General features: G+C 43.9%; 1 protein-coding gene across 1 annotated transcript; it reads right to left on the bottom strand.

Moving 5' to 3' along the window:
* Nucleotides 1-48,039: 48,039 nt before the first annotated feature.
* Itih5 (inter-alpha-trypsin inhibitor heavy chain 5) lies at nucleotides 48,040-139,468 on the bottom strand. Its single transcript, XM_050150510.1, has 14 exons — nucleotides 139,283-139,468; nucleotides 123,952-123,996; nucleotides 106,277-106,440; nucleotides 105,139-105,240; nucleotides 101,405-101,655; nucleotides 89,782-89,951; nucleotides 88,817-88,933; nucleotides 64,474-64,642; nucleotides 60,507-60,816; nucleotides 57,627-58,186; nucleotides 56,181-56,234; nucleotides 52,889-53,005; nucleotides 51,773-52,150; nucleotides 48,040-50,112 (listed from the first exon to the last, which is right to left on the bottom strand). Exons 1-14 carry the CDS (start codon nucleotides 139,370-139,372, stop codon nucleotides 49,784-49,786), a joined length of 2,856 nt encoding a protein of 951 aa, XP_050006467.1. The 5' UTR covers nucleotides 139,373-139,468; the 3' UTR covers nucleotides 48,040-49,783.
* Between the last annotated feature and the right edge of the window lie 4,711 nt (nucleotides 139,469-144,179).

Here is a 144,179-nt window from a genome sequence, read left to right as displayed (position 1 = left end):
GTGTTTATTTTTCTCCCCTCATGTAGACAGGAACTGGATCAATAAAGAAAAGCATAATGACTTTCCCTGCTTTATTTTAGTAGGTTATCTGATACTGTTTGCTGTTTTAGTCTTAGTCAATATTAGTGTCTCCGGGGAGGTGGTGGGGCCAGTGACTCTTCCCTCAACGCGTTCCTTTTCAATGCTAACTATAAAGCCAGCCAAGACAAAGGGCGCTGATGGTGCCAGGGGTTTCCAAGCAGTCCTTGAACCAATGACAACTCAGCCTCATTTCGATCACAACGATGTTCTTTGCCCTTCCTGGGATCTTGACTCTGCACTCTGTAGTGCAAGCTTGTGACTCTGAGGATGAGGACAACATGGCCACGTTCCTTAGGTGAGGGCTTGCGGCAGCTTCCTCATAGATCAGGAGCAGGTTTTCAAGGTTCATCATAATGAAGCGCCAAGCAAGCAGAAAAAGGAAACTCGTGGACTCAAGCCTAGATATCGCGTGTTGTACCAAGAGCACTGGATTGTGGGGTACTATGCATCCCCCTTTCTCATCTCTGAAAGCTTGCACCCCCACCCTTTCCCTTCCTGCTTGATTTCCACATCTGTTTGTTCTCCACCTGGCATGGCAGAGAGACTAGGATTCCACGCAGAATAATTCATTGCTTTCACAACCCGTTTCCTGGGGCTTCTAAGTTGTTTTTTTTTTTTTTTTTTTTTTTTTTTTTTTTTNTTTTTTTTTTTTTTTTTTTTTTTTTTTTTTTTTTTTTTTTTTTTCTGGTCTTAGTGAGTCGGTATTGGTGGAAGCTTCTTCCTCTGCAGACTGTCACCACCGTAAGGACATTGGTGTCCAACAAAGCCAGCCAATGACTTCAACAATTAAAACTGGAGCTGATTCTCAGGAAGCCGCACAAGCATTTTTGCTGTGAGCTTAGTCACTCTCTGGGTTCTCGCTTTGTGTGCTGCGAGAGAGAGGCACAAATAAATAGACGCTTTGAAGGCTCTAAACCATTGCTTACTCCAAACCAGGCCCACTGTGAAAGAAAACAGTTTAAAAAGTCGGGTCCCCTCTACCTGGAATTGTATTATCAAGAAGGAAGAACTTGAGCAGTATAGCTCAGTATTACCACTTGCAAGTCACTCTCATTGTTAAGATGACAAAACTGGAGTAAAATATATAGGGCTTGGGGGTGCTGTCTGTTTTCTTCTCTCACATAAAAAAATGACAGATATTTAAATCCTTTAATAGCTTGTAATATTTATAATGAAATCAAAATACACCTTAAAACAAAAATCAAAACAAACAAACAAAACCACTTGTGTTCTGTTGGTTCTATCATTGCTGTGACAGAATCCTTGAGGAAAGCAGCCCAGGCGAGGAGGGGTTTATCTTGGCCCTGCTTACGTGTGTCCTCAGTCATGACAAGGAAGGCTTGGAGGTGGGGGCAGCTTGCACCTGCGGTGGCAGGAGTGTGTGGTGGCTTGCTCACGTCTCAACAGTCTAAGAAGCAGGATGAGAACTCAGACTGAACCAGCTCTAGGTGCTAACCAGACCCACGTCCCCACACCCGGTGATCCACACCTTCCACCCAGGCAGGTCTTTAAAGATTCCACAGCCTCGGAAGTAAATGTCGCAAGCTGAGGACAGAGTGTCCAAACCCAAGGGCCTGTGGGGAACATTTCCAGATCACACCATAAAATTCTACATAACGATTTGAAAAGAGAAGATAGTCCATGGGCTGAGTAGTTGTGGGGGAAACTGCCTAGGACTCAGGAATCAAACACAGCTCTGCAGATTGCTGGGCTCGCCAGCTCAGCCCTCGGGCGTTCCACAGAGCCGGTGCCGCCCTTCCTTGTCTGCTTCACAGGTGGGAAGGGAAGGAAGAAGGGGGTCATTTTTCTGGTGGGCCCCTTTTAGAAAAGGTGCTTCCGGGTTTCCAAGCTTTTATTTTCAAAACTAAAGGTGAGTGGCTAAGTGTGGATCAGCTCTCTGTTCTTCTGTGAGACTGACAGCCCGCTCATCAATTCTTACCTGAAAATTCAAGTGATTTTCATTCACTCAAAGGTGAAAATTCAGCACACAGGTCCTGGGACAAAGAAATTGAATTTAATGTGCTTTTAATAAAATCTTGCTCGCCTTATTTGTGCTGGATTGCTGGAGAATCTTAAGTAGAGTGACATATAGATTCCTTTACCACCCCCATCTGGGATATTTCTAGATTAATGCTTCTTAGCCTGACGTTTATTGACTGCCCCTGGGGAGTGCATGCTCCATCATGAGGGGGATGAAACAGATTTTGAATTCTCCTAATAGAGTTACGAATGACTCCACGTGTATGTCAATGTATGTAATATTTTTACCTGAGCAGAAACCTCAGTTTCCTTTCAGAAATACGAAGAGATTCTATTTTTAAAGGAAACAATGAGTAAAATTATTGCCCCAAAGAGTGGGAGTCACCCTTCCGGGTGTTTATGGAACTTGACTGGTTAAGAACAGATCATTTTCCACCCCACCATCTTAACTAAACTGTGCTAAGTTTCAGAGCTATATCTCCTGAGCTTTAAAAAAAAATACCCCGAATTTCTGAAACAGAAGTTTTGTGTATCAGAACCAAGCCATGGGCTTTAAGCACCTCTCATTTGATGGGCGTTACAGGCTGTTAACTGGTCTACCAGTCCTCTGTATGTAATGAGTTTACACAATACTGAGTTCACTGCAGCCTCCAGCCACTTCTTTTGTAAGTATCTCTTTTAAGGGAACTTTTTTTTCTCTTTATAAGGAAAACAAGTGAAAATGCTCGTTTCTGCTCTTTAGTGAAACCTTCACTCTTGTTTTTCTTCCCTCTCCCCTGCTGTCTGAGCCTGACATGTTTCCACGAGGCTCTTATTTTGATCGATCACTTTGTCCCCGGTTTGTGGTGGTATGGTTAGGAAGTGGGCTACACCCCAAATGGTGGATCTCCGGAGGAATAGAACCTCTGATTCCAGCCATTCTCTCCTTCTTGTCTGCCATCTTGTGTAGGTGGACTTTTCTGTGTCTCGGCAGCCACGCCCAAACACCCACAAAGAGACTTGATTGTTATTATAAATGGTCAGCCAATAGCTCAGGCTTGTTACCAGTTAACTGTTACAACTTAAGTTAACCTTTTTATAGTAACCTATATTCTGCCACATGGCTTTACTGCTTTTTCATCTTGCACTTCCTGTTTCCTCCTCTGTCTGGCTGGTGACTCTTCTGACTCTGCCCTTCTGCTTCCCAGGGTCCTTAGTCTGGTGTCCCATGTGTGTCGTGTCCTGTCCCCGTCCTGTTCCTCCCTACTTATTTTATCCAGCTACTGGCCAGTCAGCTTCTTTATTAAACCAATCACAGGGACATATATTCACACAGCATAAAGGAATATCCCACAATCTTGTTAAGAAGCCACTTCCTCCCAGGCCCTCTGCTACCTGGGGAGCTGCTCTCTCCTGCCTTCCTCTGAGAGCCCTCAAACCTTGAGCCACAATAAACATGCCCTCCCGTAAGCTGCCTCTATCAGTTAGTTTGGACAACAGATACAAACTAAGGCACCTTCTCTCTGGTCCCAGTTTTGAATTTTAGCTAAGGTGGAATGCGTAGGATATTGTCTCCAAGAGGAAATGTTGGCAGAGATTGAGAAAACTCAAAGGCTTGTCATGAAATATTGCAACCTACAGGAAATAAACCTGTAAGTCCCGCTCCTGTATTATCCATAAAATCAACTTTATATGGAAAAATAAAAAACCCAGGATAGCCAAAATAATCCTATACAATAAAAGTACTTCTGGAGGCACACCCATCCCGGACTTCAAACGCTATTACAGAGCTACAGTAATGAAAACAGCCTGGTATTGGCATAAAAACAGAGATGTTGACTAATAACTCGTTCTTATACATTTTCCTCCCCCACTGCTGGAAGTTGCCTTCTTCCCTCCAAGTTAATTTCAACTTCTGCTTTCCAGTTATGCATATCCCGTTACTCTGCTTCCTTCCTCCCTTATCATGATCCCCTTTCTAATGTTGTTAACCCCTAATCACACATATAAAAAAATCTATAAACACATATACATATATGCAACACACACACACATTCTACCCACACCACAGAAATGAAAGTAACTTTTAAAGAGACCCAAAGTGAACCCTGGAATGTGAGACAGAGATGGACATAGAAAATAAAAAAAAGGGTAAAAGCATTCTGGGTAGGTTCTCTTGATGGAAACTTCAGTGGGATTTTCTCCCTGTACTAACTGGTGGCTCCTGATAGGTCATTCGCTGACTTGGTGTGACCCCAGCTTGGTATTTTAGCTTTATAGAAAGCATTTTAGTGGGTAGCTTCCTCAGGTAATAAATACAACTCCACAATTCTGTTTTCATGATTTGAGAGTCTACTCCTGCCAAATGAGAAGATTCCTCCACATTAAAAAAATAAATAAAAAATGTCTGCCTTTGTCTTCACTAACTCAGGTAGATCGCTTGCCTTTGGTCTCAGTATGTATCTTAAGTACCACCATGTACGTTCCCCCATCTGAGTACATGTTTCCTAAGTGAATCCCAGTAGACCCATTTAAAGGGGCTTGGTCCAGGAGCAGGAGAGATGGCTGCATGGGTAAAGGGTTTGCTATCCATGCACGAGGAACTGCGCTTGCATCCACTACATAAAAACCTGCTGCAACAGTGTGTAGACTGTAATCCCAGCACGGAGGAGACAGGGGTAGGAGGATCCCTGGGGCTTACTGGCCAACCAGTCAACCAAAGTTCAAGTTCAGTGAGAATCCCGTCTCAGAAAATAAGGTAGACATTGGCTTCCACACACATGGATGCATGGGTGCACACGCCTTGGTATCCTCTCAAACAACTAATATTTAAGTGGTCTCATAAGCCAAAAGCCTCAAATTCCCAGCATCCAGCCACTGAAGCTTGGCTTCTGGACCAAGCATCTCACTTAGATGCCTGATTAAGCAGTTAATTATTTCTCGTTGATACTAGCCTTTATTTTTTAATCTTTTAATACAACAGTTTTACTGTCTCTGATAATTACCCTGTCTCAGATAACTCTTTTAAACCTAATGAGGCGTGGCAAGCTCAGCTTAACAAGGCGACACATCATTAGCTTACGGCTTCCTCGTTTGTCTTCTTCCTGCACTCAATTACTGTACCGGCCGGACAGCAACAGTCTGCCGGGGTCAGAGCGGTGGGAGCTGACCTGCCTTCGGGTCAGGAAGCAGTGGTGCTTAATAAACTTCCAGGGGCCATCCCCGGCCTTGGAACCTATCCCAGTCAGGTGCAGGCAAGCTCCAGGCTTGCTCAGCTTCCCACCTTAGCTTTCCACCTGCGGCAAATCTGCTCTCTCGGCAATGATCTTTGTTTTCCTTTACTATACCTGTGCGTCTGATTTTTTTATTAACAGACTACAGTGTTTTTCTAATTTGGTTTTATTTTGAAAGTCTCCCCCCTTGAGAAAATACCAGAAGAATGCCATGAATGCTTAGGTGAACGGTTTTGGGTCAGTCTCGAAAACTCTTTGCCATGTATCTCTCTTGGTTGGAGAAACAACACAAACTCTTGAAAATGATTTCTTTGTCCAAGGACAGCATTAACCATGTGTTCCCGAGGTTGTCCTGAAAGCTAGAAGAGGTCATTGTAATATCAAGCCAAATTCTGGGGAAAATAGTAGACAGGTTAAAAATACAGATGGGTTAGTGTGTACATACATATAGAGTCAAGATACTATAAAAATTAATATCATTGGGCTGAGGATACCTATCTATCTATATCTATCTATCTATCTATCTATCTATCTATCTATCTATCTATCTATCTATCTATCTATCTATCTATCCATCCAGCTCAGTAGGCAGAATGCTTATCTGGCAGCTTGAGGCCCCTGGGAAAGGTTCCTAGTACTGCATAAGCTGGGTTTGGGGTTGGAGCTCTGTTCTTTCAACACTTGGGAGGTGAAGGGAGGAGGATTGGAAATTCAACGTCATCCTTGGCTACATGATGAGTTTGAGGCCAGCCTGTGATGCATGAGACCCTGCCTCAAAAAGAAAAGAAAAGAAAAGAAAAGAAAAGAAAAGAAAAACCCTCTATTGTTCTAAACCCTCTAACTTGTTACCATTCCCAGGGCATTTGAGCAACTTTGAAATTTAATTTAGAAATTTAATTTATCATCCGCCATGTTTTATGTGAAATGCTCAAGTAACACTATGACTTCATGCACAGAGGAAAAGTAGTGAAAAGATGTTGGTTTGTTTGTTTTTTTTTTTTTTTCCCACAGAACAGTGCCTATCACATTCTCAGCAGGTCAAGTGCAAAGTTCCGAATGCGCTCTTGGTGGTTAGACAGAGGTCCAACGTGAGAAACTGAGTTGTGGCAGCCTGAAGACTGGGCTCCAGTCTTAACTCTGTGCACACTATCCCTGCTGCCTGCGACAGATGCAGAGCATGGGCACATCATTAGAACCATGGTGGTCATGCAAGATTTGGGCAGATGAACACTGTAAACTAAATCATGTTAGAAAAATTGTCATTAATTTGGACCAGTTTCATCAACTGTGGAGTTCATCACAAGAACTTAGATAGGGATGATGGTTACTTTTAACAAACATTTATGTATGTATTTATTTATTTATTGTGTGGAAGTATGGGGGATAAGAGCATGTGGCAGTCAGAGGCATAACTCTCAGGAGTGGGTTCTCTCTTTCCACTTTGTGGATGATCAGGCTTGGCATCCAGTTCCCGTACCCATTGAACTGTCTTAGCCCAACAATGGTGATTTTCAATAGGGTTTCTCTCTGAGCAATCAAGACAGCTGCAATTTCACATAGATGATCAACCCTTCCTCTGTTGTACATGGGGGCTGCTCATTAGCTTCTTGGCTGCCTAGATGGGAAATAATTACAACAGAAACTATATAAATTACAATACTGCCTGGCCAATAGCTTAGGCTTCTTCTTAAGTAATTCGTACATCTTAAATTAGCCCATTTCTATTGATCTGTGTATTGCCATGTGGCTGTGGCCTACTGGTAAGGTTCCATCGGGCATTTGTCTCCGTCTGTAGCTACATGGCATCTTCTAGACTCTGCCTACTTTCTCTCTACATCTCTGTTTGGATTTTCCACCTGGCTTTACTCTGTTAAGCCATTGGCCGAAAGCAGCTTCTTTATTAACCAATAGTAATAAAACATATTCCCAGCAAACAGAGGGGAATCCCACATCACTCTGCTACTTTGTCATACCACATTCCTGCTCGGCCTCTGATCTCACAGCTAGGTGAGGCTATCATTAGAGACAAACATCAGAGGAGAAATCACAAGGAAAGTTTTCCATGCTGTAGGGCTTAATCTCGGATGTAAATCTTCAGCGGGAGGGTTTAATATGAGCATACAGATTTCTTACTTTTTGCAAAACGCAGGGTTGAGTCATCCATCAGATAGTTTCCAGGTTATCATCCATCAGTTCAGGAAGACTTTGGGACACTCACTGCCAGACTCACTTCCTTAGTTTTGAGGGAGGAACACAGCAAGCCGAAAAAGTGAGGGAATGACATCCTTCATAAACTGTCAAGAACAATGGCAGACAGCGCTGGACCCGCCTGGAAAAGATGTCTGTCATACTCACTGCCCCTTAAAGCCCCATATGCTGTCCTGAAGTGGTTCTTTCTCATCTTTTCCCTACGACTTAGCAGAAGATGGGAGGTGAGAGGGTCTGGCCCCCATGAGCTATATGCCCTATTCTTGAGAAACCAGGCTTTGCCCGTCTGTTCACACACCTCCCGGAAACGACAGAGATACAACCTGATATACAGATCCATCCTTTTATAGCCTTGGGCCCAGGTCACTCACCCAAAGAGAGTAGGGCTGGCAGTTCCCTTGAGGCGATGCTTGAGAAGAGATGTCGAGGACTCAGGTGGCTTTCTGGGTTCCCAAAAGCAGCGCACACTTCTGCAGAGTTCTCTGGAACATCTGCCACACTGAGGGCATTGGGTCACATGGTGTTTCTGGGGTGGATAAAAGAAGTCCAGCCATCTCCCTAGAGCACCATCCCACCCAGTGCTGTGAACTTTGACCTTCCTCATACCCAGAAGGCTCTCTGTTCAGAAGTTTGTAGAAATTTGAGCAATGGGCAATCAAATCCCTTCTGTTGAGTAGGTCTTTCGGCACTGACTGACGCGGCATCCTCAACACATCTAAAGGACGGTCCTTATCAAATCCCTGTGTTCGTTCATGAATCAGTTTGTTCTTTCAACAAAACTCACCAACCACCTGCCACTAGCCAGCGCTAGTCTTCTTTTTTAAAATGCACACGGAGTTTCTGTGACCCAGTTATCAAAGTCCTCCCCACAGTGACGGCCCTCTGTCAGATTGTTAATGAGGCTGCATGCTCACTGCCCATCCCTAGCTTAGAAAGTCCTTTCTGTTGCTATAGTGACCGCAGATACTGGATCATTGTTAATGCACTGAAATTGCTGCCCTCATGGTTCCAGAGGCTGGGACAGCCAGAATTGGGGGGCTACAGCTGGTGAGGGTCTTTGAACTGTCTCGTCTGAAGCAGAAGGATGACAAGCCAAACAAGCTCATACAAAACCCTGATCTGTTTATGGCTTTTGAGATTTGATTGTTGTTATTGTTGTTTGTTTATATGGCACAAGAGATGGAAGAAGGCAGGGATTGCATTCTAGGCAAACATTCTACGAAATTACAACCTAGCCCTTTAATAATTTTTTAAAGGCTTTGCCTTCTCATATGGTTTCAACAGCAATCACATCTCAGCATATGTTTCGGGGACACAAGCATTCAGACCATACCTGTTCCTATCTAGCTTACATATTTTTCCAACTCCGTGTATTTTCATCTGTCACTTAACTCAGCACAGAAAGTAACTAATTCACACCCTCAATGGTTAAGCCAATCCAAAGTTGCAGCAGGCAGGGTAATGTCTTTCCAAGGCTAAGCTGCTTGCTTTTGCAAGCATGTATGCACTTGACACAACCTGACAGTCCCCAGTGGTAGCTGTCCATTCAGGTCCACGCTGCCCCTGTAGATGTAGAGAAGGGGTTGATTCATGTTGGTTACCGTCAGGGGTGTACACGCTTCCTGTGACAGCTGCCCCCCCTATGTTACCAGTGGAAATTACTAGAAGTGTTTTAGCATTTACAGTAGACAGATGAGTTTTAAAGTCTGTTTGATAGATCATGAAATGTAAATGAGTCACAATGGGCTGTACTGAGCTCCCCTCCTCTCTGAAGAGAGGCTGTGGAAACACAGCTCTGATATAAAGAAAGCTTGCTTCGCTACAAATGAAGGGAATGCTAAATCCACGTAGAGAGAAGAAGAAATCCAAACCCCAGGGCACCCTACATCACAAAACAAACACTAAATGTAAAGCCATAAATTAATCCCAACATGGTACTAGCACATGACTTTAATGCCTATTCTCACTACCAAACAAGCCCTTTCAAACAAAAACCACAGAGAAATATTGGAGTGAAATGACATCAGATGTCAATGAACCGAACACTCATCTACAGAACATTCATGAAAACATAAAAAAAATACACATTCTTCTCATCTACCCATGTGTCTTTCAAAACTAACCATGTTTTTAGTACACAAAGCAAGACTCAACAAATAAAGGAAAATCAAAATAACATAGCGTAGTCTATCTAACCACAAAGGAATAAAAGTAGTATCAACCATAATAGAGGCGCCAGACAGCACAGCTCAGAGAGATTAAACACACTGTGGACTCATATACGTGTTATTACAGTAGAAACTACAGGCAGAGCACAGCTCAGAGAGACTGAACACACTGTGGAATGGTGTTTGGGTTATTGAAAAAAGTCTTCAAGAAAATAAAAATATTCCCAAGATTGAATGAAAGACACAAATACCAAAAGCTATAGAAAATAATAAAGCTTATAGTTCTAAATGCTTACATCCAAGCATTTGAGAGATGTGGGCCTAAAGACATGGCTCAGTGGTTAAGAGCACAGGCTGCTCTTCCCAAAGACTGGGGTTCAATTCCCCGCACCCATTTGGTGCCTCGCAGTCGTCTGTAACCCCAGTACCAAGAGCTCCAACAGCCTTTCCTGGCGTTCAAGGACACTTCATACACATGGTAGAAAGGCATGCATGCAGGAAAAACACCATACACATTTAAAAAAACTGGAAAAAAAAAGAAAAAAAAGAAAAATTGAGAGAACTCTCAAATAGATTAGGGGTACACCTTAAGACTCTAGAAAACAAGAACAAATAAACCCAAAAAATATATGGGAAGAAATAGCAACACGCATAAGTCAGTGGGAAAGAAATAAAAGATAAAAACAAATAGCACGAAGAATTAGTATTATGCACGAGAGTGAACCTAGTCGGAGAACTAAAGGGCGTCCTAAGACAACCTTCCACTAGGTGGCGCAATCCATCCATTTATCTGCCACCGCCCACCTCTTCCACCAGGTTAATTCAATTTTGATACTTGAAAGCTAGAGGGCAAGGTTTCCTTACAAATAAGTTACCAGCTGGAAAACTAATAATAGTAATTCCAGGTGTTTCAGAGGAGGGAAGGCTTCGGAAGGGCCCAGCTGACAAGGTGAAAGGTCAGCTTTCACGGAGGGAGAAATGAGTGTGTGATTCTTGTGACTTCACCTGCGTAATGATTTTTTTTTTTTATTTGAGTGATAGACATCATTTGTCTTCCAGGGAACACCCCTCCCCGGAATTATCACCGTATCCGTGTTGCTTTGACAGTCCTTAGAGCTCGGCTCTCCCTCCCATCCCTCAGTTTGCACGAGACGAGGATTGGACTGTTTCTAGCTTCTCTTCCCTTCCTGCGTGGGTATCGGCGAGAATAGGCACTGTTTCGGGCTGAGAGACTCTCCGAAATGTTTGCTGTCCCGTTTGTGATCAATAGCAGCAATGTTTCGTGGCCTCTCTTTGGGTCTTAGTTCCCAGTTGTCCGACTACTGCAGGAATCATGATGGCCCAGCAGCTTTGGTCAGAAAGGAAAAAGGTTTCATCCTCCTGTTCAGCCTGGACTCATGGTCCTTCTCTTCCTGAACACCAGGGGCTAGCTTTCCTCCATTCTGGGACCTCTGATCAGAACAGCCTTTGCTTTGTCTCTTCATTTTTTAACTTTCAAAGTTGCCGCTGAGATTTAAGCGCATTATTTATAAATATGAATGTAGTATTCACGGAGCTATGTAGGCGGTCGCTGTTTTTGATTCATGTGGAGCTTAGCACTCTTCCTGGCGAACCACAAAGCACACCAGGGCCTTTATTGCCCATGACCAGCTCTTAACCTGGAAGTGGGGGCGGGGGAGGCCAATGAAGCCGAGAAAGGACCTCCTCGTGCTCCATCGCCAGGGTGATGAGATGCAGGTGACAGCTCTCCCCAGACCACCCTGACACCAGTCTGCTCCAATTAATGTCAGCGCTGTGATGGCGCTGCCTCTCGGGTCCTCAGGAAGGGGACCCAGACACAGTGAAGAGAGGAATTCAAGCAAACACACCCCTCTTCCCACCTCCATGTCCCTTGCTCAGGTTCTCCTCCGCTGCCCACCTCCGTCTTTTCAGGGCACCTTCCTATATGTGCTGTCTTCACCAGGGTCCTCTCTGCCCGTTTCCCAAGAGCACCATTTAAATCACTTTCGCAAACTCTTTTAATTGTTCGCTTCCATTTTACTTACTTTTAAAAAATATTTATTTTATTATTGTTGCTATTATTATTACTGTTATTATTGTTGTTGTGTGTGTGCAGACTTGGGAATGCACACATATGCGTGGGATACACTAGAGATGGGAGGTACAAGTAGCTGTAAACTGCTGCTATGGGTACTGGGGACCAAACTCTGGCCTTTTACAGGAGCAACAAGTGCCCTTATGAAGCTGCTGAGCCTCTTCAGATCCTCCAAAGCATTGTTGAAAGATAAAGAAGAGGGAAGGATGTAGTGTAGGGACATAGGAAAGAGAGTGTGCAGTCTCTGAACTAGGGGATGCAGCTCCCCAGCAGAAAGAAAGTTGCCAGAGACCCAACTGAGGTTGGCATTTGAGAAAGGCGGGTGACAGGAAGTAGGCAGGTAGATAATAATTGATACATAGGTAGGTAGGTAGGTAGGTAGGTAGGTAGGTAGGTAGATATAGATGATAGATAGGTAGATATAGATAGATGAGCGCTGTGGTGGGCAACTGGCTATTGAGGGAAGACAAGCTACATTGACTAAGAGTTTAACTGATAGAGATTGGACCCCTTTGCTCAGAAACTAAAATATTCAACTGGAGGTCATAGCAGAAAATGTCTTGGCACCTCTTCCTGAAGGTGCTAGTGACTCCTGCGGTTTACCCCAAATAAGTCACTCTAAAAACATTCGTGATTCCTTAAGTCTGACTTCACCCCGTCACCGTGCTTCTTGGAAAGGACCCTGGACAACAGTCCTGTCGTGTGCACTGGTTGGCTACAATGGGCTCCCTTAATTACAGTGCCACATGCTTTAAATATTTTCACTGAAATCCTCTCTTCTTTATCCAAAGACAAAAGGAGAAAGATTAACTCGTTTAAGTGGCACGAGGTGGTTGTTAGCAGGCTGGCTTCATCTATTGATCCTTGATTTTTTAAAAAAAAAAAAAAGGCTTTATGGAAAATATAGTTATCCTACTTAGAAAATATATTTAGAGGTGTCTTTTTGTGGCCAAGGTCTGCCCAGCATCCGCATAGTGGTTTCCGTCCTCTCTGCTCTTTAGTTCCTGGATTTATTGTTTTTCTCTTCTTGTCTGGAGTGACGTCAGCATCAGGGTGGCAGCAGAGGCGATATTCCTTATCGGCTTGGAGAAGACGGCAAACACCCAGGAAACGCGGTTGAGTACATTTAGACCGCGTCACAGAAAGAGAAACGGGTGTGGTGCTTATGTTTACCCGGGGCTTCAGCTGAACGCCGCACAGGGTGGACTTGTCGACCAGAGCGGATTCTTTTTCGAGTCACTGCTGCTCCTGCGCTCAGCTAACTGCAGTTCCAGGGGTTTTAGCGAGCACTTGGCCGTGTGGTCAGGGTTCGCTTGAAGAGTGGAGTGTGTTCAGCTCGTTGAGCAGAGAACAATTCATTACAAGGTACTAAATGACTCCCAGAATTCCTAGTGGCACGAGGAAGCTGAAGAACCTAACTGTACCTAAAGCTGTATTGCCAAAAGGGGCCACCAAGAAACTAGTTTCATCATCAGAAAACGGCTTGTCATTGTAGATGCCCTCCAGATGTCCTGTTTTTAGTGTCTCTGCCAACACAGCGCCCCCTGGCTCCCTCTTTAGGTCAGTTCAGAGGTTGCTCCTGGCTGGTAGAACTTAAGTCACGTTAAAGATTTGACAGTACCTGCTTGTGCTCTCTCTCCTTCTGCTCCTGATTTGGACCTTGAGATTTCAGTCTGGTGCTCCAATGTGGGTCTCTGTCTCTGTCTCCTTTCATCACCTGATGAAGGTTAATATTCAGGAGGATGCCTATATGATTTTCTTTGGGTTCTCCTTCTTATTTAGCTTCTCTAAGAACCCGAATTATAGGCTCAATGTCCTTTATTTATGGCTAAAAACCAAATATGAGTGAGTACAATGAGGACTACTGAGACCCCAAGAACAATGGCAATGGGTTTTTGATCCTACTGCACCTATTGGTTTCGTGGGAGCCTAGGCAGTTTGGATGCTCACCTTACTAGACCTGGATGGAGGTGGGTGGTCCTTGGACTTCCCACAGGGCAGGGAACCCTGATTGCTCTTTGGGCTGACGAGGGAGGGGGCTTGATTGGGGGAGGGAGAGGGAAAGGGGAGGCAGTGGTGGGGAAGAGACAGAAATCTTTAATAAATAAATAAATAATTGAAAAAAAAATTTGACAGTAGTCGAGATTCTCTAGAGAAACAGAGCCAACAGGGAGTTACTGGCTCACACATTAAGTGAACTTTGGCATGTCCAAAGTCTCTAGAGTTTTTTTTAGCAGGGTGGACACACAGACTGTTGATGATGTAATTCATCGCCAGAGACTATCTGCTCATAGAATCCCTTCTGACTTGGAGGAATCTGACTTTTGCTCTACCTAGGTTATAGCCAGATCAAGTTGACCGTTACATTCCCACTTGCCATGGGAACTGGCATGTGTCTCCATCCTCCTCAAACACACAGTACAGGAAGTTAACTCCAGAGAGTCTGCAATCGATACTTTGCTAGGTTGTCTGACACTGCCAGGCATCTGTGGAGAAATCCTGAGGAAACTGGAAAGATTCTTCTGGAAACACGAGGACCTGTGTTTCCATCATCAATGCCATTATCCTGGCGCTGAGGAGGCAGAGACGGGGGATCCCTAGTCTCCCTGAACAGCCATTCTAACTGAATCTGCGACCAATTTTCAAGACTTGAGTGTCCTCCAAGATCTCAGCGAAATTTCCCCTTAAGCAAGAACTTTGAATTCTCCAGAGGGTTGACCAGCCCAGCACTCAAAACTACTGTCTTAATTACTGTATAGCTCCAGACTCTATAGGCACTAATTAAAATACACACAGTAGGACTACCCCATCCTGGGTATGCTTTGTGTTTGGAAACAGTTCATGTCTGCTGTCTTCTTTGGTTTCCAGGCAAAGCAGTCCCTGCGTTGATGCTTTCTTTCTGTTTTCTCCTCAGAGGAAGAGACTGGAAGCTGGGGTGCATGAAGCGTGTTCTCTGCAGTCTGGTGTTTAGCACTGAAGGCAGCGCTTCCGCATTCTTCTCTAGTTTGAGCCTCTTCTTTCCTTAGCTCAAAATCTCTAGATTATTTCCCAGCACACATCATGCAACTCTAGGTTACAAGACTCTCAAGACAGCAACTCTTAGGGAATTCTCACCTTGAGTGTGCAGCGCCACACATGCGGGGTCTCCGACGGGAAGTAGAACTTATCAGAAGTTAATGGAAATTCACTTTCGTTAAAGTATATTCGAGGTTAATGCTCGAGATAGACATTTCTCTGTTTTGGTATTTCTCAAGGTTTCCCACAAGGGGGCAACAGGAGTTCTCAGAAGGACCGAACAATGTAGCGGTCTTCCGGATGGTTGGTTAGACAGTCCTTATTTCTAAGCAAGCTAGAAAATGGTCTTAACATGAAAATTCAAGTATATTTGCTACAAGTACCTTCATGGAAGTTCTATTTTAGCCCATTAATTTTACCGTTTTCTTATTAGAATTATATATTAAATACTAAGGGTTATGTTAAATGTAAGGTTTACACATTTACCAAACCCTTTTTCTTTGTTTCTTCCATTTTAGTTTTTGCTGGAATTATCTGATATTTTCTTATGATCATTGATAAGCTCTTTGCCACCTTTTGTCATGATGGGCCGCATGTAGGACTCACTGTGTCTCGGATAAACAAACAAACAAAAAACCCTGACAGCTAAGATCACCATAGTGTTGATTTAAGGTTGAGAGCTCCCTCCTTTAAGGGAAAGACTGAAAAAGCCTTCCTGCTGGGATTCTGACCATTAAGCCAGGTGGGTGATGAATATGGATTAATTTCTAGTTTGCCAGGTAGAGCTCACCAAGCAGGGATAGCTCTCTGATATATGTTAAAGGCACCAGTTTTGTTGGTTTGTTTGTTGTTTTTATTTTGAGACAAGGTATTTCTACGTAGCCATGGCTGGCCTGGAACTTGTTATGTAGACCAGGGTGGCCTTGAACTCATCTGCCTGCTTCTTTTTTCAGAGTACAGGGATTAAGGATGTGTGCCAACATATCAAAAGCCCCGGCTTTAGCCTTGCTGGGTTTTCACGTTTGTAATCAGCGACATTATCATAGCAGAGAAGTGGGAGGAGCCTACAGTGACGAGCAAGGGGAAGGATGTTTGGCTTTAACAGGTGACAGATATGACCCACCTCCGGCCCCAAGTATGCTCAAGACCTGGAATTTGACCACAACAGCAACAGGGACTAAGTTGGAATCTCATCTTTATCTCTGAGAGCCACAGGAAAAGGAAAGAAAGTTTGGATAAAGGGGCAGGGGCAGTCACAAGGGTCTATCCAGAGTCCAGGGAAAGGGAACTATGAGGTAGCAGTGAGACTAGAGAGGGGTTGGGGTTGGGTGCTAGAACTATCATTTTATCCATTTTTCTGGAAAGCAAAACTTCAGAACCCGTTGCGTAGAAGCCTGCCTCTGGAAGCAACAATATCCTTTAATGTAAAGTGGGCATCCTCAGGATAGATCATGACAGTGGCTCATTCTTCTCCAGTACCAGCCTTCCTTTAAAGATAACACTTATTATTTCTAATTGTGTGCATGTATGTGTGTCTATGTATGAGCATGTGCGCATGAATACAGGTACCTTTGGAGGCCAGAAGCCCTGGTCCCCAATCCCCATCGAGCTGGAGTTTCAGGCCATTGTGAGCTGTGAACCATGGCTCTTGGGAAATGAACTGGGGTCCTCTACAAAGGCTGGAAGTACTCTCAAGTGCTGAGCCTTCCCTCCATCCCCCAGTGGCAGCCTTCCTTCACTCTTTCCATAAGAACTGACTCCCCTCAGCAGGTGTTAAGCTGTTCAGTCTCTCCTGCCCTCTTCAATTGTAACCTTTCAAGGCTCACTCCACCTCCCCATGCCTCTTCTGGCCGCATTACTTGACAATACTCACTCACTTGGTTGAACTTTGGCTCTCTAGATCACTGACTGAGCCCTAAGACGATTTCTCCTATTACAAGTTCATTTTCCTGTGTGTGTGTTCTCCATTCAAGTAGATAATAAGTGCCGGGCATCTCTCCCAGTGCCCTGCACAGAGTGGCCATTCAATACACAGCCCTTGATTAGATTATGCACTCATGACGCCACTGTAGAGTTTGTCCCCCTGGGTCACATACCGATGTGGAGGGAAACTGCAGTCCTATGACCCAGTGTAAACTTCTTGCATCTCACTCGAGTGCTCAGTTGCCCTTCAAACAGGAAAATAAAGGTCAGATTTGGCTTGTTTGTCTGATCTTCATGCAACTGTGGCTTTGTACCTCTGGGGACAGAAGAACCGGCTCATTTCATAAACGTTTGGAGTTAAGCGTTAAACACTGTGCGTGAGAAGGGAAATACCTAGGAAGGGCCATGATGAACGGGATCTGGTTGGGTGATCCTCACTTTTTCCTTTGTGTGGGAGATGTGCAGATGGTGGACGGGTGGAGGAAATGGCTTTTTCAGTTCGCTCCACCATCAGGGAGTGTGTGGGAATCAAGGCGCTAGCTGGTCAAGCTACTGCTGCTTATGGGGGCGGACGTTAATGAAGGTAAAGGTTGGTGGTTATTTTTTTGGGAAAAGTGTAAAAGTCCTTCCAGCAAACACCCCAGCTTTGTTTAATGTAACAATTTATCACAGGCAATCGTCATGGACTTAGGGAGGCTGTTTTCCCCATAGACTGAAGATTGTGGGTCTTCCTGAATCCAAACAGCCCAAGATGAAGAGAATATGTTTTCCCTCTGATTTCCTTGTCTTAGGACCCTGCTCCAGCTGGCTCCAGTCTTTGTAGGAGAGATAGCAGACTCCCCTCCCTAACTCTCAGGGGCTGAAGATAGTCTCCTAGTCAAAACTGCAGAAAGGACCCTGTAACACATCCAGTATCCATGCGCTCCTGGAGATAAACAGAGGAAGAGGTTGGCTGGAGACCGAGATGACTTCAAAATACCCCAGAATTTCAGGGAAGTGGAGCAAGCCCGTCACTTCTGTAAGAAGTGAAAATCCGAGTTCAGTTCTGGGTTTGCCATCTTACCTGATGCTCTCATGCCAGCGTTTTCTGCTCAAATTGTGCTTATTTTATGGTGCAATTTCCTTGGGGTTTCTAAAGCATATTATTACCTACGGCATATGTCCATCCTGGACACGTGCTGGGTTGAGGGGAGATGCCCGTTATTGCTGCCAGTGACTTGCTACTGGTTGGAGTAGTCAAAGACAGCAGTTCTCTGCCTGCTGACACACTCCCTTCGTCTGTTCCCTCTTCCTCCCCTCCCTTCTTTCCTGGTCCATTGTTGACGAGTATCAGCTATGAGAATCCAAAGTGTGAATGTCACTTTGCTCCTTTCTATTTTAAATTTTAGAATAAACTTATTTAATTGTTTATTTGCTTATTCACTGACTCATTTATTTATGTATTTAGGGGACATGACACATGTGGATGTCAGGAGACAACTTGCAGGAGTCTTTTCTCTCAGTCTACCGTGTTCATTCTGGGCACAGGTCAAAGGTTGCCAGGCGTGATGGCAAAGATTTTTATCCGCTGAAATGCCTCTCTGTCCCTTTGCTCACATTTGTAAGGTTTTATTTTATTTTTTAATTGTGCACACGTGTGCACACATGCATGGACACACGCACATGTATGTGCGCATGAGGACAAGTGCCTGCGGCGGCCAGAAAAAGGGTGTCTGATCGCCTTGAACTAGAGCTGCAGGCAGCTGTGAGACACTTGACATCAGTGCAGGGAACCCGTGGGCTCTGATCCTCTGGAAGAGTCATACACTTTCTTGACTTACTGAGCCGTCTCACCAATTCATCTCTGCATTTTTAAAGAAACATTGAGGCTTAAGAGGACTTATTGAATAGTTTGTACTTTAAATTCTTTTTTAGACATTCATTTCTTCATTATTTATTATTTATTTCAGAGGCCATCGAAAGGAAGTTGGCTCTCGCCTCTGTTGCTTGGGCCCCGGGGATGGAGCTCAGGTAATCAGGACAAGTCGCCTCGCCAGTCCAGTACTTCATAGACAGGTTATTTAAAGCGGAAGCAGTTGGTCTCTAAAAGGAAATCATACGGTATTCACACCAGCATGATGGCCACACAGGCAACAGAAAGTCACTCGTTCCATGTTCAAAGAGTAAGAAGAAAGTTTAGCACAGATTCCATTCTGTTTCCAAGAAAGCAAACTCTATTTGTATAGATAAAAGCAGAACTGAAGATGCCCCTGGCTCTTGCTCGTCTTGTCTTCCACAGCTGTATCTATAGGTGTGACGTGAGATCTGAGAGTCACTCGAGGGCTGGAGACCATGGGGGAATCCCAGTATGCATACAGCGTGTTCTCTGTTCACAGTTAAGCCCTGTGAGCGTGTGTCCTGCCAGCTGCAGAGACAGAGGTTCTGTCAGTGCGTTGCCATGGCACCAAGCTATGTTTCCATAACACAGCCTTCCCACATGCTCACAAGCCAGCTTGGATGTTTTTTGCCCTGCCTGATGTTAGTGAGGCTGGGAAGTGAGCAGGGACCTTAGGGAATGACACTCTGGTTTGTGTGTGTGAAAGCTGAACTCTGGCTAAAGCCGGGCATGCCCAGCCCAGGCTCATATCTAAAATGGGAAGAGCTGTGCACGTTCTTTCTCTTGCAGAGGCTTTGCTGAGTCTGTTGAATGTTCCAAGCACTCTGGATGCGGGATGTGTCTGTGAAAGCGGAGTAGTTTAGGGAGACGGTTGGAGGACAGAGGGCAGTGAACTCATGGCTGATGGGCAAGCAAGTGCTGACTTTCATGGTCCAAGATTTTTAGAAAATGATTTGCAAATTTTTCTAATTTCCTTGTCACGAAGGAATTCAGTAACTCAGTGTGCGTGTGAGTGGAAGGAGATCTTTCGTGTCTTGGCCTTAGCCAACCACCCACCATCCGGTTGTCTTGTGTTATTGAGGAAAGAGTACACCCTTTCTCAGAGTGCTCCGCGTTGCTGAACATCCTTGTGGGAGCTCATGCTGATCCACAGCCATTGGAGATCAAGACCGAGAAAGCAGAGAACACTGCTGCGCCTTCCTCAGAGCCAGAGAAAAGCCTGAACGTGGGTGGGATGAACATTTTGCTGATCAAGGGTTGGCAGAAGCTTCTGTCCTGTCAGCGGGTTCCCAAATAACCACTCAGAGACTCATTAATTAGAAATGCTTGGCCAATAGCCTAGGCTTGTTACTAACTAAATTACAACTTAAATTAAGCTACTTTTCTTAATTTACATGTTGTTATATGACTCATGGCTTGTTTCCTCATTTTCTACATGCCCGGCTCCCTCTGCCACTGGCCGGTGACTCTGCCCTTCTTTTTCCCTACTGCTCTCAGTCTGGCTCCCCCACCTAACTTCTTCCTGCCTAGCTATTGGCCAGTTAGCTCTTTATTAAACCAATGAGAACACCACATCTTCACAGTGTAAAAAAGGATTATTCTACAGCATCCAAGAGTCACCTAGAGCCTAAACAAAATATTTCTAGAACTAGGCCAAGGTGCTGTGGGATCCTGTGGTTGTTCATGCCGTTTCTATCTTGGTCATGACATCCCTTCTCAGGTTGAGAGACTGACCTCTTTATTTGGCGGTTTCTCTCCCACCCACCAGTTCCTGAATAACCACTCCGAGGCTTAATATTACTTATAAATGCTTATTATTAGCTAGCTCTTACATTTAATTAACCATTACATTTAAACTAAGCCATTTTTTTAAATCTATGCTTTGCCACATGGTTCCTGGCTTGTTACCTCATTTTCTAGATGTCTGCCTTCCTCGGTAGCTGGCCGACATCTCCCAGACTCTGCCCTTCTTCTCCTGTGTCTCTGTTTGGATTTTCTGCCTGGATCTATCCTGCCTTGCCATAGGCCAAAGTAACTTTATTTATCAATTAATGAGAGCAACACATATTCACAGCACACAGAAAGTTTATCCCACCACATTTCCCCCTTTTTGTCTAATCAAAAAGTAAAGTTTATACTTTAACATAGTAAGATTACATTTAATAATACAGTTATCAAGTAAGAATTACAGTTATAATACCTAGTCTATTTGTATTTGAAAAAATTAAAGAAAATACTCTACCATCTGTCCTATCTTTGTGAGTCTGTTTCACATCTAATTTATATTTTATCATAACTAAGGAAAACTGCAACAATCTAGTCTTCAACTCCATCAAAGATCCCAGAAAGATGTAATATTATCTGAGTAAACAGGAAGTTCATTGCTACCAACTTCCAAAACTCTAGAAATGACAGAGACATCTGGCTGCCTGGGCAGTCACCCAAGGTTCTTCTGTAACATAGGCCTAGAGTATCTGACAGACTTTTTAGTGAAGCAGGAAATTTAAAGGACTTTCCTGCTTATTTTGGCAAAGTTTGTCAGTCTTTTTCCTTTGTGTCCTGCATAATGTCTGACAGTTTCTTCTGTGGAGCAGGAACCTGAAGGACCAACCTGCCTTGTTTTGACAGAGTTTAGAGATCATTTTCCTGTGGGTGCTGTATGTCCAGCATACTGTCAATCGGTCCAGGCAAGAGCAGTTTCTTGCCCAAATGCCTAGCCTTGCCACATTGAAAGTAAACTCTCTAATAAGTTTCTTTGAAGCCCATCAGCCTCTCTGAAGTAATTGGTGCTACCAGAAACAAATGTGTTTCATTTTTGAGAATAGTCTAAGTTCTTAAATCATTTTAAATGCTGTATTCTATATAGGTCTTCGAAGTATCTGAAGACTACCTATCTAATTAAAATAAATGTTTGTATACCTAAAAAATCCTAACCAACACGACTATAAGTTTGACTATTATAGATGACTTACTGTATTTTTTAAATCTGTATTTCTTAATTATTCATCATAATTTTAATTGAGCTGTATAAATATAATACCTTAAACAAGTATAGAATAATACATACAGTATAACTCAATTGACTTTAAATTTGTATCAATAAACTAAAATCCATACCAATGTAAATTATTTTGAGATTAACAGTTGTTTTGGGATTAAAGTAGATTCAAAAATCTATATTTTTATCTATCATAATAATTTATCTTTTGCTCCCAAATGACCGATGAGAGTAACACATACAGTGTACAGAAAGACTACCCCACAGCAGACCTCATTTCCACCTTGAGCTTCTTTAGTCTTGACTGACTCTGTAGTCTGTCTTAGTTACTAACATGGGGCAGATATCTAATTTTTGGGAGTAGGTGTTTTGTGTATAATTTGTTTTGTTTCAGTATTTAGCCTAGGCTGCTTTAGAAAGAACTAGTTTGTAGTCCACATGTATCTCTCTCTCTCTCTCTCTCTCTCTCTCTCTCTCTCTCTCACTACTACACCATACCCTTCTCTGTTGAGACAAAGTCATATGTATGCTATGCCATGCTGTCCTAAAACTTGTTGCATAGCAAAGAATGACTTTCGACTTCCAATCCTCCTGCCTCTACCTCCTGAGTGTTGGGATTAGGAATTAGGAAGGAATCATTTACCTGATTTCTATGGTACTTGGGATTGAACTCAGGACTTTGTACATTCATCCCATGTAAGCATTCTACTATCTGAGCTTTATCCTCAGATTCTCTTTTTTTTTCATTGTTGTTGAGACAAGGTCTCAGGTTGCCTAGGATAACCTCAACTTTGCTGTATACTAAGACTGGGTTTGAACTACTGATCGTCAAGCATCCTCTTCCTGTGTCTTGAGATGACAGGTGTGCTGATCAGCTTCCTGAGTTCTGGGATTGTAGACATGTGCCATGATGCCTAAAATTGCCATCTTGCTCATATGATCATTAGAAAAACAATTGCCGACTTATTCATTAGGAGACAGTGATGGCTTTTCTCTATCCCCATATAATTAATATTCAATCTATAAAGGACTTTGGGAATCCAGAAGAAAAGAGTCCTAGAATGCCACTTCTCTACTAACAACATAATAAATGTCAGTTGTGTCTTGTTCAAGTTCTTAGGCTTGGCAAATGACCATCAATGAGTCTAAAAGAATGAACAAATCAAACTCTCAAACTAGCAGCATGAGTGGGGTGTCCCTTTATATTTTGGCCATCTGGTCCTTCTGCACACACACACAGCTTTGGGAGACTTCCCCACTTTGCAAGATCTGCTTCCCATGTGGAAGCATTGGAGGAAATTATTTCTAGGAGTCAGGATGAGGCTGGAAGTTCTGTGCTCTCACCCTCAGTTGTCTGTATCCCAGGGTATGCTACTCAGGAAGCTTTCTTGAAAAGAAAGATTGCAAACTCGGAGTGTGCCCATGTATGGGATATGAGTATACAAGTGCATATGTACATATGTGTTCATGTGTACAGAGGCCAAAGGTCATCATCAGATGTGGTTAGTTCCTCAGGAGCCACCTACTTTGTTTCCCAAGTTAGAGATTCTCATTTGGAACTGCGGCTCATGGGTTTGCCTCAACTTGTCCAGCAAGCTCCAGGAATCCTCCTGTCTCTGCATTGTGAGCAAGCACTGAGATTACAAGCATATATCACTATGTCTATATTTTTGGTAGGTGTAGGGATCAAAGTAGGACCTTCTGCTTATGTGGCAAGCACTTTACCAACTGAGACACCTCCCTAGTCCTAGGAGTATGGATTCTTATGAAAAATTTTAATCTTGACACTTTTTTAAATGTTTTTAGAGCTCCATAATCTTGATTTTTATTAGCAGGAAGCAGAGTTGACAACTTCTTGGAATTCTGGAGATCTTGAATTTATCTATCTTTCTGTGGTGGTTTGAATAAGAATGATCCCATGGGCTCATATATTTGAAGACTTTATCTTCTGGGAGTGGCATTATTGAGGATTAGGAGCTGTGGCCTTTTTGGAGAAAGTGTGTTATTGGGTATAGACTATGAGGTTTCAAAAGTTTGAGGCAGGCCTAGTATCACTTTCTTTCCACTTTTCTCTGCCCATGAATATGTATGTGGAACTTTTAGCTACTTTTCCAGCACCATGTCTACCTGTATGCCACCATACTCCCTTCCATTATGATAATGAACTAAAATCCTAACACAATAAGCAAGGCCTACTAGAATGTTTTCTTTCTTAAGAGTTGCTATGATCATGGTGTCTATTCAAAGCAATAAAACACCGTCTAAGACAGAAGTTCATACTGGGAGCAGGGTTTTGCTTCGACAGGCTGTTTGTTGGAGAAATATGGAAGACTTTGGAACTTTGGATTAGAAAATTGGTTGGGCACTTTAAGCAAGTGTTAATGGGATATCCAAGTAGGAGCATGGAAGACAGTAGTGCAGAGGGTTCTGTGAAATGTGGAGGCCATGCTCAAGAGATTTCAGAAGAGTAGACTATTAGTAAGTGGTGATATGGGAGTTCCCTCTGTGTGTTGCTTGTATTGGTTAGTGAATAAAAAAACTGCTTTGGCCTGATAGGGCAGAATTTAGGTAGAAAAAGAAGACAGAACTGAATTCTGGGATGAAGAAGGCAGAGTGAGGAGAAGCCATGGACCCACTGCTGAAGCTTTGCTGGTAGGCATGATCTCGTGGTGATACAAAGATTAAGAAAAATGGGTTAAATTAATATGTAAGAGTAGCCAATAAGAAGTTAGAGCTAGGCTGGGCGGTGGTGGCGCACGCCTTTAATCCCAGCACTCGGGAGGCAGAGGCAGGAGGATCTCAGTGAGTTCGAGACCAGCCTGGTCTACAAGAGCTAGTTCCAGGACAGGCTCCAAAACCACAGAGAAACCCTGTCTCGAAAAATGAAAAAAAAAAAAAGAAGTTAGAGCTAATGAGCCAAGCAGTGATTTAATAAATACAATTTCTGTGTGGTTATTTTGGAGGCTAAGCTATCCGGGTGGCCAGGATGAACAAGCAACCTGCTCTCTCTGCAACAATGTGGCCTAAGGATAATTCTTGTCATATATTGGTAATGAATGTGATTGCTTTCTGACATTGTCTAAAAAAAATCTGCTTGAGGCTAAAGGAAGTGTTTTGGATTAATGATGTTGGCAGAGGAGATTTCAAGGTAGTCTGGTATTGACTTTGTCATGTGGTTATTAGTATTGCACAGACCTATAATGAAAAGGAGCAAACTGAGTGAGGGAAAAATGCGAAATTCACATTTTGAGTAGAAAAAGATCACCAGGAAGTGTAATGGAACTAAATCCAATGCTCAAGAAGATTAAAAAAATAAAGAAAAGCCTGATGCTCTAAATAGAATAAAGGAATTAGTGACTCGGGGGCAATACCCCATCCAGCTAAGCTTCCTACTTGTGGGAAGGAATTAAAGAAACGTTTAAGCAGTGAAGGAAAACAACAATGGAAAGTTGAGGCAGATGTTATTGAAAGAAGGAGCCAGGTTCTACCCCAAACAAGCAGCAGAACTTGGTAGCTCTGGCCACTTGGTTCTAGCTGTAAAGTCAAGGGTACAAGAAAAAGGCTTATGGAATTTCTCTTTGGAGCTAAGGAAAGCCACTGAGGCCAGCAAGTGTCAAGGATATCCCTGCATGGTTGCCCAGAGAATGCATTATGTAAAGTCTGGATCGCCTTGGATACCTTAAGATGGTGGAGATACCAGAGTCATGGAATACCTGCCAAGGAAAGCTGATAGCAGGGAGCGAGAGAAGCCAGAAAGAGGGAAGTGTGTTGCTGTCACCACAGCTGAAAGGAGTTGGAGATCTGGAGTGTGCTTTGACATATACCAGACATGGAGAGGCAGAATTTGGAATTTGTTCTGCTGGTTTTCATTCTTGCTTATGATCCAGTACTTCCTCACTGTGTTCCCTTTCCTCAGTTTGGGACAGCATTTGGGATATACATTCTGTGCATGTTGGAAGTATGTGATCTTGTGGGTTTTTTTTTTTCAGAGTGTTACAACTAAGAGATTGCTTTGTGTGACAGAAGAGACTTTGAACATTGGACTTTTAAATAGTTTTGAGACTGTGAAAGACTATGGGGACTTTTGAAGTATGACTGAATTCATTTTTAGCATTATGGTGTGGCTACAAGTCTTTGGGAACCAGGTAGTGGAATGTGGTGGTTTGAATAAGAAGGGCACCCATAGGCTCATGTATTTGAATGCTTAGTCATCGGGGAGTGGCACTACTTCAGAGCAAGAAGAGATATGGCCTTTTGGGAATAGGTGTGACCTTGGTGGAGGAAGTATATCACTCGGGTGGTCTTTGAGGTTCCAAAAGCTCATGCCTATTATCTCTCTCTTTTTCTCTCCCCCTCTCTCTTCCTGCTGCCTATGGATCTAGTTGTAGGACTCTCAGCTACTTCTCCAGCACCATGTCTGCCTGTGTGCCATCATGTTTCCTGCCATGATGATAATGGAATAAACCCCTGAAACTGTAAGGCACCCCCAATTAAATGCTTTCTGTCATTAAGAGTTGCCATGGTCATGGTGTCTCTTCAAAGCAATAGAACACTGACGAAGACACCTCTCCAAACCCAAACCATAATCTAGGCTTTACCATTTTCTCCAGGCATCTTAACATTTGAGAGGACTGGCTGAGAGAAAAGCCCAGGCAGCAACATTCAGAGTAATAAGAAGTGGTTACTTGACCAAGTCAGACGCAGACACTTGGCACAGCCTCACGGAAGACAAAAAATTCCAAAAGGATTTAGCAATAATGATGTAGTTCCAATACAACGCATCATTGTAGAAGCTACTGGCTCCCTTACTTGCAAATGCTGGACAAGTCAACAGTTCGATTAGCCCCTGCCAAGTCAGGGCAACTTGTGAAAGGGTGGCTGAGGAAGAGAAAAGGGAAAAGAATGTGATAATTTTCTTATTGGTTCTAAAGCAATTCATATGCACTGTACATTTTCCAAACTCTAAGCAAATATGCAGTATGACATAAGGACAGAAGGATTGCTTCCTCCAAGACTGAACTAATCACACAAAAGCAGTTCAGGCTGCGTGCAGGAACCAGCGTGCACCATGGGAGCAAGCACTCATCAGCTGTGTGACTTCAAAAGTTCCCTGAGCTGTAGAGTTAACAGCTGGGGTGTTGAGATGATTCAAGTCAAAGCATGTAAAGTTCTTTTACATTCTGGTCCTGGTTTGGCTGTTATTCTAGTAGCTGAATGATTTTTTTCACATTGAAAACTTTGATCCGTGTGGTATTTCAAAGTAAGAACGACAGTAAGGTGTTTCGAATTTGTTCTTCCTCTAGTTTAATGATTTGTCGGTTCTACCACCATCATTAACTGGCTAACCTTTCCGCATGTCTTATGCATGAATTATGTCATCCCTCAAATATGCTGATCCTTGTACTGGAGCTTTCTATTGCTGTGAAAAAGTATCTTGACAAAACCAGCTTAGGGAAGGAAGAGCTTGTTTTGGCTCACAATTCCGTGCTACGGTCTTCCATTGCAAAGCAGGGAAGTCAAGGCAGCCAGCATTTGAAACAGCTGGTCACATGACAGCCACAGCCAAGAGCAGAGAATGAATGTATGCATGCTGGTTCTCAGATCACTGTCTACACTCTTACATAGTTCAGAAGCAAACCTAGGGAATGGTGCCTCCCACCGTGGGCTAGGTCTTCCCACACCAACTCTTGTAACCGCAGTAGACACACCCACTGGCCAACCTCATCTAGACTATCCCCAGTAGACACACCCAGTGGCCAAACTCATAAGGCACTCCTTATTGGGAATCTATTCTCAGGTGACTCTAGACCATGTAAGTTGACAGGTTAAAATGAACCATCACAATGTCCAGTACTGTGGATTATGACCTTGTTTATAAATTGAGTTCTTAAAGATGTGAATCACTAAGATGAGGCCATACAGGGACAGAATTGGACCCCTGTCCAATATCAGACTAGTCTCTTCATAAGAAAGAAAAAGACAGAGACATAAGGGAAGACCGCTATGGTAGAGATAAAGGCAGGCATGAGAGTGATTCTGCCACAACCCAAGAAGAACCTCAAGCCCCCAGAAGGCATGCCTCTCTCCAGTTGGTGGAAACATGTAAAAACTGCTAAGGTGTAGGGGATAGTTTATAAATTCTAACCACAGATAAAACCGAAGGCTGTGTTGGGGGAAAATGAAGTCTCAGTCCCTGGCTTAGAACAATGTGCTTTATAAGGAGTATTGGTGAAGTTGGGTAGAGAAAGTGCCAACGCCAAGTTCTATTTCACTAGAGTAAAGCAAACGAGCGTGAAATAATGAATGACAATCCAGGAAGTGGGAAGCCTCCTGGGGGTGGGGCTAAAGGTAGCCTTGGGGGCTTAGCATGTGCCCTCCTCTGAGGTATAAACAGGGATGTATTTCATAGCATCTGAGCACCAGGAAATATGCTTTCAATTATCACTTAAGATGTAACCTGTCAGGGGTATTCCTATCACTTCTAGTTAATGAGAATTGATTTTGGATTGCATTACCCAGGAAGCTGAGGATAATGGAAAGTTCTGGGTCTTTTCTGAGACCTTCAGTCACGACAAGTCTTGGTGCTGATGATTCTCCCCCACCTCAACCATCACCAGACATTTGATCTGCCCACAGGCAGCCTTGGCAGAGGCCCCCTCAGCCTGAAAGTGGCTTTTAATGAATGAGAGCCCATAAAGCCGAGCGCAGCCTGAGGGTCTCATTGCACGGTGAGGAAGCCCTAGGGAAAACTGCTGAGGTGTTGAGTTTTCACTGAGGTCCGCAGGCTGGTCTTGTCAGTCGAGGGGGCAAAGTGCAGAAGTGATGTGTTAGTAGAAGTGTCCAAACAATCACGGCTGAACTGACCTTGTGGTGCTTGTTTGTCTGCATCCTTATTTGCTTTTGCAGTGCTGGGGTGGCGGGTGGGGATCAAACGTGGGGCCTGAGGCTAGCACTCTACCATTGACCTCTAGCCCTGGCTCTTCTGAGTCTGTGCTACTGTCGTGTTAAATTGCTCAAGCTGTTCTTAAACTTCAGAGCCTCCTGCCTTGGCTTCCCAAGTAGCTAGGATTACAGGTGAGAACTTTTTGACTTGCCTGGAATGATAGGTAGTTCCTGAAGAGGCAGGCCAAGGTAACTAACTGTGCTGTAGACACCATAGGGAAAGAAAAAAAAAATACATGATTATTCCAGTGTGTTACAAATTCGCCACTTTTGTTCCATCTGTCCTTGATTTTCTTTTCTTGATCAAGAAGTAATACTACTTCCCTGATTATTTGGCTAATATTTCCTCAAGGGTGGCTTAGCTAACTTTTACATTTTGTCTTGCAAGGGCAATTTAAATTGGGACGTTATGGAGGTCCATCTTACACGTCTGAAGACACAGCATCTTTCAGCTGCAGAGGGATGTTGTTGAGAGCTTGCGATTCTGCAGTATGAGTTTAGTGATTCCTTTAAGGTCATGGATATTTGAGAGGCATGGAAAAGAGACCTGGGATTTCTCTTTTTAGCTTGCCAGATTTAGAAAGATTGAAACTTATCTCAAGGAGAGTTTATTTACCCTGGGATCCCATGCTATTGGTATTTGTGTGTAATGTAACAAGATCATGCTGGGGGTGTCAATATGAGGGAAATAAAATCTGTGTATGATTGTGTAGGGACCATGATGGAGGGCTATATACAAGGAAGTTGGGGAAGGTGGACTTTCAAAGACAAGATGAAGAAGTGAGAGAAAGCAAGTTCCATGCATCAAACCATAACTTTTCTCAATCATACATTAAATAGTTTTGTTTTGTATATGCATCTGCATGTGTGTGCATTTTTATGTACATGCATGTATGTGCAGGGGTGTGTGTGTTGAAATGGAAAAATTAAAAATGCTGCAGTATCCCCAGCGGCGGCAGGCAGCAGAAATGCTGCAGGTCCCCAATCAGTGGCAGCAGGCCATGTGGCAGCGGGCAAGCGGGCCCTGAGAGCAGTCAGTCCCAGACAGGGATGGCTGCAGGTCCCTGAGCTGTGGAGACATGCAGCGGCAGGCAACACAGACGTGGATAGGCATGCCATACAAAGTGAGTTTGGATATTTATTCTGGGAGCTATGGAGGGGGAAAGGAGAAGGGGAGAAGAGGAGAGAGGGGGACGGGAGATGGAAGCTGACTCTCTGAGAGGGAGATGGAAAAGACAGAGAATTCAGGCTGGAAGCTGAAGATCAGCCTGTCTCAGCAGATGGGGGAGTTGGCATGGCTTGTCTCTTAAAGAGATAGAACAATCATTGTGTGTGTGTGTGTGTATGTGTGTGTGTGTGTGTGTGTAAACAGAGGCAAACCTCAGATGCCTTTTCAGTGGCTTTCCACCATATCTGAGAGTCTCTTATTGAATTTTGAGCTGGCTATTGGACTATGCTGACTGACCATCAGACCCCAGAGATCCTCTTGTCTCCACCTACCCTGTTTAGGCACTACAGGCACATGCCACTGTGCCTGGCTTTTTATGTGGGTCCTGAGGCTCTCAGTGTAAGTCCTTATGCCTATGTGGCTGCTGTAGTGACTAAGCCATATTTCTAGCTCAGGTATGCTGTTCTTAGAAAAAAATGATAGAATCTGGAGAGATGGCTCAGTGGTTAAGAGCACTGCTGCTCTTCCAGAGGACCCAGGTTTAATTCCCTGCACCCACATGGCAGCTCACTGTCTATACCTCTTGTTCCAGGGGGTCCAACACACAGACATATATGCACGCAAAACACCAACGTACATAAAATACAAATGAAAAAGAAAAAGGAAAATGTGTTTGTTTATAAGCCTAGAAATCAGGAGGGTGGGGTAGTAAGGTAACAGGTTTGAGGTCAGACTGGCCTACCAAGTGAGACTTTCTCAAACAATAAACAAAGGGGGAAGGGAGAGGGAAAAGGAGGGAAGGAGGAAGGGAGGGAAGGGAGTGGGGGAAAGAAGAAAGGGAGGGAGAGAGGAAGAAAGGAAGGAAGGAAGGAAGGAAGGAAGGGACGGAGGAAGGGAGAGAGGGAGGGAGGGAAAGAGGAAGGGAGGGAGGGAGGGAAGAAGGATGAAAAGAAAGGATTTAAAGTTGTTCTTGAACCTTCAGTCCAGGTTATTAGATTGACTTGGTGTGTGACAACTGTCAGCTATGTTCAGTATGCTGGAGTCATAAGGTTGCATTGCCCTCAAGGACCTTGTACATTTCTACAGACAGACAGAGTAGATGGAGATGGAGAGCCTTGGGTCTAGCCAGGAAGCCGGTTCCCCATCCTGTGCCATTCAGGACTCAAGCCTAGGAATAATGAATGCCTCTCTCACCTTTAAGGTGAGTCTTCCCATCTCTAGTAACTTCATCAAGATAAACCCTCACGAGCAGGGCCAGAGACCAATCTAATCTAGATAATAGGGATTCCTGGAGGCTTGTTTCCTGGGTGACTTCAGATTCTGTCAAGTTGACAACAAACACTGTCACAGAAGGCCTGGTTACTAAAGTTCCAAAGCCAGGTGGAGTGATTTCTCAATTCTTGGTTGAGCTCTGGGTCTCCTGATAGTTTCTGTAGATGCACCCCTGAGCGTCCTGCGGGGAGCTACAGTGCAGGTGTCAGTCAGTGGCGCCTTCCAGGTCGCCTTCCTCACACGAAGAGCACCATGTCCAGTAGCCTTTGAGAACACATCCACCAGCTTGCTGGGCTCATCTCAGGTTAGGCCACAGGAAGAACATTGGGTAGCATTTCTGCTAATTTTGCAGTTTGCTGTTCAGAAGGTGATGAGCTTCAGGACCAAGAAAGGGCTGGATCTGGCAGGCTGTTGACTACGTAATCACAAGTCAGAAGGATTCAGCATGATGCTGATATTTAGACCAATTCTGTTCTTAAAATGGACTGAAGACACTTCATTTTATTTATCACGAAGCAGTTTTACATATTATGGCAGAAAATGGGCTATAATCAGAGTTTCCTTGAGGCTGGGAGACACTAGTAGGCTTCAAGGCCTACTAAGTGCTCATGTCTTCGGATAACTGAGAATTCAACTGCTTGATTTCAATGAACTGTTTTGAACAGCACTGCTTTTGTTGATTGTTTTCTGTGTGTATGTGTGGGTCTGTGTACATGTTTGGAAATCAGGGTACACATGTGTACAAATGAACGTAGAAGCCAGAGGTCAGCCTTGGATGTTGTTCCTCAGAAGCTGCCCATCTTAAAAAGAATACTACATTGGCTGGCTGGTTTGTGTATTGCTTTCTTTTCCAGTCAATACACACGCACCTCATCCCATGCCTTTGAATATTCTCTAATAATGAAGTCTGGCATATAGCTACACCACAGTCAATGCTCCTCATTGCCTTTTGGTAAGATTTTGTACTGGAGTTATCTCTACTCTGGCTAGAGTAGCGGCATAGACGAATTTTTGGCCCACATCCTGATGACCTTTATGAACTGCTTTTCTTGAAACAGGGCATAAGTCAAGAAACAGACATGTGTTAGAGATGACAGCTATGGCCAAGCTGCTTTTTGGACAGATGGCAACAGTTTTCCTTCTCATCATTACAGTCTCCGACTATCCACTCTGTTCAGTATGATTCCATGTAATGGTTGCTAGAGAGGCTGGGTGGTGATGAGGAAGGAGGAGCTGACCAAACAAACGTGTGCAGACTCTAAACTTATGTGAAGACTGGAGTAGGAGCCAAAAGTTCTGAGTTCAAGGCCAACAAGTTGTGTGATAAGCTTCAGTTAACTTAATTTTTCTGTAGTTTCAAGTTCTCTTTTTTTCAAGCATGCATCTTGGGTGATTTTTTTTATATATATGTATATACATATTGTGTGTGTATGTGTTTGCATGTGTGTAAATACATGTATGTGGGTGAAAGCACATGTGTGTATATGATTATTTTGTGTGTATGGATGCTTTTCCTGAATGTATGAGTGTGCAACATGTGTGTGCAGAGGACTGAAAAGGATATCAGATCCCCTGCACCTGGGGTTGCAGATGGTTGTCCACCACCATCTTCTCTACTTTTACATTGTTTTTTTTTTTTTTTTTGATTTTTCTAAACAGGGTTTTTCCATAGCTTTTTGGTTCCTGTCCTGGAACTAGCTCTTCTAGACCAGGCTGGCCTCGAACTCACAGAGATCTGCCTGCCTCTGCCTCCCGAGTGCTGGGATTAAAGGTGTGCGCCACCACCGCCCAGCTTTTACATTGTTTTAAATGTATTGTTATTGTGTGTGTACATTGATGTGTGGGAGCAGCATGTATATGGTGTCAGAAGACAACTTAGTGAAGCCACTAAAGAGTCCTTTGTCAGGCTCAGGTTGCCAGATTTTGTCCACTGAGCAATCTTGCTAGGACCTTTTATTATTGAAACAGGGTCTCTAACCGAAGCCGGAGCTCATGAATTTGGCTAGTCTAGCTAGCCAGCTTGCCCTGGGGATCTCCTTCGCAGCCTAGCAGGCAGTCCTCCACACCTACCAGCTTTACTGTATTTTAATATATAATATAAAAATATTTTATAAGCTTTGCATTTTATTATATATTTAATATATATTTCTGTGTGTATGGGTGTTTTTCTGCATGTGTGTGTGTGTGTGTGTGTGTGTGTGTGTGTGTGTGTGCACCACATGCATGCCTGTTGCCCAAGAAGGCCAGAAGGTGTCAGATCCTCTGGAACGGGAGTTACAAATGATTGTGAGCCACCATGTGAGTTCTGGGAATGAAAGCTAAGTCTTCTGCAAGAGCAAGCGGTGCTCCTAAGCACTGAGACATCGCTCGAGCCCTGACCCCCAGCTCTTCCATGGTTCTGGGATCAGAACCCCAGTCCTCAAGCCTGCGCAACACCTGCTTCGTCCACTCGGCCATCTCCCAGGTCCCTTCAGTCTCCTCTTTAATGAGACAAGTGAGAAAACATGGTTTCTCTCAGGCAATAAAACGTCCCAAAGTTAAACTTCCCCCTGCTCTGAAGAGTCCGTGTTTGGGAGCTGCTGAGTCCTCTCACCACTGTGGGTAGATGGCACCATGACACCCGTTCTCAGTGTCCTGATCATAACACACTCTTCGGGTTTCTGAAGACTGACTTTCCTCCCTCTCAGCTGATGGGCTCCTGCCTTGGCAGGAGTATTCAAGTTCAGTTGGCTCATAAAGCATTTGTTACTACACTAGTATTCCCTTCTAGGCTGGAAGAGACCTGGAGGGCCCTGAAGTATGGGACAAGCTGAAGAATTCCTGCTGTTGGTGGTCACAACAGGACCCCAACCCTCCTAGTTCCTATCTGGATGCTTTCTGTGTGTGACTTGTAGCCTAGAAGGCTCTTCCTTGACTGCTCTATGAAATTTATAGATGCAGCAAAGAGGCCGAGTCTTAACCACGCAAGAATAGTTACTCGGGGGCTCTCGGCCTTACCCAGGAGAAATGGGGTTTCCTAGAGACTTTAGTTGCAAGGACAAAACTAAGACAAAGGCAAAGCATCTCCATTTATACAGTAGAAAATGATGAGGTGAGGTGAGGGGGACCCCCCCCCAGGTCAGGCACAAGAGGTGGGGCTGGGTTATACTTCCCCTGTCTACCTCCATACTCTTCAGGTAGAATGGGTCCTATGCATTGCTTTCTCCTCAGCTGCTCAGTAGACAAAGAGTCTTCTCAGTCTGTCACGGGATGTGAGTTTCTCAGGACGGCAGCAGTATCATTGGGAACAATGTGTGGAGATAAAGTGTCTTCCACGAGCTCAGCCTGACTGGGAAATATTCATTCCCATCTGCTCAGAGGTACGTGAGAATTCTTTCTGGTGTATGGTCCAGCGAGTCACATGTTTCATTCAGCAGAGCAGAAAGATAAAGACAGTGAGGTTTCCCCCACGTCCTCACAATTCACACTGTTGTGCCTCCCCCAAATCAGTTTCCCAAGAGGCAAGCGTGTGATAACAGAAGCCAAGTCAACAACAACAATAATAACAGCCATCCAGGAATGAGCCGGTCATTCCTTGGCTATGGCCAAGGCTTTCATCAATTAGACTATGACTAGCGTCCTAATTACCCACAAACCTCAGATGACACAGTGTTGTGCGTTCAGTCTGCCTGAATGGAATTCTGCTGGCTGAATGTGTTCTGATTGGTGCCCATCCTTTTTTTTTTCTTTAATACTTGATCTGCATTAGGCTCTCCCCTTACATTGACTCATTGATTTTTATCCGCAACTGGAGCACAGTCATCCACATGTTCAAGTTATTCATGAGGACACTTTCCAACTGTTACATGACTTCCCCAGGTTGGTTACTGCTTGGGTAGGAATAGGAAGCCTGCTCTTGCTAACACAATTTCTTTGTCTTTTGTGTGCGCCATGAGGGCAGGCTCCAGCTTATTTTGATAAACAGAAAATCCAGTAATATTAGTCTTTTATGACCCAAACCTTTGTTTCACAATTTAGGTTAAATGTCCGGCATCTTACCTCCTTTTGCTTGCTTGTTTGTTTGTTTAACATTAGGAAGAGAACCCAGGGACCTGCTAGGCAAGTCACTGTGTTTTATCTCCAGGCCTGAATCTCACTTCTGGCCACTTTTATAACTGCTTATTGGGTATACTTATTCCCACTGTCAGGCCAGGTGTTTTGTTTCTTATGGATATTCTGAAAACAGATCTTTATTGAAAGCTTTTTCTCCTCCCTCCCCACAAAAGTACCTAAACGAGATTTAAAAAAATTACATCCAAAAAGAAACAAATTCTTTGCAATCATCTGTATTTTCCAAGGCATTATTCTTTCCTAAACAATGAATATGTATCGTTCAGCCTTCACACGCACAAACTCCGCTTTGTCTGTCATTGAAAATGGAAGACTGTCTATCAGGCTGCCTTGTAATGGAAGCAGAGCCGCAGCTCAAAACCCATTCTCCGATTCCACTTCTCAGGTGCCTGTTTCAGCCCGGGCTCTGAGGTCAGCAGCCTTGCTGCGGTGTCTTCCCAACAGGAACAAAGCAGCTTCTCACGTTCATTATCGCCTGGCAGCTACACGTGGGAAGAGAGCGTCGCCGAGTTAGACACTGAAATATTAGAACGGAAAGCCTGCGGGGGCGGGGGGTGTTTGCAGCCTTACCTTAGGAGTAGCGTTGAAAGTCGGAACCGCGGTGGGTCTCATTTCACTATCCATGTGGACTTGGAACTTTTCTAGCTTTCAGAGAAGGGAAGAAGGGAAGGGAGGGGAGGGGAGAGGTGGGAAGGGGAGGGAAGGGGAAGTGCATCATCCTTGTCGTGAGGCGGATTTCTAGACTGTCTTCATCACGTAAAACTGAAGCTGCATCCATGAAACAACAGCTCCCATCCCCTCTCCCAATCCCTAGCAGGCACAACTTTATTCTCTGTCTCTGTCACTCCCCAAAGAACCTTTCCTATCCTGAACTCAGTCAGGATTTGTCTTTCTCTTGCTGGCTCCTTTCCATTTTAGCACAATGTCCTCAGGGTTCATTCATGTTTTAAGTCCTCAGAACACCCTTCCTTTCTAAGGCTGCACATATACTCCTCACTAGCTTATCTCTGGTCAGTGGACTTTGTCTCCCACCTCTTAGTTATTAGAATGACTCTGCTAAGGACATACATGTACTGATACATGGTAGCTGTCACTTACGATGCAATTCAGGGACATTAAGCACATTCACATTGTTAGCATGGGCTCCTAGGACTGAGGTTAGTCACTTAGGTCTGCGTTCCACTGACAGAGATCGCTGCTGTCACAGCCAGACCAGGTCAGGGGAAGTGGGACATTCGCCAGGCCGACTGACCTCCCACAGGTAGGTTTCTCTCTAGTTAGCATAGGTGAGTTTGGCAGGCAGAGCCATCTCTGGATGGCTCCAGTCACAGCCACGGATGGCAAGGTCTGCAGCATCTCAGATGCAGTTCTTAACTCCAGGCTCTGTGCTTTCTGGGCAGACCTCATTATGTCATTAGAGCCTGGTGGGCTGGGCTGAGCCAAATTGCCTTCTGGCAAATGTTCCCCCACCCACCACGGCTCTGCTCACCACTCCTCAATTGCCCTCTCCTGTCTCCAGGGTGCTAAAGTTTCTGACTGTATGGGGGGGGGCAGTGAAGTGTTTCTGGGTTTATCAGAGTTCATCAGCCTGCTGAAGAGCAGGCGCCAGGCTGCCAGCATCCCCTTGACTTCAATTTCAACCCCTTTTCTCTGCTTAACACCTCCCAGGCCTCCCCTACATAATAAACTCCATTCTTTACCAGAAAGCTAGGAGCCACAGTAGCCTGGGATCTACCTTGTGGGGATAGGAATTGGCTCTACTTAACCTGCTGAGTTTTTTTCTCCACACTCCCCCAACTCACTCAGCTGTAATCCTAGTAGACCCCAGCCAGAGGGCATTTGCCTCTGGGAAGGATTAACCTCACAGGGTGAGACGCTGAAACTCAGCTCTTCTTTGCACTGGCTGTGTGGTCCTCAGTGGGTTGCTAAGTGTGGCTTGAACCTTGACCCTATGACCTAGAAAGAGCAGGCTTGCCTCCCCTGACTTCACTTGGAGGCCTTTGGAACTGAGGCTGTCTAAATGCTAAACTGCCCTGGAGGCAAGTAACCGAAGAGGTATGGGGGGTGGGGGGAGCCGTGGGGGGTGAAGGCAGTGGTGAGGTTGTCTGAGGACCTACGCAGCGTGGATTAGTCCTAGGACAGGGAGGCAAGGCTGAGAGTTAAGTCTGGTTGTCCTCAGACTACGGCAGCAAAGAACCTGCTGCTACAGATAACTTTAACAGAATGCTCTTGAAAGTCCTTTACCTGGCCAACTTGCTATTGTATATATCTCGAATCTCTAGACTTCATACCCCAACACACATTGCCCTAACAAGCTTTTTATTACTTTTAACATGTATTCTGGAGGAGCAAAACCAGGCACTCAGGCTAACAAGGCGGGGACTTAACTGACTGAAGTCCTTGCTCTCTAGACTTCAGATTTCATCAGATACTGAGACAACTGCCCAGAACACAAAGGTGGCTGGACATGACATCATCATCCCAACTCCTTCCTGCCCTTTGAGCGCCTGTTGCCTAGTGAAAACTAACTGGCTACTCATCCCTCCCACTGGTGATCGCTTCACTCAGACCCTAGGACTCAGTTTCTCCGAGTGGAACCATCTGCTGTGAGGCCTTCAACGGAGGCATTGGACAGGACTGATTCCCAGACAAGGGTGTGGGAAGAAAGGGGGAAATAACTCTCGTGCATCAGCCTCGTACCAGAAGCCAAAGCAGGGGCTTTTTATAGATCTTCAGAGACTGCTTGCATTTTTCCAATGTGGTCCTTCCCATTTTCATTTGGCAGCATTTACCTGAGGGAGCTGTGATGATCAAAGGGAGATTGACACAGGAAACTGTTTTCCTTAACAATTCTACCTTTGGATCATGGCATTCTTTTTACAGTTATTTAAAAGGTTGTGGGGTGTGCATGAATGTATATGGGGTACACGTGTGTGTGTGTGTGTGTGTATACACACCATATATCATAGATACATGTACACACACACATATATTGTTTTTTTTTTTTTTTTTTTTTTGAGACAAGATCTCTCTATGCAGTCCTGGCTGTCCTGAAACTTGCTATATAGCCCAGTTTGGCCTCAAACTCACAAAGATCTGCCCATCTCTGCCTCCCAAGTTCTGGGGTTAAAGGTGTGCGCAACCACGCTTGGCCCATGACACTCTTACGCCATGGCTTGCTCTTCCTCCTTCCTGCCTTTCCAGACACTGGAAACGTAACTCACGAGCATCCGACCCCATCTCAAGTACACATGCACTGCCTTCATCTCTTGCTGCAAGACTACCGGGGACTTGCTTATCTCTTCCATAAAAAACTAGGGCACAGCATGTCCCACGGCATAGCTGCATGGCTGACAAGAAAGGAAGTTCCTCCTGCTTCTACTTCTCAGGCTGCTGCCCTCTCTGCCAGGTGCCTCGCAGTGCTCTCATTAATCATGTCAATAGTGGCATTGTTTAAGCTTCTCTCAGGATGACAAGTGACACTTCAAAGGCCTCTCAATATGCATATGAGCCTGTCTGCCTATTTCTGCATAGCTAGCACTTGGCTTGCTCTCTGTGGCCTCCTTCTCAGCTCCTCCGTGTGTCTCCGTGTCCTTCCATCTCGCGATGCTTTTCTTCCAAAATCCTCGTGTCTCAGATGGTGTGTCTGTGGGAAACTGAGAGCGAGGAGCTTCCAGCAGGTCTGCGGTACCCAGGTCTCCTGGGACCTGAGGAATTAAGTTGAGAGAGTGTCACTTAACCATGGGGCCATCAGAAAGGTCTAGCTGCCTTGATGAGGCTTCTCTACCCAGGCTCCACAGTGTTCCCCCTTTGCCAGCTGCTTCCTCCTTCATTCAACAGCAAACACTTGGAAACCAGTGGCCATCCTTTCTAACGACTCTTCATGATATTTACCTACCAGAACTCATGGCAAACCCAAGAGCAGCAGAGTGGTCGCTGGCTCAGCACACAAGAACACACACCTACCACACCTCCCTCACTCTCCTAACCCTGTGACTGGTGTGAAAAGCACTGGGGGCAGCTTGTTTTCAGGCTCCAGGACCCAGGGAAGCCACAGAGGTTTGTTATGATTGGCCCCATGATTGCCCCCACCCCCCAAAAGAGGATGCTCATTGCAGCCAGGCTGCCCCCAGCAGGGGATCTGGGTCTGAGGTGAGGGCGCTTCTTCACATTCTCTGCAGTTTTGCCTCTTTTAAGCTATTTATTTCCTTTTTCCTTGGTGTTCCGTGAAGAATCGGTAACATCCCTGGGCATTGTCCCTTCCAAACCAGTTCAGGAAGCTCTAGATCAGAGGTTCTCAATCTGTGGGTCTCGACCCCTTTGACAAACAAACTTCCATCTCCAAAAATATTTACATTGCAATTTGTAACAGTAGCAAAATTTCAGTTACAAAGTAGCAACTAGATAACTTTATGGTTTGGGGTCACGACACCGACACCATGAGGGACTGTATTAAGAGGTTGCAGCATTAGGGAGGTTGAGAAGCACTGTGATAGATGATTGGCAGTTCTTCTTTGCCTAAGGCTATAAATAATCGTTCCACTTTAAATTCTTATTTAGCCCCCTATTCCTTTGGCGCTCTGTAAATTGGACTGCTGCCTATTACCCTAACTAATTAAGTTCTTCTCTGGGCTGCAAAGGCAGATCAGCGTACACCCTCCACTCACCGAGTGCTCCAAACATCCCCCTGAATAAAGGATGAGGAAGGACTGTTCCGAGGCGCTTCCTGTGGCGGAAAACTGCTCGAACACAACAGAATGCCAGTGTCACTGAAGGGTGTTCAAGCTTTCCTTCTGTGTTTCCTTCAGCACCACAGGCTCTCAGGGAGGAAGACTACAGTGTCCCAACCAGGCAGATGAAGAATTCAAAGGAAAAGTGATTGCTTACAAATTCTAGAACATTCAGCTTCTAGAACATGCACAAGCTTCAAGGTTTTTTTTTAATAAAAGTTCACTTCATAAGTGTGTGCATATGTTGATTCTGTGTGCACAAGTGTAGAGAGGTCAGAGGTCAACCCAGGATGTTTTTCTCATCACTCTCCACCTTGGTTTTGGAAACCAAGTCTCTCATCTTCATTCAATGCTTGCTCACCCGGAAGTCTATTCTGGGCAGCAAATCCAGATCCTCACACTTCCTGGCCCAACACTTACCAACTAAGCCACCTCCCTAACGTGACACTTCACTTTTGAATTGAGTCTTGAACTGTTTTTGCCTCTCTGTGGAGAGGTTTGCTTCTCTTGTGGCTTTCCATATGAACCTAAAGCATAGAAGCTGGACTTCATTGTTTGAGCATTTATTTATTTATTTACTTATTTTTTAACATTTTCTGAGCTCATCTTAGCTTCATGCCTGAAAGATCGTGGGAACAAAGGCAGACAGGAACAGGAACAGGAACTTAATAGGATGAACAAGTATGTGTCTATCATTTGGGCCTTCATTTGCACCAGTGGTTCTCAACCTGTGGGCCATCATATATCAGATGTCCTGTATAACATATATTTAAATTACAATTTATAGCAGTAGCAAAATTACAGTTATTAAGTAGAAATGACATGATTTTATGGTCGGGTGTCCCTACAGCTTGAGGAACTGCATCAAAGGGTCACAGCACCAGGAAGGTTGAGAACCATTGATTTGCACTAAGCTATTTTGTATACTGTATTTTCTGCACTGCTTTTGTAAGTCTGAAAAAATATTTTAAAAATCTTATTAAAATGTTTTCAAAATGAAGTTTACACTCATGGTTCAATGAAGTTATTTTGTAGCCATGTTAATAAACTTTAAGTGAGAATTTCACCTTATATAACCAGAAATTCCCAGTATGCTGTCGGAATACTGGGTCTTCTCTCAGACAAACACAGCTGTTGTCTGGAGAAAATAAAATGATTAGGAAGAGGAACAGGAGGAGGGAGGGTCAGCCAAAACTAATTCTGTATGAAGAAGCCTTAAAGAAATCTGATACCTGAAAGCTAATTAAAAGATAAAAATGCTAAAAATTAAAAAATAAGATAATACAATTAGCTGAGAATTCAGCTCCCTATGAAATGCACCTGACCATAGATATCCATGGTTACCTTTATTGTAATATCAAAAATAGCAAAGGATAACGCTAGGATTTTTCCTTCCTTTCGACTCAGATTCCCAGATCCAAGGTCTCACTAAATTACGGACACTTTGAAGAAGGAAAGTTTGCTTCAGTTCCTGAGTTTAAGAAAAGGACAGCAACTACTGGGAAGTGATTTCTAAAGTCCACACAGCAGAGTAAATTCAAGAGCCAACTGTGCAGAGATCAGATCACTGAGGGGTGTGGGTAAGAGGCCCAGGAGGAGCCCCGGGCAGTCAGGAAGAGGAAAGAAATTCATCAAAGGAGGGTAGGAAAGGTGTAAGAGATACTGGTAAAAAAAATAAGAGACTGAGAACCAAAGAAAAGGGAGATCCCAAATCCTGCTAATGGGGCTAGTTACACCCACAGCTGGAGTTGGACTTGATATCAGGGATTTGGCTCCATGAACATGAGGACAGAAGTTTGAATCTGAGCTGAAAACAATGGGTTAGGAGGTGGGAAAAGAGGAGGATTCAAATGCAGCCCCCAGAACAACCATGGTGCAGAAGTAAAAGGAAGGACAAAAGTGACAGGAACAAGAGTCTCAGTCTGGAACAAAACTGTCATGGTAGGTGCACGGATCCTTGGCTGGAAAATCTGAGCCCTAATATGAGATCCATCCGAAGTCTGGGACTTCTAGGCAAATGAGAGATGATCCACCTGTGTTTGAAGTCAGGGGCCCCGTGCCTAGTAGGGAGCAAGAGTCGGAGGGAGAAACTGAAAAAACCTTTTAAAGTAACAAAGATAACACCTCATAAGGAGGGGACTGAAGGAAGGTGGACAGCTACGCTGGGAAGGAGGAGGGTTGGGACTAAGGAAATCAGGATGGTGCAAACAAAGAAACTCCTTCTTCAGTTTCCTGGCAAAGCCAAGGCAGGGTTCCTGTGGACAGCTAGTGAGAAAACAGGAGCCCTTAAGACCGATGCACTAAAGGATTTTGGGTAGTTGCTGTTTTCACGTGCGTTAGCAGGAGCCCTGTTGTCAGAGCCAACCTTCCAAGGAGTTGTGTGTTCTCCCAATCCGAGGAACAGGAGATGGTGTGATGTGGACACGGATTGTGATTCATCAGGCACAGGGTCAGATTCCATTCCATGCCCGCTATTGTGGCTTCAGGGAAACCGCCAAATAGCTACACTTCAAGCTGAATGGAGTAAGATTGGTTCATGTAGCCAATGCCCTTAATTGTCTAGCATCCTGGAGAGCCTATCATAATCTGGCATGTCAGTATATGCCACTCTCCCTTGCTACTTAATTCTCCATTCCTTGGGCCATTTCTCTGGTCCTGTTCTCCTAGCTGTCCCTTCTCTGTGCTCAGCCCTCAGCAAAGTTGTCATCTGGTATTGCTCATGTCCTTCAGCTTTTGCTCTCTGTGTACGTCCTGTTCTCTGAGCTGAAAGTTCTGCTCAGGAGGGACTGTGGTTCTCTAGTGTTTCCCTGAGCCTGGTGTAATGAACCTCAAAAGTGTATCAGGGCCACTGAACGAGACTGAACTACTTACCACGAAGCAGGTTGGGAAGCTGCTTGCTTCATTTGAAGGCAGATGATGGCCTCAGCCATAAAGTACTTGCCTAGCGCGTGCAGCACCCTGAGTTAAACCCTCCGTACAGAAAGGAGAAAGAGTGCGGGGAAGGAAACCTAAAGCAAAAGACTACGAGCAGGGCCAGGGAGATGACTAGGATATGTTTGGTCCCCAGAACACGTGTAAGAAAGCCAAATGCAGTGGCCCACATCTGTAATCCCAGCACTCCTACTGTGAGACAGCAAGTGAAACAGGAGAATCTGCCTCAAGTTCTACAGTCGACTAGCCTGGAGTACGCAGCCAGAAACAGAGACCCTGCCTTGGAAACAAAGCGAAGGAGAGAATTAACTCAAGAAAGCGTTCCTCTGACCTCTCTGTGCACGCTGTGGTTTGGGTTAGGTTTTTATTCATTGTTTGTTTGTTGTTCATTTGTTTGGTGGCTTGACACAAAGGAGAGTCACCTGGGAAGAGAGAAACCCCAATTTAAAGATTGCCTCCATTAGATTTGCCTGTAAGCAATTCTCGGGGAGGGATTTTCTTGATGCGGTAGGAGGGCCCAGTCCAGTGTGGGCGGAACCCACTGGGCAGGTGGTCCTCGGCTGTATTCAAAATCAAGGTGAGCAGGCTACTGCAAGCGAACCAGTAAGGGATATTTGTCTGTGGGCTCAACTTCAGTTCCTGCCGCCTGGTTCCTGCTGGAGTTTCTGCCCTGTCTTTCTCGCACTATTTAGTGTCATCTGCAGGATGAGATCAAGCCTTTCTTCCTCAACTTGTCTTAGGTCGTGCTGTTCATCACGGTAGTAGAAAAAACCAAATGAGGACATCATAGCACACACATACACACACACACACACTGTGCATGTACACACACGTGCACACACATGCACACCAATAATGTCTTTTTTCCTTAAGATAAGGATCAGAAGATCTCAGAGCTTATCAAACTCAGGTCCTTCATTTTATAGCTGAAGGAGCTGAAGTCCAGAGAAGTCAACTTGATATCAGCCAGTTGTTTTCTCTTTGACACAGCCGATGGGTGATGTCACTCTAGTATTTGGTGATGATTTATTCAGAATTTAATATATTTCGATAAAATATAAACTAAATTGGGCTGGACTATTCAGACCTGGAGGCAACAGTGTCGGAACCAAAAGTTGGACGTACCCTGAATGGAATATGTTGGGAAGAGAACCGTTTATTTTGGTTTGCAGTTCCTGGGGGATTGAATCCATGCTGGTGGGGAAGACATGGCAAAGACAGCAGGCAAGCAAAGCATGGCGGCAAGAACAGAGTTGGATGATCACACCCAGTCAAACCCAGGAAGCACACAGAGAAACAGCAAGAGGGGTTGAGCTCTGAAACCCGAAAGCCTGCCTCCAGGGATATACTTATGCCAGCAACATCCAGCTCCTAAAGATTCTAGAACCATCCCAAATAGCAGCAGCATCTGGAGACCAGGTGTTCAAACACATGAGCTAGTGCATGACAGGGACTTTCATATTCAAACCACAACAGTGTCCATGGAGAGAAATTACTTGCTTGGAAGAAGCACCAAGCAAGATGATGGGAAAAGTGTGCGTGATTGTCTGGCCCAATAAGAAAGGGATGAAAGTCCAGCATGTCCGAGGAGCTGGTCCCTCTTGTGTATTTGGCAGATTTACATGGACACAGGGAGGACTGGAGAAGAGAGTCAGTCATTAAGGGAACTTGCTGCTCTTCCAGAAGACCCAGGATCAATCCCCCAACACCCACACTGATCTGCTCACAACTTTCTGGACGCCAGCTCCACAGGATCCAATACTCTCTTCTGGTCTCTGCTGGCATCGGCAAACATACACTTGTGCATACACACAGGGAGACACATGTATATGAACAAAAATAAAAGATCACAGGGATAGCTTCTGGAAATTTTCTGACCTCTACATTACTCTTCCAATGTCTTGATTGATGCATTACAATTGCAGGCCACTTAGTGACGAGTTGCATTTTGAGAAATGCGTTGGAAGGTGACCCTTCTTCTTGTGTTAACATCACATAATGTACACATCCACGCCTAGATGGCATTGTTTATTATTCACCAATGCTACGTGGCATATCTTATTGCTTCTGGAATACAAACATGTATAGCTGCGACTATGAATATGAATCCTTTAGACAACTAAAACACAATGGTAAATATCTGTGCCTATGAATACATCTAGACATTAAAAATACAGTAGCAATACTGGGCAATAGAATTTTCATCTCTCTTATAATCTTACAGGACCACTGTCACATATACGGTCCATGACTGACATGAGAATACTTATGTTCAGGACTGTAGTTCAGAACTTTCTACAGACAAGCAGTGCGGTTAGAATTATCAAGTTTTATTTTCAGTAGCCCTGGTTGCGTTTTCCCTTAAAAAATAAACATACTATGCTGTTTGCTTTTAGACATCATTTTCTTACAAGCTCTTAAGAAACAAAGCCCCTTGAGATGTGGACAATCTGTACCCTACTTATTTAAAACAGGCTAAAATAAATATTTAACATTGCATCTCTAAGTATTTGGTTAGCTGTGTTATTGTAATTGCTGTTTATTTTAGCTGGATCGTGTCCTTATGCTTCCAGGAGTCTTTCTGATCTTAACAGCAGCATGGCTTTTACATCCCACGTAGCCCAAATAGAGGTGAAAACTTGTACTTTTGATGCTTTATTGTTTCAGCAAGCCTGGGTTGTTATATGAAGAATACTATAAATCGGGTGGTTAAAACAAAAGTATTTGTTGCTTACAGGTCTGGAGACTGAAAAGATATGAATCAAGGCACTGATCTGGTGTCTACTGTGGTTCCTGGCTTCCTCACAGACACCTTTGTGTTATATTTTTACATAACAAAGAGAAGAAGCTTCATGCCTTCATGTCTTCTGTGTGTGTGTTCATACGTGTAGGTGCACATATGTGTCCTAGTGTGCATTCACAGGTGGAGGGCAGGAGATAACCTTGGTTTACATTTTGCAGATGCCGGTTTTTTTTCCCCTCTTTTAGAACAGATCTTTCACTGGCATGGAATTCACCAAGTCCACTAGATTGGCTGACCAGCAAGCCTGAGGGATCCACGCACCTCAGCCTCCCCAGTATGAGATCAAGGGTGTGCACCCCCAAGCCTGACGTCTTTTGAGTTCTGGTGACTGAACTTGGTTTCTTCTGCTTGCAAGGTGAACACTTGACCAACTGAGTCCCTTGCTTATTTTTAACAATGATTTTTTTGTGTGTGAATTTCATATGTAAGTAATGTATTTATGTCATTTCCATCTCTCTCTCTCCCTCTCTCTCTCTCTCTCTCTCTCTCTCTCTCTCTCTCTCTCTCTCTCTCTCNTCTCTCTCTCTCTCTCTCTCTCTCTCTCTCTCTCTCTCTCTCTCTCTCTCTCTCTCTCTCTCTCTCTCTCTCTCTCTCCCACCAGGCCCTCCTGTGGTATGTCTCTGCTCGCCAACACTCTAAGACACTTCACAAGGCCTTTATTCCTGGGATCTGATTCCTGCTGAAATATTCCACCTGCAGGGACCATTGCAGTGGGGATGTACACTTAAGCATGTGGATTTGGGAAAGATGCTTTCATTCCACAGCATTCATTCATCCAAAGAACCCTGCTCTGATCTATCTGTGAGGACACACAGTTCAGCTTATAACACACATGCGCACATGTGCACACACACACACACGTTCACGTATGCAGTGATTTTTTGAGACAGGTTCTCAACATAGCCCTCTCTGTGGCTGTTCTAGAACTCACTATGTAGACCTAGCTGGCCTCAAACTCATAGTTCTACCTGCCTCTTCCTCTTGAGAGCTAGGTAAATATTGACTCTGACTCCTGATAATAACCATGAGCTGTTGTCCCCATTCCCAGCTTCCTGCATCATCACGATGACTTCTGGGCTCACGGTGACTTCTGGGCTCTCACAAGGGATGTCACGATGCTTCACCCTGCCAAGCATCCTCAGCTTCCATGGGATGAATGGATAGGGGCATTCAGATAATTTCATATGAAATTTTAATGAGACGACTCTTCAACATGACCCATTTCTATGCCTGTCTTCATTTAAAAAAAGGGGGGGGGTGGCTGGAAGCCAGAGTCTGACTTTAACCAACAATTCAGTTCATTAGTGCTAGCTACTGCAGTAACTGCTTGATTTATCTCATTTAACTACAAGATTTTCCTCCAGCCTAGTCAATTGCTTATTTAGTAACCTCCCACTCTAGCTTTTACAAAACACTCAAGGAAAATAAATGGTTGAACAAACAAAAAATATCAAATCTAGCATGTGAATTCGGCGGTTCAGCTCCACCCCTGTTTTATGTCTTATATAGCTTGAAGAAAGTAGCTCAGCTGCCTCGGGTTCCTTTTTGGAAGCACCGTCCTCTCCTTTGCTGTTACTTGAGTTTTCTATCCACAGCACGCACGCCCAGTCAAATGAAAACTCTCCTGTTGTGTGGTTTGGGGTGCCCAGATGGCTTTATCAGATGATTTAGATCATTGAGTAGTAAATGAGAGAGAGAGAGAGAGAGAGAGAGAGAGAGAGAGAACTGTTGTGAAATATCTATCTAAAATTTTTTTTTAAGTAACTTCTAAGTGAAATCCATCACCTTTTAATTTGATTTCTTTGCTAGAAAGGAGAGGGAGCGATGGGCAGTGAGTGGTGGGCGTCTCCCTGGCATCTCCCATGGGCTTCTACTCTTAGACAAAAGGCGTAGAAACTGCTCTTGCCTGACGATATCCTTCCCTCAGCGGTGAAGCCAACATCAAGAACAACACACCCATATCATCGCTCTGAGTGCAGCCCAGGGGGCTAGTGGGCTGGCCCTCCCACCCCTGGGCTGCCCCTCCCACCCCATCCGTACCGCCTACCCCTGGCTCCAGAGCTGTCTCTCCAGCTGGGATTTATGTAATAAGAAAGTCCCTGGAACATGCAATGGGACCAGCATTGGTCCCTGAGATCCTCTCTTACTCTAAGCCTGAAAAGATGGAAACATCTGGCAGCCACACGGGTTGCTCATCTTTGCACTCCTGGCTTGAAAACGGACAGATGAGCCTGGGAACGCAGCGAGTTAGATAAATAGCACAACTGACCCGCTGTGGCCTGGTGGTTCATGGACCAGAGAGAAAGAGACTCACGCAGCCCTAGCTGGCTCTTTCGGCTGCTGTGGGGTCAGACAGGAACATGTGGATGCCATTGTGCTCTCCAAATGCTTCCCACAGGAAGGAGAACAATTTTCTTGATGCGAATTTCTCTACGAGTGCCAAGCAGGCTTCCTGTTTCACTGCAGAGGTCGCTTTGACGCGGTGCCTGATGGGAGAAACCTTCTGTGGGGACAGCACAGAGCCCTACATTCCGGTCCACATCAAAACTCCGTTTCCCCCAGGCACGTTCTTTGCCTTCCTCCATTCTTCGTTTCCACCACTGCTTGCTCATTCTTTTTCATGCCGGCCCCTCACACATGAGCCCTGAGAAGCCCAAGCACAGCGTGGAAGGATGGCGGCTCCGGGTGCTCCTGCATCTTCCTTGCTCTTGGATGCCCTGGGCAGGCTTGTTGGAGGAGAGTCGTGATAAAGCTACACTTGCTCATCTTTTGAAGCCTCCTGACTGTAACCTTTTCCTTAGGGGGATTAGAGCCATCTAAGTCCGACAACTAAAGCTCAAACTGACCTCCTAGCTTGTGCCCATCTGAGACTGGGAATTGTTCTTAGATTTTCTTTTATTTAGTGTATTCATTCACAATTTCAGCCATATCCCCAATGAACTCTGATCCCACTCAGCCACTTCCCGGGATCTCGTATGGCTTCCTTCGTCCCCATGAGTCCCCTCCTATTTTCCCTTCTCTTACGTGGATGTGATTCACTGTATTCAATTAGGGTAGCTGCTTGTTGTAAACTGGTGGTTATTTTCTTGAGCAAAGGCACCTTACCAGCAGATATTACAACTGAGAAACACAACACCCCTTTCTCAAGCAATTACTAACTGCCCATAGCTCTTTCGCCAGGAGGGGGCCTCATGACCCCGCCCATCATGGATGGAATATTGAGGGGCCCTGTCTTGTGCAGGTATCCAGCGCTGTTGCTAGTTCATGGAGCGACAGCCATGCTTGCCGGCATGAATCCGCTTTCATTCCGAGAATGTAAAGTCGATTCTTCCCACAGGTAGAATGAGCCGCTCTCCCTACCCTAGGTCTCTCTCTCTGCTGCCAGCGCTGTTCTCATAAAATTTACTAATTCCTGGATATCCAAAGGCAAAACCACAAGGTGTTGCACTTACAGAAAAAGCTGAGGTGCTCTGAGCAACAGATTTATCTTTCAACTAGCTGGCTCCCCAGCACCAAGACAGGTCAGTAAAAATCACCCACAGGGAGTTTTCCTATTTATTAAAAGCATTCGGCTTATTAGAATAAATGAAAAGGACCCACCAGCAAGGTCAAGAGACCTGGAAAGCCAGTCTGGAAGAGATCGGGATCTGGGATATTGAGTTTCCTATTTTTTACCAATTTTTTACAATAGAAACTAGCTTTTAATGGTAAGATTTCACAATAGAGAAAAAAAGAGCAATCTTCTGCTAAGAAAAGACTTAGTCATTCAGAGCGATCCAATATGTGGATTACTGGTTTGCAAGATTGGTGGCCTGACCTCAATGTAAATGACCTTGAGAGAAGTTGAGAGCACCATCTGAAAAGGGGAACTGAAGAGATTCCTAAGCATGAATATAGGGTAAAAAGCAGGGTGCCCAAACTCAGACACTGGTTCAAAGAAACGAAATTCCATGGCAACCCTCAGAAAGTCTTACTTTACGGCAGACTAAAATGTGGTCAATCCAGGTGCTACACAATTTTACTTAATTAGACCTCCTCTCCTCTTGGTGCTATCATTGTTGTCTGTTAGAGGTGGGGTGAGGAAGGTAGGAAGGAGAAGTAGAATGTAGCATTTTCACTCCGGCTTCCTGTCCCAACTCATTGCTCTAGCAGACATTGGACCTCCACTCCACCAGGGGGCAGGCTACAGAGTGCGGCTCATAGCAAGAGCTAAGGCAGGTGCAGGTAACTAGGCAAGCTGCATCCAGAGTAGACCCAAAGTCACTTCCCTGTTAGACTCTCTCCTCAAGAAGACTGCCAGGCTCAGCTCTCCAGGACTTTCTCAGGCCCAGTGAATTCTCCGTGTCAAATGGGTGAGAGGCCAAGTAGTCCTTATACACCCCGTCAATCAGCTTGACAGCGTTGTTTCTGTCAAACCAGCAGTCTACCTGCTCTTGCCCATTATAAATCTTCCTTTGTTTCCAGACCACCGGCACTCGGCGGCCCTTCACGGTTAAGATAGCCTCAGGCACCCCTTCTGCCGGAAATGGCTGATTACTGAGATTCTTGCCAGACACTGCAGGAGGTTCTATAAGTTTGGCATCCTGGTTCAGGAACTGACCTGAGAGAGGGGGGAAAAAACGGATGTAAGTTGAATACAGACAGCAGCTGCTACCTAGCGTTGGTCTCGGGGGCAGGAGGGTTTTTCATGAACCACTGTCCTAGGCTAGCGCCCCCCCCCCCCAGCACTCATTTATTACTCAGGCTGTAACGAAGCCTGTGTACCAGACTATGTGGGGAGGAGAGAGTGAGATTCTCCTCATCGCGGTCTGCCCCTTCTGGAAACTGCCCAGCTACTAAAGCTTAGCCAGAGTTAGCCGGCTAAATTGGGAGGAGAGCATGGTAGCTGCTAAGTAGGACATGGGGCCGTGTCTTTCCTCTCCTTCCCTTGGTAACAGATCCCCCTCACACTATTCCCTTGCTGCTATGTACTGGGGTAGAGTAGTGGAAGCCGTCAGCTCAGTTCGGCCCTGACACTCAGCCTCAGAATTTTCCAGGTCAAGCGAGGGCATTGTTCTGGCCAAGGGAATGTGGATCTGCATCTGTGAGACAGTGCTTATGCTTGGCAGCCAAACACAATGAAACACACCGAGCTCAAGTGCCAGGAAATCCTGCCTTCTAAACGGAGCTCTGAAAGTGACTCAGTCTTTAGTGTTGGGCAGAGGGCCCACGTGAGATTGCACGTTGAGGAAGGCCAGCCAGCATGGCCTGCCCGCTGCTCACAACAACACAGATGACTCCTGAGAAAGGCATCCGCCTCTCGTGCTCAGGGCAGGACTGCCCTGGATCTGCTTCTTCTTGCAGAATGGCGAGAAACCAGCCCTTTGGATGACTGCTCCCATCTCTTTGAGTTCTCAGAAGTCCAGTGAGAACTGGTGTATAAGACCCGCCCATGGAACAAAAAAAAATACACATTTCAGGGCTGGGGAGATGGCTCAGTCAGCAACGTTCTGGCTCCACAAGCTTCAGGACCTTAGTTTGGTCTCTGGAGCGCATCATAAAGGCGGGCATGGTGGTATCTGTTTGTAAATTCCAAAGATGGCTGGGTGTGGGGTGGAGACAAGAGACTCCCTGGAATACCACGAGCCAACTAGTCTATAGCTATACGGAAGTTGTAGGCTGGTGAGAGGCCCTGCCTCAAAAAAAAAAAAAGTAGAAGGCATCTGAGGAACGATACCCAGATTTGTCCTCTGACCCCCATATGCACACGTAGCCCACACATACATGAACACATGCATACCAAAAAAGTAACCTAATTTTCCCAGGATATATGAAGTCGGGCTTTCTGCATGTGAAGTTCTGGCATCTTTGTCAGTGCAGATTTAATATACATGGGGGAACATACACTGGTAGTGAACATGTGGACTTCCTTCCTGTCATTATCCCATAAACAATGCAGTCCAGCAACTACTTGCATCGGACTCACAGTGCTCTGGGTATGGTAAGTAATCCGGAAGTTATTTAAAATGGAGAGAGGGACGTAAGTAGGTTTGATGAAAATGCTGCATGTTTTATACAAGGGACTTTCGAGCATCCTTAGAGTTTAGTCTCTTGAGAGATCCTGGACCCAGCATCTTTATAAGATGCTGAAGGATAACTTAACACAGGACCACACTCCCGCTGTAATCTTCTGTTGAGCTCATTATACTGGCCACATGAATGCCCTTCCAGGAAACCCCGTTCTATCCTCCGATTACAGACTGAGACATGCAGTCACCTACCTAACAGGCCATGGCAATTGCTGGAAAGTCCTTTGCTATTGGCAATATAGAAGCCCAGGTGGTTTTGCTGGAAGGGTGCTGGCTTTTTGTAGAGGTGAATGAGGATGACGAAGGCAATGGTACCCTGGATGGTGACAGTGACGTTGGCGTTGGCAGACACCGACACCTCCAGTCCCCGGCTCCCTACCACCACACTCTGGTTGCAGGGGAGGACCAGCCTGTCTCCGCCATCCAGGATGACCCTGTTCGGTGTGATCTCAAGGTAAGATCTCTCTGGCCGGTTGATGAGGATGGTGATGGTGCGGAAGTATGTGCGCTGTTTCTTGTGACCATTTGGAGGCGCTGGGGCCCCAATAAGCTCTCCATTCACAGTCACACCTCAAAGGCCAAGAAGAGTACAGTGGTTAGAAAAGCCATGCCCATGTCCTGGCTAAAGACATCTGTTATGGTTTGCATTTGAACTGCCTCTCCAGAGGCACATGCCAAGGGCCAATCTCTCAAATCATGGTTCTGTTTTAAGAGGTCATGGAAATCATGAGGTAGGGGTCACTTGGAGGGAAGAGGGTACTTGGGAGACGAATCCTTGGGAGTATCTTGTGCCACTCTATTGTTTCTCTGACTCTCTACTTCCTGTCAGCCATGATGTGAGCCCCCTCTGTCTCATTCTTTTACTACCATGATTCTTTGCCTCACGGTGGACCCAGAATTGGTGGAACCAAGTTATGAATTCTAAAACCAGGACCCAGAATAAATCCTTCTCCCTTAAGTTTTTGATGTTGTTGTCATTGATACAGAAAGCCATTGGCAGTATCTAATGAATGTCCTCCTACCTTTCTTATCTTTATATCTGTCACCAAGACTATTGTCTGAACTACACCTATGGGCTGACTGAGTGAGTGAATGAGAAAAGCCATGAATGTGGCCATGCTTAAATATAGGAATATAAGAAGGGAGATGTAGGTTTGGGTCAAACTGTCATAGAAAGGGATGAATATCTTCATGCACTTGCATTCTTGTGACATTCTAGTGTCTGCTGGTGTCGTTCTGATGGACACTGTGTTACAAGCTGTCAATAATCAGGCTTTACTTAGGTACCACAGGGAAGGTAGTACTTACCAGAGTCCAGGTGATCAGAGACCAACCGCAGGATGTCCCCAGGCTCTCCGTCAATGTTAAAGCAGACAGTGAGTTTGCTTAAGGGGAAATCCACAACAAAATGGGGATCACCATCCACTACCAGGAGCAAGAGAAAAAAGAAAAGAAAAAAATGTGTATTGGATAAATATTACTTTATGTTATCAGATGGATTGTTTCTTTCATCATAATCAGAAGGCTGAAAGAGTAGTATTCTCAGTGCTAAATAAGGAAAATATGCAGACGTGTAATGATGGTTCCCAAAGTTATGCAGCTTGTACGTGGTGAGGGTAGACTGACTCCTGGTCTCCTGAATTCGGATGTAGTAGTGTCTCCATCATATCTGAGACAGCTAAGCCTTGAGAGGTACGATGATGAGAAACGAGAAGGGAGATGTTTTACACATTTCCGACTGCTGCTGAGTCTGATTTCCCACTGGTCTATGCCTATCATCTCCCTTGTCCCTTAACTGCCTCGGTGAGGAAGGATGCACCAGAGCTGAAGAGGATGGCTCGGTGGCTCAGAGCAGTGGCTGGCTTGTGGAGGATTGATCCAGGCCAGTTCCAAGCACCCACACGGAGGTTCACAGCCACTGACAACTCCTGTTCCAGGGAACCAGACACCCTCCCCTGGTCTCCGTGGGCCCAGCATGCTAGTAGTACACAGACAGACATGCAGGCAGAACGCGCAAACTCATAAAATAAGAATAAATACATCTTAAAAGAATGAAAGAGTGGAGATCCTTTCTCGTCTATGCCAAGAGTGCCATGGGGAATAATCCTTCACCAAGGATGTCTGGAATATCCAGTCCTCAGCCCAACACAAAGTTTAAACTTACTTAAATTATTATGGAGTTTTTGAGCACGTATACCCAAATTCTCCTGTTTCTGTGCCCATGGCACTGGGCATCACAGGTATAGTGTGGCCACATCTGGATTTTGACACAGCTGCTAGGATTCAAACTCAGCTCCTTAGACTTGTGCAGCAAGTGATCTTCCCAACTAAGCCATCTCCCCAACCTCATCATGGATTTTTCTTCCCTTTTGGTAACCCACTTGTTAGTTCTAGACTGTGACTCTGTAAATTCTGTAGACCGCACATCAATGTCACAATGTCAACAGGTTGGACACTCCCGCTACACAGTCTCATTAACCATATAGTGTGGGCTGCTTGTAACACTAGGCGCTCACAATGGAGCCCAAGGCAGTGCCAGGCAGAGTGTGAAAATCACTAGAAGGTCATGTAGAACAGTCAGTGATGATGGCAGAAGTCTCCCTTTCGGGTCACACAGAAGGTATAAGCCTCAGCCCTATTCTTTGTCTCTTTTGGTTTCTACCTCTGTTAGAAACAGTGTTACCTGTTTGTTGAAATATGAGCGGCAGGGCTGCGTCCCCAACACCCCGGCCGCTTGGCTAGCTCATGCCCGAAATAACAACACACAAACTGTATTCATTTAAAGAACTGCTTGGCCCATGAACTCTAGCCCTTACAGGCTAATTCTTGCACCTGGACTAGCCCATTTCTAATGATGTGTGTAAGCACCCCAAGGTGCGCTTACTGGGAAGATTCTAGCCTAAGTCCATCGTGGGTTGCAGCTGCCTGGGAGAGCAGAGCATGGCGGCTGTCCGGTCCCTCTGGAAGCAGCGCAGAGTCTGACCTCACTTCCTCTTCCGCCCAGAATTCTATTCTGTTTACTCCTCCCATCTATGTTCTAACCTGTCAGGGCCAGCCAAGCAGTTTCTTTTATTGCTCAGCCAATGAAATCAACAGATTGATATATGACACTCCCACATCACCTGTTCCTCAGCAGACCCTCCTGAGAGTCAAGACCTATAGTCTTCTCTTATTTCGTAGGAAATTCAGTTTCTCTCTGACTTATACATAAGACCATATGATTGGGAATAACTCTCTGCTCGGTGTGAATATGTGGACATGAAGCAGGGGGATGTGGATTGGAACTGTGTGTCTGGAGGAGTTCAGTCTTTTCAAGCTGCAAGGAAATTCCTGTCTCCCCCGTGACTGTTGAATCCCCTTTTCCTTCAGGACTGTCTCTCAGGAAAGACAGAGAGAATCCCATATCTCTCACTGCGACGAGCCTCAAGCCCCACGTGAATGGAACATAAAGAAATACAAGGTGAGGATGGAGCTCAGTTAGTACAGGCAGTTGCCTCCCAAGTCTAGGGGCCTGAGCTCAATCCCTAGAGAGCATGTAAAAAGCCAGGTGTGGTAGCTTGTGCTTTTTAATCTGGATGACGGTGAGAGAGGTGGATCCCTGTAAGCTGGACATCAGCTATTCTCCCTACCAGAAGTCCTGAATCAGGGAAGATCCTGTCTCATAGGAAAGGTGGAAGGTACCTGAGAAATGAGTCTGGAGGCTTTCCTCTGACAGCCACACACATATACACCTTCCCCCCCCCCCCCCCATGAACATATGGGGAGGTGTTGTTGGAGAATTCAAAGTATCTGCCTTGATGGTAGAGACAAAATATCTAAAGGAGACACCGTTTCTTGCCTCCTTTGGCACAGGTGTGTAGGACATAGCTTGCCTGAACTTTGTCTGGCAGTTTCTACCACGCTGAAAGCATCATTTCCACCCTGATCCAGTACAAGGGAAGTTGTTACTTGTTCCACCAGTGTGTGGAGGAGTCCAGCAATCAGCGCCACAGGCAGCATCCCAGAGAAGGTTGACCTGGATTCCACAGCACATCCGTGCTTTAGAAAGTGCATTCTCTCCGTGGGGCTCTTTGTGCTTCTCGCCCCACGGCTAATCACTGCGGTGTCCCTGGCTTTGTGAACACGCACGTCTGGCCATTGGGAGAATAAAGCCCAGACATTCTTCCATCCAGATTCTTACTATATTATGCACTTGGAAGATGCTGCCAAAAAAGAAATTTTACTATGTCTTCTAGTCTCTGCTTCCCTTCAAAGCCAAAGATTCAAAAACATCAAAAAAATTTTTAAAAAGAAAAACTCTGCCTATACAGCCAGATATCTTTATTTTTCTAACAGCATTTTTATCTTTGGGACAGAAGTGGCTGGATGCATAGTTCAGCTCTCTAAAACCCAGGGTCCTTTAAACCCGACAATGAGCAAAAGAAGCCTCCGCTCTCCATCTCCTCTCTTGGGTCATCTCTGTGGTGTTCATAAAATGACTTGTGTTGGTTCTAGTTCATGTGCCTCATGCTGCCGAATGAAACAGGTTATGGGGACATATTCTGTGAGCTCCTGTTTTTACTGGCTTCAGAGAATTCCAAAAATTCCTTACTCATCTTACCTGATGTTTTAGTGATTTTAATTCTTGGGCTATATGATTTCTTGAGAGCAGGTCCTGAAAGAGACACAGAAAAGAATAGTTGTTATGTGCTAGAGATGTGAGGAGAGGCACAGAGAACAGCAGCTGGAGATGAGAAGCCTGTAACAGGTTTCAGATATGTTTGTAATAACTGTAAGAATCAAAAAAGGCAAAGATCACAAATTCCAGGCTAGCCTGGGCTATAGAGCGAGACCCTATATCAAACAATGAGACAAAAATAAAAGAATTAAAAAGACGCTCTGCACATAATCTAGGGCCCGCAAGATGACTCATCAGGTAAAGGCACTCATGTTGACACCGAGCCTGACAACCTAAGTTCAATCCCTGAGACTTACAGAATAGAGGCGACAAAAGCCCAACTCCCTCATGTTGTCCTCCGACCTCTCCTTGTGTTCCGTGAACCACCATCCCCCAGGAGCACACACACACGCAATAAATGAATGCGATAAAATAAATAAACAAAATAACATTTCAACTAAGTAAATTTGAATGAAGAATCACTAACTTTGCCAGCAGAAGCTGCATCTGAGACAGGAAAAAGCTTGCACATGCGGACATAAAATCCTCAATTCATTTCAAGAACTACACACCCCAGGGGAGAGAGAGAGACTGCTAAAAGTACTAGAACACTCATTCTATGCCAAAGGACTCGGGCTGAATAGTCAGTCCTGCCAATGGACCTTCATGAACTTATTATTATCCCCACTTCTAGGCAAGCAACTGTACTTGCGGGGAGGTCCACACGTGTTCTGGATTTCACAGCTGCGTGGGAGGGCCCGGGGATCCTAACTTCATGTTCTCTCTGCCATTGAATGTTTGTCAGAGCTTAACGTGAGAAATTATTAGCCAACATTTGTGGGATTCTGGGAGGGCCTGGTTAACTTCTGTCTCCTCTCTAAGAGATGAACATTTGACAGGAACAATAAAAAGCGTTATACATGAAAAGCCGGGTTGCTTTCTACATGCTGGCTGTAGTAACGTTGCAACCCTTGGCTCTGTTTAAACTTCCTCCCGTCACTAAGGACTCTGTCAACTGACATCAAACAGCAAGTGTCCACACTTCTTTTTAAATGCATATATAGTATTTGTTTCTATTTTGTTGAGACAGAATCTGACTACATAGCCCAGGCTGAGCTCGAACTCACTGTCCTTCCGTCTGAGCCTGAGGCGCTGACGTCAGCGGGCAACATTTCTCAGCCTCCTGCCATTTTTTTTCACGGTTCTTATGAGCTACACTTTATGACGAGTTTAGCTATTTGAGAGGGCGTCTGGTGAGTGTGCACTTCATATATGGTCATTGTTTATAAGAACTGCAAGACGCGAACAGAAAACAGACTTCTGCTGAGGTTTCCTTGGCCTTACAAGGAATTTGCACTCACACACAGGCCACTCCTGAGGCCTTGCTACCTGGCTGCACGTCGGCTCCTCGCAAGCTCTGCACCACCGTCTCAGGGCCTGTGGCTGCAGACATGCCGCGGCTCTCCTCCAGACCGCCTGTGTGGAACCCTGGCTTCTTCAGCTTCATGGAGGTGAAGGGGGTCAGGAAGTGATAATTCAAGGCTAAAGCCTGGGCCTTCTGCCTCAGCTGCTCCTTCTCTTGCTCGCTGCTGCTCTGCACCCAGGAGCTCAGCAGTTCCTTCACAGTGAGGTAGCTCCAAAGACGCTCGATGTGGTTGGGGTCCTTCCCACTGTCACTGGTAGGCCCAGCGGTCACTGTGACGTCATTCCCCAGCCTTTGAGACTCCACGGGGATGTCTTTTTTCAGGATGACAAATTTCTTACTGTTGCTTGCAGTGACCTCCACGTGGAACTGATCAAACTTCCTGTCTACCATCTTCCCAGCAATGATGATCTCGGAGCCATTAAAGTAATTGGGAAACAGGGTTCTGGTGGCATGCTCCACTACATCCGGGGGATAATCGATGCGGATGTCAGAGAGAAGCGGGGTCCGAATCTCGTCATAGAACCTGCAGAGGAAGGACAGAGAGAATCAGGAGCTGCCTGGGCTACAGTCCAGGAAGAAATCAGGCTTGTAGAGGGTATGGGTCTACTATGCACGGGATCGTCCCCTGCACTACACTTAGCGCAGGATTCTGATAGCAGATGGCGTAGCAGTCACTGGAGTCCTTCTGATGAGTGAGCCTTGGCTCCTCCACAAAGCTTCCTGGAACAGCAGCCTCCTTGGAATTAATTAAAATCTCCCATTGCCTACATCAACCTTTGGTTTCTTGAAATAGTTTTCATGGGGTACAACTTCAAAATTCCTCAAAACATTTGCTATATTTCCTTTCTACACACCTAAAGTTTCTCCAAGGTTTCCGCGTAATTTGTTTCTTGAATTTGAATGCATGTTACAAAGGTGCTTGAAGCAGCAGGTTAATCTTGGGCACTCTTGTCTTGACTCTAAGAGCTTCTGAGGGACACAGCATGTTTCCATTAGCACTTCCTGTGGCCCTGAAATGACGCGATGGACACTCCCTTTTCAACGGCCTAGACAGTGAAGGCTGTGGGGTCTCTCTCCACCACCGTCTTGGGACATGTGGCCCTATTTCCCCCAATGTAGGGGGAATGTAGGTAGGACTGTGAAGTTAACGGTATCCCGTTCACAACTACTAGCTGTCTCCCTAAGTCCATCTTCTCCTTTTTAAATGGTAGTTTATAACTAGGCACATGTCCATCTACCTACAAAGGAAAATCCCCAGATTCTGTTGTGGACGATTATGGCCATGAGGTTACACTTTCGCCCATGAACAAAAGCTAGGAATTGTATGTCCATCTTCCAAGACACAGGAAGATAGCGTGTGCTCACTTTTGTGGCTTTTATTCTTGCTGGGACTAAAAATCAGAAAGGACATAGACTTAATTACAACATTGCAGATAAGGATAACTCCTAAGGAAGTGAGGCACAGAGTGATGAAGTCCTGGGCCCCAGAATGACTATCTGGAGTGGAGGCTAACCTGCATCAACAAACATATATATTGGGTTTGTTTTAAGTTCTCAGGAAATGCAAGGTATGGAAGGCATGTCCAGCAGAACAGCCGTGTAGTTAATGGTTTCAATGGAACTGCTTTTCCTTGTGACCTCCTGATTTTTGTTCTATGGTGCAGTAAGTTTTCTCTCTTTGAATCTGGTTTTGAATAAGTTTTTATGATGTAGGAAGCAGATCTATGTGCTCACTTAACTCTTTCATTGAAACCTAGGAGAAAAATGGTGGCCAGTCCCTTAGCAACCGCCTGTGCTGATTGCATAGCTCAGAGACTGTCAGTCAGGCTTATGATTCATAAATTTATTTGACTGTGGCTACCAAAATCTAGACAAAGCAGGCTCTTCCTTTGAAATAGACCCCATATTCTCACACTGAAGCTTGAGTTACATTGTGCTGAACCTGGAGACAGCACTTAATTCAACCAACAAAAAAAAATCATATGCCATGATCAATAACATGTTGAGACAAGGTAATTCTGTCTTAGGAAATCTAAGTTCTAGATTTTTCTACCACTATTTTTTCCACAAAAATTTGTTTTGAGTTTTCATCAGTTTTAATTGATTATTTTACTTCAAATTATAACATCATTTCACCATTTATTTAAACTATCATGCTATCAATTCTAACTCCACATGACCATTAATGTACAATAGTCACTGTGCCAAAACTTAACTTTTAACAACCATCAGTTATAACCATCATGTTGCAGAAGAGGAAACTGAGGCACTGGCAGTCTTAAAAACCTACCTAGTCACATATTAAACTCAAATCAAACTGGTTTCAAAGCACGTTATGAGGCAGGCAGGGTGGTACACCCAGGTAACCCCTGACTACTATAGGGGCTGAGACAGGAGGGTCACAAGTTCAAGGCCATATGAAGAATTTATCAAGACCTACATCTCAAAATAAAATAACAGAAAGGTTACCTCACCAGTGGGTGAATCTTTTACGTAGCATACACAAGACCCTAGGTGCAATTACTAGTGCTACAAAGTAAATATTTTTTTAAATGAGACTAAAACACACTGCAATATTCGTCAATGCAGTGAGCTGTCTTCATTTCCAGCAGATGTGAGGCCCAGACAAAGATCTCCTCAGCCTCTGGTTACAAGGTTATCCTCAGCTCTGGATTCTTACTGCATCTACCCTCAGCCCCTGTCCCAGCCTCTGGTTACAACATTATCCTGGTTACATTATCCTCAGCTCTGGTTACAACGTTATCCTCAGCTCTGGATTCTTACTGCATCTACACTCAGCCCCCCCGCCCCGGCCTTTGGTTATGAGAAGACAGACAACAGACCCAATGAGTTGTGCTCCTGCCTTCTCCTCCTCATGAACGCGTCGGGTAAGACCACAGTTCTCCAGAGACAGTTTCTCCAACAGTTTGAAGTCCACGTCATTGCCGATGCCGATGGTGAAGATGCAGATCTGACCTCCAGTGGCTTCCTTGGTGTTGCTCAGAATCTTCAGGGTGTTGGTCTCCCCGAAGGTGGGTTTCCCATCCGTGAGGAAGACGATGAGGGACACGCTCCGATCTTCAATGTCGTTCTGGGCCACGTAATTGTTGAGTAGTTTGATGGCCTTCTGCAGGGCCCCATTGATGTCTGTACCTGGAGAACATCAACACAGGACAGCTCATGGCTTTGCAGTCACCTTCTACCTCTGAATGTACTGTCACATGCATGCAGCAAAGGCCTATCAGGGCTCAGAATCAAGGCTGTTCTGAGGCATGGCATCTTCTGTCCACTCACCAGCACTGGGTCCTCTCAACAAGCAGAGTTGCCCAACCATTCCTCTGAGAGCTCACTGGATGCCCAGGGACCAGAAAGGGGACTACTGAGTCGGATAAAAATCAAGACCACACCTGACACTTAAGGAGAACAGACCCCTTGTCTGCTAGGGTCCTTCAACACACGTGAAACAGTTAAACTACTTCACCCTGAGAGCCAGGTGCTTACCAACCTCTCATTTTAAGACGAGGTGTCAGGAGCCATTTCCCCACTAACAATCATTACAGGAACCATCACCCTGGGGAGTCTGCAGAATGCCCCTCACCCAATTAGCAGCAATCTCTTAGCGGAACCCGCCTCACATTCCAGCTATCCAGGAAACCAGGTGTGGCCACTTGACTTCCTAGCCTACCTCCTGGCCTACGTGACCTGGAACACGCGGCAAGAATCCAGTTACCCTGCCCCCCATTCCTTACCATATATAAACTGTAACCCGTCCCTAATAAACGGAGGCTTTGACAAAACTGCTTGGCCTCCTTCTTCTGTCTTAGCTCATTCCCTTCCAGGTAGCACCCCTCCGAGACCCTGGAGTAACTTGATTGCGGGTGGGTTCCTAACCCCTAGACTGAGTAGCCCACCCAACGCAATCCACAGTGGCGCCTGAACAGGGACCTGAACCCTGGAAGGAGGATACCTTAGGCCAGACTAAAAGGTGAATACTGGGTTTGGAAAAAGCCCTTTCTTCTTGTCTGGAAGATGGAGTTATTGGTGCCCAAAATTATATCATTATATCTTTTGTTTGAGGAGCTCCTCACAGTTTTTCATTAATGATAGACGCAGGGACCCAATGACGGGAGTTAGTGTGGATCCTCACCTGAATAGCACACCATACAGAGGCTGTAAAGGCCGGCTCAACATGGCATGGTGCCAGGTACGAGGAAAGCTCTCCACACAGCCTAAGACAGGATGCCCTGTGGTCTGCTTACTTTAACTCTTGCTAGATACCTTTTATTTGAGAAGCTCCAAGGAACTAATGCTAATCATAGGGCACCCCTCTGTTCCCAGGAGAGGTAAATTGCTTCACCATTTGAGAGGAGGGTTTCTACTTGTCCCAGTCCCTTCTCTTTTAAATCTGACACCAGGGTTGACTCTGACTTGGTGCCCTCCACTTAATAACTGCTTGCCTTTATATAAGAGAGGGGGAATATGTCAGGAGCCATTTCCCCACTAACAATCATTACAGGAACCATCACCCTGGGGAGTCTTCAGAATGCCCCTCACCCAATTAGCAGCAATCTCTTAGCGGAACCCGCCTCACATTCCAGCTATCCAGGAAACCAGGTGTGGCCACTTGACTTCCTAGCCTACCTCCTGGCCTACGTGACCTGGAACATGCGGCAAGAATCCAGTTACCCTGCCCCCCATTCCTTACCATATATAAACTGTAACCCGTCCCTAATAAACGGAGGCTTTGACAAAACTGCTTGGCCTCCTTCTTCTGTCTTAGCTCATTCCCTTCCAGGTAGCGCCCCTCCGAGACCCTGGAATAACTTGATTGCGGGTGGGTTACTAACCCCTAGACTGAGTAGCCCACCCAACGCAATCCACAACGAGGAAAGAGGCAAATGGCTAATAGAAGGTGGAGCTGGATTCAAAGCCAGGAAATCAAGCATCAGGAGTGGTGCTCCAACCTTAAAAGGACATTTCGTAGAGAATGCAAAGTCCTCTGGTGTGCTCCAGCAAAGGGCTGGGCAAGTGTCAAGAAAAAAAATGAATGAGAGATAGCTTAGCAGTTAAGAGCTCTTACTGCTTTTGTGGAGGACCCAGAATCAGGCAGCTCACAACTGATCCAGGGAACATTGCCCTCCACTGGACCACATGGGCACCTGCACACATGAGGTGCATATAAATTCGTAGTTATACACAAATACATATAAGAGAGAGAGTGAAGAGAGGAATAAAGAAATAAGAAAGAAAAGAAAGAAAGAAGAAAGGAAGAGAGAAAGAAAGAAAGAAAGAAAGAAAGAAAGAAAGAAAGAAGAGAGAAAATAAATATGGATTCTTAGGTTTGGGTTCCAAATGAATATAATACATATTAGCTTATTTCTAAAGATGTTTATTGCCTCTCGGTGAAACACACCATTCTAATAGTAAGCAATACCATTATCGTAAGTCAAATTAGCAGATAATCACTGAGCATGCATCGTGTGTTAAGAAACATATTAGGACTTAGGGGCTACAAAGAGGAAGGACTTCACAGTCTTGTCAATTGCTGCTAGAGATAATAACTATGATAGTAAATCTAATATTTAATTTCCCCTGTCCAATGATAAAACAGTTCCAATCACTGGATGGAAAATGACTATAAGAAAATGGAAACCTTCAGAGGGAGGAAGGCTGGCCTGAGTATTTTGCATACTATTTCCAGATACAGAAAGTAGAACTACAGATGTGAGAACTCCACAAGATAGCGCATCTGCCTTTGAAAGAGGGTCAGATGGGGGCTGGTGAGAGGCTCATCAAGTAATGGCATCAGCTGAGCAAGTCTGACAAGCTGAGGTCAGGTCCCAGAACCCACATACAGGCTGAAGGAGAGAGTCAACTGCAAAGACATCCTCTGACTGCTGTGTGACTGCCATGTTACACGCATGCTCCTCCCCCACATCCTCTGACTGCTGTGTGACCGCCATGTTACACATGCTCTGCCCCCAATAATAGTAAATTTAAGGTGTTTTTCTTTTAAAGAAAGGAATCACATACAGCACAGTGGGCAGTAGAGTGCCTCTGGTCTGGAGTCTTCGAAAGTCTGCTGTCTCCATGCCCCTGTCCTAACCTTCTACACACACACACAGCAGGCTCGACATTCAAGGTGTGTGTGCAGTGACCTGGAGACCAGCCCTCTCTTCCTTCCACTCTAGATCCACAGCCCAGCCCAGGGCATCTGAGGCTCATGCTCTCTAACCATGCTGCAGCTCAGGCAAGAGCATAGCATGTTTTACAGGGCAGTTCCATCTGCCACTGCTCGAGTACATAGAAAACACTGGGTCGTGCGCTTGGTTTCAATTCTCCATCCGAGGAGTTAAGATCACTTCCTGTTCTTCCAGAAGATCCAAGTTCAGTTCCCAGAACTCACATCAAATGGCTCACAACTACCTGTAATGTCAGCTCCAGGGGATCTGATGCCCTCTTCCGGTTTCCAGGACACTCCCACATAGGTGTCATCAGTTTATAGAAACAGGTGCATACAAGTAGATTAAAAATAAACCTAAAAATATTCTCCAACTAAGAACAATTTACCAAGACCAGCTTCCTTGTTCAGGATCCAAATTGGGGATGGATTTTTCCAATTATAACCTGACTGAAGGTCTAGGGGTTGAGAATTTACAAACTTGAAGAAATATAGGCACCTGAGGATATTGTTATCATTGCTTTCTTCGTTACTATCAGCTTCAACTCTCAAAGCCTTGTTTCTTTGCAGAAACCGAAACTCTGATCCTGTCAAGGCTGGGTGGAAAGGCTCGGAGAAATGGCTCTTACCTCCAGTGGGAGACAGGTGGTAGATGTAGAGCTTGCCACTCCTGATGTGTTCGGGAGTCACTGGCAGCAGGTGGTCCTTCCACGCTTTAATCCGGTTGGAAAACCCAATGATATTGAAATGGTCCTGGGGTCGGAGGTCATTGAGAATTGTGACGAGAGCTTCCCTGGTCTAGGAAAAGACAAAACTCAACTTGGTCACATCTGGGCTCATTAGTCCACGTGTTCCCTGACTAAGAAATTGACGGCCAGGAGCAGTCTCGGGATTCGCATTTAAAGTCTGCTATGCAAAGGACACTTGTCACTGGCTGGAACATGGCGTACATGTGTGACAACTGAACAGAAGACATGAATGAATGTTTTACTCAATACTAGATCTCATGCTGCTACCAGGCATGGTGTGTCAGATGAATGCATCTTCACGTTCTTTTCTAAACCTTTCAAACTGAGGTTTGATTTTGTATACGAGTGAGTGTGTGTGTGTGTGTGTCTGTGTATGTATTTGAATGCACAATTGACATGTCGCACGAGTGGGTGTCAGAAGACACTTTGTGGAAGCTATCTCTTTCCACCATTGTTGAATGAGGTTTCTGTCCTGTCCAGTTCCTGCAGTCGTTAAGTCCCAAAGAAATCACACAGAGGCCTATGTTAATTATAAACTGATTGGCCTACTATCTCATGCTTCTTATTAACTCTTATAACTTATATTAGCTCATAATTTTTGTCTGTGTTAGCCATGTGGCTTGGTACCTTTTCGGTGAGGCAGTCACATCTTGCTTGCTCTGTGTCTGGCTTCCTCTCTGTCTGGGTGACGACTGCAGACTAAAACTTCCCTCTTCCTAGAATTCTTGTTGCTCCATCTCTACTTCCTACCTGGTCACCCCACCTATACTTCCTGCCTGGCTACTGGCCAATCAGCGTTTATTTAAAATATAAGTAACAGGGTACAGACTATTGTCCCACAGCATACCATACAAGTCCTGAGGGTTGAACTCAAGTTATTAAGTTTAATAACAAACATCTTTACCTTCCGAGCCATGCACAGGTCCTGACCACCATTCTCCTGAGCTAGAATGTTCTTCCACATTGTTTTGTCCCTATATTTCACCTAATATAAGAAGTCACTCACCCTTGTTCAGTACCCAGAAAGGTGGGCCAAATTCTCACTATGAAAACTGTCCTCACTGCTCCAAAGAGACCTGCCGTTCCTTCCTCTAAACTGGTCCTCAGTTTACCATCCTGCTGTTATAAAGTGCATTTCAGAGTAATGATGGCTTGTTTTATGTCTTTTTCCTGAAACAGATGTGAAGGTTTCTGCAGGTGGAATTCACTCATTACCCTATCGCCCAGGAACATTCAGGAAGTGGCAGACGCAGGTGTAGTGATGAATGAATTATATAATAAGCAACAAACTATAAAATTAAAGATAATAATAAATATATTTGTAGCAATTTGAATGAAAATGGTTGCCATAGGCTCACAGGGAGTGGTATTATTCGAAAACATTCGTGATGTGGCCTTGTTGTAGTAGGTGTGGCCTTATTGGAGAAAGTATGTCACTAGGGGGTGGGCTTTGAGGTTTCAGAAGTTAAAGCTAGGCCCAGTGGAGTGCTCTCGCTCTCTCTCTCTCTCTCTCTCTCTCTCTCTCTCTCTCTCTTCTTGCCGTCTACGTATCATGGTGTAGCACTCTCAGCTACTCTCCAGCACCATGACATCATGCTAATTTCCATGATGTCAATGATCTAAACCCCTGAACTGTAGCCCAGCCCCAGTTAAATATTTTCTTTTATTTGAGTTGCCATGGTCATGGTATCTCTTCATGGCAATAGAACTTTGACTAAGACAATATTATTTTACAAACTTTTTATTACATTTATTTATTTTTGTGGGCAGATTAGCTGTGTGTGCTTGTGCAGTATCACGTGTAGAGATCAAAACATAATTTTCAAGAGTCAGTTCCCTCTTTCCACCATGTAAGTGCCAGGGATCAAACTCAGTTCATTGGGTTTGGTGGCAAGAGCCTTTATCCACTGAGTCATTTCTTGTGCTGCTATCTTGGAATTTTAAAATATTATAAAATCTCTGATACGGAATGACATGGGGGATATTCTATAAAGAGATGAATTTGAAGCTGGACACGGTGGTGCACTTGTAACCCCAGCATTTAGGGTTTGTGTCAGAACTGAGGCTAAGGCCAGTTTGAGCTACATGGAGAGGCTTTGTATCTAAGAGCTGAGAGAGAGAGAGCAGGAGGTGAGAAGGATAAGATGATGGGGAGAAAAGAAGGGGAGAGGGAAAGAGAGGGGAGGGGAAGAGAGGAGAGGAATCCAGGACTAGATTCTGGACAACTAGGTAGCGTAGAGAACAGAAAACAAAAGAGCTAAGAAGGCAAACACCTCGAGCATAGCAAAGAAGGAGGCCAAGTGAATTTGAGGGGTGATAAGAGGATAAAGGTGACGTGAAACCATAAGAATCCAAGAAACAGCCGAAGCCTGGAGAAGAGATTGTATGATCATGCAGAGACAAAGGTTGCCAAGCCTCGTGAGCACTGTCATCAGACATAAAAGAGGCTTGGCGTATGAAGTTACGGACCCGCATTACATAGTCACCATAGCAATGGCTCTGGGCACATTATTTACCCTCGGTTCAGCCCTGTGCGGGACATTCCATGGCATGCATTGCTGCTACTAAGCTATCTTGTCAGCAGACTCAGGATAACAGTGCCTGCCTCATCCATCATGAAGGTTAAATCAGGGACACGAGGAAAGGTACTTGGACGGGAGCCGGGAAGATGGTCAGGGTTATACTGGGTTTGCTATTATTTGGTTCCCTGCAGGAAATGCAAGGAGAATCCAGAGAACCAGTGGCTTCTGGGGTGTGTGTGTGTAGGGGGATGTTTACAGAACAGTGCATGGTACAGAATGCATGTTTGCTTTAGCATCCCGCCGGCCTTTCCCTGGGTTTTCTGGGACTTGCTGCATAGCCTGGATCCAGACAGTACTGTTCTTTTCTCCCCTGGGAAACCCCACCACTTTCAAACTGTCCCTTCTGTGTGTTTTCCTCTCCCTCACTCCCCTGTCGTCTTTCCATTCCAGATCCAGTGCCTACTCCAAGACCTCACAGTCTAACTCTTGCATGTACCCTAAAGGAACCTCCAAAGTCCACTTTAGAAAACGATGCTGGGTGTGTCTGCATTAAAACTCTCCATCACACCCTCTCCCACAGAGCTTGTGAGCGGAGAGCTTCTATTCCGAGCGTGTGTCTGCTCAGCTCCCTGGAGATCCCTGCTGAATTACTGTTCCTTACCTTCGTTTTACCTTCGCACCGTTTCTTCATGCTGGGGGACTGGAAAAACAGCAGAGTCTAAAGATATCACTAGAAGTATGGAGAAGACAGTGATGGTGGCGATACTAGCAGCTAGAATCAATACCCACTAGCTAGCATGCTGAGGGCAAGAAGATCAGCCAGCTCAACCCCCACGGTCACCTGTGGCACCCACTTCACAGACGCTGCAGCTGAGGTGTGGAGGGATTAAGAATCACACCCCCACAGGATGGCGGATTAAAACGCCAGAAGTCTCATGCCAGGGCCCACACTGGCATCCAAGACAGTGGCATCTGCAGCTCCCAAACCACTGGAAGCCACGTATCCTGAGTGAGAGCCTTTCCAGCGTGCAGCTTGTTTTGGGAGCGCTTCCAGTTCTCCTGCCAGGCTGTTTCTTTCAGTTCAGTTTTTGGCAGCAGCTAATGAACTCATCCTCTATAGCATCCCTGCAGAAAGCACCGCAGGAATTCTGTATCCACCCAGGAATGAGAACAATGGCACAGCTCCTTCGGTCCATCTCATTATCCTTCCCAGGGCTGCCTCCCACAGTCCATCCCTTCAACCTTCCCAGGGCTGCCTCCCACAGTCCATCCCTTCAACCTTCCCGGCAAAGGAGCCTTCAGAAGCCCTGAAGTTCAGCTAGCGAAGGTGGATATGGAAAAGTGCCATGGTGCTTGCACCCATGAGCTATGAATGAGCCAGAAGAAACCGTTCTGTCTCTGGCTGTTTTTGTCAGAGTGGTTGATCCAGACAGCAACAGGAAAAGAAACTAATTCAGGGACCACGATCAGAGTCACTGAGATGTGAGCAGTAGGCTCATGGTGGTTGAGGCACAAGCTTCAATAAGAATACGTAGTTAGATGTCTAGACTCTGCCCCTGTGAATGGGGAGCCCCAGCACGCACATGGTGGCCTCGTACAGGAAAAGGATCATCCTGCTATTGTTCTCGTTGCTTTCTTTTGTTTGTTTGATCACTGATTTCGTTTTGATTGACAGCTATCTCACCAGGCATGAACACAAGACATCAGGTGTCCTTCCCTATCCAAGCATCTAGACCCCTGGAAGGTCTGTCAATAACCAAGTATTCTCTTTATTTAGGCTGTGTCTCTGGGAGCTCAAATCCACAGCTCTGAGGGACGTGGAGCTGGCTAGGCTGTGACTCATGGGCCCTTGTCAAAAATAGCTGTTTGTTTAGCTGCTGGTATCTCTAGGGACTCTTAAGCAGTTTGCTAAAAACCTTGGGAGCAATCAGCCTGTCTTCTTCATGGGTATTTTCCCCATCGTGCCGAATGTTCTCTGTAGCCATTCGGTCTCCCTACCTTCCTCTTGGCTCAGTTACTACTCATTCCTCATGGCCTTGTAAGGCCTCAGCTATGACTTACCCTCATGTGAACCCAGGGAAGGAGGGCCAGTGGCCCATAGTCGCTCCATTTCCAGTCCCACTAGAGCTGCCTGGGGAATCGCAGAGGGAATACCCCAGAAATCCCATCGCTATTTATGATCTCAAAAGTTAAAGATTATTCTTTATTTAACAGTATTTTATTCTGACAAAATCCTCGTCCTGTGTGAACTTTCCTTGGATTAAAAGAAGAATGGTGCATTTTCTTTAAAAACAACATCTTAGAAGTCCGTTCCAGGTCTGCCTTAGGCTGACTATGACGTAAATCTTTGACGCTCCATGAAACTCCTGCAGGCACTAGCCAGGATCTAGATAAACCAAAGCACACTCTCGGTTTCAAATCTACCCCCCCCCCGCTCCTATGGGTGGCAGGGGTCCTTCTTGTTCCAATGGATGGAGATGAGGAACATCCCTTGGTCTTCTCAATGGTGCCCATGGACAGTCGAGCTGGGCTCCTATACATCAGCATCGCCCACACCCCCGTTCATTCTTTCCTGTTCATTCGGGGAAGGCAGCATTTAGAGCCAGCTGTGTCTTGCACACCATAAGTCTTGCATTAAGTTACACTTAGAGACAAGCGTTAGAACTTGCATTTCTCTTCCTCTTAATCTTTCCAGCAAAACTGCATCCATGCAGTTGCAGGCCCTTGGCACAGTCCTCAAAGGCGGAAGCAATTCCCTATGATCACTATTGTGCAGTGAATGACATCAGTGTCCATTAAGACCCTCAAGGAAAGGTCAGCGGAGGCCATGCCAAGGCCAGCTGCTGCCCACTCCTCCCCAATACTTCCATCAGGGTACCCACTGACACAGCTCTCCTCAGATAGCTCTGCATCTGTGTCAAAGCACATAGGAACTGACACAGAAGCCTTTTGTACCACAAGTCCTAGTTTGCTGGGCAAGGGCAAGGAAAACCCGTGACATCATGGATGAACCCAAGTTCAAGGGAATGAGTTATTAGCCACACTGTGTTTTCATACAATGACAGTGTTGTCCCCCCAGTTAGTCACCCCCACACACCTCATTCTAAAATGTTTACCAAGGAGCTGACACTTTATATTTAATTGGTTCCTCATGGCCCGTTTTGAACCAACCCAAGAGAAAAAAAATTTAAAGTACATAGTTTAAAGTAATTCCACAAAGAGGTCAAAGACTTTGTGGAAGTCTGATTAGAACCATAGAAAGGAATGGTAATCAAAAAAAAATACACCTCCATGTCTGAGAAGCAGTGTAGGAAATGGATGCCCCCAAGATCCAGATGCACTTTAAACACATTTGAAATGGAGAGCGTGGACTAAAAGCCGTCAGGTCTCCAAGCGTTTGAGAACAGTGTGATTCTTCCGCCTCTGCTCACTGAGTGCGGGGATTATGGGATGTGCTGCCATCCTTGTGTTGATTTCCTTTCCAGCCTCACTCCACTGTGAGCCTCTCCTGAAGTGGAGTACGTTTTATTTACGACTCAGTCTCTCTCTTAAGCACTGAACTATCTCCTCTGCCCAGGTCTGAATGTCAAAATCGGTTCAGGACGGAGTCTCAGCTAAAATGACAGTTAGGCATAAAATTCTGCCTTAACATTTGTTAAAGGCTGAAAATGTTTAGATCCTAGAATAATTTCTGCAAAATAAGCGTAACTCGATCTTTTTAGTCTTTGTGTTTGAATGACATCATCGTAATGAGAGGGACAGATTGTCTCATCACCCCCTTCTGGCTCTCATTAAGACAAGCTTCTAGTGCTTTGACTTTGCTTCAACAAATGTGTCAAACATTAACCTAATGATGTCATGATACATATTTCTAGAAAGCACTTTGCCAGAAATATTTCTTTACATCTTCACAACATGTTGGGAATATCCATGGTTTTCATATTGGATATGTCAAATATTCAAACACCCTAACAGTCCTGCTTTGGGGACAAGGTCTCATGGATCCAGGGCTGTCCTCAAACCCAGGTAGCTGAGGAGGATGACCTTGAACTTTTGATCTTCATGCTTCTACCTCCAGAGTGCTGGCATTAGAGAGGTACACCACCATACTCGGTTTTATGCAGTGCTGGGTATCAAAGCTAGGGCTTTGTCATGTTGGCAAGCACTCTACTAACTGAGAGTGTGTGTGTGTGTGTGTGTGTGTGTGTGTGTGTGTGTTCCCTAGCACGCAAAATAGGTTCCTTTCCCTGGTTCCCTTTTTGTGGAAGGTCAATGCTTATGACAACTTATTCTCATGGTCAATTTCATAGCTCTCGCCCTAGCCAGATTCCAGCCTGACCACATGGTCTTCTTTGCCCTATCAAAAATACAGCCCATATTTATCTATAGACTTGTTACAGTTTGAGTATAAGACATCCTCCACAAGCTTCTTTATTAGATGGTTGGTCCCCAGCTGGTGACACTATTTGGGGAGATTATAGGAGCTTTATGAGGTGGGCCCTAGTCGAAAAAACTAGCCACAGGTGAGGGTGGGCATACCTTTGAAGGTCAGCCCTATTCCTAGTCTCTTTCACTTCCTCCTCCTCCAAATGCTCCTGGCTGCTTAGACACTACCTCAGCAGAGGCTTAGGATCAGCGTAGCCACTGGGACCTGAACTGTCTGAATTATGGGCTAATATAAAGCTTTCCACCTTCTGTTTCTTCTCTCAAGCATACAGAAGTAATTCACTCAAGGATGTGGGTAGCCATCCCTAGGTATGGCGTCTTCCTTCAGCAGAGTGCGATCAAGAGAAATTTGCTTAGGGATGAGCAGATGGCTTGGCCTGTAAGGTATTTGTTGTGAAAGTATGGGCATACGACTTTAGATTTCACAATCTCTATGAAAATAATGTGGGCGAGGCATCTTGTGCCACATTCTAATTGCAGGGCAGTCAGAGACAGGAGGATCCATGAGGCAGAAACTGGTGAGCTCAAGGCTTAGTGAGAGACACTGTCTCAAAAATATAAGGTAGAGAGTGACTAAGAAAGACACTTCATATTACCTACGTGTACCTGTACACACAAAGAAACACACACCTACACACATGGTTTCCATGATGTACAAACCTCCCTGGTATCGATCTGACGAGCTTCCTGACTGAAATTATGAGATACCTGGTCCCTACTGTCTGTTCTGAATCCTGAAGGCTATACTGCCTAGCTGCAGGCTTGGGCTGTGGACCCCTGCCTCTTTCAATCTGCAGATGTTTGATGTCTAACTGCAGCTGCATCTGAACCATTCGACTGGCCTATGCCCCATTCAACTTCCCCTTAGGTCTTATGTTCTCATGGTTCCTGTTTCTCTGGCTTGTGTCCATGCTTGGGTTCTCACTCTAGAGTCCCAGGATGTGGAATGCTGGAACCGTGAAAGAGGGGAACACAAAGGCTGAGAAAAAGCCACATTCAATGTGAAATTGTTGGACTATTATGTAAAAAATAAACACAGTTTACCAAAGATTTAGATTGTATATTCAGGAAATAGTTAGAGGAAGTGGAGCGCTTGTCTGTCAGGCAGGGAAAGTGACACAATCTCTGAGTCTCCATCCATCTCTCTATGCTCTTAAGGCCGCCACAAAAGTTGGACAAGTACGACTTTTGTTATTGAAGGGAAGAGATCATGAGGCCATTTTAATCGTTAATAGAGAGTTAATTGTTTTCCATCTTCTGTATTTGTTCTAGGAGAGGCAAGGGTTTTCTCACATGTATAGAGGAGGGGCAAAACTGAATCCTTACAGACGTGAGCCCCCTGACTCAGCTGCCTGAGGGAAGCGTATTGGTTATTTTCTTGTTGCTGTGTCAAAATACCTGAAAGAAGAACATTCACGATTTCTTTTAGCTCACAGTTGGAGGGTCTCGTCCACTGTGGCAGGAAAGAAGTGTCAGAGAAAGCAGAGAAGCTGCAGCTGTGGCCATGGGAACAGGAGATGGGTGGCTGGTCTCATTGTGCCCACAGCTAGGGAACAGAGGTGGACACTTGTGCTCAGCTTGCCTTCTCTTTTTATTCAGAGTGGGACCCACACTCAGAATGGTCTTCTGTGTCCTTTGACATGGGGCATGCACATGGTATGTAAACAAACATGCAGGCAACTCACCCACACTCATGAAATTAAAATAACAAAAGAATAAATAAAAGAATAAACAAACAAGCATTCAGAATGGGTCTTTTAGTTAGAGATAAGCTTCTCTGGAAATCTTCGCACAGACAAGCTCAGAGGTGTGTTTCCTAGGGGCCTCTGAACCCAGTCAAGTGGACAGTGAAGGCTGACCATCACAAGAGGAAACCAAGAGCACAGGCTACCCATTGGCATGTGTTTCAGAAAGCATACCAAAACACACCACACACAGAAATCTGAGCGGTGGACAAGAAGAAAATGGTTGAATATCTCGTAGTCTCTGACTTTATCTGGACGCTTAAACTTCATTATCACATGGCCCACTGAACCTCGTTCTGGTCTCTGGGTATTTTCCTCAGTCTAACACTGTCTCTAAGCTACCCTAGTGTTCTTACAAACACTCCAGACTCCTCAGTCTTTCCAGCTCACTGCGGCCTCCATCCCAGTCAGAGCACAGCAGCACCAAGCCCAGCTTTGTAACTTCGCTTCCAGTGTGCAGCATTATTTGAAGGAGACATGAAGAGCTAGGGCCAGGAAGGCGAGCATAGGTAACAGGGGGCAGACCCCTGAAGGCTACAGCCTCACCTGGCCTGATTTTTGACTTCCTGATCTGCTGCTATGTGAGCAAGCTTTGGCCATGTGCTCCCCACACCTTGATCCCCACCATGTCTTCTCTGCTGTGAAACTGTGAGCCCAGATCAACCCTTCCTCCTTCACATTGCTCAGCCGGGGAACTCTGTCACTGTGATCCAAAGGAAACTAACGCCCCCGGGTTTGCCTTCTGGGTACCCGCCTTGTTCTCACGGTCTTGCAGATGAGGAGAGGTGCCTGGTGATCAGCTGGCTTCTATTTGGTGATCAAGTCCTATATGTGTGAGTGAAGCATCTGCTGTAGCCTGAGGGAATTGGGATGGGCTCAATTTTTGTGTATCTGCTCCTCATACTTACTTACATTATAACCACGCTCAAGCAAGAAGGAGATTTCAGAGGATCACAAGCACAGTGTCTAGCTCAGGGATTATATAACTCGTCTCTCCTTTAATCCCAGTTCAGACTAAGGGCCAGTTCAATAGTGGTGTTGGATATCAAGAAAGCCAAATGCTAAATGTTCATCCAGGAGAGGCAGGATTTGGTCCTCACAGAAGCAGATCTGCCTGAGCCAGACTCCAGAAGATTTTACCCAGAAATTGGGAAGTCATAACATGACTGCTCTAGAGCCATGATTTTGCCATGGATCTTTGTGGCTTGTGTGTTACACACATGTGCCAGTGTGTGTGCACGTGTATGTGCAGCCATGCATGCAAGTGTGTTCATGCATGTGGGAGCCTTATTTTTTTTTTTTTTTTTGAGACAGGGTCACACATTGACTCCGAAGCTCAATAGTTCACCTGGGCTGGCTGACCAGTGGACCCGTCTGGCTCTACCTCCCCGGTACTGAGCGACAGACCTGTAGAGTCACACTCAGCTTTTCTCGTGAGTACTGGGGAGCCGAGTTCAGGTTTCTGTGCTGGCATGATAAGTACTCTAGCAGCTAAGCCATCTCCCCAGACCCATTTATGGTTCTTTAGCCTCAAGACACATGACTATAGAAGCCCCAGACTTCTCTCTAGTGTATCTACACAGCACTGTATGCATCAGACACTAACCAGGTTCCATGCTACAGATTGAGAGATACAGAAGCAGGCTCTGGTACTACTGGGGGGCGTGGCCACAGGAATGCACATGATCAGTTCCACAATGGAGAAGGGAGTTCAACAACTGGATCGCCACCACTGGACAGTAGTGCCACGAGGAGAAAGGCTTTCGTTGTCATACTAAATTTCATTGCCAAAATATCTCTTCTTCCGTTCTAGAATTATTCATTATACAGACAACATCCCTTTCCTTCTCCTACCTTTTCTCCTCTCTCTAGACCCCCTCCATAAGGCCTAGACTCTCTCCCTCCCTAAAGGGATCTCATCCATTCTTCAGCTACTACTTCTGCTTGGAGATTTCCCAAGTCCACACTCCCGGCTTGATTTCTCTTGTTCTCCTTTCTGGATAATCATATCACCTTTATCTTAGTCTGCTGGGGACATAATCCAGGATATTCCTAAACCCAAAGCCTTGCCCTGCTACTGGCTTCCATACTTTAAACATGGCTCCAAAGTCTGCGGCAGCCCCTTTCACTCTCCCGTTCCGCCGTAGCCAGTTTTAGGCGAGCGAGGGGGGACATCTGGGGTTTAATACCTTCAGAGAGGATTTTACTCGAGAGGAAACTGCAGCATGGATATGTGTTTCCCATAAGCTTCTACTAAGAACTTCTGGGTTATCATGGCTCAGAAGCCCTTTATATATTTTATCAGAGAGTTCCTTGACCATATGACTATGTAGCTTTATCACCAGCTACAGGTCTATTCTACTTAAAACTCATAATTATGAGTAAAGCTCCCTCCCCCATCCAATCAGGTCCACAGACTAGACAGGCAAAGTGTCATTTGTGACACATTAGTGACTAGAAGTTTTTCAAGTTATGGGGAGGGGTGTGATCCTTCAAAGGAATCGGGTCTGTGCAAGGTCTCAGGCTCAACTCTCCATCTCAGAGCGTGCAAGGTCCTATCTGCTGTTCCCATGGCGATGCCTAAACCTTCAACTCCTGAGACTAACACCCTAGAGAGGGACATAACTTAATTTAAATACTCACCAACTGTTTTTCAGTGATCCTTCCTTCCTGCGTTTCTCCCTTTGCCCTCCCTCTCTCTCATTTTGAAATAGGATCTCACTCAGAAACTAGCCTCCAACTTGCTATGTAACTTCGGCTTGCCTCTGACTCATGGTACTCCTCCTGCCTCAGCCTCCAAAGTGCTGGGATTAGAGGCGTAAGCCACCTCTTCAGTGTTAGACACTATGGCATTGTTTGCTTGTCTAACAGCCCAGCTATACACTTGAGGTCTTGTTCTGATTTCACTTTCTTTACAAATGTTCGTGTCAAGAAAGCTTTCATGTGACCTACTCCAAACCTATCACCCAAGCCTTCCGACCATAGCATGTTCATTCTCGTTTTCAGCCTTTCTTCAAAGTCATCCCTGTGCTGCCAAGAAAACTGCACCCAGTGACAGCCCCTTCTTACTCTCCCATCATTCTTTTTTGTTGCTGTTTTGTTGTTGTTTTTGCTGCTCAGCTCTTTCTTATCCCTAGAATTCTTTCACTGTCTACTTGGCAGGATGGATTTGAATAATGTACAAATGTCCGGCATTTCTCTTCCCCAGCAAAATGCTAATGTCCTGCATTAAAGTGGCTTACAGTTGGGTATTCTCTCTGAATCTCTGTGCATCAGTTACTTTTCCTGCTGCTATGATGAAGCACGCTGGCAAAAGCAACTTCAGGTAGAACATGTGTATTCTCTCTCAGAGTTCACAAAAGCAGCCACAGACAACAGAAAGTAATGAATCCATGCATAGTGCATGGCTCGCTTTCTCTGTTTTGTACAGGATCCCATGTGTAAGGAACAGCCCCACCCACAATTAAGATGGGTCTTCCCACATCAATTAACATGTAATCAAGATGATCTCCCACAGACATGCCCAGAGACCCATCTCTCAGACAAGTTTAGATTCTGGGATGTTGATGATTAACACTGGCATCTCCCTCCCATATTCTCGTGCATGCTACCTGTTTGTCGGCACAGATCTTCTCCCCCCATCCTTACCTCACTCTCTCAACTAACTTCCAAGAACCTTCTAGATGCACCTATGCCATCCCCTAAGCCTTCCTCTCCACCTCCCACCACACATACACACACCACTTTTATCCTTAAGAACTGGTCCCCACCTTGTGGCACAATAACCAGAGCTTCCATCTCTATTCTGTGGGCCACTTGGCTGTAGTGATATTTTATTTGTATTTTAATAAATAAAGCTTGCCTGAAGATCAGAATGCAAAACAAAAGCCACTGCAGGCCAGGCAGTGGTGTCACACACTTTTACTCCCAGGACTCGGGAAACAGGCAGACAGATCTCTGTGAGTTCAAGGCTACCCTGGGCTACACAAGGTAGATCCAGAAACAGATACAGGTGGTGGTCCTTCACACTTTTAATCCCAGGATTTGGGAGTCACACACCTTTAATCCCAGCACTAGGGAGGTGGAGACAGGACCCACCCAGCACTAGGCGGGTGGCGAGAGGAATACAAAGGGGAAGAGACAGGAACTCAATGGAGTGTGGAGTCTGAGGTTTGGTGGGGGTAGGATGGCTCACTTCAGTCTGAGGTAGAGGTAAGAGCCAGTGGCTGGCTGCTTTGCTTTTCTGACCTTCAGCTTGCGCCCCTACATCTGTCTCTGGGTTGTTGTTATTTGTGCTACACTTGCCATGTCGGTTTTGTGTGATTCTCGGCTTCTTTTGGCTTCTTATGAGAAAAGGCTCCTTCTTATCTACGAATTTCCCCATGCCTCACAGTACACAACCACATGTTTGTTTCATTCTCGAAGAATCTGAATCTGGAGTCAAAGCCAAGATGAAACTTAGGGGAGAGTTGGGTGTCCTGAACAAGAAAAGGGGGTGGTTGCACTCTGGCAGCCCCGAGGAATTTACCCGGCTGCAATTCTAATCACTCAGCCAAGGCTGTGAAGTCCCTGGATTGGCGAAGACTTCTGACACCCAGATAAGCACTTCCAGCCTGGTTATCTCCTTTAATTCTCTCTGACTCGCAGTGTTTATCGTTCTGTTACCTGAAGTGGTTTCCTTTCAGCCTCTCTGTAGCCCTTTTGTATAAAACCCTGCTGATCCCAGCTAGAGAGCAGGGGGCAGACTTTTCAGGAAGCCGAGCTCTAGGTCCAGGCTTTCCATTACCAGCTGGTGCGGTGATTTCAGACACTGACAAACTGCAACCGGAGTGGCTTTGGGCGCCTCTCCACAATCTCTCTTTGTTCTGCAGTCCGAGGGTCTGTGCTCAGACGCTCCGGGTTTGTAATCCAGCCCTCATTTACGGAAATCTTCAATTGCCTCGAAACCAAATTTTTAAGTGGGGAGCTCCCAGTTGTTTAAAGTGAGTTGCGCTATTGCAAGATGGGTTGGGGGGTAAAGGCGCTTGCTGCCAAGCAGCGTGACTGGAGTTCTAATTCAGGAACCAGTATGGTAGGAGAGGGAGAGAACCTTCTCCAGCTCTCTGACCTCTGCTGCAGTGTTGTTCACACTTGCAGACAAAGACACACCCACTGAATAATTAAGGTAAAAAAAATCTATATTATCAATGTGGGGGAACAAGTTTTTCTTGGAACTACAGATCTCAGGGCTTACAAAAATGACCCAAGGAAAGTATTTTGCCCTCTGTTCATATAGTAATTACTTCCTATCTTGGCACACACACACACACACACACACACACACACACACACACTCACATGTTTTCCTCACTGTCCTCTGTACCCTGCCCTATGTCCCAGATCTCTATTTTGAAATATACTCCTGAAATATCCATCCCCTAGTGGCAAGGGCAGCTAAATCAGAGCATCGAACTGAAATGACTAGTCCCGTACAGTCATTGCACTAGGTGAAAGGTCAGCAAACTGCCACAGCAGAACCCAGATCTCAGCTTGTGCTGGGAAATAAAGTTTGACTAGAGTAGGACACTACCGTCTCCGCATGTTGTTTATGGTTGCAGGACAGTAGCAGAATTGCTGGGCTGGAATCGCAGCTCAGTGGTAGAGTGCTTGCCTAGTGTGAATTCTGGGCTTCAATCTTCAGTACCACCCAAAACAACCAAGCAGGCATAAGCAGTGGTGGTAAGAAGTAGTTACAAAGACTTCCAGGCCTGCAGGCAGGACTCAGAGATCTGGGGTTCTGGCTGCTCTTGCAGACCTCAGGCTAGTTCCCAGCACTCACACTGGCTCACAACCACGTGAAACTCAGTCCCAGGGGACTCGACTTCCTCTTCTGGTGTCTTCAGGCACCCGACATCCATGTCATGCACATACACGTATATATTCAGGCAACCACTCATACATATGAAATAAAGATAATTCACATCCAAACGTAGTTACAATGTAATAACCTGCCTGAAGGTGTTACTCCTTTCTAGAAAGTTCGCAAATCCCCAGAAACCAAAACCAAGGAGGCTAGGCTCCTTTGTTATTTCCTAAGGCCACAGAACTGTTTCCAATGTAGATACTTCCAGTGACATCCTAAACAGGCACTTAGGATACCTGGTACTTCATACTAATTTTCTTTTGTATGATGCCACAGTCTTTGTCTTCTAATTCTTCCCAGGTTTTTTTAATTTTCAAAAATTTTTAAAAGATTTATTTGTTTATTTGTATAAATAAATAAATGCCTGCACACCAGAAGAGGAAACCAGATCTCATGGCAACAGATGGCTGTGAGCCACCATGTGGTTGCTGGGAATTGAACTCAGGACCTCTGGAAGAGCAGCCTGTGCCCTTAACCTCTTAGCCATCTCTCCAGCCCCCTCCTAGGTTTTAAGACAAACTCTCATTTGATACACTTGCAACATGCCTTCTTTCTGAGTCTTCACACATTCTGGAAGCTTCATCTTCCTGAGCAAACCACAAGTCTGGGGAGGCCCTTTGAATCCCACTGCTATTGCTCTTCTCACACCTCCCAGATGTTAGGTTACTGGACCCTCCCTCCCTTGATCCCCAGATGTTAGGTTACTGCACACTCCCTCCCTTGATTTCCAGATGTTAGGTTAATGCACACTCCCTCCCTTGATTTCCAGATGTTAGGTTACTGCACACTCCCTCCCTTGATTTCCAGATGTCAGGTTACTGCACACTCCCTCCCTTGATCCCCAGATGTTAGGTTACTGCACACTCCCTTCCTTGATTCCCAGATGTTAGGTTGTTGCACACTCCCTCCCTTGATTCCCAGATGTTCAGTTGCTATGCACCTACCTCCCTTGATCCCCAGATGTTAGATTACTGCACAATCCCTCCCTTGATCCCCAGATGTTCAGTGGCTATGCACCTACCCTCCTTGATCCTCGGATGTTAGGTTGCTGCACACTCCCTCCCTTGATCCCCACAACCTACAAGCTACTTCATTTATACCCTGGTAGCGTCCAGAATCCTCCCTTTCAGAATGTGGCAGGCTCACAGGTTTGTGAAAACTTGTGTGCTAGAGTTAGAGTTCTAGACATTTCTGGACTCCACAGTCATGCTCTCTCTTAGCATCTGCATGGTCTTTATGCTCAGCTACAACCTAGCCAACCAAATCACAGAGGAGAAAGAAATATGCACCATGTTTTTGCCCAGGTGTATTTCATGCTATATAAAAATAAGTTGCTCATTTACTCTGTGCACCAAAGCAGAATCGCATCATTAGTTCTTCGCAGCACTGCTGGAACTTCGCAGCACTTCGCAGCTGCTGGCTGGAACCCTGAGAAAGTTATTTCTGTGCGCATCCACCTGCACTGTGCAGCATTCTCCATTACTATGCGCCAGCAAGAACAGATGGGGGCTCAGAGTTTGAGAGGTGCTCCACGACTAATGTTACCTTCAGGGGCTTAAGAGTGGGCTTGGGGTAGATTTGAATCCTAGCTCTCTTCTTTTAACTTTGTGTATTGCAGCCTAGTGACATCATGTTCCTGCCCATCACCGTATCATATATGTAAAGAAGGTGACAAAATCAATTTCTTCTTTGGCTTGCTGAAATAGTAAATGGTGAAGTCACTGTGGAACAATCTTTGTACATTGTAAATATGTATTACTCTTATTGGTTAATAAAGAGCTGAATGACCTGGAGCTGGGCAGGAGGAGATTGGGCTGGAAAGCCAGACTAGGAGAACTCTGGGGAGAAGGAGAATGAAGTCTCAGGAGCTGCCAGTCAGATGCGAAAGAAGCATCATGGAAAGTCCATAGATGAGGTAAATGAGGCTTGGGGCAGCACAGAGATTAATATAAATGGGTTCACTTAAGTTATAAGAGCTAAATAAAAACATGTCTAATCTATTGACCAAGCATTTATGGTTAGTATTAAGTCTTTGTGGTTATTTGGGAATGGCTTGTGGGACAGAGCTGATCATTGGTCCTGAGGGGAAAAAAAACCCTCCACCTACATGAGGTGTATAAAAAGTGATGCTGGGGAGATCACTCAGTCAGTATGGGCTTGTCATATAGGCATGAGAACTTGTGTTCAGACCCTAATACTCACATAAACACACAACTGCCCATGCCTGCAATCCAGGCTGGGGAAACAGAACAAAGAGGGAGGCCCTCCAGAGCTTGCTCTCCAGCCAGTCCAGTCTAATAGCAAGTGCCAGACTCAGTGAGAAATCCTATCTCAAAAAGTATGATAGAGAAAGGTTGAGGAAGACATCCAACATCAGCTTCTGGCCTCCATAAGCACAAGTACACATGCATATACATAAAAAGTGTGCTTGGTTAGTAAGTACTTATCACTCAATTATATGCATTGTACCTTAAAAAACACACTATGTATTGCTGGGTCTTGAGGAAGGTTGTTTTCTAATTTTCTGAGAAATCGTCACACTAACATCCAAAGGGGTTGTACCAGCTTGCATTCCCACCAGCAATGCAGGAGTGTTCCCTTTACCCCACAACCTCTCCAGCATAAGTTGTCATCAGTGTTTTTGATTTTTGGCCATTCTTACATGTGTAAGATGGAATCTCAGAGTTGTTTTGATTTGCATTTATCTGATGACTAAGGATGTTGAACATTTCCTTAAGTATCTTTCAGCCATTTTAGATTCCTCTGTTGAGAGTTCTCTGTTTAGGTCTGTACTCCATTTTTTTATTGAATTATGTGTTCTTTTGATGACCAATTTCTTGAGTTCTTTGTATATTTTAGAAATCAGCCCTCTGCCCGATGTGGGGTTGGTGAAGATCTTTTCCCATTCTGTAGGATGCCGTTTTGTCTTGTTGACCATGTCCTATACAGAAGCTTCTCAGTTTCAGGAGGACCCATTTATTAATTGTTTCTCTCAGTGTCTGTGCTATGGGGGTTATATTTAGGAAGTGGTCTCCTGTGCCAATGCGTTCAAGTGTACTTATCACTTTTGGCTGTGAGGTTCAGTGTGGCTGGCTTTATGTTGAGGTCTTTGATCCATTTGGACTTGAGTTTTGCACATGGTGATAGACATGGATCTATTTTTATTCTTCTACATGTTGGCATCAAGTTATGCCAGCACCATTTGTTGAATATGCTTTCTTTTTTCCATTTAATATTTTTTTGCTTCTTGGCCAAAAATCAGGTCTTCATAGGTGTGTGGATTAATATCCAGGTCTTCGGTTCAGTTCCATGGTTCTCCTGTCTGTTTTTATGCCAATACTAAGCTGTCTTCAGTACTGTAGCTTTGTAGTAAAGTTAAAGTCTTGAAGTCAAGGATTGTGAAGCCTCTAGAAATTCCTTTATTGTACAGGATTCTTTTGGATATCCTGGGATTTTTGCTTTTCCATATGAAGTTGAAACAATCTACCTCAAGACTAGCAATACCACGTTTGGGTATATACCCAAAGGATGCTCAATCATGCCACAAGAACATGTGCTAAACTATGTTTTTAGCAGCATTACTTATCATAACCAGAACCTGGAAACAACCTAAATGCCCCTTAACCAAAGAATGGATAAGGAAGATGTGGTACATTTACACAATGGAGTACTACACAGCAGAAAAAAATAATGCCATTTTGAAATTTGTGGGCAAATGGATAAATCTAAAAAACATCATATTGAGTGAGGTAACCTATACCCAGAAAGACAAATATAGTATGTACTCACAAGTAGCTTTTAGACACAATGCAAAGAAAAACCAGCCTACAGTTCACAATCCCAGAGAACTTAGACAACAAAGAGGACCCTAGGAGAGACATGCATTAGATGCATGGATCCAATCTACATGGGAAGTAGAAAAAGACAAGATCTCCTAAGTAAACTGGGAGCATGGGGATCATGGGAGAGGGTAGAAGAGAAAGAGAGAAGAAAAGAGAGGAGCAAAGAAAAATATATAGTTCAATAAAAACAATTCTAAAAACACATAAAATAAATCTAATGCTTGGGTGATAAATGTTGGGAATACATTCTATAATGATTAAAACCAAGATGTCCCCAAGTCCAGGGAGCTCACAGAAGGTAACATCAAAAATAATACAACTAGCTCTTGGGAGCTAGATTTCAAACACTATGGAAGAAACGGATACAGTAAAACATAACACATGCCCATGGATGAAGCATAAGCTGCTATACAGAACACTAGAACAAGTCCTCCCCCTGATAATCCATACTTTCCCTAACTTCAAGGCATGGATGACAGACAAGGGATGCTATGCATGTTGCTTATCCTCTGATATTGTCTACCAAATTAATGAGAGAACGAAGGCAACTATCCAAGCTACCTGGGAACCCAGGACTGGCTCAGAGTGGTGCAGAGTGACAAGGGGATACCAATATGAAAACATCTGTGAAATGATCCGTTCATCACCGTATTTGTTAAAGAGATCCCAGAGCCGGGCCTTGTAATGAAGAGCAATGGATCCAGTGGTACAGATTGGAGGGCTAGAGAGATGGCTCAGTGGGTAAGGTGCCTGTCACAGGAGTGTGGAGACTTGAGTTCAGATACCCAGAACCTATACAAAGCCAGATGAAGTAGTGAGCAACTGTCACACCAGCGTTCCTATGGTAAGGTGTGGGGCATAGCCAAGAGAGTCGCCAGGAGCTCAAGGGTCAGCTAGCCTGGTACATGTGGTGGGGACAATAAGGCAGTTTCTCAAAGGAAGTAGAAGGAGGGGCCAACATTGTGCTCGGATTTCCACTCATATCCCTGGCATCTGCACTTGTTCTCTCTTTCTCTCTCTCTCTCTCTCTCCCCTTTCTCTCTCTTACACACACATATGCACCAATAATAACAACAACAATAGCAATAGTAATAATAATAATTGTACAAGTTAGAAGGAAAAGTGTGGGCTTTGGTAAAGGAAAAATGTAGCTTTTGAAAACATGCTTACATTTATTTAATTATGGGAAGGAGTGAGGTTTAGGGGGTCAGAGGACAGCTCTCAGGAGTCTGTTTTCTCCCTCCATGTAGGTCTCAGGGAATCGAACTCAGTTCATCAGAAACGACAGCAAGTTCCTACACCCACACTGAGCTATCTCTACTTAGTGGCTACAGTGTCATCGCCAGTGTTCCTTAGGACAGACATGTTTGCAGATGCTCATGTCTTAGTTGTGTAAGTCAACTAATGAAAGACAAGCACCAGGCACATAACCTCTCTTCCTGCTACCCCCTCCCAGCTCCTACCTCATTGAGCTTTTTAACTGAATAGCAGAAGTCTGTCTGACCCAATGTCAGTCATCTCTCAACACATACACATGAGAGACAAAAAGCCAAGTGTGTGCCTGCGGCCAGTGGGAGGCCCTCTCTCTGCCCTCACACTGGGGAAGCCTTAGCATCCAGATGCACATTTCCACCGCACTAGGAAAAGAACCAGAAAACTCTGGATGCATACAGATTTAGGGGCTCCCAGGTACAGACCAGCCTCCTACGGACTATGTTTTTTTTTTTTTCAGGTCAAATAAACTTCACTGTTTGTGTGGGGAGGGTATGTATGCATGCATATGTATTCATGTGTGTGCTCACAAGTGTGGAGGCCAGGGGTCAGCAGCACGCGTCTTCCTCAGTCATTCTCCACCTTTTTATATATTTTTTTCTAGATAGCCTTTTACTGAGCCTGGAGCTCACCAGCCCTGCTAAACTGCCTTGCCAAAATCCAACAGAGACTTTCCTGTCTCTGCCTCCCTAGTACTGATAGTATAAGCAAGTGCCACCATACCCAGCTTCTTTTACATAGATGCTGGGAATCCAAACCCAGGTCCTCATCCTTGCATGGTAGGCACTTGGCTTACCAACCCTCCCCTACCCCAACTCAATCTTTACAGTTCTTTAAAAGCCAATTGTTTGAGTAGTTGTTTTTTAAATTAATTTTTGTATGTGTATGTGTATGCATACGCACCTTCATGTGTTATTATTCCTGTGTAGAAGTCAGAAGACAACCCTTGCAAGACAAACTCAGGTCATCAGGCAGGCCTGCATGGCCACTGCCTTGAATCACTGAACCATACCTGCAGCCCTTGAGAAATTATTTAATACCAACTATACTCTTAACCCCATGATAAGAACAGCAAAACTGTTCAAGTCTGTCGAAGTTTTGAGAAACCAAAAGCATGGAGAATGATTCCTAACAGGATCCAAGTGGACCTGTGTCAAATGTCTCATGTTGCCAAGCCCATTGACCGAATGCGAAAGGCCTATGCTTGGGACAATTGTCTTTTTCATCAGTTATACAACATCGTCTATGAGACTCTCCCACAAGCCAGCTGAGCTTTTCACCCAGTGCTGTGGCTTTGGAGAAATTATGCATTGCTAAAATAGGACTTGCAAAACCACTCAAGGCAGCAAGGGGCTTTGCAAATTGCTCAGACATGTGTTTGGCTGTTCCAGGGTGGTTCTCCTGGAAAGAGGCCATGCCGCTGCTGAGAAGCCAGGAGAAAGAAGCATGCCAAACTGACAGTGACTAGCAGGGAATAGAATTTCAATGTCCAGAAATGACAAGAGAAAGGAGCGTGGCGATGGTCTCACATCAGTCATTGGATTGTCCTTGCATAAGGAGGAAGCTCACGCCTTCCAGAGTGCAGCCTTCTCAATGAAGTCTTAAACTAAGAAATAGCACAGCCTTGCATCCATCCACACCTCTCTTGGCTGCACGCTATTGCTCGCATAATGGTGTCATAGTTTCATGGTTTGGTTTACGGGCTTCAGGGCACACCTGGAACCAAAGCCTGAACCTTAATCCACTTACAGGCCAGACTATGCCCCTGTACAAACTCTCAGCTTTCCATCAATAAAGAAGAATGGTAGACTACTTCCATAAGACATAATTCATGTACTACACTTAGGATAATGAATATCATGTTGAATATGTGCCCTGTTATGTTTTTAAGAGGTCTTCAAATGTCTGGAGAGATGGTCGAGTCTGTAAAGCGCTTACCAGGCAAGCATAAGACTCTAAAGTTCATCCCCAGCTCCAACATAAAATCTGCACATGGGTGTAATCGCACCACTGGGGAGGCAGAGACAGGAGGATCCTGGCAGTCAGTCTAGGCATTCAGGGAACCCATGCTCAATGAGAGACACTGCCTCAAAAAGAATCAGGTGTGGAGCAATTAAGGAGGACACCATAAGTCACCTCCTACCACAGTGTGGTGTACACACACAGGTGTATAGACATCCACATGAGATTTTATAAGTAAAGGTGAATTGGGAAGAGCATTGATTCGTCCTTTTGTTCGGTTGGTTGATTTCTCTATGTGGCTTGAGCAGGATTTACATTTACTTTTCTAGAAGTTTTTTTTTTTTTTTTGCAAGATTTCTTTCTTTCTTTCCCCTCTTTTATTATTTTAGACAGGGTTGTGCTACATAACCCTGGCTGCACTGGCTGGCCTTGAACTCACAATCCTCCAGCCTCACTCAGTCTAAAGTACTGGGATCGCATGTCGACAACAACCATGCTTATAGATAGGTATATCCTTGACCACCACCCTGTCAGCTGTGGAAGATCACGGGTCCAAAAACCAACCGGTCTTGGACTCAGGCTGTGAAGTAGCTCAGGTGCTCAAAGATGAGCTTTCTGAGCAGCTTCAGTCTTGGGGACAGATGGTCTCAGAGTGAATGGGATGGTGACAGTAGACTGGCCGAACATTTCCACTTTGGTACTTCTTAATACTTCATTGAGAAATAATGTAAACATGGTACTTCTGTAGTACACTAAAATGCACATTATTCAAAGTGTCCTTATAAATAATAATATTTATAGTTTAAAACTATGGAGATAAAAATAGTATTTCTTTTTATGTTGTTTTCTTTTGTTTTTAAATAAGCTCCCATATATCCCTGACTGACTTGGAACTGCTATGTAGCCTTGAACTTTCGATCCTCCTGCCTCCACCTCCTGAGTGCTGGGTCACAGGAGTGTGGCACCCATCCTATTATGCCGTGATGGAGGCTGAAGCAGGACTTAATGAACGCTAAGCTTCAAGCACCCAAGACCCCGTCAATAGCTTTTCTTTAATTGCTAATATGGTTGCCTCCCTTTTCCAGATTCTTCATGATTTTTTCAGGGATCGCCTCACATCATTTCTTCACCTTCTTATGAAGGTTTATTTCTTATTGATCTGGAATAGTTCATTGTCTATGGATGATAAACACTTGTCTTTTTCCTGAATACAGCTTTCCATTCATTTATTGTTTTTGTTTTTAATTTACAACAGAAGTTTACAATTTTCTTTTACCTGAAATAACTGTTTTTGTAGTCATTTTCATCTTCTATTTTTAATCTTTAAAAACTTGCTCTTTGCTATAAAACCAGTTAATAATAAATCTTTTTATAGCTTTGAATGTGGTTCATTTATTATCTTTACTTAGTCCTTTAGTGTATCTGGATCAGGTTTACCATTATTATTATTAATTATTATTATTATTAATAAATATAGTCTTTCTAGGAATGAATGCACATTAAGTGTTCAAATTCCTTTCTTCACTCTGAAATGGTTCAGACTCCCCTAGGGAATGAAGCTGCCCATAGTCGGGAGTCTTTTCACCTCAGTTAGCATAATAAAGATTCCATGAGAGATGCCTACAGGGCAACTTCGTCCATCTAGATCAGTGCTGACCTTGGCTTCCTTCCCAGGCAAGTCTAGATAGAGACCAGTTGTCAATAAAAGCTAACATCACATCCATGAATCCACAATTTCATAAAGTATGAAAAGAAAACCTCTCAGGAAGAATAAATAAGAAACCATCATTCTAAAATTACAGAAACAAATATGAAAGAGAAAAATCACAAAATCAGACACCAATAAATAATGCCCCCAAAGAGAATGAAAGTTAAAAATTTACTGTCTTTCAACAGCAACAATCGAAATCAGCCAACAATGCAAATGTCTTCTGGTGACCCCTCTGCACTTGGAGCTGTGGGAACGGGCTGCAGATTTTGTCAGAACCACTTCTGAATTATTGAGACCTGGATTCTTTGTTCTGTGGGTATACCAAAGGGATTGCTAAGGGTTCTCTTTCACTATTGGCCAAGGAATCCCCACTGGACACGTTTTTGTTGATGTGGTACTGTTCTGTCTTGTTGTTTCATTTTGCCTAGTTTTGATCCAGGTGTCGCTATGTAGCCCAGATTGTCCTGACACTTGCTGTGTACCCCAGGCTAGTCTTGACTTTGTGTTCCTTCTGCCTCAGTCTCCTAAGTATTTGCATTCCAGTGTACCTCACCATGGTCAGCCGACAACACTGTTGAGTGACCCTCTCACTGTGTTCCTATATCACTCGCATTGTCCTCCCTTGTTCCCTCTAGCCTGTCCTTCTGCTTTCTTCCATAGAATCTACCAACGACTCACAGAAAGCAGTTTAAGGATGTCTGTAAGGAGGAACAGCTGCACGGTAAAACAGACATTTGGCATCAGCTGAATGTCATTCACAAGGCAGATCACCGTCCCAGTCAGAAGCTTGAGCAAGCAATGGGCAGGCAGCACTCACTCACCTGCTGGAGTTTAGCTCCCACCATGGAGGCACTGATGTCAAGCACGAAAACCACATTCTTGGGTAGAGGAGGCAGGTCTTTGGGAGCAAAGTAGTGCACAAAGTAACCATTCAGAACCTGGTGGAGGAAAATAGAGTAACCGAAGTAGGATTCAGAATAAGTAAGAAAATTATGAGAACAGTCGTTAGAACTTGTAGCACACAAAGATAGCATGAAACTCAAAGATGGCATGAGACAGAGTCTAGGCATCCACACCAAGTAGAAAATTATCTACAGTCTTGCTTCCTCCAAGGGAACTAGTGTTAACTAATATAATAAAGTAGAATCAACTCTTTTAAATTTATTCATCATGGACTGCGGTGAAACTCAGTGACAGAGCGCTTGCCGAGGATATGTAGACCCTTGGGCTGAATCTGCTTACCTTGAAAATAATATAAATGTATACAAGGGTATAGATGCATAGACCATGACAAACCACCGACTTTAATTATGCATCTTCTTCTGACCTTGCTTCTTGAGAACCCTGTTTCTTTCATTATCTGTTTTTACTAAGCATCCTACACAGGGAGGTGTCAAGGTCGTCTGCATTCTCTGCACACATCCACATGGTTTAATATTCTCACCTTGTCTCTGCAGCAATACAACCTGAAGGGAAATAAGCTCCGGAACAGTCTCTTTTAATTAAAGCTGAAGAGGTGCTAAAATTCTAACCTCATCTAAAACACCACAGGGAAAATCATATTACAGATTTCATTTGCTGTCCAGGTTACTGAAGCACGAAATAGGTACCCTTGGCAGCCAGCAAGGGAGCACCTCTGGTCTCTTTGAAGACATATTTGGGGTTTAAACCATTTTACTGAGAACCAGAAAGATCTTTCACTGTCAGGTAAGTGTTGGAGTCCATAGTTCTGAACTGAACAGAAAGGATCATGCTCCACACACGGCGGCATCATGGAAGCCATTACCTGGATGTCACCAACGCTCTGCTCTCTCTTGACATCATATCGAATGATGAAATCTCCCAAAATGCCATTCTGGGCAATCTTAGCTTGTTGGACCACAGTCGGCTTAAAAATAACTTTGGCAAAAGTTTCATTTTGGTGGATGACTGTAGAAGGGGGAGGCCCCGTGTCGCCTGTATGTAAGATATAAACACAACAAATAGCTGAAATTATAAAGCCTTTTCTTGAAGAGAATTACCATTTTGCATAGACACAGGATGTTAGACTTCAATCTATTGGACGTTTGAAGACCTGGTATCTTCTAAGAATGTCTGTCAATTTCTCAAGGCAGAAAGGGTTTGTTTGGGCCCATCGTTTGAGTAGATAAGCCATAATGGAGTGGAAACTGGTCACATTGCAGCCAAGATCAGAAAACAGAGAGATGAATGCCTGTTCATCCCACTTGCTTCTTTTAATCCAATCCAGGACCCCATCCCATAAAACAGTGCCACCCATAGTGAGGGTCATCTTTTCTACCCCAATAAAGCTAATCTAGATAGTCCTTCAGAGGCACGGAGGATTGGATTGTCTCTTGGGTGATTCTGGCTCCTGTCAGATCAAGAATATTAGCATCACAGAAGAACTTATGTTAGGATACTGATTTCCTCTGCACTGGGTGTGAGTCCTTGCATAGGCTATCAAGCCATCTGTAAAATACGTTAATAGGAGTACCGATGTCAGGCTCTTGAGAAGATCCAGTGATGTGATGGGTTTATGTATCACCATCCTAGCTTGTGCTAAGCATCACACCAAGCAATGTTATTACCAAACTTAAGCATCTGCAAAGTAGGAGGAATTCAATATGGCATCGTGGACAGGTCACACTCAGGATGACACATGACTGTCACAAAGAAAGAATCTACAGGTGATGCTGACAGTCTTGTTGAGGGAGAGCGTCAGAGGGTGGGGAATATATTCTCTGTTCTTCACTTACATAGAGTTCAAAGTCAAATACAACTTATCCAGAGACAAGTGAAGTAGGGTGAGAGCTCCTTTGGGAGGCAGGTGCTAAGTGAGAAAAGAAACGTCAGTGGGAAGTATCCTGTTTGATGTACACAATGTAGCAATATGGGTGTACTTAGTGCAAATGTGTGAAAGTGTATGTATGTGTGTATATAACTCATAGATATTTATGCATAAGTTTTATGTACTTTATTCTCTTGTTTTAATTTAAACATGGGAGCTGGAGAGTAGAATGAACTGAACAGACACTCTGTGACAAGGAACATAGTTTGGGCAAGTGAACCCTTCTCTGTTCCTTTCCTTGGAGTAAATGTGCTTGTGGAGCCTCTTATATGGGAACTAGGGGCAGGGATCCACAGACATTACAACTGGCAGAATTGAGATGGGGCTAAGAGTTACTGGGAATCACTTGCCATGCCTTATAAGTTACATGGAAGACCATCAGCGGTCACCCCTCACTTTACTAGGGTCCAAGCAAAGGCTGAAGAGTCACCTACAGTGCACCAAGCAGGCCTCAGCCTCAGAAGAGTAGCATTAGCAATGCCTCGGAACCTTCTAGAAATATCAGTTCTCAGGCCCTTCCCAGAAACTCTCAATCAGAAACTTTGGAGAGAACTTTAACAAGCCCTGCATGTGACTCTGGTTTCTCACAGTGGAAAATAAGGGATGTGCCTTTCACCCAGACCTCATACCACATATGCAGATCATAGCCCTGATCTTTGCAGTATGTAAGTAATTCTAATATTCTGCAATAATCCAATGTATTATCTTTAAACTACCAGCATGCACCCACTTTATCTTGCTCCAAATCTCTCTCATAAAAATGTCTTTTGACAAGTTTCCCAACTTAATCCGTTCATAACAAAATGAAAGTCCTGGGAATTTAAAGACTATCACATCTTTCTTCTGATTTATTTGACTAGGTTCTTTGATACAGACCACGAGAAAGGATGTGTATTATTTTTGTTGCCTGTTGACCTCTGGTGTTCATTCATGATGAAAATTCATGAGTTTCGTATAAATGCTTTATTTCACAGGCCCAAAGAGTGGGTGAATTCTCTATTTGGTTCTTCACCAAGAAGCCAAATTCCTGAGGCTGGCTCCCGCCCACCAAGTGCCATACAGCTAAGGTTTTCTACCAGCATGGTTTCTACCACTATGGGGAACAACTCAAAAGCAGTACCTTTTAAAAACTATTATTATACAGGGGTGCACAGGGGTGCCAGGATACGTGTGCAGAGGTCAGAGGACAACTTTCAGGAGTTAGCGCTCTCCTTCCCTCTTCGATTCCAGGGATCAAACTCAGGTTGTCAGCATTGCAGGGCATGCTCTTTCACAGCCTGGCCTGAGCCACTTGCCCATATCTCTAGAAAATGACAGTGCTCTGGGCTAGGAAGGTGACACAGCGTGAAGGCCCGAGTGCCCATCTTTAACCAGTGTAGAAAGACGGGCATGATCATGAGTGTCTGTAATTCCAGTGCTGATGTGTAGAGATGGGGCCCATGGGGTTCCCTGACCAACCAATCTAGTCAGTTTGTGAGTTCCAGGTTCACTGAGGAATGCTGTCTTTAAAAAAAAAAAAAAAAAAAAGTGTATAGCAACAGAGGAGTTGACCTCTGACCTTCACCTGCACAAACCTGTGCACAAAGGCAGGTGTGCACACCTACACACGCAAACACAAAAGAAAGGGGAAAGTAAAATCCTCTGTATTAAAGAAAGGGAAATCTGATAATTCTATTAATATAGACTTCCAGCTACTCACCTAAACCCCAAAGCAAAATAATCCTATTTAATACTATTGAGGTTTCCTTGCTCTGAACTAGGGCTCATGCTGCTGGCTGTCACAGTACTTCATAAGCACAGTGAGCTGAGTTCGCAGGGCCCTTCCCCGTGTTCTAAAGACAATGAAGCCCGGAAAGGAAGGCTTTGCAAGCTGACCAGAAGAAGGAAACCACTGCCACACCTGTTTAATAAGAGGCCTTGTTTGTTTCCTTCCTCTTTGTTTTCTGCCCACTTGGTTAAGGGGAAGGAGTGAAGTGTGGCAACTGCCACAGTTAAGGGCACTCTATCTTGTCAACTGCCATCAAGAAAATGTACTAGCTGCTCCCTGTACCCAGGGACTCCTCTCAGGCCACCAGCCTGTCCTCCTGCATAAAGACTGGACTTCAAAAGGAAGAAACAGTATTGTCTGTGGACGCCACGTAATAGCAAAAAAAAGTCAGTGCTTGTGTTTCACAGACCCTACGTGACTGGCTCAATGGTTCAGTTTTACATCTGGCAAACTGGAGCCCCACCAGCATGCATCATTGCTAGGACCATGTTGATCATGGCTCCAGGCACGTAATAGTTGTTCAATACATAATAGCCCATGTATTCATGAGTTTTCTTGTATAGTGTGAAAAAATGCCTGATACAGCAACTTAGGGCAGAAAGGCTTCATTTAGACTCAGTGTGAGTGTACAGTCCATCACCGTGGAGGAATGACAGCAGAGGAGGCCAAGCAGCTGGTCACATTGTATCACTTGCTTTCTGCTTTTCTCCTTTTAATTTCTACAACCCCAGCCCATTGGATGGTACTGCCTCCTGCACCCTGCGGGCTTAGCCTCTGGTCCTCAGAGGAATGACTCTGGAGGCCCCTCACAGACATGCCCAGGGGCGAGTCTCTTGGCAACTCTAAATTCAGTTAAGAGGGTGATGGAGCTTTAACCATCACAGATCCTCTCTTTTGGAGTCATTTTCTATGCAAATTAAAAGGGAAAAAAAACCTATTATCTTTCTATAACAGCTAGTCTTCATTTGGAATCACAGTTTGTTTACCCATGACAGCTTGATGAAAACAAGGCCTGGTAAGTTCTTATGAACATTATTGATCTGGAATGTAAGAGTGTCTATATAAAGAATAATTTTATAAAGTGCAATGAAGGTAGCTGCTTCTTAGAGAGCCCCCTGAGAGGGTGTGCAGAATTCTCACATGAATGCATGCATATGCTTTTCTGAAATGAAGATTCATAACTTCTGCTAAAGAAATTCAAGTTTATAAATGCTATTTTACTTTCTCTGTTTGATCCTACCCTTTAAAGACAAAACATGCATTTGGTTGGTATATATAATCTATTATATATTGTTTCATATCTAGAGAGAGGTTCAGAGGTTCAGAGGACACAAACTTTCAGTCTTGGCTTTATGCTAAACCACGGATGCTAGTCACAAACAGATATTCTTTTAGACAACCACAAATGTTGGGGGAAGGAAGCCAGTTACTACATAAAGTGTCTAAAGGGGAAAATACATAGGGGCCAAAGAACCATGCTCAAGGACACTGGCTGGAAGCTACAGCCCCGAGAGCTGATGAGCAGAGGGATTTCCTGGATTCTGTTTCCTGTGGGCTTTGGATTTGGCTACTGTCAACCCCAAAGCTGCCAATACCTGGTCCTTCTACAAAAGGATTTCCAAACAAACACTGCCTGCTCATTTCCCCTGAAAAGAGGCTAGATGGCCTAGGTGTGTTTATAAAAATTCACCAGCTGAGCTACTCAGTTAAATTCCAGGCAGTCAAAAAATACTATGACTTATTGGGCAGCTACAATTTGATGGTTCCAGTAAAGACAAAGGTCATGCAGATCAGCTGAGTATTGTAATAAAAACTAAGCAGCGGCAATGAGAAGAAACTGGTTACTTTTTACAAATCTCTCACTAAATAAAGTTTTCCTATTGGAAAGGATTCTTCTCACGTGTTTGATGTGATGGTTACTATTGATTGTCAGCCTCCCAGGACCCAGAGTTCCATAGGAGACACACTTCTGGGCCTGTCTGTGAGGACTCATCTACAGTGAGCTAAGTGATGTAAGAAGACCCATCCTGAACGTGGGAAGCACCATCCATCAAACTGGAGGCCCAGACTGAATACAAAGGACGAAGAGAGCCGAGATCTGCTCTCTGGTTCTGACTGCAAATACAATGTGACATCAGCCTCACCCTCCCATCTCCATGGCTTCCCCACACAATGAACCGAGCCCCTTGAACCGGAAGCTGGAACAAGCCCTTCATCCTACGCTGCTTCTTGATTAGTGTCAGCAATTAGATAAAAGTAACTTACATTGTTGGTGTGTGTGTGTTTTTCTTTTTGGAGAAAGCATTATATAAGCACAATAGCATCATATAGCACAGCAGAGAAGAATAATGAAAATTTACATTTTAGAACTCAAGAGGTCTTTTTTATAGTTAAGTGGTGTTTGCCGAAATTTCTTAACAAGTTTGCATTTTTCGCTACCTCTTTAAGTTTCTTTCTCCCTTAAATAATATATTACGGACTCTCGGTTTTCCATAATTGAGTGTGAAGAAAGCTCATACATGTTGACCACTTAACATGAAGGAGATTGTTATATCCATAGATGGCTTCCATGAGACAACTGAAGACACTGATTATGGAACTCTGTGGGCAGACACAGCAGAGGCCAGCCTGACTTTAGCCACAGCTGCGACTGATGGCTTCCTTCACACAATGCCATCCACCTCACACACTAGAAGAATCAAAAAAAACCCAAAAAACCAAAGTGAAGTCCTACAGGAAGAACAGGCTGTTCCCACTCCCTACCTAAAGAGGGAACGCCAGGCTTTGGTGACACACTCATCTCTTAGCATGCTATCCACAGATGGCCCCAACCGAACTCCAGTCAGAACAAGGAAGGTGACATGGGCTTCCATGCCAGGATGAAGAAGGAAAACAAAGCTCACTCTGGAGCCAAATGATTCACACCTGAGTCACCCCTGAGCTAAACAACACCGAAACGCTTCGCGTAACAATTAGTTGCTTTCCTGGCAAAAGTTCAGAGATCTCACCAAAGCCAAATCGGGCTATGCCCTTCAGCTGCTGAATGGCAGCCAGATCCGAGGAAGAACTGGGGGTTCTGTGGTGAGTCACAATACTGTCCTTTAGTAACGGACACTTGCCGGATTTAGAAAATAAAAATACAGGATGTCCGCTTCTACTTGAGTTTTGGACAAATCGTCAATAGCTTTCAGTATGTCCAAAGTGTTGCATGGCATCCGTGGCTTCCCCACAAATAAAATGTAAGTAGGCATCAAGATTTCACCCAGCAGCCCTAGCAAAGAGCGATTTAATTTAGAATTTTTTGAACCAATTTCTTCTAGAACCAAAATGGGTAATTAATATGTCTGCCCTCTAATCCCTCCATGATAGCAAAAGGAGAGATAGACCCAAGACCTGGCAAAACCAAAGCAGTAAACTGTTGAAAACTTAACGTCTCTTTATTACAAAGTCCTTTCTTTCTTAATTCATTGAACAAAAACTTCATGGGCATCCATTCCATGCCAGGCACTACCGCAAAGGACTGAAAATATACTCTCAAGAGCCCTGACAACCAAAGATAAAGTCAGTTGTAAAGGATAACATTCATAAAAAAGTTGAGGAATAGGTTTGATTCAGCCTTCCTGAACATATGGCACTGTGTTGGTCTCAAGTCAAAGAGACCACTTGCACCACAGTGAGTCTCTGAATCTCAGATAGATGTGTCAACAGCTTCTACTTCCAGTGCAAAGGGGAGTGAAGCTGTGATTTAGCGATTCTCTTCTTTCTAGTTAAGCTATTCCGTTTCCAGGATTATTGAAGTCAAAAGAGTATAGGAAGTTTTGACGTGAGGGGGTTGAGACAACTAAACACAGGCTCAGCTCAGATCTTTCGCTTCTCTGTCTCAAGTGCCTGTGATGCTGAGTCAAAGCTGGGGTGGCAAGAGGCAACCTTTACAGGTTATGTAAGCAATTTTGAGCTGACCTGATTCCAATAGTAAAAACCTTACTGGTAAGAAGGTGAACAACAGATACTTTTCAAAAGCTCTAATGGCAGGTTGGGGAAACAAGGGATTCAGCAGACGGGGGAATGAGAGAAGGAAGGGATATTATAAGAGTATGCATTCACGAAATTGTGAACACACAGGTTTGTTTGTTTTTAAAGACCTAAAGTCAAGATTATTGTGGGGGTTTCATGACATCCCAAAACAATGCTGCTTCACTTAAAAGCTGCTTCTTTTGGTCAAAATCCTGACCTAGTTGATGCCCCTAAATTCTGCTGGGAAGCCCATAGTAGTGACTCCAAGCCTTTGCTAGGCATGAGAATGTCAGTATATTTATGAACATATCTGCCTGATATCTAGAGGACGGAGAGATGAGTGGGTGCCTGGGGCTAGGGTGGTGACCAGGTGACTGCACAGAGATATAGATATCTGGGGAGTGCTACAAAGTATTCTAAAATTAGTTTGTGGTGATGGTTGTGCAACTATGCAAACACTAAAATGCAATGAATTTCATCCTTACGGTAAGTAATTTTTATAGTATGAAATTAAACCACAATTAAAATAAATAAGATGGATATAGCAGTGCATGCCTGTAAACTCAACACTACGGAGGTTGATGAAGGAGGATCATGAGTTTGAGACCAACCTTGGCTCCTAAGTGAGATCTATCTCAAGGAAACAAACAAAACAGAAAAAGGAGAACTGGCTGGGGAGGAACCCTGCTAAGAGCAGGAGGTTAAGTGCTACGAGCCGAAGAGAAGGTTGTTTATGAGATGAATGTGTTAGCATGCTGTGTTAGTTACGTCTCTCATTTCAAAATCCTCCATTAAAGCAACTCAGGAGAAGACGGTTTTACTTTATCTCACAGTTTGAGAATACAATCCATCACGGCTGGGGAGTCAGGAGAAGGAAGTGGTTGGTCACTGCTGTGGATGCAGAATGGCCCTCACAGGCTTCTGTATTTCAATACTTGGACTATTTGGGAAGGATTCGGAGGTTAGCCTCATCTGAAGAGCTGTGCCATTAGGGGTGCCTTTAAGGTTTCAAAAGCCATTATGAGGTAGCTTCTCTTTCCTGCCTCTAATTTGTGGGTGAGTAGACACGTGTGTTGAAATACCCTGGGAAAAAAAGTTTTTCAGACAGCATCTGTAAGGCTTGCTTCTTTATAAAGAAAACAAGCATGAAAAGATATGGACTAACGAGGTTGTTATAGAAACAGAATGAGACTACAGCATGGGCAACACTCTAGTACCTAACAAAATGATGCTTGGGCCAGATGCATCCTTCAAGACCAATACAAGCAAAAATCATATTATTCAATGAAATAAGCCAGACTCAGCAAGATTAATCTACGTGACATTTCTTACATGCAAAATCTAGATTTAAAATCATACATGTTTGCATTTGTGTTGATGCATATAAGATATGGAACTGGAGAGGGAACCCTGAGAAAGAAGAAAGAGATCCTGACATAGCCAGAAAATGCAGAGAGTAATGGAATATTTGTGGGGAGGAAGGAGAGAGGGAGACTAGCTTGACGAATGGAAGGGAGCCAGCCAGCAGGAGAGAGGGATGTGAGGAGAGGGGAGGAAGGAACAAAAACGAAGGAAGTCTAATGACACATGTGCGTGAAGATGCCATGATGAGACACACGGCTTTGTCTTCTAATCTAAAAATAAATAAATCATTTTTTTTAAAAAGATGAAATGGAGCCATAGGTCAGAGACTCATTTAGACAAATTGCAAACATCTGATTTCTTAATCACAGATAGAACTATCTGAGAAATGAACACCCAGCCTTGGGCCAGGCTCTCTCCGTTCCAGCTCACGTTCTGGGGCAAGCCTGACTCTAGTGTGATCTCTACCCTAGATTTATTTTGGAAACACACAAGGGTGTCCAGACAAAACCACAACATCCTGCCGGGGTCACCATTCTCAGAACAACAACAGCTGAGCTGGAAAGATCAACGGGAACGTTAGTGAGCAAGTCTGCCCCCTGCATGGGGCTAAAGGACACCCCAGTGAAATCTGCAGGTTCCGGAAGACAGAGATCTGCTTTGATACAAGGAGTTGGGGGAAAATTTTAAAAATAAACAGGCCTGAAGAGATCAATGGTCAAGAAACAATTCTTGGAGATGCTAAGAAGCTCCAACTATAAACAATAAGCAACCAACAGTCATAACTCATACCCTGCCCATAATCCACATGAACAGAGGCACGCAGCACATATTCAGCTCTGAAGAGTCATGGGGGTTCTGAAAATCAGGCAAGCATACATTTCAGTTGCCTTCAGTTCATCCTGAGGATATAGTCACTAACCTTGTGTGTTCGAGGAGGCTCACTACCCAGGCATTTCACTGCCACGAGACTCTACCACCACTGGGAAGCTTTTTCCACTGAATAATAATTCTTCAAACAGCTAAAGCTAGAAAAAATTCCCTCTAAAGTTACTATTAGGGAGGCAGTAGTTTCGAGAGCATTCTCCATTTTTTTTTTAAGTATTTGCTTTTGAAGATGCCGTATTAGTAATAAGCACTGTTTAAAAGGCGTTAGATTAGATCCTGCAAAGAGACAAAGGTTGATGGGAGACAGATAGACCTCTGAAGGCACTTTATATGCTTCAAGATGTCTAGAGGGAAAAGGTAACTGTAAGGAATATAACAATGATAATGATACACAGCAATTATTAAGCTCTTACTCTGGGCCAAGAGGCTTCTGTGCGGTGTGCCTCAGATCACCCTGAGACAGCCTCTACCCCTGCTGCAGTTGCGGGAGCTCCGTTTCACACAGTTGTGGTGAGTTCCTGATTTCCTTCCAGTTTATACCAATAATCTATGAGCCAAAATCTATGAGCCGTGTAACCACTCCCCACAAGGCATGAGGATGAAGGCTCGGATTTCCTGCCATTTCTGAATGTCAGACTCCTCGACAACAGTTTGGCTTTCACAGTCGCATGGGGCTGGCAAGGGTCAACTGTACTTTTTGTTTTAAGATGTGCCTGCTCTGGACTAGGCTAGCAGCCACGGGCTCTTAACTCAGAGTCTTCCCTTTCACCTGTTCATGTCTCATTGGCTGTTCCCCTGTTCCCAAGGTCACAGATACCTGAAACTTTGTACTCCACCCTGGGGTGATGTTTGAATACAGTTATCTTATTACTTGATTCGATTTGACATTCAGCAGTATTTGTGTGTCAAGCATGAAGACAGACACAAGTAAGTGCTTAATATGAATTATTATTTGGATTAATGATGATTTCTGAATGGCAGAATGAGCGGGTCTCTGTTTCTTGTGCCTTTTTATGGACTCTTCTCTCTGCATGTTTGTTTCATCCAGTTCTAATGTGTCAGTTTTTGCTTTGTCTTATATTATACTTTATTGTTGTCCCATAGAAGCCTGTTCGTTTCCTAATGAGAAACGGAAAGGGAGTGGATCTGGATGGGATAAAAAGTTGGGATAGAGCTTGGAGGCGTAGCGGGGAGAAATCTATAATCAGGATATATTATGTGGAAAAAAATTATTTTCAATAAAAGACAAATATGTAATATGTATAAATATATAATACATCTGAACGCTTCTACAGTAATAATAGACTTCAGTTTTTAAAATATACATGTATATATATCACATTAAATCTTTCATAATTACTTCTGATTTAAAAAAATCAGAATTTAAGAAAAGCCTGACTTTTGAGTTTCTATGTTAAAAAATGGTTGCTTAATATCCCGTATAGATTGGAACCCATTATTTTCAGTACTGAGTACTGAGTCTTGTTCTTCACTCAGCCTAGTAAAGTCTGGTTCTCTGAGCTCTAGCCTAGCTGCCCTCTGACTTTTCACCTTGAAAGCTTTACTGTGCTGTCCAGTCTAGCCTTGATCTTACTCCACAGCTCAGGCTAAACTTTCAAATCTCCTCCTTCAGCCTCCCAAGCAGCTGGGATTACAGGTGAGTGCCGCTGTCTCCAAACACGTTTTTCTTTGAAAGAATATAATATAACATTATTAAATATTGAAAAGAAGATTGATGGGGCTAGGAGAAGAGGCCATTGGTAGGGCTCTTGACTAACATTTTCAAAACCTTAGCTTCCAGTTCACTCACCATAAAAAATATGAATTGTTATAGAACATAGCCATAACCCTATGCCCTTAATATGAAATGATCGTTCTATGGAACTCTCTAGTCTCTGTCTGACATGATTAATGTCATTATGCCTGCTCTGTCCAACATATTTGATAGTGCCGTGCATGCTGATATGTTTTGTCTTTTCCCCATTACATGATGAGTCTCTTTTGATCCTTGCTCATTCCTAAATGCTCCTATATTGTTAAATATTTAGACTGATAAGATATTTTGTCTGCTTAATACTATTAGCTTTCTGGCTGTAACAACCTCAATATACTAAAAAATTTTACCTACAATCAGCTCATCAGAGGGGGTTACAATGTCAAAATACTTAAACATTTATTCATCTCTTGAAGGAAGATGGGTCTTTAAAAAATAATTATACACTGTTAAATCCCAGCACTAGGGAGTCAGAGGCAGGTGAATCTCTGTGAGTTTGAGACCAGCCTGGTCTACAGAGCGAGTTCCAGGACACACTCCAAAGCTACACAGAGAAACTCTGTCTTGAAAAACAAACAAACAAACAAAAACAAACCAAAAAAGAGTTATACAAACCCTTGTCTTTGTTGACTTCCTTCCAATTTCCATAAACATGCAACCTTTGGGGAAAGGGCACCATTTCTTTTACAGAGATCAGGAAATCCCAGCCCCAGTGAATGTCCCCTAAGACCTGAGCACAGTCAGTCACAACTTACCTTCCGCCGTGCCACTGCCCTTCTTCCTGCTGTTGTGAAGAGGCAGCACCTCCAAGGCTGAGATACCCGACCTCTCCAGAACATTCACCTCCACAGTCAGCCTCCCCACCAGCTGCTGGGGGCGCACGCTGATAGAATGCTCGTATTTCCCCAGCCTCCTCTGCAGAAGTTCCTCATAACTGAGGAGGAAAGCGGCTTTGTCCTTGCTGGGAATCACTAAGGAAGCTCTGAACATGTCAGCCCCTTTCTCCCTGTTAGGAAGTAAAAATGGATCACAAATAAGCTCAGGGGATGGGAAGTCTGTTTCCCTCCTCCAGATACCTGGCATACTTGCCAAACAGACTTTTAGGCCGAGCCATATGAGAGCCCTAAGAAAAGAGAAAGGAAACTTATGGGCATTCTTCAAGGGTACAGCGTTTGCCCAGTGAGCAGGATGGCCTAAATTCAATCCAAGTATCATTAAAAAAAAACTTTTTTTTAAAAAAAAGATCAATTTTGATTTTGGAAGAAGTATAGATCTATACTAGAAGATGGCCACTGTCATGGTTTGATCTGAAGTGCCCATCCCCCACAGGCTCCTGTGTTGGTTGGGCACTTGGCCACGAATCAATGACACTGTTTTGGGGAGTTGTGAAATCTTTGAGTTTAGCTAGAGGAAGTAGGTTATCAAGGAAAGATCGCTGAACGATAATAGATCAGCTCAGTTTCTGGTTAGCTTTCTCTGGTCCTGATGATGCCACATGGGACACCCCAGCACAAACTCCTACTTCCCAGACAGTGGCTCCCACCATGTGCCTTCCCTATTGTGATGGATATGACTCTCTGAAACCAAGAGCCAAATACATTCTTCCTCTCCTCAGCTACTTCCATCAGAGTTGTTTGCCTCCTACCAAGGGCCAAGGAATACTGAGTAAGAGAGAATTCAAATCTGGCCGCCTCCCTTAACTCTCCCTGAGACAGACCCAGTGAGATGCTATAAAAAGTACAGTTCAGAGGTGAATTATTGGAACAGTGAGCTTGGACAAGATGTGAATGGGGCTCTCACTGTTACAGGTGTGGCCAAGAAATGTAGACATCTTACCTAATTGTAAAGTCCATAATACATCACAGTTTTGCACCTTGGTGATTGTGTTTGTCAGTAAATAAAATAAATGACCATGGAAGTTATAACAATCCTAGCCATGGCAAATGTTTTCAGGACTTGGGGTTCAGGTTGTCTGCATTAAGGTGGTAGAATACCAACAGTGGTTAAGACACTCAAGAACATTTTAAGAAAATGTGTGTGTTGGGGGAAGAAACCTTTAAACACGAATTCTACAACTCAGAACATTTTGGAAGAAGCTGCAGAAAGAAGAGACTCAAACTGTCAGGAGAAATCTTAGCAAAACTACAAGCTCTGAATTTTGAAAAAATATATCAGAAAAAGAATTTTTTTTTAAAAGGGACCAGCCAGGAGAGACCTTTACAGTTCCCATAGGAAAGGCTCACTGTACTCCCTCCTGGAACTGGAAAGAGATACAATTACTGAGACAGAAGTTTCGCCCCACACTAGGCAGATAAAATGGAAAAGAAATGACGCAGATCCCGTTAAAGTAATATGGCAGAACGTGTGATGGAGGGAGGTGGAGAAGGAATGGCATTAGATCACCTTCAATCCATCACTAGTGAAACCAGATTTGATTACACAAGACACTGGAAGAGTAATCCAAAGTTCAGGAGGAAGTTACTTTCATCTTAAGTTCCATTCACAGCCAAAACATTGAGCCAGGTCTCCGAAAGTTTGTCTGTCTTGCACCATGCTGAGAAAGTTACCTCAGAATATACTTTCACCAAAGATGAGAACCATAAAAGAGGAGGAGGATATGGAATTAAAGAAATAACAAAACCATCACACAACAAAAGGGAGATCCCAGAGTAGATGTTTTACAGCAAATCCGCCAAGCAAAAGCAGTATGTTGCAGAGACAGGACTTGGCCATGTTTTCGCCGTTTATGGAACCAGAATTTGCCCTCATCTTTCATTTGACTTGTAATTGATGTTGGCCAGGCATCCAGGGTGTGGGCTGACTGGATGCCATTGCATCCAGAATCCCGGTTATAACTAATCATTTTGTTATTATTTCAAACAAACTATGTGTCTTCATAGATGCTAATCTTGACAAAATTAACTCCTATCTCAAAAGAAAAGCAATTAGAAGTTCTAGGACTCATGGTTCAACTAAATTAAACAGGGCCACCATCCTGAGCAATTCTGATGGAGACAACTCAGGACACAGCTGCAGCTCAGCAAAGCCAGCTTCCAATAACTTGCTGCACCAAGGGAGATGGCATCTAGACGCATTGTGCAGCCTCCCACCAAACAAAGAGATGGAGCATAGGATTGTGGGAAGGGGAAAGGGGAGAGGGTAGGTCAAAGTTCAGTCAGTAATTGTTTGAACAGGCTCAAAGCAAGCAGGGTTGTGTGAAGCCATCAATGTCACCTTGACTGGAATACTTCACCGTCCTGTGTCCTTGGGAACTGTAATGTTAGGATAAAGGTGGAGCCGTCTATCTGTATCTGAATATCTGGGCTGGCTTTACTTTTCAGAATCAGAGTGAAGCCAGGTCTTTCACACAGAATGAGCTCCTCCGTTCTCACTGATGGCATTTCTGACTACCAAGTCCTGTGACCTTTGAGAACTAGTTTTGCCCAAACAATGTCCCTTTATGAGTGAACCAAATGAGGTTTACAAATATGCAACCTTTTGTCTAGATACTAAAATGGCTTTTCTGTGAAGGGAAAGGAAACCTTCCAAATGGTCTAGTGGGGGAGGAGGATAAAGTCTTTCTGTACTAGACAGTACCTGTCGATATCAGTCATCATTACAAGGAAATGCTGGGACTGGAAAGACGGCTCAGTGGGTAAAGTGCTTGCTGAACAAACACGAGGACCTGAATTCAGATCCCTAGCATGGACAGAAAAGCCAGGTAAGGCTGTGTTCACCTGTAATCCAGGCATGGGGTTGGGGAGACAGAGGTTTCCTTGAGTGATCACTGGCAAGCCGGTCTAGCCAAAACAGCAAAAGACTAGGATATCTGGTCTTCCTCCAACCATCACACACTCATTTACATGTGAGTGCATACACACACACACACACACACATACACCAGTCACCCATAAAAGTGTGTGCACACACACACTTAAGAGCATAGGTAGCTTGTTGGTTTTAAAGAATGCAATTATTATTTCAGACCAGAATGTATATGTTAATAATTCTGACATTGCAAAAACAAATTATATATAACAAGCAATGGGTACAACAATTGAGAAGGGACGGGGTGAAGGGTGGAAAAGGATATTCCCATTTAAGATGTTGGAGATAGCCTAACATAGTCTACAGATGGAGAAAGAAAATGACATTATAAAATTTTAGCTTTAAAAATGGCATTGAACTTCATAGTAGACTTTATAGATAATATTTTGTTTTGATGAAGAAATCAATAAAAATCATAGAGTTAGGGAGGTAACCAAGAAGGCAACTGTACACAATTTTTAGAAATACATATTCTAGAAAGCAAGGTGAGGCACAGTAAACCTCCCTTATTATTGTGTTTGTTGCTGCATTTTAATTAGGTATACTGATTATTTTGATTAAAATTAAAAGCATTTGGAGAAAGAGAACAGCTAGACAAGAAGGTAAAGGAAGGAACTCTTGGTTTGATTGGATTCTAGTTGCTTAATTAGCTGGTACTTACTCATTATTGTCTGTGGTTTTGTTTCTTTTTTCTTCTATCCTATCACGGCTTTTCTTTGCTTTCTCTACAATTTCACTCTGATATACTTTGTCTCCGATAAGCCTAAAACACAAGACACAGCGATGTGTTACCAGCTCCAAGACAAACTCCAGCACAGATCTCAGAGCCATGACAACCCCAGAAAATGTTTGTATGTGCCTCCTGGGTATGCAGATAGAATGTGTTTCAGACAGAGCACCAGCCTTAAAGCGTTCATTCCACTCAAGAGCAATTTTCATCAAGACCAAAGGACAGCACCCAACCCAAGGTACCTTCATAATTCTACGGGAGAAAACCCTGATATCTCAGCTCCCACAGGAGCCCAGCAGGTTGTAACTTTTCCAGATCAAAAATTAAACACAAAATATCTACCATAGTTATAACTCTATTTCTTGGATCAGAATAAGAGGAAATATATTTGATCTAATAGCTCTAAGGTTTTATACTATCTCACTGTTCATGTCTCAATTTAATCATAGCCCCTTCTAATCTACTTCCCTGATTTCCCATTCCAACGGAGCCCTTCTTTGACAGAAATGATGGTAATAATTATAATATTATTAATATTATATAATATTATAATAATTATTATATAATCATTATGTATATAATAATTATGATACCAGCCTAGGCTACACAGTAAGACTTTGTCTCAGAAAACTCAAATGAAAGTCCCTCTCAATCTTTATAGTGAAAAGTTCACTGCCATCTAAAATGATCGCATTTACTAATTCATTTGTTTAATTACTGGCTATTTCTCCTTCACTGGAATTTCTAGAGCAGAGCAATGTTCTCCTTCCTTATTATGCCAACACCCTCACAGAGTGTCTGTCCTAGAGTGGACATGATGGATGGAGAGAAGGAAAGAAAGAGGGGAAGGAGGAAAGTAGACGATGAAGAATGAAATGAAAGAAAACAGAGGAGGAGGAGAAGGGATGGAGAGGAAGAGCGAGAGAGAGAGCAGAAGGAAAGCATACAAGCATCCCTTTTGTTCTTAGATCACCTGCAGGCCATGAATCCTCAGAATTTGATGGCTATGGACCCCGTACTCTCTCAGGTTCCTCTTGACCATCTGCGGACAGCTGTCTACATCACTTACATGGTGAAGTTGGTGATGAACGCTGCTTCTGGAATCTGCATCTGGAACTCCACATCCTGGTCCTCAGAAGCCCTGTTGAGCATTCTGCAGGAAACTGTGGTGAAGGCATAGCGAGAAATGATGGTCGACTTGACCGAGAACTCCGTCATCAAGGGCTTGGCTTTCTGGGGGAGTTAAAATGCACACTCTTCTCAGGGATTCATGAAAATGGATTTGAACACTTGAGGTTAGTAGGCGTGAGTCTTTTCCCACATGGGAAATAATCTCCAACTTGAGAACCTTTGGAATATGATTCCTCTGCCCTTTCTGTATCTTGTCCTTAATTCTCCATTTTAACTCATTTCCCTTGTAAAACCAGCTCTTATTGAAAAATCGATTCATGATGTAGAACCAACTGTTCAAAACTAACTTTAGCCAAGCAGTGGTGGCACATACCTTTAACCCCAGCACTTGGGAGGCAGAGGTGGGCGGATCTTTGAGTTCGAGGCCAGCCTGATCTACAAGAACAAGTTCCAGGAGAGTCAGAGAAACCCTGTTTTGAAAACAAAGACAAAAAGCAACCAAACAAAAAAATTTGATAAGAGGACACAATTTCCATTGTAACAAAAAGTCATGTTGCTTAAATAGCTCAATAAATCGTTGAAATTTTAAAAGTATGTAGCATCCCATAATTTGTGCTGCAAACTTTTAGATAACAATACAGGACCACTTAGCTGACCACAGCTTCAGAGTGTGCCCACCGGCGTGCTCAGATTTTCACGCTTATTTCCATATTCACTCAGAGAAAACTGTAGCCATGGGCTTCCCCACATGGATTACAGCTACATAATTATAAATGAGTTATTATAGAAATTAGTACCAAACTCGAGAGATTATCTAGATTTGGAACCTAGAAAAAAGAAAACCTAAGTTTGTGATAGCTGCATTTACCACAAAAGCTTCTTTCAAAAAAATTTTTTTTCATGTGTATACATGTGCTGGCATGCATGACATCATACATGTAGAGGTCAGAGGTAACTTATAAAAGTTGCTTCTCTCCTTCCACCATGGGGGTCCCAGGGTTTGAGCTCATATCAGCAGGCTTGGAGGCAAGCCCCTTCAGCGGCTGAGCAAACTTCTTGTAAGGGCAGTAGCTGTGGTGCAATTTAAGAACTCAATAAAACTGTTCCTTGCTTTGTTTTTTTTTTTTTTTTTTTTTTTTTTTTTTTTTGTAGCTCCATCTGGTGACAGCTGGCAGTAGAAGTCTTTCAAGAAAGGAAACCTTTATGAGGAAATGCACCCCTAACCTTGATTCCCTCACCCTTACTCCAGGAACTGGCTGAGCAACTGACAAGATTATGGGTTGATTGTATGCCCCTCCCCTTCCAGTCCGGCTGGAAGTCTTTTTTTTTTTTTTATTGAGAATAAGAAAAAAAAAGTTTCCGCCTCCTCCCAGCCTCCCATTTCCCTCCCCCTCCCCCCACTCTTCTCTCCCTCCCCCCTCTCTTCTCCCCCTCCCCCCACTCCTCTCCCCCTCCCTCTCCTATCCAAAGAGCAGTCATGGTTCCCTGCCCTGTGGAAAGTCCAAGGTCCTCCCCCCTCCTTCCATGTCTAGGAAGGTGAACATCCAAACTGGCTAGGCTCCCATCAAGCCAGAACATGAAGTAGGATCAAAATCCCTTGCCATTGACCTTGGCTTCTCATCAGTCCTCATTGTTCGCCATGATCAGAGAGTCCGGTTTTATCCCATGCTGTTTCAGTCACAGTCCAGCTGGCCTTGGTGAGCTCCCAATAGATCAGCCCCACTGTCTCAGTGGGTGGGTGCACCCCCCATGGTCCTGACATCCTTGCTCGTGTTCTCCCTCCATCTGCTTCTCATTGGGACCTTGGGAGCTCAGTCTTAACCGCCCCTTGTGATGATATTCAGCTGGATTTGGGTGGCTTTGACAACAGAAAGTCCAAGATCAGTGTTTTGTCAGGGCTCAGTGTTGGGGGCTCCCATCCCAGCTTGCAATGATCCAGGTTCAGATGTGTGTGTGCATGTATGGCATTTTCAGTGTGTGTGTGTCTGTGTCTGTGTATAAAGAGAGAGAAAAAACAACACAATGAGAGAGAGCTAGAAAGAGAGAGAAAGCAATGAGAGAGAGAGAAAGAGAGTTCCAATACCTCTTCTTACAAGGACATAAATCCTCCATCCATTCTCACTCCATAGACTGAGGCAGCCAATCACACACAGCAATGATCACATTGGTGATCAACACCCAGACACAGAGATGGGACTTGCTACTGCCCACCAGTATGTGGGCATTCAACCCTCACCCGCTCAGTTTCTTTACAAACCTACAGGCATTTCCCAAACACACATCAGGCTGTGACAAGTTCATGTCAAGCATATTGGTCCTCTGATGGAGAAGGTGGGTAGAACCCTGTTTCTAAGGAGCTCTTTCATGGGCTTCTATTACTCAAAATCAGCAGAAAAAAAAAACACCATGTATTTGAGAAGTAGGCATGCATCACACATTGTGAATACAAAGGAAATGTACACCCACGGGAGGTCGAGTCAAACATGTGAGCAGGAACAGGAAACTTAGGTGTGCTCCACACAAGGGTGACAGCAATACTCATCTTTTTGTCAGTTGATAACAGGAATAAAAAGACTTCCAGACCTTATAGCTCTTGGTGGGGGCGGGAGGGGAAGCTGACAACTAATGGGGGAATGAGAGGGTTACTGTGTCTCTCTGAAACAGACAAAAGACAAGATTGGTATGAAGTTTTGTTAAGTAATCATTAAGTGTGTCGAGGGGGGAATGAAGCATATTTGAAATAAATTTTACTTAAAGAAGAAAAGAAATTCCGCAGTTTGGTCCAAGGAAGAGTTATTTTTAAATCTGTGGTTGCCTTCTTACAACCTAACCTGGGAGCTGGGGTTAGGAAGACCACATGTTAAGGCTGAAGGTCAGCAGAGATGGGGAGGGGTCGGGAAAGGAGGTGGTAGAGAGACAGAGGGAGTGTGTGCTTGTATTTCAGAGTGTTAGATCGACAAGGCAAAGCAGTTTACAGAAGCGTGTGGATATTAGATTGTCGCTTGTATAAAAAGTGTGTCCTTGTGCCCTGAAAGCTTGGAGAAAACTGGCGATCTAGTGGGAGATAACTGAATGGCTAGAGGGGAAAGAACAAGGGCTTGGCTACTCCATGCTCTTTGCTAACTGAACAATGTGATTATACTCACTCAAAAACAAAAGTTGAATTTTTGAGCCGGGCGACGGGGAGGCAGAGCCAGGCGGATCTCTGTGAGTTCGAGACCAGCCTGGTCTACAGAGTTAGTGCCAGGACAGGCTCCAAAGCCACAGAGAAACCCTGTCTCGAAAAACAAAAAAACAAACAAACAAAAAAAATTTTTGAATTTTTGTAATTACAGCATAAAACAATTCATTAAATTCAGTAAGACTTTTGCAGAATCCTATTGGAATTTCATTATATTTATTATTTGAAAAAATTAATATTTATATGATATTTATTTCAATTTGTTCAGAGTCAATTTTGCCAATAAAAAGAATGTACTCCATACTGGGGGGAAAAAGAGTGAATGCCTTTTTTTTTTTTTTTTGTATAGCATGTATACTCAGGCATAACATGTAAATTAAAAAAATAAAATAAAGTGAATGTTGAGACATAGTCTTGTTATGTAACTCAGGTTATCATTAAACATACCATCTACCATTCTCTAGTTCAGTTGAGTGAATGCCTTTTTGAAAAGTTTCTGCACCCCGATAAACCTCTCCAGTGATGCAGTAATCCAAATCGGACCAAATCAAACTAAATTTTTAAAAAGCCCAGGTTTAAAGGATGCCAACGCTCCCGGGTGGCCTTCCAGTCCCCCAAAGAGGAGATGGGGAAGGAAGACCGGAAAACCATGTGCTTCTCTCTGGGGTACAATTTAAATACCCTGTGGGAGTGATCTTGAGCATCTCTGGGGACGGAGGAGGGGTCATTGTTTGGCAGGCTTTCTCATCTTAGAGGTGGAGTCTAGACTGAGGCAACTCTCAGAGGAGGGGGCTTTGGATGGAACTTTTTCACCTGAACATTCTAGACTCTTTGGATATATGGATGCCAGGGGCTGGGGTGAACCTTAACCCAAACATCTTTAATCCCAGCATTTGGGAGGCAGAGGCAGGCTGATCTCTGCGTTTCAGGCCAGCTTGGTCTGCAGAATGAGCTCCAGGACAGCTAGGACTACACAGAGAAACCTTGTCTCAAAAAACCTAAGGGGAAAAATGGTTTTGTCCTCTCACCATCAATGTCACTAAAAACACATCAGGAAGACAAAGTCTCCACCTCACTCCAACTCCACAGATCTAGGAATTTGGAGCTGTCCGTCATAACAAGCTGCCCAAAGAGTGAGCACTCACGTTCTAGTAACTTGCAGTATCTGCCTTCATCTGTGAACTGAGATGGCTTAAATAAGTCACTAAAATCACCTCCACTTCTGAGATTCGTGAAGCCCACGGTAAGCTAAAAAAAATAAAAGATGCTAAAAATTGGGGTTCAAGAAAATCACACCCCAATTCAGAAACAACTGCATTGCACAACAGTCTTTTATGACCATCTGGTCTCTCTGCGCAGCGGTGATTTGGATCTGAGAGAGATTCCAGATGTGATTTAACAAAACGCTTCTGTCAAATGATGTTATTAAAAAATCTTTAGTACGTTTTATAAAAACAAGAATTAGGCCAGAGAGAGATGGCGAGAATGGTGGTCTCAGCAGCATGACATCCTGGCAGGGGTATGAAAGTTAAAATCTGTAGCCCATCACCTTTCAAAGCAAAAACCCTAACGTGAAGCGTGAACCGAGAGGAAGCATTCCCTTTGATCTGTGACGGCTGGGAACGGGCTTGCTTACTAAATTAAACATGATTAACTATATTCTTTTTCTCTCCAAATCTGAAGGCATGTAAGAAACTGTTCACAGCTGTGCTCTGGAGAATTCGTGAAAAGATGCTACTGCACACAGTTCTGTGCTGACTCCCACAAATGCGCTAGGAGGAAAAGCGAAATTCTGTGGAAACCAAAGAACAAGTACAGGGAGCTAATTTTTTAAAAAATGGCTTTACTTAAAATCGAAACTGTATCTCAAAAAACTTTTCAAGTAGGGGACTCTTTGGCTAAGAGTGCTTAGCACTCTCCGGAGGACACAGGCTCAGCTCTCAGCGCCCATCTTAGACATCAGTCATTGGTAATGCAAGCCCCAGGGGAACCTGACACCTCAGGCTTCCACAAGCACTCACCTGCATAGACACATACACATAATTTAAAAAAAAAAAAAGGCAATTTCTTTGAATGATCAAGTCTCAGGGCTGGAAACATAGTTTAGCCATTAAGAGCACTGCCTGCTCTTTCAGAAAGCCCAGGTTTGGTTCTCAGCACCCACATGCAGCTCACAACCATTTGTAACTCCAGTCCCAGGAGATACAACACCCTCTTCTTCCTACCTCAGGCACCAGGCATGTGCATGTGCAGAGACACGCATGCATCCATGCATGTAAATACCAAAATAATTGCATTTTTTAATCAAGTATCAATTTGTATGGAGTCTAGTGTACATGGTTAAAACTTCAGATTACACCAAATGCAAGGCTCTCCTCCCACTCTGGGTTCACAGCTCCGCTCTCCAGATGTGATATTTAACAGTTTGGAGGCTACCCTTCCACAAATGGGTGCAGTACTCATATACTTAATTGTTGTATTTTTTCTATTGCTGTAGTAATTTGCTCATCTTTATCTATAAATTCTAATTATTTTGTGCAAAGAACAAACCCGTCTAGAGCTTGGTAGCTTAACAACTCTGTCTCTTCATGTGCATTTTGTAGACCAACAGTTCAGACAAACTTGAGAAGGGCCTGGCTCCTTCACTGTCAAACAGAGAACGGAACTAGAACTAATTCAGAGCTGGCTGCGGTTTTGCTGTTTTGTGCTGACCCAGCAGCAACCCAGGGTGGCCTTTGACATGCGCAAGTCTAGGCTAATCACAGTCTCATCTGAGACTATCCATGTGATAGTTTCCCCAACAGTGAAATGGAAGGTACCTTCTGCAGTGTGCTCTAGCTTCCAAAACTGGTTAGCTAGCTGGGCCTGGTCCAGTTACTTGCAATGCTGAGGCAAGGGAGCGGCAATTTCAAGGCCTGCCTGGGCCTGGGACAACTAAGTGAGATGCTATTTTAAAATTAAAAAGTGTAAAGAATACGATATGGCTCAGTGAGAAAACCTTGCCTAGGACACGGGAGGCTACAGGCTCGAGCTCTAGAAACAAAAAGCACATAGTATTATTATTAGCTTATTCTATTGACAAAAGCATCCTCAGTTTCCATGGCAAAGAGCACACGTACCACCTCATTGGGAGAAAGGGTGAGTCAAAGTGCCAGCCTCGTTGGAAAACGCTACTGAACAAAACCATCTACCTGTTCTTGATAGTTTCAGAGTGTCACATTCTATGAGTGCATTGCATCTTAACCAGTCCGCTCCATACCATCCATCAAGCCTGTGTGTTTAATTTCATTGTGTTTCAAACTCCCTTCAGATCTCTCTGCCCTGTGGTTCATTTACAGGGATGGGCAATCTGTGGTAGGTAGACCACCCACTCCTGTAAATGAATGCTTATTGGAATACAGCCACAAACCCATTCATTTACGTAAGATCTAGGGATGCTCCAGAGCTAATATTACAGAGTAGAGAAGGGCTTATGTTGCTGTTACAGAGAATCTAAATATTTACTGTCTGTTCTCATACAGTTTGCTAGTCCAGCATCCATCATCAAAACAGTTTAACCTGGTTAAAGGTGTTAGCCAAACACCTTTACAGATCAATGTGTTTTAGGAGGAAGTCTCCAATTATTTGACTCATAATATTTTAAAATGGTCAAGTTCAGAAGATATTTAACAGTTGAGAAAATTTCATACAAAAATCCACAGCTAACAAAATGTGAAGCCTCTCTGCCTGGCATTTGTGTATAGGACTGTAGTCTACCAGCAGTGACGGAGGCTGTCCCTCTCAATCCAGCTTCTAGTTCACATCTGCATTCTAGTCCACTGCAGGCCTTATCAGTCTCAGATTGTAATTGTATTCCAATTGTATTTCACGCATTTTAGTCCTGTATGTCTCTAGATTTAAAAAGAAAAAAAAAGGCTGCTGTCTATTCCCCCCATATTTAAAGGAGCATTGTCCTAACACTGTAGAAATACTGTGTAACACAGTAGAAGTACTCCAAGGTCCATCAACAGATGAACTGATAAACAAAATGGGGTATATGATACAATGAAATCTATGCACCCTGAAAAAGAAAGCCCATCCTGTCACACCCTCCATAAGAGCCATGCTGGAAGCCAGTGTGCTAAGTGAATACACTACATGCAGAAAGACAAGTACTATATGAAGCTATATAAGCCACCTACAGGGAGTCGCTAACGTGGTCAAAGAAAGGAACTGGGATTTATTAGTGGTATAGCGTTTCAATTTAGCCACGCCTTCTGGAGATGGATGTGATGCTAGTCGACACACCTAATTATACTGAAACGGGGCTAAGATGACATCAGTAAACCTATGTTACCACAACAAAAAATAAAAGGGAAATGGAGTTGCTACCAATCCTGAAGTGCAGGCTGGAGCAGCCCCTGAGCCATGATAGTCTCCTTGGCTATTTAGGGATTTTCTTCAGGGCAGATGATATGAATGTTGGTACTATAATGGGAAAGACAGATAGGAAAATAAGTGTTATGGGGACAATAAGCGGTTTGTTTTATTGTCCACTGGCTGGTTATATAAACCATTGAAATAACAGGAGAAGACATATGCTGGGATGTGGATGGACGGAAGCATGGTGCCTCCTAAATGGCACCGTCAGCTTCACTGTAGGACTGATGGTCTTCTGCCAACAAAACCACGTGTTCATAAATTCACTAGAGCAAGTAGTAAATTCAACCCGAGTAGCTCTCCAAAACAGTACGCACGTATTCTACCACTAGTCAGGAAAGTCAATAAGGGGTCCCACCTTCTCCACTTTATCAGTAAAGACGGAAGGCCTGCTTCAGCACAAACAATACACAACGATAAAACAACACTTTTACTGCAGACCAGGAATGCCTTTGTTTCTCCTCCCATTGCAAGCTGAAGTTACCTCTCCCATCGCATCTGGACCCCAGTGGTGTGCATCATCTACAGAACACTCTGGAAACTGTGTTTGAGAACTCCAGGGCCAGGTCATAGCAAATCCCGAAACTTTTATACAACCGTCCTGGAACATTCCTGTAGAGGTCTGAAGTTACCAGGTATTGTTCCGCTGACATCAGACATCAGAATTCTCAGACTTGCCTACCATCCAACCATCATTGCCAAGCTCAGCATGGAGGAAACTGTTTTGAACCCTCTAGGTCAGCCCATCTACTCTGCCTAAAGTGTAAGCGTATTTCTGTCTAAATTCCTGCTTCAATGTCAGTCTAGATGGCTACTGCATTAAGCCACTGAATTTTGCACAAACGTTTTTGCACAACGGTGGAAGACAGAAGCACCTAAGCAACGTCTATAGTCCGTGAGCTTGCTGTTCAGTGTAGCTTGACATTGAGCAGAACTCAGTCACATTTTCTTGGTTATTTCAAACTTTGTGCTATTCTACACCAATAGCAATGGTCTTCAACCCATGGATCCTGATCCCTGTGGGGGTCAAGTGGTGCTTTTACAGGGATTGCTTGAGACCATCAGAAAACACAGCTATTTACATTATGATTCATAACAGTAGCATAATTACAGTTATGAAGTAGCAATGAAAATAACTTCATGGTTGGGTTCACCACAACACGAGCAACCATAATAAAAGGGAGTAGCATTAGGAAGGTTGAGAACCACTGATCTAGAGAGGTTTAGGGTGGCATGTTCTGTAAACTAGGCTTTTACAGATCAAAACTGCACTTGAGGGACTATGTAGATGGCCCAGTCAGTAATGTGTTAGCCACACAAGTCTGAAGATCCAAGTTCAAGTTCCCTAACACCCACTTAAAAAGACAGCATGGTGGTGCACATTTATAATCCCAGCTCTGTGGAAGTGAATTTAGGAGGACCCCGAGCTCACTGGCCCACCAGTCTAGCCAGATTGATGAGATCCATGTTTACTGGAAGATACTGCCTCAAAAATAAGGTATAGAACAATTGAGAAACATAAAAGACAGCCAACACTGACATCTGTCCTCCACATGCACATGGACACACATGCACACTTATTACACTTACATGGATACACACATACTCTACCATCATAACTTCCTCCACACGCTCTAATCCCCTTGAACCTTTCTAGAAGAAGTTAAAGGTACAAATGATAAAGACAGGTATAAAAAGAAAGATGCTCTCCAGATGGGTCCTTTTCTGTCATTGAAGGCTAATGTCATTTACTCTATGACTTCACCAGGTCATTAGCACAAGAAGATGACCTTCGGAAGCCCTGGTTCCCACTCCTGGCCCCCTCCGTAAAGGATTCCAGAGACATCCCTCCTGCACACAGCCTTCATGGTGACATTTGTTAGATAGCCAAGAAAACACAGAACTCCCAAATGAAATATCTATAACCTGTTCTTGGCTGCTGACTCGGAGGTTACTTGTGAGAGTCCCCAGTCTGCAGTAAACTGCAAACTCTGAAGACAGGACACTGACTGGATCTGTTCCTTGCTCTCGGTGCAGTTGCATGCTATCCAAAAATTCCTGGCCACTTTCCATCTAACCCCTTTGCCTGAAAGTCTTGGTACTTTCTCTAGGACAAGGGATTATTAAGTTTACAACTTAGTTAAACAGGTTTATAGTGCTCTAAATAAAATTTATCTCCTTTTGGTAAAAATTTCTGGTCCAGTACTATTTTTAAATAATTAAAAATTTTCTTCCTTTAGCAGTGTAATATTGCGGTTGTCTGATTCTTGCTTTTGAGATAAACAATTTTGCTGAATTTTCAATGTTCAGAAGTTATTGACATCAGACGGCTGCCAGGACAGGGAGAGTCAGCTTTCTTCATGGGTGTGACAACGGGTTGGCCCTCCGTGGTAGAAGGCCCCATGTACAAGAGTGTATGGGCAGCATAAATTTGACTTGATGGATTTAGAAGAAGGAGGAGAAAGAGGAGGGGCAGGAGGGGAAGAAAAGGAAGAAGAGGAAGAGACTGTCACAAACTTACTTGGGTGGTAGAGAAGTCCGGGTGGATCTGGGAGGAGTTGGGGGAGGGAGTAGGAATATGATCCAAAATATGCTACATGAAATTCTCAAAGAAAAAAACTTAATTACTAAAAAATGAAATTGGGGCTAGAAATATGGCGTAGCACTTAAGAACACTCAAAGCTTTTCAAAAAACTCAAGCTTGGTTCTCAGAACCCACCACAGGGCAGCTTACCACCTCCCATAACTCCAGCTGCTAGGGATCTGACACATCCCCTTCTGGCACCAAGAGCAGCCACACACACGTCTCTCTCTCTCTCTCTCTCTCTCTCTCTCTCTCTCTCTCTCTCTCTCTCTCTCTCTCTCACACACACACACACACACACACACACACACACACATACACACACACACACAAGTACATTTTTAAATGCAAATAAATGGAACATAAAAATCAGGACTAGAGAGATGGCTACGTGGATAAAAGCCTGTCACCAAGCGCCACCAAGCCTGGTGGTCCAAGTTCAATCCCTGGTACGAAAATGTTGAAAAAAGAGAACTGACACCTACAAGCTGTCCTCTGATCTCTGTATGTGTGCATGGCACCTATGTGCCCCCAATATACCAAATAAATAAGTGAAGCATAATAAAAGTGAAAAATCAGAAGATGCCCAATACAGTATTAAGTTTATTTTCAGTAATTTAGACCGAAAATTAAGATTATGGGTACAGCTGATTTCCTACAGCCTTACTTTAAGAATATGAGCCATTCGCAAAACAAACAAGTTGGGCAGTGGTGGCGCACGCCTTTAATCCCAGCACTTGGGTGGCAGAGACAGGCAGATCTCTGTGAGGCAGATTCTCTATGAGTTTGAGACAAGCTTGGTCTACAAGTGCTAGTTCCAGGACAGGCTCCAAAGCAACACAGAGAAACCCTGTCTTTAAAAACAAACAAACAAAACACACACACATAAATCTAAAACAAAAAAAAAAGGAATATGAGCCATGGTTTATGAGCCCAAGGAGAGAAGTTGGAAGAGAGTTAGATCTATTTTAGTTTTACAGCATCTGCCCAGATACAGTTTTCTCAGGAGTCCCTGCAGCTACCCCACAACTTTGCCTCTTACTGCAGCAGCTCTGGTCTAGAACCTGTCAGAAACGTGTGCAACTGTTAGCAACCCAGCTACTGCCTCTTAGCCCTGCTCCTACTGTGTGGTAAATACATAATTACATGGTAAATGGAAACCACACAATGGTGACTTCTCTGTCCCTGTCCCTTTTCTTCCTTTCCTCTCTCCCTCGTTCCTCTCTCCCTTTCTTCTCCTCTCCATTGCCCAGGTTTCAGCACAGAACCACCTCGGGGCTGGAGAAAAGCCTCAGTCAGTAAAGTGCTGGCCACATCATCATGAGAACCTGACTCCCATCCCCAGAACCCATGTAAAGAAAACGTGGGGTGGCGGTGACTGCTGAGGAGGCAGAGAAAAGGGGAGCCCCAGGCTGGCTGGCAGCCCATGTGGCTAAGTCAGTAAGCTCCAGTCCAGTGAGAGACTTTCTCCAAACACAAGATGGGCAGCTCCTGAGGAGCAACAACCTCTGGCCTCCACACATCTATGTAGAAAACTGCATGGGCACCCTGTCCCCAACATACATATGCACCCGCAAATACATATACATGTATACGTACACACTAAAAGGAAAACATCTGTAAAAATATTTGTGGAATTGAAATGAATTTTCTGATTCTTGTTTTTGTTTTTTGTTTATTTTGGGGGTTTAAAGGTTAGATTGTGTTGTTGTTTGGTTTGGTTTTTGGTTTTTTTTTTTTTTTTTGAGACAGGTTTCTCTGTTGCTTTGGAGCCTGTTCTGGAACTCGCTCTGTAGACCAGGTTGGCCTGGAACTCACAGAGATCCACCTGTGACCATCTCCCAAGTGTTGGGATTAAAGGCGTCCGCCGCCACCACCCGGCGAATTTTCTGACTCTTGAACAATTAAAAAGAAGCATACACCCACTAAAGATGAAATGTAAAAAGCTAATATTTCCTAAACACTCCTTCAGACTATATTTCATGAGGGTTGAGAAGAAATATTCCAGTTGGCGACTTATCTCAAGACATTTGCAACTATATTTGGAAGAAAGGGGGAATACAAAACGGTGTACAAAGATGCAGGAGGGACACACACATGGAATCTGAGAAGGGCAGGTAAAGAGTTGCACACTGACAAAAATGGGATGTCGTAGGGACCATGACTGTCAGACCTCCCAGAGCAGAAGAAAGGTCAATGGCTTTGGGTTCAGCTCAATGGGAGAGCTGCTTGTGCACAGGGCCCTGGGTTCAGTACTCAGGCCCCACAAACAAACAGAAAAGGGAATAAAACTACAGGAGAAAGATAATTCAGTGACGTCAGCAAAGTGTGAAAGAAGCTTTTTTTTTAAAAAAAATTAATTAATTAATTCCAAAATGGTGGAATGAATGAAAAGGATGTTCTTCTAGACTGAAAATAGAGTGCAGTGATAAGAGTGTTTACCTAGCATGCATGAAGTTCTGGGTTCAACCACCAATAAGGGAGAAAAAGAAAGGCACAAAAGGCATGAAATAAACCATGACCGTTCCGGGAGTGGTGACTACATCAGGCTAATTAGGAAAGGGCACAGGGGGACACAGACGACAAGCAGGCGAGTTAGTCAGAACCTGACGGCAGAAAGCAAACACCGAGCTTCGAACGGCAGAAGTGTATGAAAATCTGTCATAAATGGGAGACTATTAAAGAGTCGTCTCAGATTTTCCCAATACAGTTCTTAAAAACTCAACATGGTCACCACATTTATATATAAATAATTATTTTGTTTGGAGACATCAACTGGAAACTACAAAGCAAAAGACATCGTTCTGTGACATAATGTAATTTCTTCAGTATTTTTTTCCTGCAAAACCAACCCAGATGGAAAAGTAGTTTGAGGCAGGGTGTGTCTTAATTAGCTGCTCAAGGGACCAGAGGTTCGGGTATGACTCACGGGAGTCACTTAACATCAAGCCACCCAGAGGATGTCATGAATTACCCAAGTTGCCATCTGGAAATGTCGCTATGGAATGTTTGGGACACAGCCCAGCTCCCCTCTTCCTAGAAGACTATTAACACTTCGGGGCTTGGTTCTTGAATAAATATTCTTTTTTTTTTTCTTTCTTTTTCTAAAAGACTTATTTAGTTACTTTTATTTTGTGTGTCTTGGAACTCAATTATTTTCCTTAATAATTAACCCAATCACAGTCCATGTGTCCCCTCCATAGAAACTGATGTGTTCTAGCTGTGTGGCATTTCCTTGTTTTTTTTTTCAAATATTTATTTATTTATTATGTATACAATATTCTGTCTGTGTGTATGACCGCAGGCCAGAAGAGGGCACCAGACCCTGTCACAGATGGTTGTGAGCCACCATATGGTTGCTGGGAATTGAACTCAGGACCTTTGGAAGAGCAGGCAATGCTCTTAACCTCTGAGCCATCTCTCCAGCCCTGACATTTCCTTGTTTTATGTTTAATCATTACAACTCTATTTAAACTAACATTATCATTAACAATTAGACAGCACAACTTAGGGAGAAATCACCTTCATCATAGCCCATGGGTAAAAATGCCCAGTAGAACAGGATGTTTCCATGAGATAAACACACCACATCACAGGCAGTGGGAGTCTCCCCACACCCATTCACACCATGCCAGATACTCGAGAAAGACGGCAGCAGCAAACATATGAAGACACAGCAGAAGGAAAAGGCATTCTGGAGTCTGTGGTCTTCAGAGCTTTCCTATCCAAGATTCACCAGTCAGGGATTTTCCTTCTGGTGGACTGACACCTGAATTTAACTGCCACCTGCTACTCCTGTGACATAGGCACTCAACCACTAAGCTAACATCCTAGACCTTGGCTTTTTGAGACAGACTGGTCTTGAACTCTTGACCTTTCTACCCTAACTTTCCCCAATGCCAGGTGTACAGAACTGTGCTCCCATGTCTGGTTTGTAGCAGTACATTTTAATAGATTCCTGAAGACATCAGAAGGCTCAGCTGATGTCCATTTTGCCTTGTTTTCCAGAGGTGAACAGCAGCAGCAACAACAAAAATCAGAGCTGGAGTTTCACTGCCTGGCACTAGCTGAAAAGAGCCAGCTACCATGTCTGCTCAGATTTGTGTTCATAAGGAATTCGAAGCCAGGCTAGTAATTCTGCAGAAACATTTGCAGGTGAGCAACAATATGTATGTATGTGAACCATATGCATGTCTAGTGCTCACAGAGACCAGAAGAGGACATTGGATCCTCTGGAACTGGAATTACAGAAGGCTGTGAGCGGCCATGTATGTGTTGGGAGCAGAACCCATGTCCTCTGGGAAAGTAGCCAATGTTCCTAAGCAAAGAGCTATCTCTGCAGCTTCCTGGCCTAACCAGCATTTACAGTCACTAGGAAAAATACACTGGGAGCAGCTCCAGAAAGCAGCTAACCTCAGGCTCTCTTGTTGTATGGAAGAGATCGGAATGGAGCTGGTGGCTGGATGTGAGGTCCATTGATCTTTGCTCCACCTTAAGGCTTCTCTTCTAGGAAAGCTGTAGGGTAGTGTGCATTGCCCCTGCTGACGTTTCCTCGGATGCATTCACCACCTGGGGGAAACCACTCCCTCCCCATTTGCAGACAGAGCCGGACACCAACCCCGATTCACCTGTTGGCATTCATCCACTCTCCACAGCATGGCCTCCTGACATTTAGAGATAAGAAGAAACATTAAGCGTAACTATCCCCATCCGGAGGGAAAGAGCCATTCTGTGATCTGAAAATGACTCTCTGTGATGGTTAGACTTGGGGACAGGGAGACAGACACCGGGATGTGCGGCATCCACCAGAGACGAAAGGTCAGCGCCAAGTCACCAGCTGTCCTGACTATAATTTATATAGTGTTTCATGAAGCCATTTCCACGCAGGTAAAATGCACTTTGAGTATTCTCCCCTCTGGGCCCCGCGATGCTCCTCTTTACCGGCCTCCCATCAGCCCCTTCGTTCCTCCAGCCAGTTTCCCTTTTACCTTCATGTCGTCTATTCCTATCTGATTATATGTATCTAGAATCCACAGTGAGAGACCATACACTAACCATCTTTCTGAGACTGACTTAGTTCACTTAATAAGGTTGTCTGCACTCCTATTCATTTTCCTGCAGCTGACAGATCCTGATGTCCTGGCATCCGAGGCTGTGTTCCTAGAGAGACTCCTTCCCTCACCCCCAGAGACAGCAGTGGCTGCCCTGCTAGTACATCTTTAATACGAAAACCACATTATCTAGGTTTTTATTATCCACACTCCTGACCACTTCCTCTGTCAAATGCTCGCACAGAAAACTAAATTTCTCTTTGCCCCAAATCACCCAGAACCTGGTACTGGGCAATGAGGGACAGCTGTTACAGCCCAGAGCCTGCCAAAATGACTCCGAGTATCCAGTCCTGAACTCACTGGGCACATCCTCCAATTCACCCACTCCTTCCCGTGCAAATCCTAGTAGAGGCTCCGGGCTGTGCTCCACCATCCACCCCACCCACTGTTTCCTGACCGGCCCTGGTGCTTCTGTGTAGGGGTTTGCATGCAAAGCACAAGTCCTGTTACCAGGGACGGGTGAGTGTGATGTTCTTCCTTCACGTCAATCACATTGTATGTCATACCACATTGAAATAAAATAATTCCTGGCCCAACCTTTAGAATACCTCCTACCTAAGGGCTACCAAGAAGGTCCCTTGATGTCAGAGGGCAAATGACAGCCGTAAGTTGCTTTAAGAAAGCTAGTCAGTGTCTTTTAACCATGGTGGAAGCTCAGATACAAAGATTCCCCTGATGTTCAGATGCAGTGTGTGTGTGTGTGTGTGTGTGTGTGCACGCACACATGCATGCATAAGTGTTCAAGGACTGCTATAAAAAGATAAATCTAATTAGCTCTAAACATAACCAAGCATATCTCTGTGGTCCTGACAATGGTGGGAAAATCCCAGCTGTGGCTGCTTAGTTTCTGTTCATTAATTAAAACCTGGAACATTCTGAGCTGTCTGTTTTCTATAATTAATTATAATTTGGAACATACTGAGAACCACAGTTGGTGAGAAGTGGTGAGAGACTCCAGGCAGAATCAGAAGCGAGATCATGCAATCTCACATAAATAACTACATAGGCTATATATAGATTTTTATCCTCTAGGTGACAGAGTTGTTGAAGACATGATCTGCATTACTCCTGGAAAGACCCATCATGGAGAGAGCTCATGTTCAAAATGTGGAATGCATGAGAAAATAAAACTTGGAAACTTTAAGAGGTTTCTAAGAAAATGGAAGAGATCCTATGCACGGTGCAGGTAGTGGGGTCATGAAAATCTTTGTAGCTGCTAGAGATGCAGTAGCACACACCAGCAATTCTCCATGCATTTGGGAAGCAGATGCAGAAGGATCAGGATTCAGAGGACAGTCTTGGCTGCAGAGAGAGTTTGAGGCCATCCTGGTATACACGAGATCTGCTTCTCAAAACAAAACAAATCAAAAAAACAAAAACCTTTTTAATCAGTAACAAAATTTAGAGGCTATGAAAGAAAGGACAAACAAAGGAACCTAAAATATTTCCATGGCAACTACATCAAAAACAATCAGTAAACCGGTGGTGTGTTTCTGAGGGAATCTTCCAATTCTGAAAACAGACGATGCCAGTCGCGTGATGAGTTCACAACTGGGGGGATTAAAACTAATAGTAGGAAGAAGGGCAGAGATGCAATGAGGGCATTTCAGAGACTCGCTATTCCAGATGACCAACAACCTATTTTCAGATGTCAAAATGTGTTCATAGTCTGGGAATGTGTTCACAGGCTCCATCATGTATGGAGAGCCCATCCGGCTCTCAATCTACAAATGCTGTTCACTTCCATACCAAGTCTTGTTTCCTTAATAAAGATATTATTAAAAGGACAAATATGCAAACTATGTTTAGATTTTTGATTACTTAATACAGGTACTTGGAGCTCCATGCGTTGTCTTTGTGTGTGTGTTGTGGAGCGGCCACGCACTCATGAGCACCCAGGCAAAGGCCAGAGGAAGCTCTAGGGAATTCTATTCTATTCCACTGAGGCAGCGTCTCTCACTGAACTGGAGATAGACAGACAGTCAGCAAGCTCTAGGGATTCTCCTGTCTCCACATCGCACAGCATGCTGTAACAAGGCTGCATGCGGCCACATTAGGCTCTTTACATGGGTGCTGGGGATTTGAACTCAGGTCCCCATGCCTGGACTGTAAGCGCTTACCCACCAAGCCGCCTCTCTATTCCCTCCTTTAAGAAAGACATATCCCCTTTGAGGAAATTTATAAGGGAATAGCTATACTGTTTCATGCTAGACTTCTTCTCTCAGGAGCTCCAGGAGCTTTGGGAAACACACATCTAGGTCCTGGTTCAAAGGAAGCAGAAGTGGGAGGAATGGAACTTGGTATCTGGATATACGTACCAGCCTTTGCAGCAGCCTGAGTTGCCTGGGGACCCTGAGTGAGACCTGGAAAGACAGAAGAAATGTGAAATAAGACAGGGGAGTATGCTTAACTGAGTCCTGTGAAGCCATTAAAACCCGTTTAAATTCCCCACTAAGGATATCTGGCATGAAAAGGCATTCTGAGGTGTTTTTGTTTGTTTGTTTTGATTAGAAAGTGTTTTTCTAGACTGGAATTAGAATCTATCTTTCTTACTCTGCTTGACTCGGAATCCATGAGGTCAAACTACCTCATCACCTGGGTGTGCCTACATCTGTAACTGTGACGAGAGCAGAGACACCCACAGAACGCTTGCATTCTGCTTCATTCAGTCTTTGGGTTGCCATTAAGTTCCTTGCTATTGTGTCCATTGCATCATTGTAATACAGACATTTGGCCTTCTTCTGGAAAGTTTTTAGTCAATGCAAAACTCTAGGAAAATCAGGCGCAACACTGAAGGTACCCTGAATTGCCTTAAAGATTTCTATTTTCTCATAGGCAAGACATGGGTGCAGAAAAATAATAAAAATTTCCTTAAAAAAAATCACAGGAGCTGGAGAGATGTTTCAACAGTAAAGGGTTCTTCAAAGGAACCAAGTTCAATTCCCAGCACCCACATGGTGACTCACAACAATCTATCACTACAGTTCCTACAGATCAAATACTCTCTCTGGCCTGCACAGGAACCAGGTATACAAGTAATATACACACATACAGACAGGCAAAACACCCATAAACATGAAAATAAATAAATCTTAAATAAGTAAATAGTTAAATATTAAAATCACAGTAATAATTAGCCAGTCCCTCTGGACTTATTTAAAAATTCTAACAGATCTTTGAGTATCATACACAGCAAAAACAGCAGAAACTTAACAGTGCTAGGAGTAACAAATTTTCCTTTGTGAAATATAGAACAGATACTTGAAAAGGATGTCCAGGCTTTGCACATTTTCAAATCCATGTTGTGTTTAACTGTGTGCCTGCATCTGTGTGAGATGCTGTACCCACACCAGAAGCCTTGGGCTCCCCTAGAGCCAGAGAGCAGAACTCAGTGATGGCAGGCAGCACACTTGACCTTTGAGCCATCTCTCCAGCCCCTGGCTTTACATATATTTTTATTTTAGGAGTAAAGGGTTTATTTGGTTTATACTTTTTTTTTCAAGAGAACATTTTTTATTGACTCTTATTAAGCTCTACATTTTTCTCTGCTCCCCTCCCTTCCTCTCCCCTCCGCTTCAGCTGTCCCAAGGTCCCCATGCTCCCAATTTACTCAGGAGGTCTTGTGTTTTTCTACTTCCCATGTAGATTAGATCTCTGGGATTATGATCTGTAGGCTGGTTTATGTTTAAAACCAGTTAGGAGTCAGTACATGTGATAATTGTCTTTCTGGGTCTGGGTTACTTCACTCAATATGATGTTTTCTAACTTCATCCATTTGCCTGCAAATTTCAAGATGTCATTATTTTTTCTGCTGTTTAGTACTCCATTGTATAAATGTACCACATTTTCCTTAACCATTCTTCAAGTCAAGGGGCATTTAGGTTGTTTGCAGTTTCTGGATTTGATGAACAGTGCTGCTATGAACATAGTTGAGCCCATGTCCTTGTGACATGGTTGAGTATCCTTGGGATATATATCCAAAAGTGGTATTGTTGGGTCTTGAAGTAGGTTGTTTCCTAATTTTCTGAGAAATTACAACACTTATATCCAAAGGGGCTGTACCAGTTTGCACTCTTACCAGCAATGCAGAAGTGTTCACTTTACCCCACTACCTCTCCAGCATAAGTTGTCATCAGTATTTTTGATCTTGGCTATTCTTACAGGTATAAGATGGAATCTCAGAGTTGTTTTTTTTTTGTTTTGTTTTGTTTTGTTTTTTTTGTTTTTGTTTTTTGAGACAGGGTTTCTCTGTAGCTTTGGTGCCTGTCCTGGAACTAGCTCTAGCTCTTGTAGACCAGGCTGGCCTCGAACTCCCAGAGATCCGCCTGCCTCTGCCTCCCGAGTGCTGGGATTAAAGGCATGCGCCACCACCGCCCGGCATCAGAGTTGTTTTGATTTGCATTTCTCTGATGACTAAGGATGTTGAACATTTGCTGAAGTGTCTTTCAGCCATTTTAGATTCCTCTGTTAAGAGTTCTTTGTTTAGGTCTGTACTCCTTTTTTTTAAAAATTGGATTATGTGTTCTTTTGATGACCAATTTCTTGAGTTCTTTGTATATATGTGAGATCAGCCCTCTGCCCGATGTGGGGTTGGTGAAGATCTTTTCCCATTCTGTAAGCTGTTGTTTTGTCTTGTTGACTGTGTCCTTTGCTTTACAGAAGCTTTTCCGTTTCTGGAGGTTCCATTTATTAATTGTTTCTCTCAGTGTCTGTGCTATTGGGGTTATATTTAGGAAGTGGTCTCCTGTGCCAATGCGTTAAAGGCTCCTTCCCACTTTTTCTTCTATGAGGCTGGCTTTATGTTGAGGTCTTTGATCCATTTGGACTTGAGTTTTGTGCATGGTGATAGATATGGATGTATTTTCATTCTTCTACATGTTGATATCCAGTTATGCCAGCACCATTTGTTAAATATGCTTTCTTTTTTTCCATTTGATATTTTTTTTTTGCTTCTTTGTCAAAAATCGGGTGTTCGAAAGTGTGTGGATTAATATCTGGGTCTTCAATTCAGTTACACTGGTCCTCCTGTCTATTTTTATGCCAATACCAGGCTGTTTTTAGTACTGTAGCTCTGTAGTAGAGTTTGAAGTCAGGGATTGTGATGCCTCCAGAAATTCTAGGATTGTTTTTGCTCTTCTGGGTTTTTTTATTTTTCTATATGAAGTTGAGTATTGTTCTTTTGAGGACTGTGAAGAATTTGCTGGGATTTTGATGGGCATTGCATCGAATCTGTAGATTGCTTTTGGTAAGATTGCCATTTTTACTTTATTAATTCTACCTATCCAAGAGCATAGGAGATCTTTCCATTTTCTGCTATCTTCTTCAATTTCTTTCTTTAAAGATTTAAAGTTCTTATCATACAGGTCTTCCACTAGTTTTGTTAGAATTACTCCAAAATATTTTATGTTATTTGTGGCTATTGTGAAGGGTGATGTTTCTCTGATTTCTTTCTCAGCCCATTTATCATCTGTGTAAAGGAGGGCTACTGATTCTTTTGAGTTAATCTTGTATCCTGTTACATTGCTAAAAGTGTTTATGAGTTGTAGAAGTTCCTTGGTAGAATTTTTGGGGTTGCTTATGTAAACTATTATATCATCAGCAAATACTGAGAGTTTGACTTTTTCTTTTCCAATTTGTATCCCCTTAATCTCCTTTTGGTGTCTTATTGAGCTAGGACCTCAAGAACTATACTGAATAGATATAGAGAGAGTGGACAACCTTGTCTTGTTCCTGGTTTCAGTGGGATCGCTGTGAGTTTCTCTCCATTTAGTTGGATGTTGGCTGTTTTCTTGCTGTATATTGTGTTTATTATGTTTAGGTATGTTCCTTGTATCCCTGCTCTCTCCAAGACCTTTATCATGAAGGGTTGTTGTATTTTGTCAAAAGCTTTTTCAGCATCTAATGAGATGATCATATGGTTTTTATTTTTCAGTTTGTTCATATGGTAGATTACATTGACAGATTTTCATATGTTGAACAATCCCTGCATCTCTGGAATGAAGCCGACTTGATCATGGGTGAATCATGTGGCTAGGTATTTGTTAAATCTGGTTCTGTCACTCATAAAGTCAAGGGTTGACATTCGATCAGGAATCTGCACTACTTCACTTAGGGCTTCTCAAAAGACACTGTTCTTTGCTCGTGAGTGTGTCTGGGGGTCACTTCAGGACTTTGACTTGCTCCCGTGAAAATCTGGCAGGTTAGTCAGTGCTTCGTGCATCAAGGAAGCAAAGGGGGAAGATAAAAACGTGCATAAGTACTTGTTGTAACTAGCCTTGAAGAATCTTGGGTTCCTGCAAGGATAAAAAAAATACTATTTTATTTTATATATATATATAAAAAAAGAAAAAAAAATAGAAAAAAATCTGGTTCTGTCATGGAATATCTTATTTTGTTTTTCTATGGTGATTATAAGTTTTGCTGGGTATAGTAGTCTGGGCTAACATCCATGGTCTCTTAATGTCTGCATAACACTTGACTACAACCTTCTGGCTTTCATTGTCTCCAATGAGAAGTCAAGTGTAATTCTGATAGGTCTGCCTTTATATGTTACTTGGCCTTTTTCCTTTGCATCTTTTAATATTCTTTCATTATTCTGTATGGTTAGTGTTTTGATTATTTTGTGATGAGAGGACTTTTTTTTATCCAGTCTATTTGGTGTTCTTTAAGCTTCTTGTATCTTCATAGGCATATCTTTCTTTAGGTTGGGAAAGATTTTTTATGATTTTGTTAAGTATATTTTTCTCTGCTTTTGAGTTGAACTTCTTCTCCTTCTTCTATATCTATTATTCTTCGGTTTGGTCTTCTCATGGTGTCCCATATTTCCTGGATATTTTGTGTCAAGCTTTTGTTAGATTTAATGTTTTCTTTGAGTGATGAGTCTATTTCTTCTATTGTATCTTCAGTGCTTGAGATTCTCTCTTCCATCTCTTGTATTCTGCTGTTTATGTTTGAATTTGTAGTTGCTGATCGTTTTCTCATGATTTCTGTTTCTATAATTTCCTCGGTTTGTGTTTTCTTTACTATCTCTATTTTTTCAGTTTTCAAGTCTTGAATAGTTTCTTTTATAAGTTTGATGCTTCTTCTTGGTTTTCTTTGAGGGATTTGCTGATGTCTTCCAATTTTTCATTTGCCTTTTTCTCCATTTCTTTAAGGTAATTTCTCATTTCCTCTTTAAGAGTCTCAAACATTCTCCTGAAGTTATTTTTTAGGCCATTTCCTTCTGCTTGTTGTTTGGTTGTTCAAGTCTTGCTGTTGTAGGATCTCTGGATTTTACTGGTACTGTGTTGTTATTTGTGGTGTTGTATGTGTTCTTACCTGTCTACTCATCTTTTTCTCTAATTGGTGTGGTTGGGGCTGTTTGTGACTCTGGTGATTAATCTTCTAGGTACCAGTGGATCCATTCAGATGGATCTTCATGGTACAGTCATTGCCACAGTTCTAGTTACCCCATTGGTCACTCAGTATTCCTGGAGGCCGCCCAGTCCTCCCTGGGAGTTTGCTCCATTCCTGTGGGGTTTGCTGATGGACATTAGCATTATTGTTTCCCTTTGGCTGGTATGAATGATTCCTAACTTGAATGAAAATTTAATTTTCATATACAGACAATCTTTCTTGAGGATACAGAGATACATTTATGCAATAAATTTTACTTTTAAGAAAGTGTAAAACTGTCTGGCCACACAAACCTACACACATATCACATCATGAACATGTACTCATACCCCTATACACACAAACATACACACACCACACACACACAAACTTGCACTCATACTCCTATACACACAAACATACACACACCACACACACAAACTTGCACACATGTGACCCCACACACAATGATAAACAAATATTGAAAACTTTTCTAAAGAGAGCACACATAGCATACTTTTACATTCCCACCTGTTCGTACATCCTTCAGGTGCAAACTCGACTTGCAGAAAAGTAAATAAAAGAATAGAGTAGTTAGAAAAACAGAATGTATAATTTTAAAATAGCCATTCAGAGTTGGAGACAGTTTAAAGCACAGGTTCTCAATCTGAGGGTCATGATCCTTTGGGGGTTCAAATGAACCTTTCACAGGCATTGCCCAAGACCATTGGAAAAATATTTATATTACAATTCATAACAGAAGCAAAATTCCAGTTATAACATGTCAATGGAAATAATTTTATGGTTCATCACCACAGCACGAGGTTTCTAATACACAGCATGGATTAAAGGATCATAGCATTAGGAAGGTTGAGAGCCACTGGTCTAAAGGAGCCACTAAACGTAGTTTGGTTAAATACACCACGATAACCTGGGGACCAGAGAGACGGCTGTTGGCAAAGCATTGGCCACATAAGCACAAGGACCTGAGCTTACTCCCAGAACCACATAAGAACAAAGACCTGAGCTTACTCCCAGAACCACAGAAGAACCCAGGTGTGGTGGTTTTCTTGTGATCGTGGTGCTGGGAAACCCAGACTCGGCAATCTGCAGTTTGCTGGCTGTGAAAGACAAGAGGATCTAGGGGTTCACTGGCCATGGGGAGACAGAAATAGGAGGATCACAGAGCTCACTAGTTAGCCAGCTCAGCCTTAAGAATTCCAGACCTGTCCCAAGATCCAAGACAGATGAATGCCACCTTAGGTTGACCTCTGACCTCCACATGCACACAAGAGCACATACACTCACATATAAACATGCACACATACTGCCCACCTACACAAACCTACACACATATCCCACCACAAACATGCACTAACACCCCTAAACATACAAACATACACACATACCCACCACACATACACAAACATGACCACAAACAACCCCATATACAATGATAAACAAATACTGAAAATAACAAAGTAGCTCTAAATTTATTGACCAGCAGATATATTACTTGGCCTCAACGTTGCTCATTTCATGTTTCCAGCTGCTCTCTGCTAGAAAGATCACCTGCTCTGGACAGATGGGGCCATAGAACCATCTCTGACCAATATGTTACAGATGTGAGTAACATTTACCACTTCTGGGACACGTATAAATTACAGATATTTAATCTTTCAGCACTGCCTGCTCCCTCTGGTACAGTAATTATTCATGCTGGGGTGGAGGTCATTCTCCCAAGTTCACAAGAGACCACATATGCATACCTGTTCACTGCCAACTCACAACGGATGAGTTGTATAAGCAAGAATAAAATGTGTTACTTAAAACATTCATATATGAGGTTGTTATCAGTCATAATCTGCTATATTCTGACTGCCATATTCATCAAAGTTTGGGGTGTTTTGTTGTTGTTGTTTTGGTTGGTTTTTGGTTTTTGATGTTTTGAGGCAGGGTTTCTCTGTGTAGCGCTAGCTGTCCTGGAACTCTGTAGATGAGACTGGCCTCAAACTCTGAGATCTGCCTGCCTCTCTGCCTTGCTTTAGGGTGGTTAAATTCTTTCTATTAACATTTTTCCTTTGTTTCTTTGGTTTTTGACAAATTAGAAAATACTACTTCCATATTAGAAAAACAATAAATATATTTTCATTGTAAAAACTAAAAGTAGATCTCTCAAGATTGCTGAGTGGGGTAAAGGCACTTGCTGCTGAGCCCAGGACCTGAGTTTGAGCTCTAGGACCCACACAATCACAGAGAACCATCTCCCACAAGCTGTCTTGTACATACATGCACCATGGCATGCACACATACTCTCTCTCTCTCTCTCTCTCTCTCTCTCTCTCTCTCTCTCTCTCACACACACACACACACACACACACAAATAAACAATTAGAATTTTTAACCAAAAGTATAATGGAAGCTGCTTTATCCCCATCCTCTCTTTTAGCCCTGATCACGTGACCACTGTACAACCTCCTGTTCAATAAAACATGAGAGAGAAACTGGGACTAGGGAAAGTGCCAGCCACCTCCATGTGGGGACAAGGTCTCCTTTAGGAGAAATCTGCTCTGGTTTCTAAAGAGAAGGGAGATGAACAAGAGGCGAAAGCACGGTCCCAGTAAGAGCCCAGGGCAAGTTCTTTAGCAGCTCCGGGTTCACCCTGGGTCTTTCCCTCGCTTGGATTGCAGAATAGGCTGGGGAGCACTTAAGACAGTTGCTGCCAGAAGACAGCCCAGCCTCTCTCAGGTATTAAGTTCTTTGCTTGATCTAAAGGGAGTTCTTTGAAGTCTCCTTTGCAAAATAGGTTTTCCAACAAAACAAGCAACTTGAAAAAAAACTAGAGAAGCTGTTTTTTCATTTCTGAGATGCCTATCTAGCATCTCAGGGGATCGCCATGGCAACTCTTCAGTCCAAGTTTAAATTCAAACTGACCCAGTACTGACTCTTACTGGTACAGGCTGACTACTGGTGCCAGCCAGGACAGGAAGTGGAAATGACATTGATGTCACCATCATTGTTTGCAGTTAGGGATTTTGGTTCTTTTTGTCGTTTGAGGATTTTTTTTCCTCCATTATCTTCAAAGAAACTGGGAGTGAGAAATGTGGAGAGAAAAGTAAGGGGCTCCCAAAGCTAAGGCAATGACCATAAACAGTAGCCTAGGAGCTTCCAATGACTTCTTTGTAACTCCGAACCAGAGACTTAAGAGATGGCTCAAGTGGGATTAGTCAGATCTAGCAAGTAGAATATTTCTCCTCAACATCAGAACACAAAATGTCCACACTACAGTTTTTATTAAGAAGTATAAGTCGTGGCCAATGAGATGGCTCATTGGGTAAAGTTAGTTACCGGTGAGTCTGAAGACATGAGCTCTCTCCCTGGTACTGACATAGTGGAAGGAAGTTGTTCTCTTGCAATCACACACTTAAACGCTAGATAGATAGATAGATAGATAGATAGATAGATAGATAGATAGATAGATAGATGATAGATAGATAGATAGATAGATAGATGAACAACCAAACAAATGTAGGTTTTTAAAAGCTCTTAGAATCTCTGCTATCAAAGACATATTATATAGTGTGCAAGTGAAAGTGGAGAGAAGGGAAAAGGAAGGGAGAAAAGGAAAAGGTAGGAAAGAAGGAGGAAGGAAGGAAGGAAGGAAGGAAGGAAGGAAGGAAGGAAGGAACCCATGAACACATAATAACAAACAGTAAATTACATGGCATAAGTTGCAAAGAAAACTGAAGCAAATCAAGTTCACCACATCCTTGAGTAGTGGCAGGCTTTGGGGTATAAGAGTATGGCTAGAACTAGCTATATGAGGCATGATTAATAAAAACTGAGGGCCAGAAACTGGGGTTCAACCTAAAGATCTGAAAAACAAAACAGCCAGCCACTGGTTCTTATCTCAACCTCAGTCTGAAAATCGTGATCCTGCCTCCAAGAATCTCAGACTGAGACTGTGTCTGAGAACTGTCTCACCCCGTCTTATATTCCTCTCTAGAGCTGGAATTAAAGGTCTGTGTTACCATAACCTGGTCTGTTAGGCTGATCAGTGGGACTGCTTTACTCTCAGATCTTTAGGCAGTCTTCTTTATTTAATAAAATACAATTGAAATTCCATTAGATTTCCCCTTTTTGTCTAAAATAAAAAAGGCTATAACTAATATAAGAAAACTATATACAATAAGTCTAATGATTATATACAATATATACAGACAATAAATATACCAACAATGTCTAGTCCATTTGCATTTGACAAATTCAGAGAAAATATTTCATATCTATCCTATCTTGGTGAGTCTGAAGTCTTATACCTAATTTACTTTCTATCATAACTTGCTTTCTGCATCTGGTAAACTATAACTATAGTTACCTAATCTTCAACTCCCTCAGAGACCCAAGAAGGATATAATATTAACTGAGTAAGCAGGAAGTTCAAGCAAGTGACTTCCAAAAAATGTGAGTAATGACAGAAACAGATGGCTGCCTGGACAGTCATCCAAAGTTTCTCTGCAACGTTGGGGCATCCATCTTTGGCCTACAGGCCTAGCAAATTCGACAGACTTTTCTGTGAAGCAGCACATTTTGTGTCCTGCTTGTCTAATTAGGCCATCATACCGTCAGCAGTCAAGGTTGGGGTATTTTCTTGCCCAGTGGCTTACTTTTGCCACAAAGAAAGTAAACTCCATATAGAGTTTCTTTAATGCCCATTATCTTCTCTGAAGTAGATTGGTGTTTCCAGGACATACATGTCTCATTGTCATAAAAAAGAAGAACCTAGGATATTAAAACATCTTAAATGCCATATTGGGTAGATCTCTGAAGTGTTTGAAGATGGCCTATCTATCCAAATTATATCTTTGTTTGACCTTGAAAACATACTAATGTGACTATAGCCCCATGTTGGGCATCAAATTAAGCCTGATTAATAAAAAATAGGGTCAGAAATTGGGGTTCAACATGAAGATCATATTCTCTACTCTCCCTTTTGAGTTCTATCCCAAGGTCCCTGAATCTAGGTCCCACAACACACGTGAGAGATGAGTCACTAAGGCCAACTTCAGCAGGCATCTTGAGCATACACTAAAGTCACCTTCCTAGTGGGGCAAGGACAAGAAACTGATCCACCCACCAGCTCCAACTTCTGAGTGCCTCCAGAACACTGAAAGCCAGACCTATTAGGAGAGCAACCACTGCTTTAGAGATCTGCCATAGAATCCAGAACAAAATTGAAGCTGGGTATTGGAAAGTCACTTGATGTGGTTTTTACCCCTGGTTGAGTGCAGTGAGTCTGACTCTGAAAGTGTTGGGAAGTGAAAAGGGGAGGAAGAAGAAGAAGAAGAAGAAGAAGAAGAAGAAGAAGAAGAAGAAGAAGAAGAAGAAGAAGAAGAAGAAGAAGAAGAAGAAGAAGAAGAAGAAGAAGAAGAAGAAGAAGAAGAAGAAGAAGAAGAAGAAGAAGAAGAAGAAGAAGAAGAAGAAGAAGAAAGAGAGAGAGAGAGAGATTACATTTCTGTTTTCCAAGGGTACCTGGTGTACGTATATACACTTAAGCACACAGTCACATAGACAAAGTAAAAATAATTAAATCTTAAAAAATTAAAAAGTTAGACATTGTACACCGAAAAACAATACCCACAATTTTCTTTGGTCTCCATACGCATGTGTAAATGACAGCTTGTGCACGTACATACACTTGCACGCACACAGAAAAGACAAAAAAGAGAAAGGAAAGCAAAAGAATGAGTGGTTTAGGACACGCCCATCTTTACTTCCCAGCTCCCTAGAACTCACAGGCCATCCTGTGCTTCTTTCTGCTGAACCAGCCTTTCATGCAGCAGCTTTGCTGGCCCTGCTGGCTAAATTCACACTGCACAAAATCTTTACTTCCGAGCACCCACAGTTTGAGAAAATACTAGTTAGAAACACAAAGTCGCATACAATTCATTGCCCAGTCTCAGGCAGCCCCCACCCTTCCTTTTCTCGCTCAAGACATGAGATATGGCTGATTTGGGAGTGAGCACATTTCTGGAATGCCTCCCACAGCATCTCTTTCCCCATTCAGTCCTGCCGTTCCATCCCAGAAACCACACCCCGTACATAAGGGAGGCATTATGGAGAGGCCCACAGCCTGCCGCCCTTGTACTGGCTTCTCTTATTAGAAAGCTAAAAGAAATAGCTGTCTGTATTCAAATGTGAAGACATGGCAATGGGTACAACTTTATGAGGCATTTACTCTTTGGGAAGTTTGGAAATGGATCACTAGGATGGACATTTTGGACCAGCATGTGCTGAGCAGAATCTGAGTCAGAAACATTGGACAAAATATCAGTCTGGGAGTTTCATGAGCAGCCCTAACTTTGGGACTCAGCCCTCCTGGGCTCTGTGATCTGCATATACAAGCCTGAGGGCCCAGCTCCTCCTGATGGCCTATCCTGGGTGGCTGTTCTTTGTAGATCAGATTCTTTGAGACCTTGGTGTGGCATTTGTGAGTTTAACTAGACTAACACACACACAATATCTTACTGCTCACTCTATGCAAATGCTTTGCCTGGACTGGCTCCGTATTCACAAAACCCTCAGGAGCATAGAATGGATATATTTGTTACTGTTTAAAATATTTATTACTAAACTGATGAAATAGCTCCCCAGAATTTGATCCCTGGAAGAAAATTGATATCTGCAAGTTTTCTTCTGATACACACACACAGGGGTGCACAAATAAATGTGAAACTAATAAATAAAATGTTTATTGCTGATGTTATAGCTATCATTATTATCTGATGCTTGGCATCAAACACCGCCTTGGGAATATGAGGTAAGCACTGTTCTATATCATATTATAGCCTTGGCTTGTAACACGCTCCTGAAGCTGGACATTTAGGGTGATTGTCGTGTCGACAAAAAATGTGCGATTTGTTACACATTTATCAAATGAAAGGCTATTTTAGCATCTCATTTGTAGTCATAATTTCATATTCCTTCTCTTAAAGGAGTTCTTCAGCAGTATCTTCCTTCCTCAAACACAGAGCCACCTGTGTCTGTGAGCTAGGAGCCCTACACCGACATGATGAAAATGAAATTTAAAGAGGTTTTAGGTCATTGTCCAAGAATACACAGTCAGGAGACAGTGGGGCCCAGATTTGAACCCCACATGGCCTGGTTCCACCTGGAATATTTTTAACCATAATATTTGACTGCGTCTTTTTGCTTTCAATAAAGCTCCTGGCATTTGGAGAGCGTTCATAGACTCAGTAACTGACATTATATTTTACTTAAAACGGCCTTTGTAATAACTCCTTATTTTCAAAGACCATATGAATTGAAGACATAAAGTGAATAAATCAGAAGACAGAAACAAATAGATTTCGCATCACTTCCCTTCAATACTAATTCTCTAGAATAGTCCTCTTTTAATATTTTATTACAGTTATCTATTTACTCTGGGTAGGGGTATGCCAGACTTGTAGAGGACACATTGTGGGAGCCAGGTCTCTCTTTCTGCCATGTGGGTCCTGGAAATTTAACTCAGGTCATCAAGCTTGGTGACAAGCACTTTTACCCACTAAGTCATCTCCCCGGCCTTGGCAGTTTCTTTTAAGGCAGCATCACTCAAACTGCGGTCCTCCCTTCCCCTGCCCCATCCCTTCCCATAGAGCAACATGGACGAGAGGGAAGCCACATTTCCGCTATTCAGTTAACTTCCCAAGTGCACAGAGGAGGTTGGGAATCCCTGATTTTAGAGGTCACTCCACTAAGGGTCATCTAACTTACAGATTCAGTAGGGGGTGGGGGTGGGGGAAAGAAAGTGAATCTAAGGTGCAAGCAGTACTTTTTCTAGTTGCAGGTAAATGGGCAGACCTGGTATGAAAGTTGATAAGCATGTCCAATTGCATTACAGCTTCCATCAAATTTACATACGTGTGTGTGTGTGTGTGTAAAACTCATCATATGTGCGTGAAAGGGTATCATTCCTCAGGCACTGGCCTGGCCTGGAACTTGCTGAGCAAGTTAGGCTACCTGGCCACAAGTCCCAGGGACCTGCCTGTCTCCACCTCCCTATCACTAGGATTACAAATTGGCTTCCACGCCTGTCTCCTTTTGTTTGTTCGTAGTTTGTTATGTGGGGTTTGGGGATTGAACTCAGGTAGGTCCTCATGCTTATAAGTAAGCTTTTTCTCTGACCCAGTGGTCTCCCCCAGATCCCTCATTACATTTTATAAACTAAGTTTGCACATAGCTTCAAAGGTTACAATTATTAAGACTGGAACAATGACTACAGTCTCAGATTCTAGTCTAAGATTTTACTGCATCAATTCTTCAGAACCTTCCAGTTCTTGGGATGGAACCCAGAGGCCTCATTGGTCCCAGGCTAGCATTCGACCACTAGGCCACATTCTCAGCCTGTGCAGGTCACTTCCACTCAGCAGCATGCGTGGGCATGCACACACACACACACACACACACACACACACACACACACACGCACACACACCCAAGAGCTAAATTTAAAATACAGTGTGAATAGAATGTAGAAATCCAAATTTCCACTGCAGATTTTTTTTTATTTTATTTTTGTCTGATTTGGTCATGTTCAAGCAAAATATTGCCATGGACCGTAGACAACAGGAAATCACCAAAATGAGCCAAATCCATGTTTTTCTAAGAAGGGAACTTTAGAAAGTGTTAAGCTTACTTGCAGTTGTGGAGATGGCGTGGCTTGAATCCATCTCTAGTCCTCAGAATGATCCTTTGTTTCAGGTCTTCCCACACTCCTTTCCCCCTTACACTCTCTCCAGGCATCAAGATCTTTACCCTGAATTCCTTCCCTTAGCAATTCAGCTGCACGAGCCTCTCGGCAGACGCTGTGTCAAGTGCCAATCCTGCTGGCAGTCTAGGATTCAAATCTAGGCAGCCAAGTGTTAACCACTAAAATACCTTCCATTTATGGAGTGCCTGCTGGATGCCAGGTCCTTCACACAAGCTAGTTAAATCCTTAATAGTATGCGCAACAGAAATTGCCAACCAGACATGGTACACACCTGTAATTCCAGCGTTTGGAAGATTCAGGCTGGAAAACTGTGAATTCAAAGCCAGCCTGGGCTAACAGGAAGTGCCCGTCCAGCCCTAGCTCCATAGAACAGCTTGCCTTGGAGAGAAAAACTGTTGCATTCAAAACTAGAGGTTGCCCAGGTCACACAGCTGGCAGAGGAGGCGCAGCCTCTCTCTGGGTGAAAAGCCTACATTTTCCCTATGCCACCACCAAAGCTCTTGGGGCTTTGCTGGCTATCTTGCTAGCTCCCAAAGGGAACCCCACATTTCCTACCTTACAGATAGGAAAGGTCCTTCTTAAAGCGGACCCCTCAGGAAAATAACCACTGCTAAGGGGGTAGATTCTGTCCCTCAAGTCTAATTTCCAAACAAAGGCTGGGAAGAAATAAATATGCCTGCTTATGTCTTCCTCATCCCGTGAAAACACACTTTGAACTAAACAGTTTGTCCTTTAAACGACTGAGTCAGCATCAAGATTCACTTCATCTGAGATCTACAGGATCTTCACAGGGATGTAAGGCGAATCTTGTTTAATAGATTTTATAGAACCTTCCCAGTGGTCAGGACTGGACTGAACCTTTTCATTGTCAGGGCTGTGGTCACCTGTGAATTTAAACTGACTAAAACACAAACGCTGAGGCGTGAAGAGAGTACCAGATCTGCTTCAGTTCTGGATACTGACTTAATCATGGGACTGTCTGTAAAGTGCCCACAATTGGTAAGAAACTGGAGGGAAAATCGAGTTCTCCCACGTTTAGATGGAGAGAGTTGAGGTTTCCGGGAGTTCACGACTTGTAATCAGCTCTTTTCTCCCTGGATGCTCACTAACAGCTAACCACCTCAGACGTCTAAAGTGAAAACTTGCAATGAACTTCTGGGTGGGAGTCCGTCTTAGAAATTTGCAGGGACGGATAGGAATCTGGTAGACAGCAGCAGCCAACAAAAACACTTGATTCTGCAGGACTTTGAAGTTCCATGCACAACTCTGAGGCAAACTGGTAGGGGCAAGCGCTAAAGAGCCCTCAGAAGAGGCGAAAGTGACTAACAGATGGGAAAGCTTCCCTGGAAAAGCCTGGAAAAAAAGGATGGTGCAGACCGAGGTAGATGATGCCTCCCTTCCTTGCATCCCACGGGTCAGTTCCCGCCTGTCCAGAAGTAGCACGGCCCAGGGAGACAGAGGGAAGGGGCAGAGCCGCGGACAGCCACAGCTCTCCTACTTACTTGCTCCGCGGCGTCATCCCAGCTCCGAGCCTCTTCCTGGGACTTCGAGAAGAGGGGCAGCCCCAGGCACAATCCCAGCAGCAGAAGCATGGTGAGGCCTGTGCGCGCTACAGCTCTGGGACAGGGAGGGAGTTTTCAGGGTGCTGAAGGAGCTGCCGCCTCAGAAAGACACACTCGCTCCATCCAGCCCCGCCTCCACCAAAGCCCCGCCCGTCAAGGTCCCCGCCCCCTTCGTGCCCTCCAGGCTTGCCTGAGTCCGTCTCTGGCAACACCGCTACCTAGGCCACGCCTCCTTGCTCTTTCGGAGCCCCCCCACCCTCAGTTCCGCCAGCTGCTCACAAAGTGATCCCTGGCTCCTCTGGGCTCCACAACTGTCTGCAGGCCAGCTTCCTGCAGGCACCACCTCCAAGTCCCACCTCCAGCCCTTGAGTAGCTAATGGGTCCCCAGGGTCCCAGAAGGAAAAAACTCCAGAGCTGCCCCAGCTGTGTGCACAGCCAAGGCAAGCTCTTCTTTGCCCCGCTTGAATGCCGTCGTGCCTCCCGTGCTGTATGCAGTGAATAGACTTCTCTTAGGTCTTTCCCTCTGCCTGCAGCTACCTGCATCATCACCTGCAAGTCTTCCTTCCCTGCTTCCCTTCGCTTTATGGACTTGCTTCATCCTTGATGCCAAGAGATAGGGGATCAGCACATTGGGTTCACCTGAGGCCTAAAGTTGACAGGACCCCTCCTCCCCCTTACTCTTGGTATCAGCCACCAATGCTTAGAGTCACAAGTAAGGGATGTCAACTGGTGGTCTAAGGTACACAAACCGCATTGCCCCTTTTAATGCCATTCTAGTACTGGGGGAGAGAAAAGAGAGGCAGAATTGGACCTGGGCGGGTGTTGGCCTGGAAATGAATGTTCTGTCTCTTGATTATAAATGGTTGCTCTGTTCTTGTCTTGCCACAGGAAGGATCGTTGCCTATGGCCCTCCCATGCCTGGCCTTCTAGAACCTAAGGGAAGTCTTTCCGCCCTGTACGTGTCTATGCAGCTGGGATAGTGTGCTTAAACCATCTTGCAAAAGGCAGTTGTTTCAAAGACTTATTCTGTGTCTCTGGCAAGTCCATCTAGGCAGATAAGGTGAGAAGTGGGCTGTGGCCAAAACCAGGGAAGTGGCTGCCCCCACCCCTGGCAGCATGCGTCCTGTGGAACGTTGGACCATCAATGATAATCGTGGAATCTATAGGAACATGGAGAGTGTTGGCAGTATCACGGCACAGGGGTGGGGTGGGGAAGATCAGATCACGGACCTGCATCAGCGCAACAGATTGTAGCGAGGTGAAAACACACAGGAATACACTTGACTGCAAAAAGAAATGGCAACGGTGGGTATTCTGGTTTAAGCTGCTACTCCTTCTTAAAACACCCCACTTACTCTTAGCTCCATGTTGCTTGTTCAGCAGAGAAATTAAGAGAAGTTCAAACAAGCAAACTTGCTGCTGCCATGAAATAAAAGGAAGATCCTTGTTGTTAACGTTAATCGTTTAACTAGTCTAATCGCTTAGAGACTTGAGAAGCACACAGTCGACAGGAAGAAAGCAGTCACCCCAGCAAGGTTTCTACACAGAGCCCACATAGAAACCTGGCATCAAACAAGTTGTGTATACCTCCGCTGTTCTCGCTAAGGAAGAAAGCCAGACCCCCTGCAATCAGTTCCGCCATTTCCCCAAGGGAGGGATGACTGCAGACGGAGAGTTCGCATTGCAATGGATGCCGTTTTCTGAGGGCGTGAACAGGCCTCCATCGTCTTCCTCTCTCATATTCCAGTTATCCTGCCATGCTAGACAGGATCATACACAACTTCACCCCTCTTCCATTTCACCTTTTATCAAACGTTCACTAGCTGAGTTTCACAACTGCAACATGAAGAAGTGTGTTTTGCTTTCTGTAGATTGAGGTTCCTCCCTCTTCCCTGGACCAGGGTACTTGGTACAGTGCCTGGTTTACATTTTAGTCAGATTCTGGACGGGTGATCAGAAGTTCTTTGAAGACAAGCATGTTTTACAACTTCTAGCCTTGTGCTAAATGCAGCTACCACTGAAACAGTCTATGAGCGGAATGAGACGTAAGACATGTGCGGCAGATGATGGGTGGGACGCACGCGGAAGATGGTGGGACGCACGCGGCGGCAGACAGGTGAGGCAGGGTGCTGAGGAGGAAAATGGCTAGGCTGCAGTCCACATTAGCCCACTAGCTAGCTCCATGCCTTGGTAGAAGTTCTGAGCTGTCTGTTACAGGGCCTCAACTCACAAGGGTCCATACAAAGCAATACACACTTGAGAGAGACCATACTTGGACTTTGAGGATTTGTTTTCTTTTTCCCCCAGACCAGCAATATTAGTTGCTCTCTATCCCATAATATAGGACAGCCACTACCATCTGTAGCTTCAGATCAGCCATGTGCATATACAACCAACACTCTAGCAGGTGTGTCCAGTCTGTGGCTGAGGATGGCTAGGAACATAGCCTGACATAAAAGCAAAAGCTTAGTTAAAACATTATGAAATATCTTTGTGATTTTAAAAACCCACACGAATGGCTCATGAGCATGAACTTTGAAGCTGACTGTGTTGCAGTGGAAAAGGCTGGACACATCTGCCTGAATATGGTTCACTGCAAGCATTTTGGATATCATATTGTAGCTTACATTTAGCATAGCATTGTGTCAACAAAATACCCATCTCTATGTGTGTGAGAGATACTCAGTGCTTCCTTATTAAATAGATGCGGGGTTGGATGGTTTAGCAAACTGCAGGCTAGAGGAAGTGTTCTAAGCAGATGTGTGATAGGGGAGACCGTCATGGTCAACATTAGGTATACTAAATACACTTTCATGTGGATGATGTTTTCAACCCACGGTAGGTATATCAGGGGACAATCTCATTTAAAAAGAATCACGCATGTTCGCTATTTGTAGTATTTTATTGCTCTACATCAAACTTGGGCCTCTGTGGGGTGTTTATACCTATAATAAAAATAAGACCCAGTGAAATTTTCCAAGACAGTTAATAGATATTGGATCCATGCCTAAAAATGAGGGGATTAAACTGCCCCTCAAATGAGACATACTTTAGTAAAGGCTAATATGTACTCTAATACTATGAAAGAAAAAAGGAGACAAGGAGAAGGAAAGGGGCCAATGGAAGGGGGAAAGGGGCAAAGGAGATAAAGTACGAGAGGGGAAATGGGGAAACTATGTGATATACTTAAAACAAACTCTTTGTCAAGCCCATCACCATGTGCAATATACGCCAATAAAAATATAATAAATATACATTAAATAAAAATCAATATACACCAATTAAAAAATAAATGAAATTAAATTAGAAGCTATAGAGATGCCTCAGTCGGTAAAAGATCTTCCTGTGAAGTTCAAATACCCAGAACCCATATAAAAATCCAGGCATGATCATGTGACCAGTTGTAGTCTCTGTGCTTTTGGAGGCAAAGGTGGAGAATCACTGGAGGCTTAGTGGCTGCCAGCATCACTCCAGGTGTGGAGAGCCCTGTTTTCACCCATTTTCCTCCCATTACACCTTTTTCTTTTATCCACTCCCAACTCTTATTTCTGCAAGGAGCCTCTACCGAAATTCTACTTGCAAATAACCCCCGCCTCCTTCAGCGGTACTCACAAGTTTCTCTCCCTTGAGAAAGGTTTATAAGATGCAGGGCTCAGGCCACATTGTAGGGATTGAATCTAGGTCTTTGTACATGTTAGAGATGTGTACTCAACTGTTATCACTGCCTGGGGGGCCAGCCGCCTGCAGCGCAGGGCTCCAAGGGAAATCACAGAATCCTGTGTACTAGATGTTTTTATCTGAGAGGGTTGGGGAAAAGACACACACTCTCTTGATGGTTTCTTTCTTTATTCTCTATTCTTTATTCTGTGTTCTATATTCTCTTTTCTTATCTCTATCCAGAACTGTCCCTTCTGCCTCTCTTGATGCTTTCCTTCCTTCTAACTCTCTTGATATTCTCCTCCTAATTTTCTCATTCTTGATGTTCCCCTTCTAACTCTCTCATTCTTGATGGTTTCCTTCTAACCCATTTTAACCCTATCCTTTTTCTTTCCCTTAAAGCTTACATATCCCAGCAAAATCTTTCAGGCAATAAAAAAATTACAGTGTGGTCACTTTCTGTTTTTCATGTGATGACTACGATGAACACGAGTATAAAACAGCATGTTTTGGGGGCCTTGAAAGAAGCTTGAATGGGAGAGGGAGGCAGGGAGGGAAGCAGAGAAAAATGTAGAACTCAATAAAAATCAATAAAAAAGCAAAAACAGCATGTTTTCCATATCCCTTACATGATTAAACATTTTACATATTACAGGTAAGAAATAAATTAATCGAAGAACCTACATACATTCATATCCAAGCAACTTGTTACAGATTAACCATGAAGGCAAGCAACAGATTCTTCCCCATCAAGTCTTTTACCGGAAGGCTGCATTTTGCAGTTACAAAGAAAGGACCAATCACTTTATCACTTATCTTGAAAGGTAACCTTAAAAGAAATCTTAAAGGAATCACAAATCTAAACTTGTATGTATGAAAAAGAATCAGTCAGTTCTACTTTAAATCTTTATCGTGCATACCCACTCATCAATAGTTTTTAATCAGGAGAATGTGGGCAGAAGTGGGTATAAGGAATAAATCATCACCTTTGATCATCAACAAACCCTAGTAGGAAACGTGTGTCCCTAACTGGGCTCCTTTGTTCTTGTTTCTTGATCTTACAGAATTCCTCACTCACCTATGTACCTTTCTAAAACTTCAGATTGTCTTCTTAAGTTTTTCACCTCAAAGCTATTAGCAAAACATCTTGATCTAACCTGCAGTTATTATAAGGCTTTGT

The sequence above is a fragment of the Alexandromys fortis genome, unplaced genomic scaffold, assembly GCF_014885135.2.
Source record: "Alexandromys fortis isolate MF-2015 unplaced genomic scaffold, M_Fortis_MF-2015_v1.1 scaffold_69, whole genome shotgun sequence".
Lineage (NCBI taxonomy): Eukaryota > Metazoa > Chordata > Mammalia > Rodentia > Cricetidae > Alexandromys > Alexandromys fortis.
Note: the sequence above shows the minus strand (reverse complement) of the source record. Positions and strands in the feature narration are given on the sequence as shown.

Excerpts from the sequence above, each read along its gene's own strand:
- Itih5 (XM_050150510.1), bottom strand. The coding sequence starts at position 139,372 with ATGCTTCTGCTGCTGGGATTGTGCCTGGGGCTGCCCCTCTTCTCGAAG. Across the intron at positions 101,656-105,138 it reads AAAACCACAGACAATAATGA|GGAGAAAGGGGCTGACATGT; the intron begins GTAAGTACCAGC and ends ACTTCCTAACAG. Across the intron at positions 52,151-52,888 it reads CTCTGATCACCTGGACTCTG|GTGTGACTGTGAATGGAGAG; the intron begins GTAAGTACTACC and ends TTGGCCTTTGAG.